The 144,179-nt window shown below is 42.5% G+C and overlaps 1 protein-coding gene across 2 annotated transcripts; it reads left to right on the top strand.

Moving 5' to 3' along the window:
* Nucleotides 1-44,820: 44,820 nt before the first annotated feature.
* Nucleotides 44,821-115,030, top strand: LOC117517286 (serine-rich and transmembrane domain-containing protein 1). Of its 2 annotated transcripts, XM_034178260.1 has the most exons (3): nucleotides 107,761-107,765; nucleotides 110,662-110,667; nucleotides 114,182-115,030. In XM_034178260.1, the coding sequence occupies exon 3, from the start codon at nucleotides 114,198-114,200 to the stop codon at nucleotides 114,537-114,539; it is 342 nt and encodes a 113-aa protein (XP_034034151.1). In that variant the 5' UTR covers nucleotides 107,761-107,765; nucleotides 110,662-110,667; nucleotides 114,182-114,197; the 3' UTR covers nucleotides 114,540-115,030. The 2 variants fall into 2 exon arrangements, with proteins under 2 accessions (XP_034034150.1, XP_034034151.1); XM_034178259.1 differs by lacking the exons at nucleotides 107,761-107,765; nucleotides 110,662-110,667 and adding an exon at nucleotides 44,821-45,017 and having other exon boundaries at nucleotides 114,185-115,030.
* The last annotated feature ends 29,149 nt before the right edge of the window (nucleotides 115,031-144,179 follow it).

Here is a 144,179-nt window from a genome sequence, read left to right as displayed (position 1 = left end):
CTTTTTTTTTGCCTTGGTAAGTATTCAGAGTGAATCAGAGAACAAGACACAAAGGGAAAGAGCAGAGCGAGGCTGAGAAAGTTAAATCAACCTTTTGAAATTCACTGACTGGCTACAATGAAGAAGACATAAACTGACTTGAGTAATCACTCCAAAAATGGCAAACAAATGAGGCAAAAGTGTTCCGTTGTAGCTTTGCTTCTAACCTGCGCACAGCCAGCTTGAACTCAGATGTCTTCTGTTTGCGCATCACAGGACATATGAATTATGAATGCCTGAAAAGTAAGGGGATTTTTTTTTTCTTTTTTTATTTGCAATATACAGCCTTCAAATCTTTTGGTACACTAAATTATTCATGTATTCAGATGAGTCTGACTTTAAGGACATCTCTCCTTTTCTTCTTCTCTTTCCATGAATTTCGATTGTGCTTTTCTGAGGGGAAAGGCCAAAACTGCACAGTTAGTAGTCGAGGTTTGAGTCAGTGATTTTAAAAAAGGTGTCACTCTATTTAAGGCAGAGTTCTTAAACGGATTCCAGAAATGGACAATAGGGTGCAGGTTTTCTTTGCGACCATGCAATAGATAAATTAATGAATCAATCCCCTCCAAATTAACATGATAACGCCAAAACAAACATTTTCTCTCATATGTCCACATTAAAAATGCATAGAACAAAGTGATTAAAGTGTTGGCCACTTTGATCCATGCATGAACTGAAAAAGCAGTTTTTGCTCAAGTAATATCCTGTGAGGGGCAGTGGACAAGTGGTTAGTGCATTTGGTTTCAGTCCGGAAGCTTCCCAGTTGAAGCCCCATCATTATATATGGGGTTCAAACCCCACCCCTGCCCATTTCTCCATGTAATTTGGGGTTGCATTAGGAAGATCGAGTGTAAAACGTGTGCCAAATCAACATGCAGATCCACCTCAGACACCGTTTCTGCAAAGAAATGTACTAAATCACATGGAGTAACCTGTTATTGCTTTATAGTGGTTATGTTCTAAAAATCTAAAAATCCCTCCCCCTTTTGATACACAAAAGCAGCCTGGAAGAGAATTAGTTCCTCCTCTGTTCCATTCTTGGATGAACTGGGTGTTGGATAAGAACATGGAGTCTGGCAACTTTGGGCCCGGTCACATGGCATACGGCGTTAGCTGAATGAAGGAAAAAAGTCCCAAAGTCACAAATCGTCGAGAAAAAGTAGACGAATGAGCTGGCATAAAAGACCCGAGACTAACAAAAGAAAAATGAAGCGAACGGCGACCTTGATGCTACAAAGAAAATCAAAACAAAACATTCATGATGACGTGACTTGACAGCGGGTATCACGTTGAACGGCAGCCTGTGATCATTTCTGCAGCCAACGTGCGCTCTCCACAGCACCTGCAGGTGCGAGAGTTGTCTTAACAGATCTGTCTTCACAAAAACAACATGTGCGCACACGGACGTACCAGTCACAGACAGCACGCGAACGTGCACACAGTCTCTCCAGCCACAGACGGCATGCAAATGTGCGTAAATAGTTAAAGTAGTTGATCAAACATTCTTGCCGCTATCGTTTCTGTATGAAAACACTGCTTTTCGTCCCACACATGGACGGGTCACGTTCAGCTCATCGGATCTTTAATTATTGATCTGTTCAGATATCGTCAATGTTCATGCAAGACATCAGACTTGGGAGGTTGGACAAAGTTGGACGACAGTCAAAGGGAATGCTGATGGTACGGGAACTACGCAAACGATGAGGAACCGTCAAGACAGAAAGCAAAATGGATTATGGATGAACTGAAGTTGTCATCAGGATTCGTTCACATTTTTCAACAGTTTGAAATTCTGACAAAGCGCCAGCTGCAGGAACGAAGCTGGACAATGGTTAAATGATGTCTCAGGAAGTCAACGTAAGTCCACATTTCTTGTTTTATTTTGGCTTCGGTGTCCTTTGTTAGTGTCCTGTGATCGAGGCTTTAGGTGTCTTATTAGCAATTAAAAGATTATTGACCTTGGGCTTTGCAGATTATGCTATGATCTTTGTGGAATCAAAGGGTGCCGTAATTTGGGCCCTTTGAAAAGCTGAGTGATGAATAAGAGAGTCTGAATTGTGATTTTCCTGGAAGAAAACTCAGATCAAGGCTCTCAATTACTTCCTGGATGCAGCCATCAGATGTGTATCTGTATGTGGTGAAAAGACTGAACTTGTTAATAAATTCACTTATCTCGGCAGTAACATTGGGTCATTTGGGTCATCGGCTTAGGAGATCAAGAGATGTCAGGGAAGAACTTACGGACTGATGAGTTCCCTGGAGAGAGATATTTTGCAAAGCCTGTACTTTTTCAGGAAAATAAAAGTCCAGTTTTTTAGGATTCTGATCCTTCCTGTCTTACTGTATAGTTGTGAGACTTGGCCACTAACCAGTGACATAAGGTCTTGAATGGATGACTTTGGTGCCAGGTAACTTTGGAAATTATTTCAGTATCCCTGGAATGACTGTGTGTCAAGTGGTTACATGGGGAGACTCAGATGGGGGTATCACTTGCATTGTGAGGGAACATCAGCTGTGACATTTTGGCAACGTGGGACATTTCTGTCAGCATGGTCAGGTCTGTAGATGCCTCAGTGTTAAGGACCCCAGCAACTGGAAAAGACCAAAGGCAATGGCCACATTTCCCCTGCCTGTCATCGGTAGATGGCTACTTTTAGGAGGTGAGGATGGATTGACTGTCTGACTTGGTGGTTGCCATCCAGGACCCAAGGTGGTTTGGTAGCAAGGTGGATGTGGTGATATGTAGCACCAACACATGTTCCTAGACCTGGCATGATCTGACACAAACAAAAGTAGGAATTCAATGACATAAAACAGCATGTTTCCCACCTGTTTCAAACCAGTCTCACATCCAAGTTGTCATATTTTGACGCAAATGGTTCACTTTGATCAAATGTCAATCTTGTGATGAGTCGGGTACCTCTGTTGCGTCAGTGTGTGACATGCGGGGAAATGCTAACCCCTAACCATAACTAATGGGGATCTCATAACATGATGGAAAGTATCATGATGGAAAGGAGCACTAACTCTCTAACTTTCTCATCATTTGTAGAGTTCTGTTTTTGCATGCTGTCTTTTGCTCCGTTACAGTGTTTTGGATGTGGGCTTACACTCAGGGACAGGGTGAGAAACTTGAATATCTGGCAGGGACTTGGAGTAGCGTCACTGCTTCTTCATCTCAAAAGGAGCCAGCTGTGGTGGTTGGAGCAACTAGTGAAAACTAAACTAAAATGGAACTCAAAAGTGTAACCAAGTGCAAAACAGGGAAACACAACACAACTGAAAAACATGAGGACACAGAGACTCAGACAGGGGACAGATCACAAGGATGATGTTCCAGGATGACAGACAGGGAACAGAGCATGAAGAATACTCCCAAAAGGACACAGACAGAACATAATGACAATCAACACAAGAGCACAGATGGGGGCTAAACCACAACACTTTGCTGTGGTTCTCTGCATTTTTGTCCATGCCTTAAATTAATTTCACCTAATTTCACAAAACATTCTAAAGTGAGCAGAGTTTGCATCACTAATGAAGTTATTTTCATTAAACGTAACCATAAGGTTGGATCTGACCTGAAACAGTATCCAGTCGTGTATGACTGTTTTAAGATCTTTTTAATTAACATTTCTTCGTGGGTGCGCTTCATCTGTGGAGTAGTTCTTCACTCTAATGGCTGTTTATTAACCTACTAATATGTGGACTTACTTTTCTGTGTGTGATGATGTGCATGGACTTGGCAACATCTCCTCCTAAACAGACCAGCACCATCACAAGGGCAGTCTAGGATGGCATGGATTCAAAACACACCGTCTGGGAATGGCATGGAATCGGGTACTACTTCTTTTTGGGATTAGCAACAAAAGCCAGTTGAGACCACGGCTCTTATCTCCATCCTTCAGTCCTTCCTCAGACACACACACACACACACACGTGCACATAGACAATACAAATCACACAAGAATATGACAATACGTTAGCACAGCTGCTATTAGCTGGAAAACACATTTCCAGTTTAGCCTCTTCAGGAAAATATATAATCGTCTGAGTGTACTGGCTGACAGCTTAGAAAAGGTTTTGCAGGATGTGATTAGGAGAGTGGAGGTCAAAGAAAATAATCAGCGGAATAATTAAATGACGCACCATTTTTCTTATCCACTGTCCTCTGTTTCTCAGATTTTCTTCCTTTTTAATTTTTTTTAACACTAGAGAAAGTGCCCATTTTAACAAATTAAATGTGATATTAACAATGTAGTTATGTCAAATGCAACTACGAAATACGGTTGTTTAAATGTGAAAAGCAAACTAACATTGTTTCAGTTTATTGCCAAGTGATTAATGCACTTGGTTTCAGTGCAGAAGGTTCCAGGTTCAAATCCCACCCCTGCCACATTTCTCCATATAATGTGGAGTTGCATCAGGAAGGGCATCCGGCGTAAAACCTGTGCCAATTCAACATGCAGATCCACCTTGGATTTGCTGTGGTGACCCCAAGTGCAAACAAGGGAGCAGCCGAAGGGACTTACTATGTTTCCCATTTAGTCAAGCAGGTCTTATGAGGGCAGTTAACTAGATTAAAGCTACAGTGTAAAGGATGCATTGTTATCTAGTGGTGAGGTTGCAGATTGCATTATGAAAAATTATGATCATGATTTTGTTTCATTTGATGTTTTCGTTTCTTTGGTGACAGAGATTGATTCTTGCTTTATCTTGTGAGAAGCAACATGTATCATCCTCTATTTCATAAAAGTGAGGGTTCTCAAGCATGTCACCCTGGACTACCAATCAGTAAACACTGTAAAGGGGAGCAGCTGCTGATTCATTCATTCATTTTTATTCAATCTTCTGACCATAAAATGTGAAAGGTGGAGTAGGTATGTCCATCTTAGGCGATTACATTATCACAGCTCTGCAACATGTCAGCCTCCATGAGGGGGCCCACTTCCATGTAGATATGAAGGGCTCATTCCAGTCTCGTGAAAAGACATCGATCCATTGTTGCAGGTAATTAGACACTAATGAACAGATTTTTACCTCTGCTAACAAATTTGGCGGATATTATGATTTTTTTTTTTTTTAACAGAGGATTCATATTACAATAGGCAAGATCTGATTCAAATTTTTCAAGGTCATAGGTCAAAGGTCAAAGACAGGAAAACTCTTGGAAAATCCTTATCTTTTAACATTGAATGAATTTCAAAATTCATAAATTTGTTTAAAAAGATCAACTTCTTTCATTTCTGAGAGCTTTATGTAGGATGGTATCCTTTATTGACTGAAAGTTTGATCTCGATCTGATCCAGATCACAGATTTTGTGGCCACTTGTAAGCATGATCCCGTCAGATCGCAGAAGCTAAGCAGTGCGGGACCTGGTTAGTACTTGGATGGGAGACCTCTTTGGAACACCAGTGGCTGTGTGTGTTTCTCCTGGTAAAACTGGAGTTGCGTCAGGAAGGGAATCCAGCATAAAACTTGTTCCAACTACCAGTGTGGTTCTGGCTATATCCGCTGTGGTGACCCCGACCACAAAACTGGAGTAGCCGAATGGACAACAATTGAAAACCCCATTTAATGTATATTTCACATTATATCTTAATCGAACATGCTCCAATCACTCTCATATTTGAAACTGAGGTGCAGACTGGCACTCACTATCACCTGACAAAGTTTGATCTGGATTGTGTATTTTGTGGACATTTGAATTTATTATTGAAAAGCCCATTTAATGTATATTTCCCATTATATGTTAATCAAACATGCCCCAATCACTCTCATATTTGAAAGTGAGGTGCTGACTGGCACTCACTATCGCCTCACAAAGTTTGATCTGGATCTGATCTGGATTGTGGATTTTGTGGACATTTAAATTTAATGAAAAGCCATTTGGTGTTCATTTTGCATTATATCTCAATCAAAGTGCCTCAGTCACAATCATTTTTTGTGTTAGGATTTATCTACACCACCAAAATTGGATGGAGGTTCCAATTTTATGCCTGTTTATCTTACAGTTATCAGTCGGAAACCAAGTGCCAAAAAGCAATGACAAATTGTGCATAGCAGAGATAACCAATGTTCTGTGAAAGTTAACTAAAAAAGAATTCAGAAAAAGAAAAAGTTGAAAAAAAATGGACAACACCACAAAAAAACCTTCAAGATTCAAGTGCATGAACTAAATACATACTCCTGACATTTGATCACATCTTATTTATGCTGTGTTTACACATAGGCAGGACGCGTTACGAATGTCATATTTGCAGCATTCTTGGCACATTTCTGACATTCTTAACGTGACTTAACACATCTGAATAGGTTTCTCAATCTTGTGTGTTGGTGCGTGATATTCGTGGAGCGTGCTTTTGGCTGTCAAAAAAAATCTTCCATGAATGTCACGCACCACCCATTTTTGCCTCATGTCATGGAGGTCGTAGCTGAACATGGTGATCTGTCTTGATTAGTGGTGATCCTTAACTCATTGAGTGCAAGCCATTTTCAAAGTTCAGAACATCCCAGTGCCAGGATTTCTTCAGCATTTGAGTGTTTTTTCAAGACCCATAGAAAATTGAGTTCTATGTCCATGTCAACAACAAACATACCACAAGAAAAGAAAGAGAAGAAAAGAAATTGGCTCGATGACGCATCTTTGGCGCGGGGCATTACTATCGGAAAAGACGCATTTTAGAGTCAATGGCATCGAGTGAGTTAATAGTGTGACAGCGTTCTTCTCTGACGTGCGCACAATTAAACCCTGCTGCACTGCATTCAGTTTCATTGCTGCAGTATGCTGAAGAAGGACAGTGACGCCAAGTCGGCTAAAAGTTTCATTCCAATGCTCATCAGTGTGCTCCTGCAAGTGATCCACCTGCTGCATGTGCCTGATGTTTGGGAAAACGAGCGAGACTAGAGCCGCATGGAGCCACACATCTGGCTCTCAGTCTCCTCCTCCTCTCTGCACCACTCCATTGCACAGAGCCCAACTAAGCATGCAATCACAAAGTTCTTCTGCTGTGGATTAATGTAGATTTTGAGGAGCAAACTGGAGGGATCTGAATTGCTCAGTAGCTGACGGTAGGTTGAATATGGGTGTGTGTGTGTGTGTGTGTGTGTGTGTGTGTGAGTGTGTGTGTGTGGAGACAATTCGCCTCATTCACAATGTGACAGGACGTAACGATGCGCTGTTAGGCGCAATAGTGCGGAACAGCACACAACATTATTCTTGACCATGCATAATGGTCCTGATAATACGCCAGCAACACGTGCCATTAATCGACAGAGGTGAGAGGTACGGGCGATGAAGGCAGAGAAGGCAAGGGATCTGACAAGGTTATCTGTGACCGGAGAGCCATTTTGACTACTCAAAGCAACTGAGGGGCATGGACCTCAAGCTCCTGCGGAAGTGAGTGCTTTGTCGATGGTGAGTGTGATCGGTTACATGCAAAGGCTATGTCAGGGGACTGAGGACTGGTGGTGACACTCACGAAATGTGGGATGAGCCTGAACACGAGCAACCGTCTGCTGAAGGGATGTGACTAAATTCAGAATGAAGGTCTGGTAAGTCGGGATGTGAGATGTTGTGAGGACTGGCTGAGTGACGGGGGTCTTGGTCAAGGGAGGAGGCCGGGGTGTGAGTGTGACTGGGAGGGGTGAACTGCAGGATTGTGAGGAGGTTATGCTCATCGGGAAATAAGGAGGTGAGTCTTGAGGATCAGGAGAGTACAAGAAGCCCATTGGGTTGTAGATATATGGAGGGACGCATTGTTGAATAAATTGGGATCTAATGTGGTATCAGGTTCAGCATGCGTGATGTTTTCAACAGAGTCCAAGACAGAGTTCCGTTCTAAATGATTGGTACAGTCAATGAAATCCAAATATAGGTCCCTGATAAGGTAGGGTTAGGGTTAGGGATAAGGTAATAATTCATGATTTAATGGGGCAAGTCTAACTGAAAAACAGTCTGAATCCAAAAACATGACACTAGGGAGGCAAAAATACGAAAACCAGAGGAGCATAGGGAAAGTCCAGAATTACAAAGAATACTCATGACACGAGGCGTGGTTCAGACCAGAGAAAGGCAAAGACCATCACAAGTACACCATGTAGCGCAATGTCAAGTACTGAACCACCACCAAGCAACTGAACCAGAGTATTTAAATACAGAGACAACTAAATGAGACAGGTGCGTGACAAACAAAAGCAAGAAACAAAAATACAACTGAGAGATTAAGTGGCAAACAAGTGACACAACTAAATGGACAAAACAGTGATCAGAAAGTAACGGACAATTAAAGGTGAGTGGGAAATCAATAATAAACCCCACACCTAACAGTCGTAAGAAAATAACCACACGGAAATAAACTGACACAACGAGGTGCAGCAGAATAAACATGAATGAGAACAACCAAGAAAGCGATAAGAAAGTGATCAAATCTGATTCTAATCCAATTGCATTTTTTCCGCTAATCTGATTGGTTAATCGTGTGAGATTTCAGACCATAAAATATCGCATGGGCGGTGGTAAACTATTAAACCCATTTCACATTTAATGTGTTGCTCCATGCCCTGTCTGTGCGTGCCATTACTCCATGCCCCGACCATGCGCTCTGCTACGCAGTTGTAAATAATGGCACTGTCAGCTGAGAGTGAGAGAAAGTGGAGTAGCGACGACAATGGCAAAATAGGTGAATTTAAGATACCATACAAAGGTTTTGATGTGGATTCTGATACAGAATTACTCAATGCAGCTAACAAGATGGAGAAATCTGTGGGTCCGCTCACAAAATTTCCAGTTTGGCATGAAGACGCTGCTGCTGCGGTAAGCTTTGACGAGCCGACCACACCCTTTCACAACGATTCGCCAACCGAATTACTTACAGAAAATACACCGTGCAAATGTTGGAACTGGATTAGAATGAGAATAACCCACTCATGTCTGATGATTTGCAGACATTAATGCTGGATTTTACGGTCACAAATTGAGCTTTACCGGCGTCCGCAAATCATCAGACACAACAGGGTTATTCCCTAAATGACAACCCATACAAAAATAAGGAAAAATCCAAAACACAGAATTCAAAGAAATAAGTGACAAATGTAAATGATGAATCCAAACCTAAGACACAAAATCAGGAACCGGGTCAGAGAGATGCAATAAACCACATGTACCAGAAACATATACATGACACAGTGGTGGCGGTGGGGGGTAGCAGCACACAGCCACAACCCTGGGCAGAGAAATGGAGATCACATGAGTACACACATGCAGAGAATCAAATGACAGACACACAACAGATCCACACACTGGAGGAGTGAGGCGACAACACAACCACACACACACACAAACACACACACACACTACAGATGCCAGGAAACGCACCTAGCACTACAAGGGCACACCCACATGCATGACCCTGACAGGACACCACATACCCACATGCATGACCATGACAGGACATACACCCACACACACGACACTGACAGGATACACACACCCACACGCATGACCATGACAGGACATACACCCACACACACACACACACACACACACACACCAAAGAACAGAATAAAATTATCATATATTATAAAATTATTCATGGGCTAGCACCTCCATATTTAGCTGGCCTAGTCAAGCCCTACGTACCGGCCTAGGCTCTGTGTTCTCAGAGCAAAAGGCTACTTTGTGTCCCTATTGTGAATAATATGTCTGCGGGCCACAGAGCTTTGTTTTGTGGAATGGTCTCCCTGCGTCAAAAAAAACAGTCAGATTCTGTGGAGACGCATTTATTTTCCCTTTTGTATGGCTAGCATACAGGCAAAGTATGGTACTATGCGTCTTACTTTTTTAAATTCATTTTATTAGTAAATAGAGCGGGTCTCGGCCTGAACTTTGTCTAAAGTCTGGGTCTGTTAGTGAAGTTTAGGGCTATCACCTTAGTATTTCTTCTTATTTCCTGTTGCTTAATGCTGACAAATTATACCTTAAGTGTAGTTTTTTCAACTCAGCTTTTACTTAAAGTACTTTTAAATGACAGCAGTCAACCAAAGTGCTGTACATAATTAAAAAAGCGCACCCCAATTGTAAATAAATACATTAAAAATAACAGCACTGATCTGCTTATCAAATTTAAAATGGCTGTGAAAAATCACCTCAAGGTTTCTCACACAGGAATAAATGTTGGAACCCAGGGGACCCAGGACATCAGCAGAGCAGGCTGTGGAAGTGCTCTCCCCAAACAGGATAACCTCTGTCTAGGATTCATTAAGATTTAATATGTTAGCACTCATCCAAGTTTTGACCTCACTCAAACAATCCAATAATGGCTGCATTGAGTCATTGCCTAACGACCTTAGTGGCAGGTGAATCTGGACATCATCGGCAAAGCAATGGAAAGATATTTGGTATTTTTGAAAGAGGCAACGTGTACAAAATGAAAAGAATTGGACCTAGAATGGAGCCTTGAGGGACTCCACAGGTCAGTGGGGCTGTGTGACAGTCAAAGGATTAATAGTGTGCCAGTGGCACTCGGGGGCAGGTGGTGTATCCGCCGAACAGGGAAGCGTCAAAGTGAACAGGACAGGTAGATGATTGGAAATACACAGAGTTGCACAGATTTCATTCATGGAGAGACAGATAAACCATAAGACAACACAAGATCTAAGATATGCCTCTAAGTTTCTGGCCGAATGATTCTATTTTCTTTTACTCTCTGTCCGTGATGTTGCTGGATTCACGTGCTGGACTGGATGATTTCTGTGGTGGATGCGGGGTGGACTCTGCTGAAGGAAGAGATACAATGAGTGGCTTGATAACCCCGCCTCCCTGCTGACGGTGGACTGGATCCCTGCATGGACTCTCTTCAATTGTGTGTTGTGTTCCGTATTGTAAACTTTTTTTTGGTAGAATGGCCTATGGCCTGGTCACACAACACAAGGCGTTTACTGAGCGAAGGAAAAAATGTCACAAAGCCACAAATCATCGAGAAAAATTGGATGAATGAGCCGGCACTTCTCCTATCACTGAAAAGCCAGCGAGTACAGAGCACATAAAAATGAACAAAACCAAAACTAACAAAAGAAAAGTGAAGCGAACGGCGACCTACTTTTCGTACCACACACGGATGAGTCACCTTCAGCTTGTTGGATCTTTAGATATCCATTCAGATATCATCAATGTTCGTGCAAGACGTCAGACTTTGGGAGGTTTGACAAAGTTGGACGACAATCAAATGGAACGCCAACAGTACTGGAACTATGAAAACAATGAGGAACCGTCAAGACAAAAACCAAAACAGAATACAGATGAATTGAGGTTGTCGCCAGTATTCGTTCACATTTTTCAACAGTTTGAAAATTCTGACGAAGCGCCAACTACAGAAATGAAGCTGAACGACCGTGAAACGATGTCTCTCCAAAGTCAACGTAAGTCCAAATTTCTTGTTTCGTTTTGGCTTCGGTGTCCTTCGTTAGTGCCGTGTGACCGGGGCTCTAAGCAGAGAGTCACCCCTTTGAGTCTGGTCTGCATCTCATTATCAGAGGGAGTTTTTCCTTACCACAGTCACCTGGGTGCTTGCTCTCGGGGTTGGATAGGTTAGACCTTACTTGTGTGAAACGCCTCGAGGCAGCTTTGTTGTGACTGGCGCAATATGAACTAAATAAATAAAAAATAAATTGAAATAGAAAATAAAGACAGATGAAAAACCCCAAAAATAAACTAAAAAACACAGCCAAACGGGCCGATGGGCAGAACCGCCACAGCTTCCATTTCTGCTAAAAAACTCCCTTAAATCCTGCACATTGTAGCTTTAAGTAAATGTAGCATTTCATTGTTTTTAGAGTATGCAGCAACACATCATTGATTTTTTTTTAATTCTGTATTTATTTAATTTTTTCATGGGGTGAGCTATTATAGAGATGATTACAAATGCTTATCTCCACAGGTATTAGGGTCTTTTCTTGTACCCCCGGCCTTGCTTGAAGTGCATATGAATTCTAAGCCGTCTGGATATGGATATGAAAAAGAGTCACTGCATCTCCTCAGTTCTCTTTTTATTCCCCTCTGGCGCCTCGGTCACAGCGGGCAGATGGCAGAAGATGGAAGCATCTGTGGAGGAGAGCCAGAGCAGGATGAGGAGCAGAAGGAGGAGGTACCTTTTCCCCTGCACACAGAAGGTGCCACCTATCACACAATTGACACCCCCATAACCACAAATGGGGTGCTAATAATTGCAAGCACAAAAATAAATGTTACATCAGGAGGATTTGCACCTTATGTGAAGTGTTTTGTTCCAAAACGATCACTCTATCTTTTGAAAAACCGTGTATACTCTCTATTGACATAAATATACTGATGACTATAAAGCAGAGTAATCCTGTTTCATTGCTCACATTATTATTATTATTATTATTTGAGGGTGGAATTAAAAAAGGCTGCAGCATGAATTCAAAATGCATTGATAGTGTTTTACAACAGTGCCACTGTGTAATTTTTGCTAAATAGATCTGTTCACTCTTACAGCACAGATGTATTAGTGGCTATTAACAGACATGCTTTTTATTTAAATGGCAAATCAAAAGCAGTGAAAGAAACAATACATGTTTTATAATAAAAAGAGGTGCTACTCAGGCTGGCGTTTCGCAATCATGTGCCAGTGTGACAGTCGTCTCTAACACAACAGCAGCCGGTTATTATTTCGCCGCTGGATGCCGTCTACTAAGCGTTTTTTCGAGAGCTGAGCAATGTAGCATGAAACACATGAATAATTAGAGGTGTACGCAGAGAGCACATACCTCTATCCACCTGTGTCAGTAATTACCGACTGAGAGCTGTCAGAATTCTGATTTTATCCCCAGCAGGTGTTTTGTGATGTCATAAATGGACTGCAGAAAACACTTTGCATTAAGGCATCATTTTCACCAGGAGCTGCCATGCAAAGTGCTGAACTGCACTCAGACCAAACTGGGGCTCGGTGTCTTCCTTGAAAACATTTTGACATGAGGCATGAGCCAGGAATCAAACGAGACAACATCTGCTTGGTTAATCAAAAATATAACTAAACCAGCATTTAGAACCTGTAATCCACTTACTATTGCTTACATATTATAATTATAATCTATAGTTATTATAATCTCTAATTATAGTCTACTATTGTAATTAGATTTTTGGCATGTCGTGGACGTCTATTTTTAGCTATGTCCTTCAGCATCTTTGGCAGTAAACTGTGTATGCTGGCTTTCATTTTGGGGTAGGGGAAAAGCACTCCAGAAATGATCAGTTTATTTATTTAACACAAATGAAAATGATACATACTTGGAAATGTCAAATAATTAGCAATAAAATGTGAAGATGATTGAAGAAGGGGATTTGCAGTTGCAATGATGGTCTGGAACAACAATAAACAAATATAGAATGCAATGCTAAAGTACCCTCGGCTGTATAAAGCATAAAAATAGGAAGCACAACATATAGTTTCACTTGGCCAACTCGTGCAGTAGTACCAGGGTACTGCCCTGCTGACAACCCAACATAAAATGTGACCTTTTTTGATCCAGAAAAGGAGGCAAGGTCAGCTACCTTCAGTGTCCTGCAAGTTCATTATCCGAGATTACACCCTGTAAATGTAATGCTGCAACAACAACAAGATTGATATAATGAATGCATGAATGCATAAGAAAGAATGTGACTTTTGACCCCTTAAATACAGGTCAAGGTCTAGCCATGTCCCAAGAATGTTTCCCTATGAATTGAAGACCCTGTCAGTAATAGGACTGTACTAAGACCCCCATCGCAACTTGGTACGAATGAGTACGAGCCAAAGTCAAATGTCGAAAAATGTCAAATGTCAGAATGTCAAAAAAAACCAAAACAACAACACAAAACAAGATTATGCCACACTATGGGAGGGAATAAGAACTGCAGGGGGACACCGTTCCGAACACCCAGGCTGCGCCCCCGACCGCTCTGACTGATTCATGCATGTGCCTATGCGCATGAGACTAAGTGCAGAGATAACTGATAACAACCCTGCAAATGGTGAAGTCAAGCACCAAAGCTGGCACAAAATACTGCTTAGACATTAACTCTTTTGAAGAAACTGACTTGCCCACTTTAATTTTCAATAGGCGGCCAGGTAGGGGTCAATTGAATAATTACAGAGGGGTCAAAATTAAAAAATGCTCCAATCTAATTGAAAACTATACTACAATATTTGTCTGATCATAATGATTCCAAAAAGGTATAGTTTGGATGATCTATGACTGAATGTTCAGGAGTTATGGGGTAAAAACAACAAATATGGTGACATAACTCCTGAACATTCAGTCATAGATTGTCCAAACTATACCTTTTTGGAATCGTTATGATCAGACAAATAATGTAGTGTAGTTTTCAATTAGACTGGAGCATTTTTAATTTTGAGCCCTGTGTAACTCTTCAATTAACCCCTACTTGGCTGCCTTTTGAAAATTCAAGTGGCTAGTTGTTTTTTTTTTGTTTTTTTTCAGAAGAATAATATCTAAGGAGTATTTGTGCCGAATTTGATGCTTGTGTCACATTTGCAGGATTTTGCTTTAAATATTCTCTTAGCTGCTGCGCTACTGAACGCAGGACAAATGTGTGTGGAACACGGTAAGAGTACCTGGACAGCTGCCAGATGACAGTAAGAAGAATAAGAATGCACTTAAAAGCTGAACGGTTGTGGTGCAATTGCAGTTTGGCAGAATATAATCCAGCAACATTTGAGGCACACTCGTGGTGCGTTCAGACACACTGGGGATATTTGGCCACTGCTCGACCTGGAAACATGCCAAACATCCCCCAAATGAGATCAGAATGTCATGAATGCCATTTTCACGCTATTAACTTGTTTAGAATTCAGTTAGACTGGGGTCAGACGACACTTCGACTACCGTTCGATAGTGGTTCCACCTTGGGCAGTGAGCTGTGGAACTGTGAGGGTTTAAATAAGAAGCAGACTAGTCAAGGTGATGTGAAGCAGGTGTGTGGAAGTCTCTGGAAGAGAGCGTGACTGGGGAAGACAAAAATTGTGCACAGTGCATGACAGTAAAGAAAAGAAAACAGAGTCGAGTGATGAAAAAGACAAAGACACGTGAGCAGGTGCAAGAGTGGAAGTGGATGAAAACAGAGCAGAACGAGTCACAGTGAGAGACAAAGACACAAGAGCTGGTGCAGGGGGCAATCAAATCAGAACTAACGTGATGAGTCAAAAGTGGAAAATAAGAAAACTAATGATTATAACTGAATTAGAATGGAACTGATATAGAAAAGTGAATACAATAAACTGGCTAAAGAAACTATTCATTTCACAGAGAATATTGCTGAACAGAGAACAAAACTGGTGGCTGCAGAATAATGCAATGAATGACTGATACGCGATAACGATAACAGAAAATAAAACCCAAGACTAACAGAACATAACCCGACACTAAGACACTGAAGATAAATAGTAACAAAAACCTGTGACTAAAGCATAATACAATAAATGTGATAAACAGAACTAAAACTAAAGGACCCAGAGTAAAAGAATACAATAACTGACTACAAAATAGATGATAACCAAAGAATGAACCAGTGATGAAAGTGCAAAACAAAAAAAAAAGCAATAAACAGAACCAAACTGAGATTTACATGAGAAAGTACAAACATATGAAAAGCAAAACCAGAAAATCAGAGGAAATTACGCAACGACTAGGACCTAAACCATGAGCCGGGGTCGAGCATGACATGTGCACATTAACGCCAAGGGCCGTCAAGTGACAAACGCCAACTGCTTGTCGCCTTAGGCTGTTACTTTAACACCCCCTCCCTCCAAGTATGCGGAGGCTGAGCCCAAATGCACAAACACTGATTTACTCATATTTCTCACTTCGTAGCACAACATGAAGCAAAATCTAGACATCGGTCTGGCTGCTGTCTCTGCCAGCATCTCGGAACTGACAAACAGTGTGCATGCGAGTAAAGTTTACTCAGGATGTACAATGGAAAGAAACACAGGAACTGAGGTTGATGTGGTCTTTATTAAGATGTGATGAGCAGCTGAGAGAAAAGTGGGAGGGAGGGCACAGAGAGAAAGAGAGGGAGAGAGATTAGAGTAGAGTGAGCTCTCTTATTTGGGCTCCACCAACAAAAAACAAATCTGTATTATTCATTATCTCTCGGCTCTTTCTCACTGTCTGTCTTCCTTTTTTTCTTTTTCTTTTTTTTTTTGCACGCCTGCGTACCCAAAGAAAACCAACAGAGTCAGACAGAAAAACAGAGAGAGGACAGTCTGACAAGGAAGAGCTGGAGGGCAGTACATCTGGTTTGTTCGGCTCAGACCCCAAACACAGCAGGATGGATTTCTGCACGACTTGAAAGCAAAGGAGGAACGGCTGCCTCTCGCATAAACAGGTCTGTAACTCTCCCGGCTTAACTGCAGGCAGCTCTCTGTCAAATGTGTCAAAGATGGTTTTAAAGATAGAGTCGGAACGATGGCAGGCAATCTACTCTGCTAATATTCTCAGCCTCCTTGTCAGTTCCTGTCAACTTTTATTCACTGCATCACTGCTGATGGTGTGGTGCTCACCGTGCCAACAGTGAACGTGCAGAATCCTGTAATCAGGGTTAATGACAGGAGGCGAGAATCCATCTCTGGGATTGTGCACCGAGGGCTCTGCAGGGAAGGAGGGGATGCAACTGCGTCCTTGTATGGCAGGAACAGGACATAAAGTGTCCTCTGAGGGCAAGGAGAACAGAGCGGGGTTTGTTTGTGCTTTAAAGTGACGCCTGACTCATCCTGTTCATCCCAATAAACAGCTGGCGCACACAAAACTCACATTCACTGGCAACTGCACTTGGAACTATCAGGAGTAATTAACAGATAAGAGAACGAAGTGCAAATATACACTTCGCCACAGGGATGAACTGAAGCATCAGGCACGTGCAGAGACATCAAGGCAAAAGAGCTCATTATCAACACTGACCACTCACCAAAAAAAAATCTCTATTTCTGACTGCCTTTCAACTCCTAATTCCATTCTGTCATATATAATTAGTTTTGCAGTACTTCTCATTTCAGTTGGCTTGCCTCTACTGGTGGTTGGCTCTCACTGCGGTATTGTATCACTTCCTGTTCCGGAGCACAGCGGTGTTTTTCTGTATCTGTTAGCTGTTTAATCTGCGCAGTTAGATTGATCTAGTTATCTAGATTACGATTTTTCCCAGTGTAATCTTTACGTGCCTTAACTAAAGCACTCCTTCTGCTGAATCACCTCTAAATTATTTACACATTATTCACTTTGCGTGTTTTAGGAATCCGCTAGCTTAGCGTAGCTACTAGCTCTTAGCCGATTAGCATGGCGGCTTCTCCTGTCGCTCCCTCCCACACACACACGAGACGCATGCGACGGTATGACGTTGCCATGGTAACAGGAATTTAGCACTGTCCATCATGTGTAAAGCAGAATGCAGCGAAAACGCCCAGTAGAGTTCACAGGATGCTAAATAAAGCTGCCACATCCACAAACTCACCTTAATTAGCATTTATGGCTAACGCTAACAGCAAACAGCAACCTTTAAACTCTGCTCCGACCGGCTGACCTACTGATCACAGACTGTATTAATCCAGTTATCACAAGCTGTGCTTTTGTGGATTTTTTTTTTTTTTTTTAAGACAACAGCGAGCGACCTCTGCCTGTGTTCCACACGGTGAACCAACCAACATCTGAGGATGTACGAAAACGGATCAACTGATCCACAAACGGCTGCTAACGTCCAAGAATCACGTGTCTGTGCGCAGCAACTGAAACCACTGTAGATAGATAGATAGATAGATAGATAGATAGATAGATAGATAGATAGATAGATAGATAGATAGATAGAGACTGTTTGGAGCAGGCAGGTCTCAAAAACGGCGCGACCAAGGTGATTATGCGGGAAACTACCAAGAACCCAGTTACAGTCCGTTTTTGTGACCGGAGAAATTGTGCCACTGCAACATTCATCTGTTTCGTCACCTAGCTGTCACAGGTTCATAGTGGAGTAGATCAAGAAGGATTTTAAGACAAGAAAACAGATCAAATCTTAACTAAGGTCTCCCACGTGACTTCTGGTGGTGGAAAGTTCACTTTTTTTTTTTTAGGACATTCCGTGAGGGGTGCACGAATTTAAAAGTGCTGCGGGGGTCTGGGGGGAGTTATGATTAGGGTGAGCAGAAGAAGGTTAATAATAGTAAGATTTAAAAAAAAAGTCACGAAAATTTGTCTCATTGCGTGACGGGAGCATGAAAAAAAACTCGTGAGACTGGTTTGTCCGCACCACCACACAGCTTTGAATGGTCACTCAAGCCTATAACACCTTCAGACTTGTCATGGTATTTGGTGGCTTCCCTCACAACTGCAGAGTCCTTCTTGTGTTGTCACAGTGTTGATTTTTTTTATTATTATTAACAACAAATGTTATACTTAACTTGTCCAATCATGTATGGTTTGTAAAAATGGAAGGACTTAAAAAAAATGGCTGCTTCCTAAATGGTTCCTGTTATTTTTCTTTAACTTTTTGAATTAAAGTGAAAAGCCTACACTACAACTTCACTCTTTAATGTGAACTCCACTATGATGGAGTGCCCCGGGCAAAATAACCAAACTGTGCCACTGTCCAAATACTTATGAACTTGACCGTACATTGAGCCTTTTGATGTGAAGACGTGATTTGATTTTGGTGAGGATTGGTTAACTTTTAAGATATTAAGGTCAACTTTCCAATCATAATCACATTTGATTTTTGTTATGTTTGGGAATCTCAAATGAGATTTCCTGCTAACCCACTGAAGAAAGGACAAACATCAAACACACATTTTATCAAAATTCTGGGACAGCTGAAACTTGCCGAGTTGATTGTGAAGCAGAGAAGATTACAACTGGAGGACAGACTAGTCCAAAAATAGTCAATAACAATGCATAACAGAATAATAACGTCAAATTTGTTGCTATACTTGTATAACTTTGTTGTACAAGTAAAATGAAAAAGTGTGACGGTAAAAATCAAATACAAAATCTGGTTAATGTACCTGGCTGTTGACCTGCAATGTGTAAATGGTCCACTAGATGGCAGGCTTTACCTTCAATGTCAGTTTCCCATTTGTACTGAATTGCTTGTGCATCACATACACATATTAGGGCATACATGTCAGTCTACGTCTCAACCTTAACAAGATGACAAAAGCATAAGAACTCACAGGTAGGAGTTTCAGTGAAGGTCACTATACGCTGTTACAGGCCTTTTTAATCTCCATCCATCCATCCATCCATCCATTTTCTTCCGCTTTATCCGGAGTCGGGTCGCGGGGGCAGCAGCTCAAGCAAAGCCGCCCAGACCTCCCGATCCACACACACCTCCTCCAGCTCCTCCGGGGGAACCCCAAGGCGTTCCCAAGCCAGCCGAGAGATGTAGTCCCTCCAGCGTGTCCTGGGTCTTCCCTGGGGCCTCCTCCCAGTGGGACGTGCCCGGAACACCTCTCCAGCAAGGCGTCCAGGGGGCATCCGGAAAAGATGCCCGAGCCACCTCAACTGGCTCCTTTTGACGTGGAGGAGCAGCGGCTCGACGCCGAGCTCCTCCCGAGTAACCGAGCTCCTCACCCTATCTCTAAGGGAGCGCCCCACCACCCTGCGGAGGAAACTCATCTCGGCCGCTTGTACTCGCGATCTCGTTCTTTCGGTCATGAGCCAAATCTCATGACCATAGGTGAGGATCGGAACGTAGATCGATCGGTAAATTGAGAGCTTTGCCCCCCTACTCAGCTCTCTTCACCATGACGGTCCGATACAGCGACCGCATCACTGCAGATGCTGCACCGATCCGTCTATCGATCTCACGCTCCATCCGCCCTCACTCGTGAACAAGACCCCGAGATACTTAAACTCCTCCACTTGAGGCAAGGACACTCCACCGACCTGAAGAGGGCAAAGCACCTTTTTCCGGTCGAGAACCATGGCCTTGGATTTGGAGGTGCTGATTTTCATCCCGGACGCTTCACACTCGGCTGCAAACCGCCCCAGAACCTCCATGATCAGTAAAAGATCAAGGACCATGACGTCGCCCCTTATGGCAGAGCCGGGGTCCCACCCTGGAGCCAGGCCTGGGGTTGGGGCTCGCGTGCAAGCGCCTGGTGGTTGGGCCTTAGCCCATGGGGCCCGGCCGGGCTCAGCCCGAAAGAGTGATGTGGGCCCGCCCTCCTGTGGGTTCACCACCTGCAGAGGGGGCCATGGTGGGTGGTGCAGAGAGGATTGGGTGGCGGTCGAGGGCGGGTGGCCCAGCGGCCCGGTCCATGCTCACAGCCCCTGGCTGTTGGGATGCCTTTTTAATCTCATTTTTCATATTCCCACAAACTCTTTTCATATCCAGACTCCTCTGGCATTGAGATGGTGTAAAGCTATGAAAATCTCATCTGATTAAAACCTCATCCACTACATGAAGCTGCAGAGGAAGCTATGCAAACATGGAGAACCCATAAGGTAAGACTGTGGTGCTGCAGTCAGTGCAACTCAAGATTCAAGATTATTTTATTGTCATTCAAAAAACACATGCAGTGCAGAACAAATTATGTTGCATGAGTCTGACATAAAAACAGATCAATAAAAACACCTTCAGCAACCAGAATACTTAAACTAGAGCTGCAGATTGAAAAAATAAAAAGGACATGAAAGACAGGCTTGTGGCATCATATTCAAGAAGACTGTAATTGCTGGGGAAGGTGCATCAACAAAGTGTGTGAATACATAAGTACATGTAATTTCTTTGGTGTTTTGTTTTTGTTTTTAATACATCTGCAAAAATTACAAAAAAATTTTCATGTCATTATGGGGTGTTGTGAGTAGAATTTTTTATGAATTTACTCCATTTTGTAATAAGACTAACAAAAAAATGTGGAAAAGTGAAGCACTGTGAATACTTTCCATACTTTGCACTGTGTATAAAATCTCCCTCTCACCTCCCAGGGGGGGGTGGGATTATGTTTCTCAAACTGGGGTCCTCTTCCAGATGCCTGGGAGTTTGTGGATTCAGCGCAGTATCTTAGCTTTTCCTTGGACTGCACTCTTCTGGACATAGACCTCTGATGTTGTACCTGTAATCTGCTGGACCCATGCTTCCAATTTGGAGGGTTACAGCTCTGAGTGTTCCTATTACCACTGGGACCACTTTGAACTTTACCTTCCACATCTGCTCTACTTGCTCCATCAGCCCTCGGTACGTCTGTATTTTTTCGTGCTCCTTCTTTCTAATGTTACTGTCAGCTGGGATTTCCACATCAATCACAACTGCAGTGTGATGTATGACACATGAGCCTAGACTAAGCGTTAGCTGGGCTCCCTTATCTTCATCCTCACAGGTCTGGAAAGTGCCTGTTTATTCTTATTCTTGCAGTGGGGTTTAAGTAAAGTGATCTAATACACTGTACAGATTTCTCATTAAAGTCAAAATGTTCCATGATTTGGTATGGTGTGTATACAGGCAAGACGTGTTATGAATGTCATATTTGTGTCATTCTTGGCACATTTCTGACATCTTAATGTGACTTAACACATATGAATAGGTTTCTTAATAATGCATGTTGGTGCGTGATATTTGTGATTTTCGTGGAGCATGTTTTTGGCTGTCAAAAAATCTTCCACGAATGTCATGCACCATCCTCATTTCGCCTCATGTCGTGGAGGTCGCAACTGAGTGTGTTCATCCGTCTCGATTAGTGGTGATCCTTAATAGAGTGTGACAGCGTTCTTCTCTGACGTGCGCACAATTAAACCCTGCTGCACTGCATTCAGTTTCATTGCTGCAGTATGCTGAAGAAGGACAGTGACGCCAAGTCGGCTAAAAGTTTTGTTTCAGTGCTCCTCAGCTTGCTCCTGCAGGTGTTCCACCTGCTGCTGCTGTGCCTGTTGTTTGGGAAAACGAGCGAGATGAGAGCCGTGTGAAGCCACACATCTGGCTCACTCAGCCTTCTCCTCCATGGCACAGAGCCCAACTAAGCATACAATTACAAAGTTCTTCTGTTGTGAATTTTGAGGAGCAAACTGGAGCAATCTGAATTGTTCAGCAACTGACGGTTGGATGAATAGAGTGTATGTGTGTGTGTGTGTGTGTGTGTGGGTGTGTGTGTGTGTGTGTGTGGTGTGTGTGTGTGGTGTGGTGTGTGTGTGTGTGTGTGTGTGTGTGTGGAGAGAATTTGCCTCTCACAACGTGACAGAACTTAACGATGCACTGTTACGCGTGATAGCGTGCAACAGCGCGGAACATTATTCTTGACCGTGCGTAATGGTTCCTGATAATTCGCCAGCAACACGTGCCATTAATCGTAAAGCGTGGTAACAGGTTGCAGCAATTCCTGAGGGCACCTGACGCCTCTGCCCCGAATCATCAGATTCGTAATCAGCGACCAGGAATGTATACTTTGTGACGTACCATTGTTATGTGTAAACGCAGCTTAAAGGAAGCTCCAGCCAACTGAGTCAAATCCCGTTTCTGCATCTAGACTGATCAGTGATGCACTAATATTTTTGTGGACAAAGTAAACTACTACATGGAGCGTACGCCTGATGTTGTCCTGTGCTTGCCTGTCTCAGACAAACCATTTGGTATGTCAACAGTATGTTCCACTGTTTTGGCAATAACTGTGGTAAACAGTTTATAAATATTCTGTATTTAGTACTGATATTGGCCTGTATGAGGCACACTCCCCCTTATCCTTGCTCTCTTTCGAGATTATTGATATTACAGCCTTGTGCCATGTTTGGGGCATTTGACCCTCTTTAAGGATGAAATTAAAGCATTTATGAAGCTTTGGCTTTAACTCAGACTTAATGAACGTCATCTCTTTGAATGGTGGCGAGACCTTTACGAGCAGCGGCTGATTAAAGTAGTCTAGTTTGTTAATGGTGGCATCAGCAATATACTACAGAGTAAAATATAGCCTATAATCAATAGGCTTTTTTATAACATCTGAAAGATGTAAGTAATGTCCCACAGCCTTACATGAAATGTTACTAAATGGGATTTCTTTAGGTTCTCACCAATTTGGGAATGATCATTTTAAGGTGGAACGCTAAACTAGAAACATTAAAATACAGATTCTGCTTAGAAGGACAATTGAAAAAACAAATTCTGGATAGAAGTCCTACTTTCATCCCCATTTAACCATAAATTTCCCTTCTTTCAAAATGCAAAAATGACAAATCACAACTGAGAGCACATAATGTATGTGGTTGAATAAATGTCATCCATTGTTTTCTTACAGATAAAATAAGCATGATAAAGATGAGCATTGAGTTTTTTTTAATGATGTTAGATAAAATATTCACAGTCCATCATATCATAGATCACTAATATATCAAACTGCATGTAAATTCTAGTGTTGTATACTATAAATGTAAAATATCTAATCACAATTAAAGATCAGACAGCAGCATACAATCCAGCAACAACAAACAGAGTTGTCAGGGAACAAGAATAGCGCTGCCCATGAAGTCATGCTGCTATCCTGTCAGGCAGAAAAATAAAGCCACCTTTTGCATAATGTGATGTTTCTAAATAGAATTCATCTTAGATGTTAATGGTGTAATCCTGTAGTTTCATCAGCACTGTGACAATATGATGCAATTCAGAGAGTGTGACTATAGGGGAAACAGCAGGACAGCACACGGAGCATCATTAGCAATTTAAATCTGCACAACTAATGACCTTATACACTTCGAAACTAAAGTGAATAACAGCATAACACAAATTAATAACAATAACAAGAGCAATCAGAGATTTCTAATGTCCACCCATTCGGATTCAGATCACCTCCAAAATTCATTGGAGGCTTTCGTGCCCCAGTATCTGTCTGTGGTGAAAATTTGGTGAAAATCTTTGAAGTAGTTTTGATGTAATCCTTCAAAGCTTATATAAAATGAAAGCTTGATCAAGATCACCTCCAAAACTTAGGGCCCCTTCACACATAATACAAATGTGATCGAATTGCACATAAAGCAGGAATCGTATGCAAAATGTGTAAATTCGTAGCTGCCTCCAACGACGCATACACCTGTTGCTACAATTTTGTGCACACCAGCGGCTGAAAGACAGAGTGTGCTGTGTGAGCCCATCGATCCCTCTCGGGGCAGGTGTCGGCCAAATTCCATGTGACACGCATGGACATCTAACACCGCTTATTTGGCACTTAGAAAATGTGTGGCCATTTGTGCTATTAGCATGACAACAGTCAGCAGACGATCACTGTCGAGCTGGATAGGAAATTTGTCGAAGTGCCCCATGACGGTGGACTTGCTGAGTGCACATGGCATGCCAGAGTGTCGGGTCCCTCCACAACACGTCCGCTTGTGTTTCGCGCCCCCCGCCAACGCATGTGTGCGTGTGGTTCGCCCCCCGCAGGCGAGGTATTTCATCTGATCACAGAGAGACATCTCTGGTCCTGGACTTCACAGCTGCAGAACACATCCCATGTTTTGATGGACATGCACACGTGTGCGCTTGCTGTCATCACATGGAAATACATAAAAACATATGTCACTTTTTGCAAAGGGCTGGAGAAATGGACCACCAGTTCATGTGGACACGCAGCAGGTAATATGAATGTCACATCTGTCTGATAGGACACACGTCGGGCCGTGAGGGCTGTGAGTGGCGCGCCGTCAGACAAGCCAACAGTGCGACAAATACACCACTTTCAGTCACGTATCAGCAGAAATATGCCATAACAAATGCCGTTTGGTCGGTTATCACGGCGCTTTTTTGTCTTTTTTTTTAAAGAAATACATTTATCTGCTTGTTGATTTTAGTCATACTCTCCTGTTATAAGACAGTGATTGTAGCGCAGTGGTAGTTTCTGTCTGGTAATCAGTGTACAGGTTCAAATCCCGTGAATGGCAATTATTTTTTATTTTAACCAGGGTCATTTAACCGTGGGGTTCTGTATTGCACCCCCTTTTATGTATTATTTATGTCAACCAAGTGATATTCAGTAATTATAGAGCTGGTTTTTATTTTATTCTCCTATACAGCAGCGGCACGATGTGGTGCACCACCCAGCTGTTCGCACTGTGTTCCTGCTCACACAACACCGTCGCATGCATGATACCATCGCAGTGGGATAGTGCACTCCTGCCTGTCGACTCAATGTTTTCGTGGTTCGCAATGTTTTCTTGGTTCTACAAGAGTCAAGACAGAAGTCAGACCACCAGAGCAAGAATTTTAGCTGAGGAAGCTTCTGCAATTTGAAGCGAAATGTCCTTGCGTCAAGCAATCCAGTCCAGTGGAAGATTCAAGCTTCTCTACTATGGAAACCACCTGGACAACTGAGAGCCTACACAGAAACATCCACTAAGACTCTTCTTAGAGCTGGCCACCAATCTAAAGTGAGCAATAGGGGAGAAGGGCCTTAGTCAGGGAGGTGACCAAGAACCTGCCTTCATTTGTCAGAGCTCCAGCATTCCTCTGTGGAGCGACAGAAGCCACTCCTTACTAAAAGCACATGCAGCCTGCCTGGAGTTTGCCAAAAGGCACCTGAAGGATTCTCAGACCATGAGAAACAAAATTCTCTGGTCTGATGAGACAAAGATTGAACTCTTTGGCGTGAATGCCAGGTGTCATGATTGGAGGAAACCAGGCACCATCCCTACAGTGAAGCATGGTGGTGGCAGCATCGTGCTGTGGGACTGTTTTTCAGCAGCAGGAACTGGGAGACTAGTCAGGACAACTCTGTGAATGTCCTTGAATGGTCCAGGCAGAGCCCAGATTTGAATCCAAGGGAACATCTCTGAAGAGATCTGAAAATGGCTGTACACTGACACTCCCCCATAGCATCATATTCAAGAAGACTTGAGGCTGTAATTTCTGCCAAAGGTAGAATTTGAGTAGAATTTTGTGAGAAAAAAAATAATTTACTCCATTTTAGAATAAGGCTGTAACATAACAAAATGTGGAAAAAAAAAATTAGGCGGTGTGAATACTTTCCAGAAACACTGCAGGTTTGGAAGCATGTATTTGTGCTGCCCGTTGCTGCATCCACCACCCAATGGTACCAGCTTTGATCTTAAACTAGACATTCTGACTCATCACTCTTGAGTGCTGTGTAAGGTCATTGTTAAAATTGTGGGAAGCAAACTCAGAAGAGTCAAAGATTGACAGGAGGCAACTTAAAATCCAGATGCTGTATTAAAAAGATGCCCACACTGAACAAGCGAGTCACCATTGACAACGCTGGGAGCTTGATGTCTCATGCACCGCTGAGACGCCAAGCTCCCCAACTTCTGCAGTATAGCTGCTCTTAAGCCTGTCCTAGGCCCACTCCCAGATGGGTGGGTCCAGCCCTGCTGGGTGGATCAGTGGAGCTATGTGATTGGGTGAAAAGTGTTCCATTTGACATTTATATGCGGTGACTACTCACATTGTTATCTGAAACAGTATGTCTAAAAGTAAAACTGTGTTTTGTCTGTGTAGTGTGGTAAGCAAAGAACAGTATGCATCATGGCCTTCCAGCAGCATGCATCGTGGTCTTCCAGAGAAGATATGAGGTTAGACCAAGAACACAGCCATGAGACATACTGTCGGCGTTCCAGAGGAGATATGAAGTTAGACCAATAACATGACCATGAGACATACTGTCTGCGTTCCAGAGTAGATATGAAGTTAGACCAATAACACGACCATGAGACATACTGTCTGCGTTCCAGAGGAGATATGAAGTTAGACCACTAACACGACCATGAGACATACTGTTGGCATTCCAGAGTAGATATGAAGTTAGACCAATAACACGACCATGAGACATACTGTCGGCGTTCCAGAGGAGATATGAAGTTAGACCAATAACACGACCATGAGACATACTGTTGGCATTCCAGAGTAGATATGAAGTTAGACCAATAACACGACCATGAGACATACTGTCGGCAATCTAGAGGAGATATGAAGTTAGACCAAGAACACAGCCATGAGACACACTGTCGGAGTTCCAGAGGAGATATGAAGTTACCAATAACATGACCATGAGACATACTGCTGGTGTTCCAGAGGAGATATGAAGTTAGTCCAAGAACACGACCATAAGACATACTGCCGGCGTTCCAGAGGAGATATGAAGTTAGACAAAGAACATTACCATGAGACATGCTGCCGGCGTTCCAGAGGAGATATGAAGTTACACCAAGAACATGGTCATGAGACATGCTGTCAGCGTTCCAGAGGAGATATGAAGTTAGACCAAGAACATGGCCATGAGACATACTGCCCAACAGCTGCAACTAGGACATCCACAAAGGTCACAGCATCAACTGCAAGGTGAAGGTCAGTGAACCTTTCCTTCCCAACAAAAACATCCAAGTTCAGACTCCACAACCTTACCCAACACCCAGTAGGTACAATGATCAGAGTCAAAGACTCAGCTTACACTCATCACAGCATTCAGAGTATGTATGTACATACCAGTCTATGTATAGGCCAGTCATGATGTCTATCAACGTGTAGCTCAATTAAATGCTTTGTGTAAATTATGTTATGCTGCCTAGAAACTGTCCAGCAATCTCATAACTCCAGAAGTTCTTCTCAGGCATCTCTCCATCTCAAAAGGAAAGAACTTGCATGAATTTCACTGCTGACATAAGTCATCCCACACATACATCTGCTATCCAAACCCAGAAAGCTTGGATCTTAGTTTTGATCTAGGACACTTGCAGACCCAAAGACTCCAACTCTTCACTCAGCTTCTCATGTGCTGCAATCTAGTCATCTACTGAATCCACAAAGATCATAGCATAGCCTGCAAAGCCAAGGTCAGTCAGCCTTTCCTCACCAATGAAGGCACTTAAACTGTACCAACATCCAGACTGTGTAACCACTGAACAGAGTAGCAGCCAGTACTTCAAACACAATCTATGAATTTAAAACATAAAATAAATTCATAGATCTGCCCCATAGATTTTGTGTTTTCCCATTCCAGACCAAAACAATTTAATCCTTTCATGAATCCTGGTCACAATTATCATTCAGAAAGTGTCTTCTTTTTCCTTCTGTAGTCAATTTACTGCATGTGCTTTGAAGTATATTAATAACGTTTTATTTAATGATCCTCCTTTGTTGTAATAAAAGAACACTTTTCTGCCGAATGTGATTTTAAAATTTCAGTTTGGGTCTGCGCTGTTAAAAACCATTGCTGTAATGAACCAGGGGCATGAAAAGAAAAGAAGCTCAGAGGAGGAGTGTGCACGTCAAGACTGAGAGCTTCTATTGTCTATCTATGTTTTTACAATGACAAGATAATCATGCTTCTTCAAGTGGGACATCCACGTTTGCACAAAATAGTCCCCAAAATGCAGGCGTGTTCCCTTCTCCTGCACGCTGAACACTTACAATCTATACCCAAAGGGCAACTCTTGATAGAAAATCGTAGCACATGGCAATACACGATGATGCAACGAACCTTTGATGAAAGTTTAATCATTTATGGGGTCTGCTGCTTTTTTTTGCCTTGGTAAGTATTCAGAGTGAATCAGAGAACAAGACACAAAGGGAAAGAGCAGAGCGAGGCTGAGAAAGTTAAATCAACCTTTTGAAATTCACTGACTGGCTACAATGAAGAAGACATAAACTGACTTGAGTAATCACTCCAAAAATGGCAAACAAATGAGGCAAAAGTGTTCCGTTGTAGCTTTGCTTCTAACCTGCGCACAGCCAGCTTGAACTCAGATGTCTTCTGTTTGCGCATCACAGGACATATGAATTATGAATGCCTGAAAAGTAAGGGGATTTTTTTTTCTTTTTTTATTTGCAATATACAGCCTTCAAATCTTTTGGTACACTAAATTATTCATGTATTCAGATGAGTCTGACTTTAAGGACATCTCTCCTTTTCTTCTTCTCTTTCCATGAATTTGATTGTGCTTTTCTGAGGGGAAAGGCCAAAACTGCACAGTTAGTAGTCGAGGTTTGAGTCAGTGATTTTAAAAAAGGTGTCACTCTATTTAAGGCAGAGTTCTTAAACGGATTCCAGAAATGGACAATAGGGTGCAGGTTTTCTTTGCGACCATGCAATAGATAAATTAATGAATCAATCCCCTCCAAATTAACATGATAACGCCAAAACAAACATTTTCTCTCATATGTCCACATTAAAAATGCATAGAACAAAGTGATTAAAGTGTTGGCCACTTTGATCCATGCATGAACTGAAAAAGCAGTTTTTGCTCAAGTAATATCCTGTGAGGGGCAGTGGACAAGTGGTTAGTACATTTGGTTTCAGTCCGGAAGCTTCCCAGTTGAAGCCCCATCATTATATATGGGGTTCAAACCCCACCCCTGCCCATTTCTCCATGTAATTTGGGGTTGCATTAGGAAGATCGAGTGTAAAACGTGTGCCAAATCAACATGCAGATCCACCTCAGACACCGTTTCTGCAAAGAAATGTACTAAATCACATGGAGTAACCTGTTATTGCTTTATAGTGGTTATGTTCTAAAAATCTAAAAATCCCTCCCCCTTTTGATACACAAAAGCAGCCTGGAAGAGAATTAGTTCCTCCTCTGTTCCATTCTTGGATGAACTGGGTGTTGGATAAGAACATGGAGTCTGGCAACTTTGGGCCCGGTCACATGGCATACGGCGTTAGCTGAATGAAGGAAAAAAGTCCCAAAGTCACAAATCGTCGAGAAAAAGTAGACGAATGAGCTGGCATAAAAGACCCGAGACTAACAAAAGAAAAATGAAGCGAACGGCGACCTTGATGCTACAAAGAAATCAAAACAAACATTCATGATGACGTGACTTGACAGCGGGTATCACGTTGAACGGCAGCCTGTGATCATTTCTGCAGCCAACGTGCGCTCTCCACAGCACCTGCAGGTGCGAGAGTTGTCTTAACAGATCTGTCTTCACAAAAACAACATGTGCGCACACGGACGTACCAGTCACAGACAGCACGCGAACGTGCACACAGTCTCTCCAGCCACAGACGGCATGCAAATGTGCGTAAATAGTTAAAGTAGTTGATCAAACATTCTTGCCGCTATCGTTTCTGTATGAAAACACTGCTTTTCGTCCCACACATGGACGGGTCACGTTCAGCTCATCGGATCTTTAATTATTGATCTGTTCAGATATCGTCAATGTTCATGCAAGACATCAGACTTGGGAGGTTGGACAAAGTTGGACGACAGTCAAAGGGAATGCTGATGGTACGGGAACTACGCAAACGATGAGGAACCGTCAAGACAGAAAGCAAAATGGATTATGGATGAACTGAAGTTGTCATCAGGATTCGTTCACATTTTTCAACAGTTTGAAAATTCTGACAAAGCGCCAGCTGCAGGAACGAAGCTGGACAATGGTTAAATGATGTCTCAGGAAGTCAACGTAAGTCCACATTTCTTGTTTTATTTTGGCTTCGGTGTCCTTTGTTAGTGTCCTGTGATCGAGGCTTTAGGTGTCTTATTAGCAATTAAAAGGATTATTGACCTTGGGCTTTGCAGATTATGCTATGATCTTTGTGGAATCAAAGGGTTGCCGTAATGTTGGGCCCTTTGAAAAGCTGAGTGATGAATAAGAGAGTCGATGAATTGTGATTTTCCTGGAAGAAACTCAGATCAAGGCTCTCAATTACTTCCTGGATGCAGCCATCAGATGTGTATCTGTATGTGGTGAAAGACTGAACTTGTTAATAAATTCACTTATCTCGGCAGTAACATTGGGTCATTTGGGTCATCGGCTTAGGAGATCAAGAGATGTCAGGGAAGAACTTACGGACTGATGAGTTCCCTGGAGAGAGATATTTTGCAAAGCCTGTACTTTTTCAGGAAAATAAAAGTCCAGTTTTTTAGGATTCTGATCCTTCCTGTCTTACTGTATAGTTGTGAGACTTGGCCACTAACCAGTGACATAAGGTCTTGAATGGATGACTTTGGTGCCAGGTAACTTTGGAAATTATTTCAGTATCCCTGGAATGACTGTGTGTCAAGTGGTTACATGGGGAGACTCAGATGGGGGTATCACTTGCATTGTGAGGGAACATCAGCTGTGACATTTTGGCAACGTGGGACATTTCTGTCAGCATGGTCAGGTCTGTAGATGCCTCAGTGTTAAGGACCCCAGCAACTGAAAAGACCAAAGGCAATGGCCACATTTCCCCTGCCTGTCATCGGTAGATGGCTACTTTTAGGAGGTGAGGATGGATTGACTGTCTGACTTGGTGGTTGCCATCCAGGACCCAAGGTGGTTTGGTAGCAAGGTGGATGTGGTGATATGTAGCACCAAACACATGTTCCTAGACCTGGCATGATCTGACACAACAAAAGTAGGAATTCAATGACATAAAACAGCATGTTTCCCACCTGTTTCAACCAGTCTCACATCCAAGTTGTCATATTTTGACGCAAATGGTTCACTTTGATCAAATGTCAATCTTGTGATGAGTCGGGTACCTCTGTTGCGTCAGTGTGTGACATGCGGGGAAATGCTAACCCCTAACCATACTAATGGGGATCTCATAACATGATGGAAAGTATCATGATGGAAAGGAGCACTAACTCTCTAACTTTCTCATCATTTGTAGAGTTCTGTTTTTGCATGCTGTCTTTTGCTCCGTTACAGTGTTTTGGATTGGGCTTACACTCAGGGACAGGGTGAGAAACTTGAATATCTGGCAGGGACTTGGAGTAGCGTCACTGCTTCTTCATCTCAAAAGGAGCCAGCTGTGGTGGTTGGAGCAACTAGTGAAAACCTAAACTAAAATGGAACTCAAAAGTGTAACCAAGTGCAAAACAGGGAAACACAACACAACGAAAAACATGAGGACACAGAGACTCAGACAGGGGACAGATCACAAGGATGATGTTCCAGGATGACAGACAGGGAACAGAGCATGAAGAATACTCCCAAAAGGACACAGACAGAACATAATGACAATCAACACAAGAGCACAGATGGGGGCTAAACCACAACACTTTGCTGTGGTTCTCTGCATTTTTGTCCATGCCTTAAATTAATTTCACCTAATTTCACAAAACATTCTAAAGTGAGCAGAGTTTGCATCACTAATGAGTTATTTTCATTAAACGTACCATAAGGTTGGATCTGACCTGAAACGTATCCAGTCGTGTATGACTGTTTTAAGATCTTTTTAATTAACATTTCTTCGTGGGTGCGCTCATCTGTGGAGTAGTTCTTCACTCTAATGGCTGTTTATTAACCTACTAATATGTGGACTTACTTTTCTGTGTGTGATGATGTGCATGGACTTGGCAACATCTCCTCCTAAACAGACCAGCACCATCACAAGGGCAGTCTAGGATGGCATGGATTCAAAACACACCGTCTGGGAATGGCATGGAATCGGGTACTACTTCTTTTTGGGATTAGCAACAAAAGCCAGTTGAGACCACGGCTCTTATCTCCATCCTTCAGTCCTTCCTCAGACACACACACACACACACACACGTGCACATAGACAATACAAATCACACAAGAATATGACAATACGTTAGCACAGCTGCTATTAGCTGGAAAACACATTTCCAGTTTAGCCTCTTCAGGAAAATATATAATCGTCTGAGTGTAACTGGCTGACAGCTTTAGAAAAGGTTTTGCAGGATGTGATTAGGAGAGTGGAGGTCAAAGAAAATAATCAGCGGAATAATTAAATGACGCACCATTTTTCTTATCCACTGTCCTCTGTTTCTCAGATTTTCTTCCTTTTTAATTTTTTTTAACACTAGAGAAAGTGCCCATTTTAACAAATTAAATGTGATATTAACAATGTAGTTATGTCAAATGCAACTACGAAATACGGTTGTTTAAATGTGAAAAGCAAACTAACATTGTTTCAGTTTATTGCCAAGTGATTAATGCACTTGGTTTCAGTGCAGAAGGTTCCAGGTTCAAATCCCACCCCTGCCACATTTCTCCATATAATGTGGAGTTGCATCAGGAAGGGCAATCCGGCGTAAAAACCTGTGCCAATTCAACATGCAGATCCACCTTGGATTTGCTGTGGTGACCCCAAGTGCAAACAAGGGAGCAGCCGAAGGACTTACTATGTTTCCCATTTAGTCAAGCAGGTCTTATGAGGGCAGTTAACTAGATTAAAGCTACAGTGTAAAGGATGCATTGTTATCTAGTGGTGAGGTTGCAGATTGCATTATGAAAAATTATGATCATGATTTGTTTCATTTGATGTTTTCGTTCTTTGGTGACAGAGATTGATTCTTGCTTTATCTTGTGAGAAGCAACATGTATCATCCTCTATTTCATAAAAGTGAGGGTTCTCAAGCATGTCACCCTGGACTACCAATCAGTAAACACTGTAAAGGGGAGCAGCTGCTGATTCATTCATTCATTTTTATTCAATCTTCTGACCATAAAATGTGAAAGGTGGAGTAGGTATGTCCATCTTAGGCGATTACATTATCACAGCTCTGCAACATGTCAGCCTCCATGAGGGGGCCCACTTCCATGTAGATATGAAGGGCTCATTCCAGTCTCGTGAAAAGACATCGATCCATTGTTGCAGGTAATTAGACACTAATGAACAGATTTTTACCTCTGCTAACAAAATTTGGCGGATATTATGATTTTTTTTTTTTTTTAACAGAGGATTCATATTACAATAGGCAAGATCTGATTCAAATTTTCAAGGTCATAGGTCAAAGGTCAAAGACAGGAAAACTCTTGGAAAATCCTTATCTTTTAACATTGAATGAATTTTCAAAATTCATAAATTTGTTTAAAAAGATCAAACTTCTTTCATTTCTGAGAGCTTTATGTAGGATGGTATCCTTTATTGACTGAAAGTTTGATCTCGATCTGATCCAGATCACAGATTTTGTGGCCACTTGTAAGCATGATCCCGTCAGATCGCAGAAGCTAAGCAGTGCGGGACCTGGTTAGTACTTGGATGGGAGACCTCTTTGGAACACCAGTGGCTGTGTGTGTTTCTCCTGGTAAAACTGGAGTTGCGTCAGGAAGGGAATCCAGCATAAAACTTGTTCCAACTACCAGTGTGGTTCTGGCTATATCCGCTGTGGTGACCCCGACCACAAAACTGGAGTAGCCGAATGGACAACAATTGAAAACCCCATTTAATGTATATTTCACATTATATCTTAATCGAACATGCTCCAATCACTCTCATATTTGAAACTGAGGTGCAGACTGGCACTCACTATCACCTGACAAAGTTTGATCTGGATTGTGTATTTTGTGGACATTTGAATTTATTATTGAAAAGCCCATTTAATGTATATTTCCCATTATATGTTAATCAAACATGCCCCAATCACTCTCATATTTGAAAGTGAGGTGCTGACTGGCACTCACTATCGCCTCACAAAGTTTGATCTGGATCTGATCTGGATTGTGGATTTTGTGGACATTTAAATTTAATGAAAAGCCCATTTGGTGTTCATTTTGCATTATATCTCAATCAAAAGTGCCTCAGTCACAATCATTTTTGTGTTATGGATTTATCTACACCACCAAAATTGGATGGAGGTTCCAATTTTATGCCTGTTTATCTTACAGTTATCAGTCGGAAACCAAGTGCCAAAAAGCAATGACAAATTGTGCATAGCAGAGATAACCAATGTTCTGTGAAAGTTAACTAAAAAAGAATTCAGAAAAAGAAAAAGTTGAAAAAAAATGGACAACACCACAAAAAACCTTCAAGATTCAAGTGCATGAACTAAATACATACTCCTGACATTTGATCACATCTTATTTATGCTGTGTTTACACATAGGCAGGACGCGTTACGAATGTCATATTTGCAGCATTCTTGGCACATTTCTGACATTCTTAACGTGACTTAACACATCTGAATAGGTTTCTCAATCTTGTGTGTTGGTGCGTGATATTCGTGGAGCGTGCTTTTGGCTGTCAAAAAAAATCTTCCATGAATGTCACGCACCACCCTCATTTTGCCTCATGTCATGGAGGTCGTAGCTGAACATGGTGATCTGTCTTGATTAGTGGTGATCCTTAACTCATTGAGTGCAAGCCATTTTCAAAGTTCAGAACATCCCAGTGCCAGGATTTCTTCAGCATTTGAGTGTTTTTTCAAGACCCATAGAAAATTGAGTTCTATGTCCATGTCAACAACAAACATACCACAAGAAAAGAAAAGAGAAGAAAAGAAATTGGCTCGATGACGCATCTTTGGCGCGGGGCATTACTATCGGAAAAGACGCATTTTAGAGTCAATGGCATCGAGTGAGTTAATAGTGTGACAGCGTTCTTCTCTGACGTGCGCACAATTAAACCCTGCTGCACTGCATTCAGTTTCATTGCTGCAGTATGCTGAAGAAGGACAGTGACGCCAAGTCGGCTAAAAGTTTCATTCCAATGCTCATCAGTGTGCTCCTGCAAGTGATCCACCTGCTGCATGTGCCTGATGTTTGGGAAAACGAGCGAGACTAGAGCCGCATGGAGCCACACATCTGGCTCTCAGTCTCCTCCTCCTCTCTGCACCACTCCATTGCACAGAGCCCAACTAAGCATGCAATCACAAAGTTCTTCTGCTGTGGATTAATGTAGATTTTGAGGAGCAAACTGGAGGGATCTGAATTGCTCAGTAGCTGACGGTAGGTTGAATATGGGTGTGTGTGTGTGTGTGTGTGTGTGTGTGTGTGTGTGTGTGTGTGTGGAGACAATCGCCTCATTCACAATGTGACAGGACGTAACGATGCGCTGTTAGGCGCAATAGTGCGGAACAGCACACAACATTATTCTTGACCATGCATAATGGTCCTGATAATACGCCAGCAACACGTGCCATTAATCGACAGAGGTGAGAGGTACGGGCGATGAAGGCAGAGAAGGCAAGGGATCTGACAAGGTTATCTGTGACCGGAGAGCCATTTTGACTACTCAAAGCAACTGAGGGGCATGGACCTCAAGCTCCTGCGGAAGTGAGTGCTTTGTCGATGGTGAGTGTGATCGGTTACATGCAAAGGCTATGTCAGGGGACTGAGGACTGGTGGTGACACTCACGAAATGTGGGATGAGCCTGAACACGAGCAACCGTCTGCTGAAGGGATGTGACTAAATTCAGAATGAAGGTCTGGTAAGTCGGGATGTGAGATGTTGTGAGGACTGGCTGAGTGACGGGGGTCTTGGTCAAGGGAGGAGGCCGGGGTGTGAGTGTGACTGGGAGGGGTGAACTGCAGGATTGTGAGGAGGTTATGCTCATCGGGAAATAAGGAGGTGAGTCTTGAGGATCAGGAGAGTACAAGAAGCCCATTGGGTTGTAGATATATGGAGGGACGCATTGTTGAATAAATTGGGATCTAATGTGGTATCAGGTTCAGCATGCGTGATGTTTTCAACAGAGTCCAAGACAGAGTTCGTTCTAATGATTGGTACAGTCAATGAAATCCAAATATAGGTCCCTGATAAGGTAGGGTTAGGGTTAGGGATAAGGTAATAATTCATGATTTAATGGGGCAAGTCTAACTGAAAAACAGTCTGAATCCAAAAACATGACACTAGGGAGGCAAAAATACGAAAACCAGAGGAGCATAGGGAAAGTCCAGAATTACAAAGAATACTCATGACACGAGGCGTGGTTCAGACCAGAGAAAGGCAAAGACCATCACAAGTACACCATGTAGCGCAATGTCAAGTACTGAACCACCACCAAGCAACTGAACCAGAGTATTTAAATACAGAGACAACTAAATGAGACAGGTGCGTGACAAACAAAAGCAAGAAACAAAAATACAACTGAGAGATTAAGTGGCAAACAAGTGACACAACTAAATGGACAAAACAGTGATCAGAAAGTAACGGACAATTAAAGGTGAGTGGGAAATCAATAATAAACCCCACACCTAACAGTCGTAAGAAAATAACCACACGGAAATAAACTGACACAACGAGGTGCAGCAGAATAAACATGAATGAGAACAACCAAGAAAGCGATAAGAAAGTGATCAAATCTGATTCTAATCCAATTGCATTTTTTCCGCTAATCTGATTGGTTAATCGTGTGAGATTTCAGACCATAAAATATCGCATGGGCGGTGGTAAACTATTAAACCCATTTCACATTTAATGTGTTGCTCCATGCCCTGTCTGTGCGTGCCATTACTCCATGCCCCGACCATGCGCTCTGCTACGCAGTTGTAAATAATGGCACTGTCAGCTGAGAGTGAGAGAAAGTGGAAGTAGCGACGACAATGGCAAAATAGGTGAATTTAAGATACCATACAAAGGTTTTGATGTGGATTCTGATACAGAATTACTCAATGCAGCTAACAAGATGGAGAAATCTGTGGGTCCGCTCACAAAATTTCCAGTTTGGCATGAAGACGCTGCTGCTGCGGTAAGCTTTGACGAGCCGACCACACCCTTTCACAACGATTCGCCAACCGAATTACTTACAGAAAAATACACCGTGCAAATGTTGGAACTGGATTAGAATGAGAATAACCCACTCATGTCTGATGATTTGCAGACATTAATGCTGGATTTTACGGTCACAAATTGAGCTTTACCGGCGTCCGCAAATCATCAGACACAACAGGGTTATTCCCTAAATGACAACCCATACAAAAATAAGGAAAAATCCAAAACACAGAATTCAAAGAAATAAGTGACAAATGTAAATGATGAATCCAAACCTAAGACACAAAATCAGGAACCGGGTCAGAGAGATGCAATAAACCACATGTACCAGAAACATATACATGACACAGTGGTGGCGGTGGGGGGTAGCAGCACAACAGCCACAACCCTGGGCAGAGAAATGGAGATCACATGAGTACACACATGCAGAGAATCAAATGACAGACACACACACAGATCCACACACTGGAGGAGTGAGGCGACAACACAACCACACACACACAAACACACACACACACACACTACAGATGCCAGGAAACGCACCTAGCACTACAAGGGCACACCCACATGCATGACCCTGACAGGACACACACATACCCACATGCATGACCATGACAGGACATACACCCACACACACGACACTGACAGGATACACACACCCACACGCATGACCATGACAGGACATACACCCACACACACACACGACACACACACACCCACACCAAAGAACAGAATAAAATTATCATATATTATAAAATTATTCATGGGCTAGCACCTCCATATTTAGCTGGCCTAGTCAAGCCCTACGTACCGGCCTAGGCTCTGTGTTCTCAGAGCAAAAGGCTACTTTGTGTCCCTATTGTGAATAATATGTCTGCGGGCCACAGAGCTTTGTTTTGTGGAATGGTCTCCCTGCGTCAAAAAAAAACAGTCAGATTCTGTGGAGACGCATTTATTTTCCCTTTTGTATGGCTAGCATACAGGCAAAGTATGGTACTATGCGTCTTACTTTTTTAAATTCATTTTATTAGTAAATAGAGCGGGTCTCGGCCTGAACTTTGTCTAAAGTCTGGGTCTGTTAGTGAAGTTTAGGGCTATCACCTTAGTATTTCTTCTTATTTCCTGTTGCTTAATGCTGACAAATTATACCTTAAGTGTAGTTTTTTCAACTCAGCTTTTACTTATAAAGTACTTTTAAATGACAGCAGTCAACCAAAGTGCTGTACATAATTAAAAAAGCGCACCCCAATTGTAAATAAATACATTAAAAATAACAGCACTGATCTGCTTATCAAATTTAAAATGGCTGTGAAAAATCACCTCAAGGTTTCTCACACAGGAATAAATGTTGGAACCCAGGGGACCCAGGACATCAGCAGAGCAGGCTGTGGAAGTGCTCTCCCCAAACAGGATAACCTCTGTCTAGGATTCATTAAGATTTAATATGTTAGCACTCATCCAAGTTTTGACCTCACTCAAACAATCCAATAATGGCTGCATTGAGTCATTGCCTAACGACCTTAGTGGCAGGTGAATCTGGACATCATCGGCAAAGCAATGGAAAGATATTTGGTATTTTTGAAAGAGGCAACGTGTACAAAATGAAAAGAATTGGACCTAGAATGGAGCCTTGAGGGACTCCACAGGTCAGTGGGGCTGTGTGACAGTCAAAGGATTAATAGTGTGCCAGTGGCACTCGGGGGCAGGTGGTGTATCCGCCGAACAGGGAAGCGTCAAAGTGAACAGGACAGGTAGATGATTGGAAATACACAGAGTTGCACAGATTTCATTCATGGAGACAGATAAACCATAAGACAACACAAGATCTAAGATATGCCTCTAAGTTTCTGGCCGAATGATTCTATTTTCTTTTTACTCTCTGTCCGTGATGTTGCTGGATTCACGTGCTGGACTGGATGATTTCTGTGGTGGATGCGGGGTGGACTCTGCTGAAGGAAGAGATACAATGAGTGGCTTGATAACCCCGCCTCCCCTGCTGACGGTGGACTGGATCCCTGCATGGACTCTCTTCAATTGTTGTGTTGTGTTCCGTATTGTAAACTTTTTTTTGGTAGAATGGCCTATGGCCTGGTCACACAACACAAGGCGTTTACTGAGCGAAGGAAAAAATGTCACAAAGCCACAAATCATCGAGAAAAATTGGACGAATGAGCCGGCACTTCTCCTATCACTGAAAAGCCAGCGAGTACAGAGCACATAAAAGAATGAAACAAAACCAAAACTAACAAAAGAAAAGTGAAGCGAACGGCGACCTACTTTTCGTACCACACACGGATGAGTCACCTTCAGCTTGTTGGATCTTTAGATATCCATTCAGATATCATCAATGTTCGTGCAAGACGTCAGACTTTGGGAGGTTTGACAAAGTTGGACGACAATCAAATGGAACGCCAACAGTACTGGAACTATGAAAACAATGAGGAACCGTCAAGACAAAAACCAAAACAGAATACAGATGAATTGAGGTTGTCGCCAGTATTCGTTCACATTTTTCAACAGTTTGAAAATTCTGACGAAGCGCCAACTACAGAAATGAAGCTGAACGACCGTGAAACGATGTCTCTCCAAAGTCAACGTAAGTCCAAATTTCTTGTTTCGTTTTGGCTTCGGTGTCCTTCGTTAGTGCCGTGTGACCGGGGCTCTAAGCAGAGAGTCACCCCTTTGAGTCTGGTCTGCATCTCATTATCAGAGGGAGTTTTTCCTTACCACAGTCACCTGGGTGCTTGCTCTCGGGGTTGGATAGGTTAGACCTTACTTGTGTGAAGCGCCTCGAGGCAGCTTTGTTGTGACTGGCGCAATATGAACTAAATAAATAAAAAATAAATTGAAATAGAAAATAAAGACAGATGAAAAACCCCAAAAATAAACTAAAAAACACAGCCAAACGGGCCGATGGGCAGAACCGCCACAGCTTCCATTTCTGCTAAAAAAACTCCCTTAAATCCTGCACATTGTAGCTTTAAGTAAATGTAGCATTTCATTGTTTTTAGAGTATGCAGCAACACATCATTGATTTTTTTTTAAATTCTGTATTTATTTAATTTTTTCATGGGGTGAGCTATTATAGAGATGATTACAAATGCTTATCTCCACAGGTATTAGGGTCTTTTCTTGTACCCCCGGCCTTGCTTGAAGTGCATATGAATTCTAAGCCGTCTGGATATGGATATGAAAAAGAAGTCACTGCATCTCCTCAGTTCTCTTTTTATTCCCCTCTGGCGCCTCGGTCACAGCGGGCAGATGGCAGAAGATGGAAGCATCTGTGGAGGAGGAGCCAGAGCAGGATGAGGAGCAGAAGGAGGAGGTACCTTTTCCCCTGCACACAGAAGGTGCCACCTATCACACAATTGACACCCCCATAACCACAAATGGGGTGCTAATAATTGCAAGCACAAAAATAAATGTTACATCAGGAGGATTTGCACCTTATGTGAAGTGTTTTGTTCCAAAACGATCACTCTATCTTTTGAAAAACCGTGTATACTCTCTATTGACATAAATATTACTGATGACTATAAAGCAGAGTAATCCTGTTTCATTGCTCACATTATTATTATTATTATTATTTGAGGGTGGAATTAAAAAAGGCTGCAGCATGAATTCAAAATGCATTGATAGTGTTTTACAACAGTGCCACTGTGTAATTTTTGCTAAATAGATCTGTTCACTCTTACAGCACAGATGTATTAGTGGCTATTAACAGACATGCTTTTTATTTAAATGGCAAATCAAAAGCAGTGAAAGAAACAATACATGTTTTATAATAAAAAGAGGTGCTACTCAGGCTGGCGTTTCGCAATCATGTGCCAGTGTGACAGCTCGTCTTAACACAACAGCAGCCGGTTATTATTCGCCGCTGGATGCCGTCTACTAAAGCGGTTTTTCGAGAGCTGAGCAATGTAAGCATGACACACATGAATAATTAGAAGGTGTACGCAGAGAGCACATACCTTCTATTCACTGTGTCAGTAATTACCGACCTGAGAGCTGTCAGAATTCTGATTTTATCCCCAGCAGGTGTTTGTGATGTCATAAATGGACTGCAGAAAACACTTTGCATTAAGGCATCATTTTCACCAGGAGCTGCCATGCAAGTGCTGAACTGCACTCAGACCAAACTGGGGCTCGGTGTCTTCCTGAAAACCATTTTGACATGTAGGCATGAGCCAGGAATCAAACCGAGACAACATCTGCTTGGTTAATCAAAAATATAACTAAACCAGCATTTAGAACCTGTAATCCACTTAATATTGCTTACATATTATAATTATAATCTATAGTTATTATAATCTATAATTATAGTCTAATATTGTAATTAGATTTTTGGCATGTCGTGGACGTCCTATTTTTAGCTATGTCCTTCAGCATCTTTGGCAGTAAACTGTGATGCTGGCTTATCATTTTGGGGTAGGGGAAAAGCACTCCAGAAATGCATCCAGTTTATTTATTTAACACAAATTGAAAAATGAATACATACTTGGAAATGTCAAATAATTAGCAATAAAATGTGAAGATGATTGAAGAAGGGGATTGGTCAGTTGCAATGATGGTCCTGGAACAACAATAACAAATATAGAATGCAATGCTAAAGTACCCTCGGCTGTATAAAGCATAAAAATAGGAAGCACAACATATAGTTTCACTTGGCCAACTCGTGCAGTAGTACCAGGGTACTGCCCTGCTGGACAAACCCCAACATAAAATGTGACCTTTTTTGATCCAGAAAGGAGGCCAAGGTCAGCTACCTTCAGTGTCCTGCAAGTTCATTATCCGAGATTACACCCTGTAAATGTAATGCTGCAACAACAAAAAGATTGATATAATGAATGAATGAATGCATAAGAAAGAATGTGACCTTTTGACCCCTTAAAACAGGTCAAGGTTAGCCATGTCCCAAGAATGTTCCCTATGAATTTGAAGACCCTGTCAGTAATAGGACTGTACTAAGACCCCCATCGCAATTGGTACGAATGAGTACGAGCCAAGTCAAATGTCGAAAAAATGTCAAATGTCAGAATGTCAAAAAAACAAAACAAAAACACAAAACAAGATTTATGCCACATCTGGGAGGGAATAAGAACTGCAGGGGACACCGTCCGAACACCCAGGCTGCGCCCCGACCCGCTCTGACTGATTCATGCATGTGCCATGCGCATGAGACTAAGTGCAGCAGATAACTGAAACAACCCTGCAAATGGTGAAGCAAGCACCAAAGCTGGCACAAATACTGCTTAGACATTACTCTTTTGAAGAAACTGACTGCCCACTTTAATTTTCAATAGGCGGCCAGGTAGGGGTCAATTGAATAATTACAGAGGGGTCAAAATTAAAAAATGCTCCAATCTAATTGAAAACTATACTACAATATTTGTCTGATCATAATGATTCCAAAAAGGTATAGTTTGGATGATCTATGACTGAATGTTCAGGAGTTATGGGGTAAAAACAACAAATATGGTGACATAACTCCTGAACATTCAGTCATAGATTGTCCAAACTATACCTTTTTGGAATCGTTATGATCAGACAAATAATGTAGTGTAGTTTTCAATTAGACTGGAGCATTTTTAATTTTGAGCCCTGTGTAACTCTTCAATTAACCCCTACTTGGCTGCCTTTTGAAAATTCAAGTGGCTAGTTGTTTTTTTTTTGTTTTTTTTTCAGAAGAATAATATCTAAGGAGTATTTGTGCCGAATTTGATGCTTGTGTCACATTTGCAGGATTTTGCTTTAAATATTCTCTTAGCTGCTGCGCTACTGAACGCAGGACAAATGTGTGTGGAACACGGTAAGAGTACCTGGACAGCTGCCAGATGACAGTAAGAAGAATAAGAATGCACTTAAAAGCTGAACGGTTGTGGTGCAATTGCAGTTTGGCAGAATATAATCCAGCAACATTTGAGGCACACTCGTGGTGCGTTCAGACACACTGGGGATATTTGGCCACTGCTCGACCTGGAAACATGCCAAACATCCCCCAAATGAGATCAGAATGTCATGAATGCCATTTTCACGCTATTAACTTGTTTAGAATTCAGTTAGACTGGGGTCAGACGACACTTCGACTACCATTCGATAGTGGTTCCACCTTGGGCAGTGAGCTGTGGAACTGTGAGGGTTTAAATAAGAAGCAGACTAGTCAAGGTGATGTGAAGCAGGTGTGTGGAAGTCTCTGGAAGAGAGCGTGACTGGGGAAGACAAAAATTGTGCACAGTGCATGACAGTAAAGAAAAGAAAACAGAGTCGAGTGATGAAAAAGACAAAGACACGTGAGCAGGTGCAAGAGTGGAAGTGGATGAAAACAGAGCAGAACGAGTCACAGTGAGAGACAAAGACACAAGAGCTGGTGCAGGGGGCAATCAAATCAGAACTAACGTGATGAGTCAAAAGTGGAAAATAAGAAAACTAATGATTATAACTGAATTAGAATGGAACTGATATAGAAAAGTGAATACAATAAAACTGGCTAAAGAAACTATTCATTTCACAGAGAATAATTGCTGAACAGAGAACAAAACTGGTGGCTGCAGAATAATGCAATGAATGACTGATACGCGATAAACGATAACAGAAAATAAAACCCAAGACTAACAGAACATAACCCGACACTAAGACACTGAAGATAAATAGTAACAAAAACCTGTGACTAAAGCATAATACAATAAATGTGATAAACAGAACTAAAACTAAAGGACCCAGAGTAAAAGAATACAATAACTGACTACAAAATAGATGATAACCAAAGAATGAACCAGTGATGAAAGTGCAAAACAAAAAAAAAAGAAGCAATAAACAGAACCAAACTGAGATTTACATGAGAAAGTACAAACATATGAAAAGCAAAACCAGAAAATCAGAGGAAATTACGCAACGACTAGGACCTAAACCATGAGCCGGGGTCGAGCATGACATGTGCACATTAACGCCAAGGGCCGTCAAGTGACAAACGCCAACTGCTTGTCGCCTTAGGCTGTTACTTTAACACCCCCTCCCTCCAAGTATGCGGGAGGCTGAGCCCAAATGCACAAACACTGATTTACTCATATTTCTCACTTCGTAGCACAACATGAAGCAAAATCTAGACATCGGTCTGGCTGCTGTCTCTGCCAGCATCTCGGAACTGACAAACAGTGTGCATGCGAGTAAAGTTTACTCAGGATGTACAATGGAAAGAAACACAGGAACTGAGGTTGATGTGGTCTTTATTAAGATGTGATGAGCAGCTGAGAGAAAAGTGGGAGGGAGGGCACAGAGAGAAAGAGAGGGAGAGAGAGGATTAGAGTAGAGTGAGCTCTCTTATTTGGGCTCCACCAACAAAAAACAAATCTGTATTATTCATTATCTCTCGGCTCTTTCTCACTGTCTGTCTTCCTTTTTTTCTTTTTTCTTTTTTTTTTTGCACGCCTGCGTACCCAAAGAAAACCAACAGAGTCAGACAGAAAAACAGAGAGAGGACAGTCTGACAAGGAAGAGCTGGAGGGCAGTACATCTGGTTTGTTCGGCTCAGACCCCAAACACAGCAGGATGGATTTCTGCACGACTTGAAAGCAAAGGAGGAACGGCTGCCTCTCGCATAAACAGGTCTGTAACTCTCCCGGCTTAACTGCAGGCAGCTCTCTGTCAAATGTGTCAAAGATGGTTTTAAAGATAGAGTCGGAACGATGGCAGGCAATCTACTCTGCTAATATTCTCAGCCTCCTTGTCAGTTCCTGTCAACTTTTATTCACTGCATCACTGCTGATGGTGTGGTGCTCACCGTGCCAACAGTGAACGTGCAGAATCCTGTAATCAGGGTTAATGACAGGAGGCGAGAATCCATCTCTGGGATTGTGCACCGAGGGCTCTGCAGGGAAGGAGGGGATGCAACTGCGTCCTTGTATGGCAGGAACAGGACATAAAGTGTCCTCTGAGGGCAAGGAGAACAGAGCGGGGTTTGTTTGTGCTTTAAAGTGACGCCTGACTCATCCTGTTCATCCCAATAAACAGCTGGCGCACACAAAACTCACATTCACTGGCAACTGCACTTGGAACTATCAGGAGTAATTAACAGATAAGAGAACGAAGTGCAAATATACACTTCGCCACAGGGATGAACTGAAGCATCAGGCACGTGCAGAGACATCAAGGCAAAAGAGCTCATTATCAACACTGACCACTCACCAAAAAAAAAATCTCTATTTCTGACTGCCTTTCAACTCCTAATTCCATTCTGTCATATATAATTAGTTTTGCAGTACTTCTCATTTCAGTTGGCTTGCCTCTACTGGTGGTTGGCTCTCACTGCGGTATTGTATCACTTCCTGTTCCGGAGCACAGCGGTGTTTTTCTGTATCTGTTAGCTGTTTAATCTGCGCAGTTAGATTGATCTAGTTATCTAGATTACGATTTGTTTCCCAGTGTAATCTTTACGTGCCTTAACTAAAGCACTCCTTCTGCTGAATCACCTCTAAATTATTTACACATTATTCACTTTGCGTGTTTTTAGGAATCCGCTAGCTTAGCGTAGCTACTAGCTCTTAGCCGATTTAGCATGGCGGCTTCTCCTGTCTCTCCCGCACTTTTCTGCTCTAGGTGTGAAATGTTTAGTTATTCCTCGGCCTCCTTTAGCAGTAACGGTACTTGTAATAAGTGTAGCTTATTCGTAGCTTTGGAGGCCAGGCTGGGCGAATTGGAGACTCGGCTCCGCACCATGGAAAATTCTACAGCTAGCCAGGGCCCTGTAGTCGGTGCGGACCAAGGTAGCTTAGCCGCCGTTAGTTACCCCCTGGCAGATCCCGAGCAGCCGGGAAAGCAGGCTGACTGGGTGACTGTGAGGAGGAAGCGTAGCCCTAAACAGAAGCCCCGTGTACACCGCCAACCCGTTCACATCTCTAACCGTTTTTCCCCACTCGACGACACACCCGCCGAGGATCAAACTCTGGTTATTGGCGACTCTGTTTTGCGAAATGTGAAGTTAGCGACACCAGCAACCATAGTCAATTGTCTTCCGGGGGCCAGAGCAGGCGACATTGAAGGAAATTTGAAACTGCTGGCTAAGGCTAAGCGTAAATTTGGTAAGATTGTAATTCACGTCGGCAGTAATGACACCCGGTTACGCCAATCGGAGGTCACTAAAATTAACATTAAATCGGTGTGTAACTTTGCAAAAACAATGTCGGACTCTGTAGTTTTCTCTGGGCCCCTCCCCAATCAGACCGGGAGTGACATGTTTAGCCGCATGTTCTCCTTGAATTGCTGGCTGTCTGAGTGGTGTCCAAAAATGAGGTGGGCTTCATAGATAATTGGCAAAGCTTCTGGGGAAAACCTGGTCTTGTTAGGAGAGACGGCATCCATCCCACTTTGGATGGAGCAGCTCTCATTTCTAGAAATCTGACAGACATAAAGACATGGATGACCTCTAATTTCCTGCTTTTAAACTCAGATAAAACTGAAGTTATTGTACTTGGCCCCACAAATCTTAGAAACATGGTGTCTAACCAGATCCTTACTCTGGATGGCATTACCCTGACCTCTAGTAATACTGTGAGAAATCTTGGAGTCATTTTTGATCAGGATATGTCATTCAAAGCGCATATTAAACAAATATGTAGGACTGCTTTTTTGCATTTATGCAATATCTCTAAAATCAGAAAGGTCTTGTCTCAGAGTGATGCTGAAAAACTAATTCATGCATTTATTTCCTCTAGGCTGGATTATTGTAATTCATTATTATCAGGTTGTCCTAAAAGTTCCCTAAAAAGCCTTCAGTTAATTCAAATGCTGCAGCTAGAGTACTGACGGGGACTAGAAGGAGAGAGCATATCTCACCCATATTGGCCTCTCTTCATTGGCTTCCTGTTAATTCTAGAATAGAATTTAAAATTCTTCTTCTTACTTATAAGGTTTTGAATAATCAGGTCCCATCTTATCTTAGGGACCTCGTAGTACCATATCACCCCAATAGAGCGCTTCGCTCTCAGACTGCAGGCTTACTTGTAGTTCCTAGGGTTTGTAAGAGTAGAATGGGAGGCAGAGCCTTCAGCTTTCAGGCTCCTCTCCTGTGGAACCAGCTCCCAATTCAGATCAGGGAGACAGACACCCTCTCTACTTTTAAGATTAGGCTTAAAACTTTCCTTTTTGCTAAAGCTTATAGTTAGGGCTGGATCAGGTGACCCTGAACCATCCCTTAGTTATGCTGCGAAAGACGTAGACTGCTGGGGGGTTCCCATGATGCACTGTTTCTTTCTCTTTTTGCTCTGTATGCACCACTCTGCATTTAATCATTAGTGATCGATCTCTGCTCCCCTCCACAGCATGTCTTTTTCCTGGTTCTCTCCCTCAGCCCCAACCAGTCCCAGCAGAAGACTGCCCCTCCCTGAGCCTGGTTCTGCTGGAGGTTTCTTCCTGTTAAAAGGGAGTTTTTCCTTCCCACTGTAGCCAAGTGCTTGCTCACAGGGGGTCGTTTTGACCATTGGGGTTTTTACATAATTATTGTATGGCCTTGCCTTACAATATAAAGCGCCTTGGGGCAACTGTTTGTTGTGATTTGGCGCTATATAAAAAAATTGATTGATTGATTGATTGAGTTGTTGCTTTGGTGTGCTGAATATTTGAGAGAACACGATAAGAGTTGGAGAGTGGAGCTCCATGTCTGGTGGAGCTTCAAGTGCACTCAGGTGCACTATGAGATGGTTCTCATTCAAATATAAAGCCGATGAATAAAAACATTAGATTATCGTGTTTTGGGGAGCTGATTCATATTCGGAGAAAATCATCTGTTTGTCATTGTGGGATCTCTCGCGTCCGTGAATGAAATCTAAAGAAGTGAGTTCATAAAAGCTAGAGGAGAATTGATTAGTATTGTGCAAAAAACATCTCAAAAAACAAAGAGAGCCTCTGAGGCACGTCACTTCTCATTGTCATCATCTTTTCAAACCTGTAAGCAGCTCGCTGGTTATCTGGAGTATCTGGGGCTGATTCAGCCTCAGGTTTTGTCGTGATTCAGAGTACCAAACATCAGCTGTTTGAAATACAGACTCCTTTAAAAATCTGTACAATGAGTCTCTTTGGTATCATAAAGTGCACCTGCATGTTTGTGTCATTGGTTCAGTTTTGCACAAAAAATCCTTCAAACAAACAAACAAACAAAAAATTCGGCCTAAATGCCATGACATTTTGCAACACATGGGATTTGTCCATTATTCATGAAGTCAAATGCTAGTACCAGAAGTAAACAGGTGGCAGATATCTCTGTGAAAGCCTGCATGAGCGTGATGCAAAAACAATGCAGGACAGCTGGGATACTTTATTTTCACCAACAGACAGCTTGACATTTTAATTAAAACTTTAAATCTGTCTATATTTGTCCCTGAATATACAGTGCATCCAGAAAATATTCACCGCGCTTCACTGAGTAAATTCTTTTTTTTTTCCCCTCAAATTTCTACTCATAACACCCCATGATGACAACATGAAAGTTTTTTTTTTTTGTCAATTTTGCAAGTTTATTAAAAATTAAAAACTAAGAAATCACATTTACATAAGTATTCAAAGCCTTCGCTCAATACTTTTTGATGTACCTTTGGCAGCAATTACAACCTCAAGTCTTCTTGAATATGATGCCACAAGCTTGGTGCACCTATTATTGGGCCCATTCCTCTTTGCAGCACCTCTCAAGCTCCATCAGGTTGGATGTTCAGAGATGTTCAATCGGATTCAGGTCTGGGCAGTGACTGGACCACTCAAGAACATTCACAGAGTTGTCTTGAAACCACTCCTTTGAAATCTTGGCTGTGTGCTTAGGGTCATTGTCCTGCTGAAGGATGAACAGTCACCCCAATCTGAGGTCAAGAGCGCTCTGGAGCAGGTTTTTATACAGGATGTCTCTGTACATTGCTGTATTTATCTTTCCCTGGAAGGTTCTTCTCTCTCCATTGAGGAATACTTGAGCTTTGACAGCATGACCATCGGGTTCTTGGTCACCTCCCTGATTAAGGCCCTTCTCCCCTGATCGCTCAGTTTAGACGGGCAGCCAGCTCTAGAAGAGTCCTGGTTGTTCGAAACTTCTTCCATTTATGGATGATGGAGGCCATTGTGCTCATTGGGACTTTCACAGCAGCAGAAATGTTTCTGTACACTTCACCAGATTTGTACTTTGAGACAATCCTGTCTCGGAGGTCTGCAGGCAATTCCTTTGACTCCATGCTTGGTTTGTGCTCTGACATGCACTGTCAACTGTGGGACCTTATGTGTAGACAGGAGTTTGTCTTTCCAAATCATGTCCAATCAACTGAATTTACTCCAGGTGGACTCCAGTTAAGCTGTAGAAACATCTTAAGAATGATCAGTGGAAAGAAGATGCACATGTTCCCTTTGGGTCCTCCAGCTTCCTCCCACCCCCCCAAAGACATGCAGTTTAAGTGAATTGACCAATTCACCTAACCTGCAGGTCATGCACACATACCTGGTTAATTCACCATTGACCAAGTGTGTGGGATTGTGTTTGTCCATCTTTGTGTGGCCATGTGGTGAACTGGCATCCTGTCCAGGGTGTGCCCCACCTCATGCCCTGTGACTGCTAGGCTAAGCTCCAGCACCCCCTTGACTGGAGTAAATGTGTATAAAAAAAATTATGTTTTATTTAAATAATTTTTAAAAAATTACAGTAATGTATGTTTAAAAAAATATAGCGTACAGTCAAAAATACATTAACAAAGAAGAAGTCATTACTATATATGCGTTGAGACTTGTCTGTGTTGGTGCTTATCCCAGATTACATAGCGTGAAGGAGATGAGACTCTACAACTCTTTCTAGATGGGACACCAGTCTGACTCAGGTTACTTTCCCATTCAAGGGTTGTACCCATTTAGAGAGACTTATGGCGTGACGGGGAACTGCACCCCAGTTTACATATTGTTAGCCCAGCTTCTTATCCATTAAGGTCCCTGCTCTACATACAAAGATAAAAAGTGTACAGGTGCATCCCAGTAAGTTGGATAACCATGAAAAAGCTAATTTATTTCTGTAATTCCATTCAAAAAGTGAAACTTATATTGAATAGAATCATATATTTCAAGCATTTATTTCTTTGGCTTGCAGCTAATGAAAACCCAAAATTCACTATGTCAGAAAATTAGAATACTACAAGGTCTGTTAGAAAAGTATCCAACCTTTTTATTTTTTTCAAAACCTGATGGATTTGAATCACGTGTGCTTGAATGAGACAACCTTGAACCTTCATGCGCATGCGTGAATTTTTTCACGCCTGTCGATTGCATCATTTGCTTGTAAGCAGCCTTTGTGTGAGGATGGGTGGAGTCTCTCGTCGGATTTTCTTTGCAAGGAAAATGGTGGAACAACTGGAGCAGCGTGACTGCATCAAATTTTGCCAGAAACTGGGCGAGAGCCAGGTGGAAACCATTCGGATTATTCAGACGGCTTTTGGTGACGATGCTATGAGCATCACACAGATTAAGGAGCGGTACAACCAGTTTAAAGACGGCCGCACAACGGTGGAGAGCGAGCCATGCTCCGGTTGGCCATCAACATGCTGAAATGACCAGATCATTTCCAAAGTGAACACTGTGGTGATGTGGGACCGTCGTGTGACTGTCCAAGAAATTGCGGAAGAGGTGGACATCAGCACTTTTTCGGCACATTCCACTGTGACGGAAGATTTGGCCATGAAAAGAGTTGCACCAAAATTCATGCCGATGGCTTCGGCACGAAGCTGACGGAGCAAAAGCGCCTCCATGTTGAAGTCTCACAGGACATGCTGGGACATGCCCAGCTCTTCCACAATTTCTCAGATAGTCACATGACTGAAAAGCCACCGAAAGCCGCCTGAATCTTCCGAATGGTGGAAGAGGTGGGCATCATTTTTCTGAGTCCAGCATGTCCTGTGAGACTTCAACACGGTGGTGCTTTTGCTGTGCCATCAGCTTCGTGCCAAAGCCATCGGCATGAATTTCACTGCAACTCTTTTCATGGCCAAATCTTCTGTCACAGTGGAATGTGCTGAAAAAGCGCTGATGTCCACCTCTTCTGCAATTTCTCGGATAGTCACACGACAGTCCCACATGCTGGACTCCGAAAAATGATGCCCACCTCTTCCACCATTTGGAAGATTTAGATGGCTTTCAGTGGCTTTTCAGTCGTGTGACTATCCGAGAAATTGTGGAAGAGCTGGGCATGTCACAGTCCTGTGAGACTTCAACAGGGAGGCGCTTTTGCTCCGTCAGCTTCGTGTTGAAGCCATCGGCATGAATTTCGCTGCAACTCTTTTCATGGCCAAATCTTCTGTCACAGTGGAATGTGCTGAAAAAGTGCTGATGTTGTTGTTCTCTTGCTTGCCTCTACTGGTGGTTGGCTCTCACTGCGGTATTGTATCACTTCCTGTTCCGGAGCACAGCGGTGTTTTTCTGTATCTGTTAGCTGTTTAATCTGCGCAGTTAGATTGATCTAGTTATCTAGATTACGATTTGTTTCCCACTGTAATCTTTACGTGCCTTAACTAAAGCACTCCTTCTGCTGAATCACCTCTAAATTATTTACACATTATTCACTTTGCGTGTTTTTAGGAATCCGCTAGCTTAGCGTAGCTACTAGCTCTTAGCCGATTTAGCATGGCGGCTTCTCCTGTCTCTCCCGCACTTTTCTGCTCTGGGTGTGAAATGTTTAGTTATTCCTCGGCCTCCTTTAGCAGTAACGGTACTTGTAATAAGTGTAGCTCATTCGTAGCTTTGGAGGCCAGGCTGGGCGAATTGGAGACTCGGCTCCGCACCGTGGAAAATTCTACAGCTAGCCAGGCCCCTGTAGTCGGTGCGGACCAAGGTAGCTTAGCCGCCGTTAGTTTCCCTCTGGCAGATCCCGAGCAGCCGGGAAAGCAGGCTGACTGGGTGACTGTGAGGAGGAAGCGTAGCCCTAAACAGAAGCCCCGTGTACACCGCCAACCCGTTCACATTTCTAACCGTTTTTCGCCACTCGACGACACACCCGCCGAGGATCAAACTCTGGTTATTGGCGACTCTGTTTTGAGAAATGTGAAGTTAGCGACACCAGCAACCATAGTCAATTGTCTTCCGGGGGCCAGAGCAGGCGACATTGAAGGAAATTTGAAACTGCTGGCTAAGGCTAAGCGTAAATTTGGTAAGATTGTAATTCACGTCGGCAGTAATGACACCCGGTTACGCCAATCGGAGGTCACTAAAATTAACATTAAATCGGTGTGTAACTTTGCAAAAACAATGTCGGACTCTGTAGTTTTCTCTGGGCCCCTCCCCAATCAGACCGGGAGTGACATGTTTAGCCGCATGTTCTCCTTGAATTGCTGGCTGTCTGAGTGGTGTCCAAAAAATGAGGTGGGCTTCATAGATAATTGGCAAAGCTTCTGGGGAAAACCTGGTCTTGTTAGGAGAGACGGCATCCATCCCACTTTGGATGGAGCAGCTCTCATTTCTAGAAATCTGACAGACATAAAGACATGGATGACCTCTAATTTCCTGCTTTTAAACTCAGATAAAACTGAAGTTATTGTACTTGGCCCCACAAATCTTAGAAACATGGTGTCTAACCAGATCCTTACTCTGGATGGCATTACCCTGACCTCTAGTAATACTGTGAGAAATCTTGGAGTCATTTTTGATCAGGATATGTCATTCAAAGCGCATATTAAACAAATATGTAGGACTGCTTTTTTGCATTTACGCAATATCTCTAAAATCAGAAAGGTCTTGTCTCAGAGTGATGCTGAAAAACTAATTCATGCATTTATTTCCTCTAGGCTGGATTATTGTAATTCATTATTATCAGGTTGTCCTAAAAGTTCCCTAAAAAGCCTTCAGTTAATTCAAATGCTGCAGCTAGAGTACTGACGGGGACTAGAAGGAGAGAGCATATCTCACCCATATTGGCCTCTCTTCATTGGCTTCCTGTTAATTCTAGAATAGAATTTAAAATTCTTCTTCTTACTTATAAGGTTTTGAATAATCAGGTCCCATCTTATCTTAGGGACCTCGTAGTACCATATCACCCCAATAGAGCGCTTCGCTCTCAGACTGCAGGCTTACTTGTAGTTCCTAGGGTTTGTAAGAGTAGAATGGGAGGCAGAGCCTTCAGCTTTCAGGCTCCTCTCCTGTGGAACCAGCTCCCAATTCAGATCAGGGAGACAGACACCCTCTCTACTTTTAAGATTAGGCTTAAAACTTTCCTTTTTGCTAAAGCTTATAGTTAGGGCTGGATCAGGTGACCCTGAACCATCCCTTAGTTATGCTGCGAAAGACGTAGACTGCTGGGGGGTTCCCATGATGCACTGTTTCTTTCTCTTTTTGCTCTGTATGCACCACTCTGCATTTAATCATTAGTGATCGATCTCTGCTCCCCTCCACAGCATGTCTTTTTCCTGGTTCTCTCCCTCAGCCCCAACCAGTCCCAGCAGAAGACTGCCCCTCCCTGAGCCTGGTTCTGCTGGAGGTTTCTTCCTGTTAAAAGGGAGTTTTTCCTTCCCACTGTAGCCAAGTGCTTGCTCACAGGGGGTCGTTTTGACCATTGGGGTTTTACATAATTATTGTATGGCCTTGCCTTACAATATAAAGCGCCTTGGGGCAACTGTTTGTTGTGATTTGGCGCTATATAAAAAAATTGATTGATTGATTGATTGAGTTGTTGCTTTGGTGTGCTGAATATTTGAGAGAACACGATAAGAGTTGGAGAGTGGAGCTCCATGTCTGGTGGAGCTTCAAGTGCACTCAGGTGCACTATGAGATGGTTCTCATTCAAATATAAAGCCGATGAATAAAAACATTAGATTATCGTGTTTTGGGGAGCTGATTCATATTCGGAGAAAATCATCTGTTTGTCATTGTGGGATCTCTCGCGTCCGTGAATGAAATCTAAAGAAGTGAGTTCATAAAAGCTAGAGGAGAATTGATTAGTATTGTGCAAAAAACATCTCAAAAAACAAAGAGAGCCTCTGAGGCACGTCACTTCTCATTGTCATCATCTTTTCAAACCTGTAAGCAGCTCGCTGGTTATCTGGAGTATCTGGGGCTGATTCAGCCTCAGGTTTTGTCGTGATTCAGAGTACCAAACATCAGCTGTTTGAAATACAGACTCCTTTAAAAATCTGTACAATGAGTCTCTTTGGTATCATAAAGTGCACCTGCATGTTTGTGTCATTGGTTCAGTTTTGCACAAAAAATCCTTCAAACAAACAAACAAACAAAAAATTCGGCCTAAATGCCATGACATTTTGCAACACATGGGATTTGTCCATTATTCATGAAGTCAAATGCTAGTACCAGAAGTAAACAGGTGGCAGATATCTCTGTGAAAGCCTGCATGAGCGTGATGCAAAAACAATGCAGGACAGCTGGGATACTTTATTTTCACCAACAGACAGCTTGACATTTTAATTAAAACTTTAAATCTGTCTATATTTGTCCCTGAATATACAGTGCATCCAGAAAATATTCACCGCGCTTCACTGAGTAAATTCTTTTTTTTTTCCCCTCAAATTTCTACTCATAACACCCCATGATGACAACATGAAAGTTTTTTTTTTTGTCAATTTTGCAAGTTTATTAAAATTAAAAACTAAGAAATCACATTTACATAAGTATTCAAAGCCTTCGCTCAATACTTTTTGATGTACCTTTGGCAGCAATTACAACCTCAAGTCTTCTTGAATATGATGCCACAAGCTTGGTGCACCTATTATTGGGCCCATTCCTCTTTGCAGCACCTCTCAAGCTCCATCAGGTTGGATGTTCAGAGATGTTCAATCGGATTCAGGTCTGGGCAGTGACTGGACCACTCAAGAACATTCACAGAGTTGTCTTGAAACCACTCCTTTGAAATCTTGGCTGTGTGCTTAGGGTCATTGTCCTGCTGAAGGATGAACAGTCACCCCAATCTGAGGTCAAGAGCGCTCTGGAGCAGGTTTTTATACAGGATGTCTCTGTACATTGCTGTATTTATCTTTCCCTGGAAGGTTCTTCTCTCTCCATTGAGGAATACTTGAGCTTTGACAGCATGACCATCGGGTTCTTGGTCACCTCCCTGATTAAGGCCCTTCTCCCCTGATCGCTCAGTTTAGACGGGCAGCCAGCTCTAGAAGAGTCCTGGTTGTTCGAAACTTCTTCCATTTATGGATGATGGAGGCCATTGTGCTCATTGGGACTTTCACAGCAGCAGAAATGTTTCTGTACACTTCACCAGATTTGTACTTTGAGACAATCCTGTCTCGGAGGTCTGCAGGCAATTCCTTTGACTCCATGCTTGGTTTGTGCTCTGACATGCACTGTCAACTGTGGGACCTTATGTGTAGACAGGAGTTTGTCTTTCCAAATCATGTCCAATCAACTGAATTTACTCCAGGTGGACTCCAGTTAAGCTGTAGAAACATCTTAAGAATGATCAGTGGAAAGAAGATGCACATGTTCCCTTTGGGTCCTCCAGCTTCCTCCCACCCCCCCAAAGACATGCAGTTTAAGTGAATTGACCAATTCACCTAACCTGCAGGTCATGCACACATACCTGGTTAATTCACCATTGACCAAGTGTGTGGGATTGTGTTTGTCCATCTTTGTGTGGCCATGTGGTGAACTGGCATCCTGTCCAGGGTGTGCCCCACCTCATGCCCTGTGACTGCTAGGCTAAGCTCCAGCACCCCCTTGACTGGAGTAAATGTGTATAAAAAAATTATGTTTTATTTAAATAATTTTTAAAAAATTACAGTAATGTATGTTTAAAAAAATATAGCGTACAGTCAAAAATACATTAACAAAGAAGAAGTCATTACTATATATGCGTTGAGACTTGTCTGTGTTGGTGCTTATCCCAGATTACATAGCGTGAAGGAGATGAGACTCTACAACTCTTTCTAGATGGGACACCAGTCTGACTCAGGTTACTTTCCCATTCAAGGGTTGTACCCATTTAGAGAGACTTATGGCGTGACGGGGAACTGCACCCCAGTTTACATATTGTTAGCCCAGCTTCTTATCCATTAAGGTCCCTGCTCTACATACAAAGATAAAAAAGTGTACAGGTGCATCCCAGTAAGTTGGATAACCATGAAAAAGCTAATTTATTTCTGTAATTCCATTCAAAAAGTGAAACTTATATTGAATAGAATCATATATTTCAAGCATTTATTTCTTTGGCTTGCAGCTAATGAAAACCCAAAATTCACTATGTCAGAAAATTAGAATACTACAAGGTCTGTTAGAAAAGTATCCAACCTTTTTATTTTTTTCAAAAACCTGATGGATTTGAATCACGTGTGCTTGAATGAGACAACCTTGAACCTTCATGCGCATGCGTGAATTTTTTCACGCCTGTCGATTGCATCATTTGCTTGTAAGCAGCCTTTGTGTGAGGATGGGTGGAGTCTCTCGTCGGATTTTCTTTGCAAGGAAAATGGTGGAACAACTGGAGCAGCGTGACTGCATCAAATTTTGCCAGAAACTGGGCGAGAGCCAGGTGGAAACCATTCGGATTATTCAGACGGCTTTTGGTGACGATGCTATGAGCATCACACAGATTAAGGAGCGGTACAACCAGTTTAAAGACGGCCGCACAACGGTGGAGAGCGAGCCATGCTCCGGTTGGCCATCAACATGCTGAAATGACCAGATCATTTCCAAAGTGAACACTGTGGTGATGTGGGACCGTCGTGTGACTGTCCAAGAAATTGCGGAAGAGGTGGACATCAGCACTTTTTCGGCACATTCCACTGTGACGGAAGATTTGGCCATGAAAAGAGTTGCACCAAAATTCATGCCGATGGCTTTGGCACGAAGCTGACGGAGCAAAAGCGCCTCCATGTTGAAGTCTCACAGGACATGCTGGGACATGCCCAGCTCTTCCACAATTTCTCAGATAGTCACATGACTGAAAAGCCACCGAAAGCCGCCTGAATCTTCCGAATGGTGGAAGAGGTGGGCATCATTTTTCTGAGTCCAGCATGTCCTGTGAGACTTCAACACGGTGGTGCTTTTGCTGTGCCATCAGCTTCGTGCCAAAGCCATCGGCATGAATTTCACTGCAACTCTTTTCATGGCCAAATCTTCTGTCACAGTGGAATGTGCTGAAAAAGCGCTGATGTCCACCTCTTCTGCAATTTCTCGGATAGTCACACGACAGTCCCACATGCTGGACTCCGAAAAATGATGCCCACCTCTTCCACCATTTGGAAGATTTAGATGGCTTTCAGTGGCTTTTCAGTCGTGTGACTATCCGAGAAATTGTGGAAGAGCTGGGCATGTCACAGTCCTGTGAGACTTCAACAGGGAGGCGCTTTTGCTCCGTCAGCTTCGTGTTGAAGCCATCGGCATGAATTTCGCTGCAACTCTTTTCATGGCCAAATCTTCTGTCACAGTGGAATGTGCTGAAAAAGTGCTGATGTTGTTGTTCTCTTGCTTGCCTCTACTGGTGGTTGGCTCTCACTGCGGTATTGTATCACTTCCTGTTCCGGAGCACAGCGGTGTTTTTCTGTATCTGTTAGCTGTTTAATCTGCGCAGTTAGATTGATCTAGTTATCTAGATTACGATTTGTTTCCCAGTGTAATCTTTACGTGCCTTAACTAAAGCACTCCTTCTGCTGAATCACCTCTAAATTATTTACACATTATTCACTTTGCGTGTTTTTAGGAATCCGCTAGCTTAGCGTAGCTACTAGCTCTTAGCCGATTTAGCATGGCGGCTTCTCCTGTCTCTCCCGCACTTTTCTGCTCTGGGTGTGAAATGTTTAGTTATTCCTCGGCCTCCTTTAGCAGTAACGGTACTTGTAATAAGTGTAGCTCATTCGTAGCTTTGGAGGCCAGGCTGGGCGAATTGGAGACTCGGCTCCGCACCGTGGAAAATTCTACAGCTAGCCAGGCCCCTGTAGTCGGTGCGGACCAAGGTAGCTTAGCCGCCGTTAGTTTCCCTCTGGCAGATCCCGAGCAGCCGGGAAAGCAGGCTGACTGGGTGACTGTGAGGAGGAAGCGTAGCCCTAAACAGAAGCCCCGTGTACACCGCCAACCCGTTCACATTTCTAACCGTTTTTCCCCACTCGACGACACACCCGCCGAGGATCAAACTCTGGTTATTGGCGACTCTGTTTTGAGAAATGTGAAGTTAGCGACACCAGCAACCATAGTCAATTGTCTTCCGGGGGCCAGAGCAGGCGACATTGAAGGAAATTTGAAACTGCTGGCTAAGGCTAAGCGTAAATTTGGTAAGATTGTAATTCACGTCGGCAGTAATGACACCCGGTTACGCCAATCGGAGGTCACTAAAATTAACATTAAATCGGTGTGTAACTTTGCAAAAACAATGTCGGACTCTGTAGTTTTCTCTGGGCGCCTCCCCAATCGGACCGGGAGTGACATGTTTAGCCGCATGTTCTCCTTGAATTGCTGGCTGTCTGAGTGGTGTCCAAAAAATGAGGTGGGCTTCATAGATAATTGGCAAAGCTTCTGGGGAAAACCTGGTCTTGTTAGGAGAGACGGCATCCATCCCACTTTGGATGGAGCAGCTCTCATTTCTAGAAATCTGGCCAATTTTCTTAAATCCTCCAAACCGTGACTATCCAGGGTTGGGACCAGGAAGCAGAGTTGTAGTCTTACACACCTCTCTGCAGCTTCTCTCCCCCTGCCATCCCCTCATTACCCCATCCCCATAGAGACGGTGCCTGCTCCCAGACTACCAATAACCAGCAAAAATCTATTTAAGCATAAAAATTCAAAAAGAAAAAATAATATAGCACCTTCAACTGCACCACAGACTAAAACAGTTAAATGTGGTCTATTAAACATTAGGTCTCTCTCTTCTAAGTCCCTGTTGGTAAATGATATAATAATTGATCAACATATTGATTTATTCTGCCTTACAGAAACCTGGTTACAGCAGGATGAATATGTTAGTTTAAATGAGTCAACACCACCGAGTCACACTAACTGTCAGAATGCTCGTAGCACAGGCCGGGGCGGAGGATTAGCAGCAATCTTCCATTCCAGCTTATTAATTAATCAAAAACCCAGACAGAGCTTTAATTCATTTGAAAGCTTGTCTCTTAGTCTTGTCCATCCAAATTGGAAGTCCCAAAAACCAGTTTTATTTGTTATTATCTATCGTCCACCTGGTCGTTACTGTGAGTTTCTCTGTGAATTTTCAGACCTTTTGTCTGACTTAGTGCTTAGCTCAGATAAGATAATTATAGTGGGCGATTTTAACATCCACACAGATGCTGAGAATGACAGCCTCAACACTGCATTTAATCTATTATTAGACTCTATTGGCTTTGCTCAAAAAGTAAATGAGTCCACCCACCACTTTAATCATATCTTAGATCTTGTTCTGACTTATGGTATGGAAATAGAAGACTTAACAGTATTCGCTGAAAACTCCCTTCTGTCTGATCATTTCTTAATAACATTTACATTTACTCTGATGGACTACCCAGCAGTGGGGAATAAGTTTCATTACACTAGAAGTCTTTCAGAAAGCGCTGTAACTAGGTTTAAGGATATGATTCCTTCTTTATGTTCTCTAATGCCATATACCAACACAGTGCAGAGTAGCTACCTAAACTCTGTAAGTGAGATAGAGTATCTCGTCAATAGTTTTACATCCTCATTATAGACAACTTTGGATGCTGTAGCTCCTCTAAAAAAGAGAGCTTTAAATCAGTAGTGCCTGACTCCGTGGTATAACTCACAAACTCGTAGCTTAAAGCAGATAACCCGTAAGTTGGAGAGGAAATGGCGTTTCACTAATTTAGAAGATCTTCACTTAGCCTGGAAAAAGAGTCTGTTGCTCTATAAAAAAGCCCTCCGTAAAGCTAGGACATCTTTCTACTCATCACTAATTGAAGAAAATAAGAACAACCCCAGGTTTCTTTTCAGCACTGTAGCCAGGCTGACAAAGAGTCAGAGCTCTATTGAGCCGAGTATTCCTTTAACTTTAACTAGTAATGACTTCATGACTTTCTTTGCTAATAAAATTTTAACTATTAGAGAAAAAATTACTCATAACCATCCCAAAGACGTATCGTTATCTTTGGCTGCTTTCAGTGATGCCGGTATTTGGTTAGACTCTTTCTCTCCGATTGTTCTGTCTGAGTTATTTTCATTAGTTACTTCATCCAAACCATCAACATGTTTATTAGACCCCATTCCTACCAGGCTGCTCAAGGAAGCCCTACCATTATTTAATGCTTCGATCTTAAATATGATCAATCTATCTTTGTTAGTTGGCTATGTACCACAGGCTTTTAAGGTGGCAGTAATTAAACCATTTGTTGGGAAAGTGTAGTGACACGGACCCACAACAGGGGGCGCAAATGAACGGTCAATAGATGAGCCAAAAAGTAACAATTTAATGTTGTGAATGTGCACAACAAACATACAGACAATCACAGAATATCATAACAGTCAATACACAGAGGTGACGTGTGGGCAGGCTCGAGGATAGAAGACGTCTGTCCTGAGAAGAGCCAGAACCACACGATTTCCGCCGCCCCAGAACCTGGTGAATACTGGAGCCGCCAAGTCCCGAATTCCCAGGTGATCACCGTCCCCAACTGTTGGATCTGGTACTGCTGGCGAAGAACAAAGACAGTCAAGTGTGGGTATGTGTACACCCAGTAACAACAACGGTGGGAATGCCACCTCCACCTCTCATTCAATATGTTGCAGCGGTCTCAGCTGAAAAGGAGCGCCGTCTTGCACAGCCTCCTCACAAACGACCGGTTCTCCTGCAAATTCTCACAATAACAGAGTTACAAATCTCACAAAAAGGCTGAGAGTATTACCTCCTATGAAGTATGATATCTCGGCAACGAGGTGGAGATGACGTCTGGTCTTTATGGAGTGAGATGATGTTGAGTAGGGCTTCAGGCACGAGAGGGCGCTGCCGCCATGGACACAGCCGGGGGTGACAGCTGTTGCTCATTACCTCTTGACAGCTGTCACCCCCGGCTGTGTCCATGGCGGCAGCGCCCTCTCGTGCCTGACGCCCGCACTTCAGGCAGGGCGCCCTCTGGTGGTGGGCCAGCAGTACCTCCTCTTCTGGCGGCCCACACAACACCATTACTTAAAAAGCCATTACTTGACCCAGCTATCTTAGCTAATTATAGGCCAATCTCCAACCTTCCTTTTCTCTCAAAAATTCTTGAAAGGGTAGTTGTAAAACAGCTAACTGATCATCTGCAGAGGAATGGTCTATTTGAAGAGTTTCAGTCAGGTTTTAGAATTCATCATAGTACAGAAACAGCATTAGTGAAGGTTACAAATGATCTTCTTATGGCCTCGGACAGTGGACTCATCTCTGTGCTTGTTCTGTTAGACCTCAGTGCTGCTTTTGATACTGTTGACCATAAAATTTTATTACAGAGATTAGAGCATGCCATAGGTATTAAAGGCACTGTGCTGCGGTGGTTTGAATCATATTTGTCTAATAGATTACAATTTGTTCATGTAAATGGGGAATCTTCTTCACAGACTAAAGTTAATTATGGAGTTCCACAAGGTTCTGTGCTAGGACCAATTTTATTCACTTTATACATGCTTCCCTTAGGCAGTATTATTAGACGGTATTGCTTAAATTTTCATTGTTACGCAGATGATACTCAGCTTTATCTATCCATGAAGCCAGAGGACACACACCAATTAGCTAAACTGCAGGATTGTCTTACAGACATAAAGACATGGATGACCTCTAATTTCCTGCTTTTAAACTCAGATAAAACTGAAGTTATTGTACTTGGCCCCACAAATCTTAGAAACATGGTGTCTAACCAGATCCTTACTCTAGATGGCATTACCCTGACCTCTAGTAATACTGTGAGAAATCTTGGAGTCATTTTTGATCAGGATATGTCATTCAAAGCGCATATTAAACAAATATCTAGGACTGCTTTTTTGCATTTATGCAATATCTCTAAAATCAGAAAGGTCTTGTCTCAGAGTGATGCTGAAAAACTAATTCATGCATTTATTTCCTCTAGGCTGGACTACTGTAATTCATTATTATCAGGTTGTCCTAAAAGTTCCCTAAAAAGCCTTCAGTTAATTCAAAATGCTGCAGCTAGAGTACTGACGGGGACTAGAAGGAGAGAGCATATCTCACCCATATTGGCCTCTCTTCATTGGCTTCCTGTTAATTCTAGAATAGAATTTAAAATTCTTCTTCTTACTTATAAGGTTTTGAATAATCAGGTCCCATCTTATCTTAGGGACCTCGTAGTACCATATCACCCCAATAGAGCGCTTCGCTCTCAGACTGCAGGCTTACTTGTAGTTCCTAGGGTTTGTAAGAGTAGAATGGGAGGCAGAGCCTTCAGCTTTCAGGCTCCTCTCCTGTGGAACCAGCTCCCAATTCAGATCAGGGAGACAGACACCCTCTCTACTTTTAAGATTAGGCTTAAAACTTTCCTTTTTGCTAAAGCTTATAGTTAGGGCTGGATCAGGTGACCCTGAACCATCCCTTAGTTATGCTGCTATAGACGTAGACTGCTGGGGGGTTCCCATGATGCACTGTTTCTTTCTCTTTTTGCTCTGTATGCACCACTCTGCATTTAATCATTAGTGATCGATCTCTGCTCCCCTCCACAGCATGTCTTTTTCCTGGTTCTCTCCCTCAGCCCCAACCAGTCCCAGCAGAAGACTGCCCCTCCCTGAGCCTGGTTCTGCTGGAGGTTTCTTCCTGTTAAAAGGGAGTTTTTCCTTCCCACTGTAGCCAAGTGCTTGCTCACAGGGGGTCGTTTTGACCGTTGGGGTTTTACATAATTATTGTATGGCCTTGCCTTACAATATAAAGCGCCTTGGGGCAACTGTTTGTTGTGATTTGGCGCTATATAAAAAAATTGATTGATTGATTGATGTCCACCTCTTCCTCAATTTTTCAGATAGTCACACGACAGTCCCGCATCACCACAGTGTTCACTTTGGAAATGATCTGGTCATTTCAGTGTGTTGATGGCCAACCGGAGTGCGGCTCGCTCTCCACCGTTGTGCGGCCATCTTTAAACTGGTTGTACCGCTCCTTAATCTGTGTGTTGCCCATTGGGTCGTCATTGAAAGCCGTCTGAATAATCCGAATGGTTTCCACCTGGCTGTCGCCCAGTTTCTGGAAAAAATTTGATGCAGTCGCGCTGCTCCAGTCATTCCGTCTTTTTCCTTGGAATGAAAAAACGCTGAGCGCACGACACACACCTCACACAAAGGCTGCTTACCAGGAAATGACGCAATCGACAGGCGTGCATGCGCACGAAGGTTCAAGGTTGGCTCATGGAAGCACACGTGATTCAAATCCATCAGGTTTTTGAAAAAAATAAAAAGGTCGGAAACTTTTCTAACAGACCTCGTATATAAGTCCAGTAAAAAAAAAAAAAGATTTTTAATACAGAAATGTCAGCCCCCTGAAAAGTACATCCATGTACTGTACACTATATGCACTTGGTCAGGGCTCCTTTTGTATGAATTACTGCATCAATGTACCGTTGCGTGGAGGCGATCAGCCTGTGGCACTGCTGAGGTGTTATGGATGCCCAGGTTGCTTTGATAGTGGCCCTCAGCTCATCTGCATTGTTGGGTGACCTAACCCCCAAAGATTCTCTGTGGGCTTTAGGTCAGCTGAGTGTGTTGGCCAATCAAGCACAGTGATACCACCAGGTATACCAGGTGTTGGTACTTTTGTCAATGTGGACAGGTGCCAAAATGAAATCAGCAACACACAGTGAACCAACACCAGCAGATGACATGGCTCCGCAAATCATCACTTACCGTGCAAATCTCATATTGGACCTCAAGCAACTTAGATTCTGTGTGTCTCCACTCTTCATCCAGACTCTGGGACCTTAATTTCCAAATGAAATACAAAATTTACTTTCATCTGAAAAGAGGACTTTGGACCACTGAGCAACAGTCCAGTCCTTTTTCTCTTTAGCCCAAGTAAGATGGTTCTGTCCCTGGTTCAGGAGTGGCTTGACACAAGGAATGTGACAGTTGTAGTCCATGTCCTGGATACGTCTGCTTGTGAAGTTTCTTGATTTAGCTTTGTTTTACATTCTTCTCAAAGCTGTGGTCATCCCTGTTGTTTGTCTATGTTTCTCAACTGAACTTCTCCTTTCCAGTCAGGTTTCCATTAATACGCTTTGAATCAGCACTCTGAACAGCGAGCCCATTCAGCAATGATCTTCTGTGACTTTGCATCCATGTGGAAGGTGTCAGTGAGTGGTTCTTGGACAACTGTCAAGTCAGCAGTCGTCCCCATGATTGCGATTGTGTGAACTCAACCAGACTGAAAAATTAATGGCATTCAGACTGCATAAAGAGTTAGTTATTTAAACTGGAAATGAAATATTCTTATATTTTGGGATGCTTTTTTCTGTTGTTTGGAGATGCAGGCCACAATTATCAAAATTACAAAACGAAAAATGCTCGAAACATTTTGTTTGCATGCAGTGATTTGAGACTATATCATATTTTCACTCTGAAATATCTAATCTAGGACTGTGCAGAAGATACTTCAGTCTCTCTCCAAGACAGAGCCACCATCCTCCTGGCCTGCAGGAGGCCAAAGTTGATCAAGATCTTACACTTGGAGTTAGAGTAAAAGTTATTAGGATATATCCCCAAAATACAAAGTTTTGCTGACCATGGAACTTGGACACCTGTGAGTTTACTTAGAGTATGGACAACCATTTTCCAAAAAGCTAACAACTTAGAGCATTCCCATACACAATGAATTAAAGAACCTTTCTCAGTCAGACATTTCGCACATGTATCTGGAATGGCAGGGAACCATTTATTCAGTTTCTCAGGGGTCATGTATGTCCTCATTAGCCACTTGTTAGGCCTGGGGCAGATGTCATCAAGGTTGGATACCACCTGATGACATCTGCCCCAGGCCTAAAGCTACAGCTAGGAAGGCACTAATAAGTGTATTCATTAAGTGGAATGGCAGGGAACCATTTATTCAGTTTCTCAGGGGTCATGTATGTCCTCATTAGCCACTTGTTCTTGCAATAATTTCATTTGGGTGATAATGGTTTGTGATTGAGCTTTTAAACAAGCTGTCGCCCACTCAGCTTCTTCGATATGTTCCTTAATATCTAGACTCCGTGCCCTCCTTTTGTCTTGACTAGACTCCTTGTCATGCGAGAAAAGTGCCGCATACAGTATAGATATTTGCCGTTTCCCATGCATATGTTTTGACACAATATCCTCAAGGAGGGACAGCAGTCGCTCACATGTAACTGGGTAGTGCTTTGTTGAGATGAAGTGCCTCAATTGTAAGTATTTAAAAAGATGTTTTTTAGAAAGTGAATATTTCGAGCAGAGTTCACTAAATGTTAGCAAAGTGCCCTGAATATATATAGCTCTGATTTTTTGCACCCCCCTGTCGGCCCAAATCTGAAAACCACCGTCTGCCCTGCCAGGAGTAAACCGTGCATTACCCAAAACGGGTGAAAATTGGGAGATGGAGGGAGTGTCGCCAATATGTCAGTGAGCTTTGAACCATATATCCATAGAGTTTTAAAAGAAGGGATTTGTTGTTGCTTTTTAAGGTTTTAAAATCTGCTGAATATAAATACAGGTTTAATGACAGCTTAGATATTGATGCCTGTTCAATATGAACCCATGCGGGAGAAGGTTGTGTGACAAAATAGAACATAATGCTACGCAGCTGAGCTGCCAAGTCGTACCACTGTCAACTGGGCATTTGTAATCCGCCCCTATCATATGGCATATACAATAAACTGAGTCTGAGTCTAGATTTTCTGTTGTTCCAAATGAACCTATGAAATAAGCTGTTAACTTCTTTAAAAAAGGATTTTGGCAATGGCACTGGAAGTGATTGAAACAGGTATAGAAATTTGGGCAAGATAGACATCTTGAAAAAGTTGATCCGGCCGATTGTTGATATTGGCATTGTTGTCCAGCTTTCAAGCGAGTCTCATACCTCTCTCATCAATGGGTCATAGTTTGCTTCAATGATTGTGTTAATTTTGGGAGTAATATTAATTCCAAGATAGGTAAAGCCCTCCCGCGCATTAAAGAAAGGTGTACTTATAACTGGATCAATTCTTTCGTCTTTGTTCAAAAAAGTATAGAAGATTTTGTATTATTAATACAGCATCTTGAAAACTGACCAAATTTATTAATTAAACGTAATACTGTATGGATACTGTTTGATAAGTTTGACAAAAAGAGGATAACATCATCTGCATACAATGATATCTTGTGTTCATAGTCTCCGATAGTTATACCTGACAAATTGGCCTCAGTTCTAATAGTCATAGCTAAAGGATCATTGGCCAAAATGAATAATAATGGAGAAAGGGGGCAGCCCTGATGGGTTGACCTCTCCAACATTAACGAGCTTGATAAGTTGTTATTTGTCATTACTCGAGCTATAGGGTTGGTATACAGTAATTCTATCCATTTCAAAAACTTCCCCCAAATCCATATCTTGGTAACAAATTAAACAGATAAGGCCATTCATTTCTGTCGAACAATTGTCTAGCATTGAGCGATAACAACGCTGTATCCCTGGCATTATTTTGGGAGTGAATTATGCTGAGAACCCTTCTAATATTATGAAAGCCATGACGGCCCTGTATGAACCCATTCTGATCACTATGTGCCAAAAAAGGAATGTATGGATCTAGCCTTTTAGAAAGAACTTAACTCAGTATTTTTGTGTCAACTCCCAGGAGACTAATAGGCCTGTATGAGGAGCAGTTAATTGGTATTTTCCCCACTTTTAAGATAAGGATTATAGTTGCAAGTCTTAAGGTTGGTGGTAAGGTATCGTTATTGAATGACTCCTTAAACATATTCAAAAGTGGTGTCAATAACTGTTTCTGGATGGTTTTATAAAACTCTATTGGCAGGCCATCAGGCCTGGGAGCTTTGCCTGAGTTAATACTTTTTAATGACCCGCAATAGCTCTTCCATTGTTATGTCTTCATCCATATCCTCTTTAACCTTCTGTGTGACTGTATTAAATTGAAGATGGTTAAGAAAGGCATCTCTGTAAGTGGAAGTAGGGGAGCATTCTGACCTGTACAAAGATTGTTAAAATTCCTTAAATGCATTATTAATATCTTGAGGGTCGTCCAACATCTCTCCTGATTGCGTAACTATGCCATTAATTGCCCTTTCAGACTGTATTTTTTTTTTATTCTCCAAGCTAACAATTTGCCAGCCTTTTCTCCCTGATTGTAAAAGGCCTGGTTCAACCACAGTAAACTTTTGGCTGCTTTAGCAGATGTTATAGTAGAGAAGCTTGAATCTTCGACTGGACTGCGTTGCTTGACGCGAGGACGTCTCACTTCAAATTGCAGAAGCTTCCTCAGCTAAAATTCTTGCTCTGGTAGTCTGACTTCTGTCTTGACTCTTGTAGAGAAGAAAAGCTGGAGTTTTAAACCTAACCAGACCCCTCCTACCGAGAGGCAGACTGCTATAGGCTAGTGACTAAACAACTGCTCTAATTAGCACCTATTGTGTTCTAGTAACTCCCTCCTAATGACAGGGCAGCTGTCCCTCCTAACGATGGGACTGACGTCTCTCCTGACAGCTCCCCTGATGACTCTCCTGATGCCATGAATGGCTACCATGAACAAAAGACTGAAACTGCTTTGACCTGAGTACCCATTGTAAACAGGGGAGAAAGCGTGTCTCAGACCCCCTCCCCGGTTAAGGCTGGGTTTCAACTGTTTCACATACAATGCCTCCTTCACTCCTCTCTCAAACCATTTCCTTTCTCTGGCTAAGATTTTAACTTCCTTGTCCTCAAATGTGTGGTTAGTGTCTTTAAGGTGGAGATGAACTGCAGACTGAGGTCCACCGGCACCCTCTCTGCAGTCCTGGTGTAGCCTTTTGTGTAATAGCTGCTTAGTCTCACCTATGTAGTGTTCGTTACAGTTTTCCTGACATCTGATGGAATACACTACATTGCTCTGTTTGCAACTAGGGATCCTGTCCTTAGGGTGAACTAATTTCTGTCTCAAGGTGTTAACATGTTTAAAGTAAACTGGGATTTTGTACTGTCTGAAGATCCTCTGTAGTTTTTCCCCTACTCCTGCGAAATAAGGGAGAGACATTCTTCTTCTTCTTCTTCCTGTCTGTCTGGTCTCTTTGTTCTTTGGGACTTCTGCACTTTATCCAGGGACCATCGTGGGTAACCACATACTGTGAGGGCTTTCCGAACATGTTGTTGTTCTTTAGCTCTTCCTTCTGTAGTTGTGGGCACCTGTAGGGCTCTGTGTTGAAGAGTCCTGATCACCCCGAGCTTGTGTTCAAGGGGGTGGTTTGAGCCAAAGAGCAGATATTTGTCAGTGTGAGTGGGTTTTCTGTAAACCCCTGTCTGGAGGTGCCTGAGCTCTCCAATCGTAACATCACAGTCCAAGAAGGCTAAATGGTTGTTTCTGGCATCCTCACCTGTGAACTTGATATTGGAGTCCACCGAGTTGATGTGTTCTGTAAAGGCCTCCACTTCCTGTTGCTTGATTTTAACCCATGTGTCATCGACATATCTGAACCAGTGACTGGGAGAGATGCCCTTGAACGACTCCAAGGCTCTCTTCTCCACTAGCTCCATGTACAGATTGGCTACAATGGGGTATACCGGAGACCCCATCGCACAACCATGGATCTACCTGTAGTAATGCCCCTAAACAGGAAATACATGGTGTTAAGACAGATCTTCAAGAGTTGGCAGATGTGGTCTGGTGTAAGTTTGGTCCTTTCAAGTAGAGCTGCATCCACCAGCATCCTCTGCCTCACAGCTGTGACGGCCTCCGCAGTGGGGATGCAGGTGAACAACGATGACACATCAAATGACACCATAGTTTAATCTGCCTCCAGCTGAAGGTCCTTGAGCTTGTTCACAAAATTTTAGCTGAGGAAGCTTCTGTGATTTGAAGTGAAACGTCCTTGCGTCAAGCAACCCAGTCCAGTCGAAGATTCCAGCTTCTCTACTATGGAAACCACCTGGACAACTGAAAGCATTCACAGAAACATTATCAGATGTTAGTTTATTGTATTCCATTCTAAAAAGTAGTAACTGTTTTTGTTTTTCAGGATTTTCTTTGTTATTTATATCCATTTCCAAATATTCTATTTGTTTCTCTAAATTATTAATTTCTGCTTTTTGTTTCTTGTTTTTAGTACTTGCAAAACGAATCATTTTCCCTCTAATATATGCCTGGAAGGCTTCCCATCTAATGCATGCGTTAGTTTGATTAGTATGTATCTGAAAGTAAATATCAATCTTTTCTTATGTTTAACAAATTCTGGGTTTTGAAGCCATCTCATTTACAGACACCAATAAGGGAGAGATTGTTGAAGCTTCTCCATATGCATGGCCATGGAAATGGGGGAATGGTCACTAATATCTATACAGTCATACCAATAGTTCTGAATTTTAGACACCAATTCATTTGATACTAAAAAATATCAATGCGAGATCTGGACTTCTGTACTCCTGATTAGCATGAGTATTCCAATTTATCTGGGTTAAGTTTTCTCCATATTTCTACCAAGTTTAGGTCTGTGATATATTGTAATTTTTTTTTCCTGGATTGTTTTTATAGGGATCACATTTCATAGAGTGATATAACAACAGGTTTAAAGTGCAGTTAAAATCCCTACTGGTAACATTTAGGCCAGGGGTGGCCAAGTTCGGTCCTCAAGAGCCACATTCCTGATACTGAGCAGGGAGACAACTAAGAGTGTCAGGAATGTGGCTCTCGAGGAACTTGGCCACCCCTGATTTAGGCCATACAGTGAAGACAAAGTCAAGAAGAAATCTTCAAAAAAAATTTTGGATCATCCTCATTAGGACCATACATGCTCAAATTCAATGAGAGAGATAAGATCCGGCCCTGAGCGATAACGAACCTTCCTTGGGGGTCCCGAATAGTATTAATGAGTTGAAAAGGAATTGTTTTGTGGATAAGAATGAATACCCCCCCGAGCATAATTGTTAAATGTAGCATGTATAACTTGACAGGGCCATCTACGTTGTACTTGTTTAATTTCAGTGGCCGTAATATGAATTTCCTGAAGAAAAATTATTTTGGAGTGCAAATTTTTAAGTCTATTCATTACCTGTTTCAATTTAAACTTATTAAGTCCCCTGACATTCCAGTTTGTGAATCTTAAATTAGGCCATTTTGAACTTTTCATGTTACTTTACATATGATATTTGAGACGGATGACCATGTTGAGTGTGACAGAAGATAAACAAATAAAAAGGATGAAAGTAATAGAAAACTAAACCAGACATATAAAAACACTTAACCTTTAAGAACCCGCTTCCCCTCCCTTATTCAAACTAAACATAAGGGAAAATACCAATCCACACACGAGGAGTGGCTTAACTGTAGGCACATCACATAGACAGCACATGTGGGCCCTCCCAACTCTGTGTCCCAACCTGACACTTTAAACACTTAACATCCTAGACTAATGGATATGAAGCATAATATTATTAACGGTTCTTGATAAACCGCCTCAGTAACCTGTATAAAACAAGTCTATAGGCCTATACTAGGTGCACAAAAACTAAAATGTCCACCAAATATGGTAGTAACAGCTCTGCATATAATCAAAATAATTGCATCATAAAAAAGGAGAGAAAAAAAAAACTATGTTAAACTAGTGCACCAATGGTATCGTCCATATTAGTCCTGATATAATTACCTATACTGGCTGTTTAGAGTTTTAGGGGTTTACGAGGAAGTTCTCAGCTTCTTCTGGTGTGGAGAACAAGAGTATTTTCCCATTGTGCAAAGCCCTCATCCTGCACGGGCGCAGGGTAAATCCCCGACAAGATCCAGTTTCAATAAACTTTTTCCTCACTGCATTGAATGGGCCCCATGCCTTCATGATTTCTACTGATAACTCTTGAGCAAAGAAGATCTTGTGACCATCGTGAGTGAGCGAGTGTTGTTTGGATGTATTGAAGACGACCTCGCGGACTTGGAATCGGAGGAAATGGATGATTACATCTCTGCTCTGATCCTGTCTTGGTCTCGCTAAAGCACAGTGTGCTCTTTCCAATGTGAACGATCTATTGGTGTCAAGCCCCGGCCATATCGGCAGCATGCACTGGATGTAGTCAGTCATGGGCTGGTTCTTTTCAGCATTTCAGGGAGCCCTACCAGCCTTAGGTTCTTCCTCCAGGGACGACTTTCCAGGTCTTCCATCTTAGACTCCAAGTACGCAATGCGTTTAGTGGCAGCAGACTGCTCCCTTTTCACACTCTCAGTGCCATCTTCCGCAACTCCTATGCGTCCTTCAGCCTCCGTGAGCTGCCTAGCATTAGCTGTGATATCTTATTGAAGATCGGCAAAACTCTTTTCACAGCATCAACAGAGCTGTTCATCCCGGCTATGCATCTCTCTCATTATCACGTTTTGTCCCAAAGCCATCAAGAGTACTCATCTTGGTGTTAATCGCGGTGATAGTTGTTCAGAGAGACTTCAGCTCAGTTAGCACCATGGCTAAGTCGACCCGCAAGCCGTCCTCATTATTAGCATCGTCTGCTGCCGCTGTTGTCATAGTTGTAATTTTGGGTCCCTGGGAAGCACAAGATCTGGAGCTGCTTTCACAGTCTTTAAGTGTTGTTTGTTTAGACATATTGTAGAACTAATTAGAAGCGTTAATAACTAGGACTTTATAAACTTTTAGCAGAGTTGCGAGCAGCGTCCACTCTAAGCTGCCATCTTGTTCCATGGCTCCACAGCGCCCCAAATATCTGATAAATATTTAACTTTTTCGCGATATTCTAATTTTTGGAGTTGCACCTGCAAAAACACATGAGCGTTAAAGAGAACACAAGATCCCTTTGTTTTTATTTTCCATACTGCCCCAACTTTTTCTGATCTGTGGTTGCACATGTGGATTTGCATCAAGAAGGGCATCTGGAGTGCAGCTTATGCCAAATCATCATGCAGAGCCATACCTGATCCCTTATGAAAACCCCAAGCAAAAACAGGAGAAACCAAAAGAATCACACACTTGATTAATTAAAAACAGTTTATCAGAAGACAAAAATGAAGGTGGATGACAAACAGATTGAAAAAGTGAAACAAAGTAAACATGCCACAACAGCTCTGGAGGAATCTGAACCGCAGCATTTTTCACCCGAACAGAGAAACAGACTGTTTGATCAGTGACTCACGGAGATCAAGTGCCTCATGAATGAGTATGATCAGAAGAAAAAAAAGTGCTCTAGAAATCAAAACCTTCCTGTCAATAAATGCAAACTGCTGCTGGACAAAACATAATGCAGACAGCAAAGAAACTCCATGAAAACGTGGCTCCCAGCAGACTATTTCAGGGAGTGCACAGCAAAGATAGGCAGGCCTGTGCCAAACATATTACAGCTCTTGACACAGCCCAAAGGGCAATATGAAAAACAGCTGAATTAAACAGAAAAGTAGCTGAGATTGAACCAGGAAAGAATTTCAGCAGGACATCACTGACAAGCTGGAGGATGGGAAATTCAAAGTGCAGAAGGAAAACCAAAAAGCAGATTTCCATTTTTTTGTAAAATATTTCAAAAATAAATCCACATGGCCATGAGACTCGAGGGAAGGACTCCTGAGACACAATAATGAATCACCCACTGCGGGGATGTGGAGGTGGATCCGAGTGCTCTCTGAAGATAGGTAGAAGAGTCTTCATCGGGCTGGATGAATATCAGGCACCAACAGCATTCAGGTGAAACATAGGCCAAGAATTTCCCAAAGACCACACTATCTAATACCTCTCAGAGGTATAGCAGAGCAGCCATTTCTTAAACCCTGACCAGCAGTCCATTTCAGGTACAGAGAGGTTCATATCTGTGCAGAGGAAGGTGAAGAAGCAGCTCGGATTATTTTGACTCAAGCTTTTAGCGTGCCTGAGGAACAAGAGTTGCTGAGCCAAACATAGATGTCAGCTCTCAGGTTTCCAAATATGTCACTTGTTTGAGCTTTACGATGTGGGAAGAACAAGCACTACACATACAAATCTGTCTTCCAGAAACACCATTAAAAAAAGATAGTTTGGTCTTTATAGAGCTAAACATACAGTGGGTACTGAACACATCACCATTTGTCTCAGTAAATATATTTCTAAGGTGCTAATGACATGACATTTTCACCAGATGTCAGTAACAACTCAAGTAATCCATAGATGCAAAAAAAAAAAAAAACAAAGCAAATATCTACAGAATTTAAGTAATGTCTAATAATGTGAAATGACACAGGGATAAAGTATTGAACACCTGAAGAAATGGAGGTGCAAAAAGGCATGTAAAGCCAAGACACCAGCTGAAAGCTATCAGTGATTAGACGCAATCCTACCCCTTGTGAGTGCAAATTAATATCAGCTGGTGGCCTACAAAAAGTTGTCTCATTGACAAGGTGCCACACAAGAAATATCTCATGATGGGTAAAAGCAAAGAGCTCTCTCAAGGTCATCGCAACCTTATTGTTGGAAAACATACTTATGGCATCGGTTACAGTAGGATTTGTAAACTTCTGAATTTTCCAGTGAGCACTGTTGGGGCCATAGTCCGGAAGTGTAAAGAACATAATTTTACACATAAACTGGCCACGCCAGGTGCTCCTTGTAAGATTTCTGACAGAGGACTGAAAAGAATTACCAGAAGAGTTGTCGAAGAGCCAAGGACCACTTCAGAAAGATCTGGAATTAGCAATGACAATTGTTTCAAAGAAAACAGTAAGTAATGCACTCAACCACCATGGTCTGTATGCATGCTCACCACGCAAGACTCCACTGATGAAGAAAAAGCATACTGAAGTTTGCTGCACAACATTTAGAGAAGACTGTGGAATACTGGGAGATGAGACCAAAACTGAACTCTTTGGATGCCATAATACACAGCATAAATGGCACTTGCACATCAGCCCAAAAAAATACCACATTAACAGTGACGTTTGGGGGTGGGAACATCATGGTGTGGGGCTGTTTTTCAGCATACAACACTGGCAAATTCATATAATTAAAGAAGGATGAATGGAAATATGTACTGAGACATTCTTGATAAAAATCTACCAGGATGATGAAAATGAAACGAGGGTGGAGATTTCAGCAAGACAGTGATCCCAAACACAGCCAAAAAAACTCCAGAGAATGAAAATAAAGCTGCTAGAATGGCCCAGCCAATCACCTGACTTGAATCTAAGAGAAAAATCTATGGAAAGTTCTAAAGATCAGTGTCTTCAGAAGAGGTTCACAGAACCTTCAAGATTTTAAGACTGTTTATGTGGGGAAAAATGGGCCAAAATCACACCTGAACAATACATGTGACTAGTTTCTCCATACAGGAGGCATCTTGAGGCTGTCATACCAACAAAGTATTAAATACATTTGAGTAAATGTGTTTAATACTTTTTCCCTTGGCATTCCATTGTATTAAACATAACTGATTTTCTGTACTTATTTGTTTTCATTTCTTTACATGTATGGATTACTGGGTTATTACTGCATCTGGTGAAAATTAGAAAAATAGCACCTTTAGAAATATATTTACCAAGAAGAATGGTGATATGTTGAGTACTTATTACTGTATAACTTAAAGATTTAAGAGTCAATGTTCTGTAACTGTGGAATGGGTTATAGAAGGGGGTGATATATTATGTTTCAGTAGGCCACTGAAGTTTTTTTTTACGGGAAGATATATTGTCCAAATGGCCAAAAATTACATTCTTTTATCCAAAGATCCCTTCGGGTGAAAAATTACAGACCTTTTTAGGGTAGGGGTTAGAGGCCAAAACAGTGACATAGTCAAAACGTGGATTTTTGACCTTTGAATATCTTTGTGTGCCCTCAGTAAGCCTCATTGATCTTATGGTATATGAATGTATGGATGGAGTTCTCCCATTTAGCGTTATATTTTTCAAGGATAACTGAGGGCGTCGCCTATAGGTGGCGGTTCAAGTCACAACTTTGGCATTTTGGGCTACATTTGGGACCCTCCCAGGGCCTGCGCCTTGAATAAGCCTTGCTCAATTATGCATATTAGATACACTGGGACAAGTTCTTTCCAAATTTGCATAAATGGCGGGGACTTAGTTAGGGCGCTTTTGCATAGGTGGCGCTCTTTATGTTAAGAACGCGATATTTGGCGATTTTCATTTGGCCATATCTTGGTGCACCCCCTATGGATTTCAGTGAAACTTGTTTTATTATGTTCCTCTGTGTCTCTGCTATTCATGATAAAGATATAAAGATAAGGCGTTTTGCCTCATTAACCCTCCTTGTGCTAAAATGTTCACACCAGATCACACTCCAGTTAATCAAGTAAGACAAAATGTTAGTTCTCCGACACTTCAATAGGCAGCTCAGCTTGCAGGTGGCAGCACTTCAGCAGAGAGGGTGAGGTTTATTATTTTTAAATTATTTCTTATTTTGAATAAGTTGTCTTTGCTCAATGCTCTGGAATGACTAAAGTAATTCTCCCTAATGGTTGGTGGCGGTGACTATAAGAAAATAGGCATCTTTCGTTTGTGGAGCTTGATTGTGATATATGTCGAACTAAGGCAAGTAAAGGGTTAATGAGGCAAAAAGCCTTTCTGATATCTTTATCCTGAATAGCAGAGACATAGAGGAACATAATAAAACAAGTTTCACTGAAATACGCAGTGCATCGAGAAATCCATCTGAGATATGGCCAAATGAAAATCGCCAAACATGGCATTCTTAACATAAAGAGCGCCACCTATGCAAAAGCGCCCTAACTAAGCCACCACCATTTATGCAAATTTGAAAAGAACTTGTCCCAGTGTATACCCAGTATGTTTTCTGTCTATGGTCCATTGCCTGGGCACCATGCTGCCATTGCATTAACCATCACTCTATTCCATGCTTTCGGCGAGCTCACCAGCAGCATCACAGCACGTGTTAGAAGCCTTAAATATCTTAAAATAGGTTTGTTTTTGATGGAAAGCACATCTGGTACACTTCTAACAACCCAATCAGATCATTGGTGGATGGCAAATCACCATCCACCAGTGATGATAATTCAATAAAATATTAAGGATGAATGTATTTTTAACACATTCATTGTGTTAAAAATACCGACCGATTTACTGATCGATCTACGTTCCGATCCTCACCTATGGTCATGAGATTTGGCTCATAACCGAAAGAACGAGATCGCGAGTACAAGCAGCCGAGATGATGTTCCTCCGCAGGGTGGCTGGGCGCTCCCTTAGAGATAGGGTGAGGAGCTCAGTCACTCGGGAGGAGCTCGGAGTCGAGCCGCTGCTCCTCCACGTCGAAAGGAGTCAGTTGAGGTGGCTCGGGCATCTTTTCCGGATGCCCCTGGACGCCTCGCTGGAGAGGTGTTCCGGGCACATCCCACTGGGAGGAGGCCCCGGGGAAGACCCAGGACATGCTGGAGGGACTACATCTCTCGGCTGGCTTGGGAACGCCTTGGGGTTCCCCTGAGGAGCTGGAGGAGGTGTGTGTGGATCGGGAGGTCTGGGCGGCTTTGCTTGAGCTGCTGCCCCCGCGACCCGACTCCGGATAAAGCGGAAGAAAATGGATGGATGGATGGATGTATTTTTAACAATTAAAACCTAGCAGCCAGCCGTGATTCGTGTCATTCAATCATCTGTTCTTGTTTTAAGATTATAATGCTACAATAAGTGAAGTTGATAAAACCCATATAAAAACAAGCTTATTTAGTTATATTGTTAAAAAAAACTTAAGGAGCAGCTTCTTACTGTATCGCAGAGCTGTTTAATTATCAAGCATATACATGTGATTGACTTTAATCTACTTGTAAGTATAATAACTATGAAAATGCAAACACTGGATCAGGACTTGGTGTCAGCAATAAGTATTAAATGATTTGGACTGGGATCGGGCACTAAATGGACACACTGGGTGGTGGTAATTCAGAGTTGTGTAACTCTTTGACAGCAGAGTCTGGCAGGTCACGGAGCTTCAGTAAGTTTAATGTCATACCTGAAGTTCTAACTTCAGTAAATAAAAGGCAGGTTTTGGCTTTTAATAACCGCGTGAAAACAAACAAGCAATTCCTGCAGCCGAAGCTGTCAGCTTCACAGCACACCACGACGAAATCGACGTCAAAGCTCAACAGCTACGTCCACCCTGACACTTGTTACTGCGATTCAAGATCAAATCAAGACTACAGCTCTGCCACAAAAAGAAGACAAAATGCTCCACAAAAACACAACCAAATATTGTCTTATTCTGAGAAGAGAACCGCCTGAGGGTACTGGCTCAGCTAGCCAAAGGGCCGTCTAGCAGGGTTAAACCGCAGTGAGACTGTTATGTGGATGAGAAACTGAAGCAGCATGAGTTTTGACAGAACCATCAGTCTGAATAAAGAGAACCAACCAGCCACTGATGACCAGGATAGAAACAAATGATGAATCAACAAACAAGTCCACATGTCTCCCCCTTCAAACACATTAATGTTGTTATCTTCAGTGGAGGACATAATTGCTCTTGCTACAGCTACTTTCTCAGGGAGCCTTGATCTTGATAACCAAAGAAGAAAACTAGTGGTATTTACAGTATTATGTCTTGTCTATGTGTGTGTGTGTGTGTGATTCCGTTCAGTATAAGCATGATTGTGTGGCTTACACTCTTAAGGTAGATGAGTTTTTAAAAGGCCTGAACATACATGTTGCTTGGATACAAAAAGCATCATTAAGCACAATTATTAGCCACTTCAATTCCCAGTGAGCAAGCATCATGACAGATTTCAGAACACCTCACTATTAACGACGTCAACATACAACACAGGAAAGAGTAGTTGGGAAGGACACTGAAGGATGGAGGAGAAAATAAAGGCGGTCAGAGCAACAACAACAAAAAAATCTATTCGGGAACTTGGTTGAAATGTACGAGTGAGATGTATAGGTTCAGTCAAATACGCAGTGCATCGAGAAAATATCACTGCGTTTCACTTTTTCCACATTTTATTATATTACAGCCTTATTCCAAAATGTGTGAAATTTTATTTCCTCAATATTCTACACACAATACCCCATAATGACAATGTGAAAAAAGCTTTGTTGAGATTTTTTGCAAATTTACAACTAAGAAATCACATGTACATCAGCATTCACAGCCTTTGCAGTGAAGCTCAAATTGAGCTCAGGTGCATCCTGCTTCCACTGACCATCCTTGAGATGTTTCTACAGCTTACTGGAGTCCACCTGGGGTTAAATTCAGTTGATGGGACATTATTTGGGAAAGGCACACACCTGTCTACATAAGGTCCCACAGTGCATGTCAGAGCACAAACCAAGCATGAAGTCAAAGGAATTGTCTGTAGACCTCCGAGACAGGACTGTCTTGAAGCATAAATCTGGGGAAGGGTACAGAAATATTTTCTGCTGCTTTGAAGGTCCCAATGAGCACAGTGGCCTCCATGTGTGTGTGTGGTGTTTGTGGTGTGTGTGTGCGCGCACACTGCGTGTGGGTGGCAGTGGTTGTGGGCGGGAGCAGGAGGAGCATTGCCGCAACCTGCCCTATGGATGGGCCATGTGTGTGAGTAGAGGTGGGATGTGTTTGTGCGTTTTTGCTTTACTGCATACCTACATATCCTGCAAGTGCTAATGTGCACACTGTTAGCACATTAGCTCATTAAAAACATATACGATATGTACAACCCCAATTCCAATGAAGTTGGGGTTGTATGAAATGTAATTAAAAACAGAATACAATGATTTGCAAATCCTCGTCAACCTATATTCAATTGAATACACCACAAAGACAAGATATTTAATGTTCAAACTGATAAACTTTATTGTTTTTGTGCAAACATCTGCTCATTTTAAAATGGATGCCTGCAACACATTTCAAAAAGCTGGGACAGGGGCAACAAAAACTGGGAAGGTTGATGAATGCTCAAAGACACATGTTTGGAACAGGTTAATTGGAAACAGGTGAGTGTCATAAAAGCAGCATCCCAAAAGGTTCAGCTGTTCACAAGCAAAGATGGGGTGAGAAGCACCACTATGGGAACAACTGCGTGAAAAAAAAACAGTCCAAAAGTTTAAGAACAATGTTTCTCAATGTTCAATTGCAAGGAATTTAGGGATTCCATCATCTACAGTCCATAATATAATCAGAAGATTCAGAGAATCTGGAGAACTTTCTACATGTATGCAGCAAGGCCGAAAACCAACATTGAATGCCCGTGACCTTCGATCCCTCAGGCGGCAGTGCATTAAAAACCAACATCATTGTGTAAAGGATCTTACCGCGTGGGCTCAGGAACACTTCAGAAAACCATTGTCAGTTAACACAGTTCGTCACAACATCTACAAGTGCAAGTTAAAACTCTACCATGCAAAGTGAAAGCCATACATCAACAACATCCAGAAATGATGCCGCCTTCTCTGGGCCTGAGCTCATTTGAAATGGACAGACGCAAAGTGGAAAAGTGTGCTGTGGTCTGATGAGTCCACATTTCAAATTGTTTTTGGAAATCATGGATGTCGTGTCCTCCAGACAAAAGAGGAAAAAGACCATCCAGATTGTTCCCAGCGCAAAGTTCAAAAGCTAGCATATGAGATGGTATGGGGGTGTGTTAGTGCCCATGGCATGGACAACTTACACATCTGTGATGGCACCATCAATGCTGAAAGGTACATCCAGGTTTTGGAGCAACACATGCTGCCATCCAAGCAATGTTTTTCAGGGACACCCTCCTTATTTCAGCAAGACAATGCCAAGCCACATTCTGCATGATGGTCCAGTGGTTAAGACATTGGGCTTGAGACCAGAAGATCCTCGGTTCAAATCCCAGCCTGACTAGAAAAATCACTAAGGGCCCTTGGGCAAGGTCTTTAATCCCCTATTGCTCCCGGTGAGTAGTAAGTGCCTTGCATGGCAGCACCCTCACCCACATTATTTGTAAAGCACTTTGAGTGTCTGATGCAGATAGAAAAACGCTATATCAATGCAGTCCATTTACTAGGGATGTGAATCGTACAACAACTCACGATTCAATTCTATTCCGATGGGGTGACGAGTCGATTCAGAATCGATTTTGATTCAAAGAGCTCTGAGAAATAGTTATATTACTTAAAAAATGTTTATGTTTAAGAAATGCAGCTTTACAAGGTTAATCAAGTGATTCTAAATGTAATTTACTTATCTGCTGTGCTCGTTCAGAGTTGGCTGGCAGTTTAGCAAAGCGCTGGTCAGTAGTCGGCAGATACCGCTGCTCCCTCTTTTAGCTCCGGGTGATGACGTAACGGTGGGCTTGCGGATTTGATGTGTTTCCGAAGTACGTGACTTTCATTTTGCAGATTTTGCACACTCCATAAGTCATGTCAAACTCCTTCTTATGCAGCAAATAATAAAATCCAAAATGCGCCCAAACATTTGCCTTCAGCAAAGACGGTGCTGGCTGAATTAGCTCTTCGTCCGCCATGCTAAGCTGCAGCTCACGAATGTTTGAAGCACGCCGGACTCTCCCCTCGCGGGGACGCTGCAGTACGGAAGCCATTGCCTGACAAACAGTACACGTAGCGAGTAACCAAGAAAATGTTTTTAAAAAATGCTTTATAAAAATCGAGTCTTGGACATTTTGGATCGATTCAGAATCGTAATAAAAGAATCGCGATTCTGACGTGAATGTTTTTCCGACACCCCTACCATTTACCATTTGCATGTGTTGCAACAGCGTGGCTTCGTAGTAAAAGAGTGCGGGTACTAGACTGGCCTGCCTGCAGTCCAGACCTGTTGCCCATTGAAAAAGTGTGGCACATTATGAAGCGCAAAATACGACAACAGAGACCCCGGACTGTTTAACAACTGAAGTCATACATTAAGCAAGAATGGGAAAGAATTCCACCTACAAAGCTCAACAATTAGTGTCCTCAGTTCCCAAATGCTTATTGAGTGCTGTTAGAAGGAAAGGTGATGTAACACAGTGGTAACATGTTGCAGTCATCCATTTCAAAATGAGCAAATATTTGCAAAAAAACAATCAAGTTTATCAGTTTGAACATTAAAAATCTTGTCTTTGTGGTGTTCAATTGAATATAGGTTGAAGAGGATTTGCAAATCATTGTATTGTTTGTTGATTGTTATTGGTTGTATGACTGATACAGTGTATCTGGAAAGTATCCACAGTGCTTCACTTTTTCCACATTTTCTTAGGTTACAGCCTTATTGCAAAATGGAGAAATTAATTTTTCCCTTAAAAAAAATTCTACTCACAACACCCCATAATTACAACATGAAAAAAGGTTTTTTGAAAAATTTACAAATTTATTAAAAAAAAAACAACAAAAAAAAACAACTAAGAAATCACATGTGTATTTACACCCTTTATTCACTAGTTGTTACACCATTGGCAATAATTACAGCCTCAAATCTTCTTGAATATAATGCCACAAGCTTGGGTATCAGTGTTTGGGCAGTTTTGTCCATTCCTCTTTCAGCACCTCTCAGCTCATCAGGTTGGATGGGGAGCGTCAGTGCACAGCCATTTTCAGATCTCTCCAGAGATGTTCAATTGGATTCAGGTCTGGGCTCTGGCTGAGCAACTCAAGGACATTCACAGAGTTGTCCTGAAGCTACTCCTTTGATATCTTGGCTGTGTGCTCTGGAGCAGGTTTTCATCCAGGATGTCGCTGTACATTGCTGCATTCATCTTTCCCTCAATCCTGACTAGTCTCCCAGTTCCTGCCGCTGAAAAACATCACAGGATGCTGCTGCCACGACCATGCTTCACTGTAGGAATGGTACCTGGTTTCCTCCAAACATGATGCGGTGTTCACACCAAAAGTTCAATCTTTGTCTCACCAGAACCAGAGAATTTCTCATGGTCTGAGGTCCTTCTGGTGCCTTTTGGCAAACTCCAGGTGCGCTGTCATGTGCCTTTTACTAAGGAGTGGCTTCTGTCTGGCCACTCTACCATGCAGGCCTGATTGGTGGATTGCTGCAGAGATTGCACCATTGTGTTGTTGATACGACAAACTGCTAAAGTTAAAAACAGGCCGCGGATTAATTGCCAAGTTTACAGGGAAAGTCCATAGCTCGAAGAAAATGTATTCCCAACTTCTTCCAATGTAACAAATAAATCTGACAGACTGAAAATAAGGTTAGAGCAAAGTATCGTCTTGTCATTGTACATAGCACTGAACTGAGCAGTGTGCGCGATGCTTGTGCCATCCAAAAGTTGGTATAAAGTCCATAGCTCATGAAAAAGACTTTCCAAGCGTCTGTTCGCAGGTCCACTGACCTGATAGAATGCTGAACTATCACTTTGATATGAAATGGTCAGTAGTTCATGATCTGATGTTGCGACATTCGTTTCACTCTGTCTGTTCGCAGTATGGCCTTGCCTTACAATATAAAGCGCCTTGGGGCAACTGTTTGTTGTGATTGGCGCTATATAAAAAAATTGATTGATTGATTGATGTCCACCTCTTCCTCATTTTTCAGATAGTCACACGACAGTCCGCATCACCACAGGTTCACTTTGGAAATGATCTGGTCATTTCAGTGTGTTGATTGGCCAACCGGAGTGCGGCTCGCTCTCCACCGTTGTGCGGGCCATCTTTAAACTGGTTGTACCCTCCTTAATCTGTGTGTTGCCCATTGGGTCGTCATTGAAAGCGTCTGAATAATCCGAATGGTTCTTCACCTGGCTGTCGCCCAGTTCTGGAAAAAATCTTGATTGCAGTCGCGCTGCTCAGTCATTCCGTTCTTTTTCCTTGGAATGAAAAAACCGCTGAGCGCACGACACACACCACACAAAGGCGGCTACCAGGAAATGACGCAATCGACAGGCGTGATAAAATTCACGCATGAGCACGAAGGTTTCAAGGTGGTCATGGACGCACACGTGATTCAAATCCATCAGGTTTTTGAAAAAAATAAAAGGTCGGAACTTTTCTAACAGACCTCGTATATAAGTCCAGTAAAAAAAAAAAAAGATTTTTAATACAGAAATGTCAGCCCCCTGAAAAGTACATCCATGTACTGTACACTATATGCACTTGGTCAGGGCTCCTTTTGTATGAATTACTGCATCAATGTACCGTTGCGTGGAGGCGATCAGCCTGTGGCACTGCTGAGGTGTTATGGATGCCCAGGTTGCTTTGATAGTGGCCCTCAGCTCATCTGCATTGTTGGGTGACCTAACCCCCAAAGATTCTCTGTGGGCTTTAGGTCAGCTGAGTGTGTGGCCAATCAAGCACAGTGATACCACCAGGTATACCAGGTGTTGGTACTTTTGTCAATGTGGACAGGTGCCAAAATGAAATCAGCAACACACAGTGAACCAACACCAGCAGATGACATGGCTCCGCAAATCATCACTTACCGTGCAAATCTCATATTGGACCTCAAGCAACCTTAGATTCTGTGTGTCTCCACTCTTCATCCAGACTCTGGGACCTTAATTTCCAAATGAAATACAAAATTTACTTTCATCTGAAAAGAGGACTTTGGACCACTGAGCAACAGTCCAGTCCTTTTTCTCTTTAGCCCAAGTAAGATGGTTCTGTCCCTGGTTCAGGAGTGGCTTGACACAAGGAATGTGACAGTTGTAGTCCATGTCCTGGATACGTCTGCTTGTGAAGCTTCTTGATTTAGCTTTGTTTTACATTCTTCTCAAAGCTGTGGTCATCCCTGTTGTTTGTCTATGTTTCTCAACTGAACTTCTCCTTTCCAGTCAGGTTTCCATTAATACGCTTTGAATCAGCACTCTGAACAGCGAGCCCAATTCAGCAATGATCTTCTGTGACTTTGCATCCATGTGGAAGGTGTCAGTGAGTGGTTCTTGGACAACTGTCAAGTCAGCAGTCGTCCCCATGATTGCGATTGTGTGAACTCAACCAGACTGAAAAATTAATGGCATTCAGACTGCATAAAGAGTTAGTTATTTAAACTGGAAATGAAATATTCTTATATTTTGGGATGCTTTTTTCTGTGTTTGGAGATGCAGGCCACAATTATCAAAATTACAAACCGAAAAATGCTCGAAACATTTGTTGCATGCAGTGATTTGAGACTATATCATATTTTCACTCTGAAATATCTAATCTAGGACTGTGCAGAAGATACTTCAGTCTCTCTCCAAGACAGAGCACCATTCCTCTGGCCTGCAGGAGGCCAAGTTGATCAAGATCTTACACTTGGAGTTTAGAGTAAAAGTTATTAGGATATATCCCCCAAATACAAAGTTTTGCTGACCATGGAACTTGGACACCTGTGAGTTTACTTAGAGTATGGACAACCATTTTCCAAAAAGCTAACAACTTAGAGCATTCACATACACAATGAATTAAAGAACCTTTCTCTAGTCAGACATTTCGCACATGTATCTGGAAGGCAGGGAACCATTATTCAGTTTCTCAGGGGTCATGTATGTCCTCATTAGCCACTTGTTAGGCCTGGGGCAGATGTCATCAAGGTTGGATACCACCTGATGACATCTGCCCCAGCCTAAAGCTACAGCTAGGAAGGCACTAATAAGTGTATTCATTAAGTGGAATGGCAGGGAACCATTTATTCAGTTTCTCAGGGGTCATGTATGTCCTCATTAGCCATTGTCTTGCAATAATTTCATTTGGGTGATAATGGTTTGTGATGAGCTTTTAAACAAGCTGTCGCCCACTCAGCTTCTTCGATATGTTCCTTAATATCCTAAGACTCCGTGCCTCCTTTTGTCTTGACTAGACTCCTTGTCATGCGAGAAAAGTGCCGCATACAGTATAGCTATTTGCCGTTTCCCATGCATATGTTTTGACACAATATCCTCAAGGAGGGACAGCAGTCGCTCACATGTAACTGGGTAGTGCTTTGTTGAGATGAAGTGCCTCAATGTAAGTATTTAAAAAGATGTTTTTAGAAAGTGAATATTTCGAGCAGAGTTCACTAAATGTTAGCACAAGTGCCCTGAATATAATAGCTCTGATTTTTGCACCCCCCTGTCGGCCCAAATCTGAAAACCACCGTCTGCCCTGCAGGAGTAAACCGTGCATTACCCCAAAAGGGGTGAAAATGGGAGATGGAGGGAGTGTCGCCAATATGTCAGTGAGCTTTGAACCATATATCCATAGAGTTTTAAAAGAAGGGATTGTTTGTTGCTTTTAAGGTTTTAAAATCTGCTGAATATAAATACAGGTTAATGACAGCTTAGATATTGATGCCTGTTCAATATGAAACCCATGCGGGAGAAGGTTGTGTGACAAAATAGAACATAATGCTACGCAGCTGAGCTGCCAAGTCGTACCACTGTCAACCTGGGCATTTGTAATCCGCCCCTATCATATGGCATATACAATAACTGAGTCTGAGTCTCTAGATTTTCTGTTGTTCCAAATGAACCTATGAAATAAGCTGTTAACTTCTTTAAAAAGGATTTTGGCAATGGCACTGGAAGTGATTGAAACAGGTATAGAAATTTGGGCAAGATAGACATCTTGAAAAAGTTGATCCGGCCGATTGTTGATATTGGCATTGTTGTCCAGCTTTCAAGCGAGTCTCATACCTCTCTCATCAATGGGTCATAGTTTGCTTCAATGATTGTGTAATTTTGGGAGTAATATTAATTCCAAGATAGGTAAGCCCTCCCGCGCATTAAAGAAAGGTTGTACTTATAACGGATCAATTCTTTCGTCTTTGTTCAAAAAAGTATAGAAGATTTTGTATTATTAATACAGCATCTTGAAAACTGACCAAATTTATTAATTAAACGTAATACTGTATGGATACTGTTTGATAAGTTTGACAAAAAGAGGATAACATCATCTGCATACAATGATATCTTGTGTTCATAGTCTCCGATAGTTATACCTGACAAATTGGCCTCAGTTCTAATAGTCATAGCTAAAGGATCATTGGCCAAAATGAATAATAATGGAGAAAGGGGGCAGCCCTGATGGGTTGACCTCTCCAACATTAACGAGCTTGATAAGTTGTTATTTGTCATTACTCGAGCTATAGGGTTGGTATACAGTAATTCTATCCATTTCAAAAACTTCCCCCAAATCCATATCTTGGTAACAAATTAAACAGATAAGGCCATTCATTTCTGTCGAACAATTGTCTAGCATTGAGCGATAACAACGCTGTATCCCTGGCATTATTTTGGGAGTGAATTATGCTGAGAACCCTTCTAATATTATGAAAGCCATGACGGCCCTGTATGAACCCATTCTGATCACTATGTGCCAAAAAAGGAATGTATGGATCTAGCCTTTTAGAAAGAACTTAACTCAGTATTTTTGTGTCAACTCCCAGGAGACTAATAGGCCTGTATGAGGAGCAGTTAATTGGTATTTTCCCCACTTTTAAGATAAGGATTATAGTTGCAAGTCTTAAGGTTGGTGGTAAGGTATCGTTATTGAATGACTCCTTAAACATATTCAAAAGTGGTGTCAATAACTGTTTCTGGATGGTTTTATAAAACTCTATTGGCAGGCCATCAGGCCTGGGAGCTTTGCCTGAGTTAATACTTTTTAATGACCCGCAATAGCTCTTCCATTGTTATGTCTTCATCCATATCCTCTTTAACCTTCTGTGTGACTGTATTAAATTGAAGATGGTTAAGAAAGGCATCTCTGTAAGTGGAAGTAGGGGAGCATTCTGACCTGTACAAAGATTGTTTAAAATTCCTTAAATGCATTATTAATATCTTGAGGGTCGTCCAACATCTCTCCTGATTGCGTAACTATGCCATTAATTGCCCTTTCAGACTGTATTTTTTTTTTATTCTCCAAGCTAACAATTTGCCAGCCTTTTCTCCCTGATTGTAAAAGGCCTGGTTCAACCACAGTAAACTTTTGGCTGCTTTAGCAGATGTTATAGTAGAGAAGCTTGAATCTTCGACTGGACTGCGTTGCTTGACGCGAGGACGTCTCACTTCAAATTGCAGAAGCTTCCTCAGCTAAAATTCTTGCTCTGGTAGTTGACTTCTGTCTTGACTCTTGTAGAGAAGAAAGCTGGAGTTTTAAACCTAACCAGACCCCTCCTACCGAGAGGCAGACTGCTATAGGCTAGTGACTAAAACACTGCTCTAATTAGCACCTATTGTGTTCTAGTAACTCCCTCCTAATGACAGGGCAGCTGTCCCTCCTAACGATGGGACTGACGTCTCTCCTGACAGCTCCCCTGATGACTCTCCTGATGCCATGAATGGCTACCATGAACAAAAGACTGAAACTGCTTTGACCTGAGTACCCATTGTAAACAGGGGAGAAAGCGTGTCTCAGACCCCCTCCCCGGTTAAGGCTGGGTTTCAACTGTTTCACATACAATGCCTCCTTCACTCCTCTCTCAAACCATTTCCTTTCTCTGGCTAAGATTTTAACTTCCTTGTCCTCAAATGTGTGGTTAGTGTCTTTAAGGTGGAGATGAACTGCAGACTGAGGTCCACCGGCACCCTCTCTGCAGTCCTGGTGTAGCCTTTTGTGTAATAGCTGCTTAGTCTCACCTATGTAGTGTTCGTTACAGTTTTCCTGACATCTGATGGAATACACTACATTGCTCTGTTTGCAACTAGGGATCCTGTCCTTAGGGTGAACTAATTTCTGTCTCAAGGTGTTAACATGTTTAAAGTAAACTGGGATTTTGTACTGTCTGAAGATCCTCTGTAGTTTTTCCCCTACTCCTGCGAAATAAGGGAGAGACATTCTTCTTCTTCTTCTTCCTGTCTGTCTGGTCTCTTTGTTCTTTGGACTTCTGCACTTTATCCAGGGACCATCGTGGGTAACACATACTGTGAGGGCTTTCCGAACATGTTGTTGTTCTTTAGCTCTTCCTTCTGTAGTTGTGGGCACCTGTAGGGCTCTGTGTTGAAGAGTCCTGATCACCCCGAGCTTGTGTTCAAGGGGGTGGTTTGAGCCAAAGAGCAGATATTTGTCAGTGTGAGTGGGTTTTCTGTAAACCCCTGTCTGGAGGTGCCTGAGCTCTCCAATCGTAACATCACAGTCCAAGAAGGCTAAATGGTTGTTTCTGGCATCCTCACCTGTGAACTTGATATTGGAGTCCACCGAGTTGATGTGTTCTGTAAAGGCCTCCACTTCCTGTTGCTTGATTTTAACCATGTGTCATCGACATATCTGAACCAGTGACTGGGAGAGATGCCCTTGAACGACTCCAAGGCTCTCTTCTCCACTAGCTCCATGTACAGATTGGCTACAATGGGGTATACCGGAGACCCCATCGCACAACCATGGATCTACCTGTAGTAATGCCCCTAAACAGGAAATACATGGTGTTAAGACAGATCTTCAAGAGTTGGCAGATGTGGTCTGGTGTAAGTTTGGTCCTTTCAAGTAGAGCTGCATCCACCAGCATCCTCTGCCTCACAGCTGTGACGGCCTCCGCAGTGGGATGCAGGTGAACAACGATGACACATCAAATGACACCATAGTTTAATCTGCCTCCAGCTGAAGGTCCTTGAGCTTGTTCACAAAATTTTAGCTGAGGAAGCTTCTGTGATTTGAAGTGAAACGTCCTTGCGTCAAGCAACCCAGTCCAGTCGAAGATTCCAGCTTCTCTACTATGGAAACCACCTGGACAACTGAAAGCATTCACAGAAACATTATCAGATGTTAGTTTATTGTATTCCATTCTAAAAAGTAGTAACTGTTTTTGTTTTTCAGGATTTTCTTTGTTATTTATATCCATTTCCAAATATTCTATTTGTTTCTCTAAATTATTAATTTCTGCTTTTTGTTTCTTGTTTTTAGTACTTGCAAAACGAATCATTTTCCCTCTAATATATGCCTGGAAGGCTTCCCATCTAATGCATGCGTTAGTTTGATTAGTATGTATCTGAAAGTAAATATCAATCTTTCTTATGTTTAACAAATTCTGGGTTTTGAAGCCATCTCATTTACAGACACCAATAAGGGAGAGATTGTTGAAGCTTCTCCATATGCATGGCCATGGAAATGGGGGAATGGTCACTAATATCTATACAGTCATACCAATAGTTCTGAATTTTAGACACCAATTCATTTGATACTAAAAAATATCAATGCGAGATCTGGACTTCTGTACTCCTGATTAGCATGAGTATTCCAATTTATCTGGGTTAAGTTTTCTCCATATTTCTACCAAGTTTAGGTCTGTGATATATTGTAATTTTTTTTTCCTGGATTGTTTTTATAGGGATCACATTTCATAGAGTGATATAACAACAGGTTTAAAGTGCAGTTAAAATCCCTACTGGTAACATTTAGGCCAGGGGTGGCCAAGTTCGGTCCTCAAGAGCCACATTCCTGATACTGAGCAGGGAGACAACTAAGAGTGTCAGGAATGTGGCTCTCGAGGAACTTGGCTACCCCTGATTTAGGCCATACAGTGAAGACAAAGTCAAGAAGAAATCTTCAAAAAAAATTTTGGATCATCCTCATTAGGACCATACATGCTCAAATTCAATGAGAGAGATAAGATCCGGCCCTGAGCGATAACGAACCTTCCTTGGGGGTCCCGAATAGTATTAATGAGTTGAAAGGAATTGTTTTGTGGATAAGAATGAATACCCCCCGAGCATAATTGTTAAATGTAGCATGTATAACTTGACAGGGCCATCTACGTTGTACTTGTTTAATTTCAGTGGCCGTAATATGAATTTCCTGAAGAAAAATTATTTTGGAGTGCAAATTTTTAAGTCTATTCATTACCTGTTTCAATTTAAACTTATTAAGTCCCCTGACATTCCAGTTTGTGAATCTTAAATTAGGCCATTTTGAACTTTTCATGTTACTTTACATATGATATTTGAGACGGATGACCATGTTGAGTGTGACAGAAGATAAACAAATAAAAAGGATGAAAGTAATAGAAAACTAAACCAGACATATAAAAACACTTAACCTTTAAGAACCCGCTTCCCCTCCCTTATTCAAACTAAACATAAGGGAAAATACCAATCCACACACGAGGAGTGGCTTAACTGTAGGCACATCACATAGACAGCACATGTGGGCCCTCCCAACTCTGTGTCCCAACCTGACACTTTAAACACTTAACATCCTAGACTAATGGATATGAAGCATAATATTATTAACGGTTCTTGATAAACCGCCTCAGTAACCTGTATAAAACAAGTCTATAGGCCTATACTAGGTGCACAAAAACTAAAATGTCCACCAAATATGGTAGTAACAGCTCTGCATATAATCAAAATAATTGCATCATAAAAAAGGAGAGAAAAAAAAAACTATGTTAAACTAGTGCACCAATGGTATCGTCCATATCAGTCCTGATATAATTACCTATACTGGCTGTTTAGAGTTTTAGGGGTTTACGAGGAAGTTCTCAGCTTCTTCTGGTGTGGAGAACAAGAGTATTTTCCCATTGTGCAAAGCCCTCATCCTGCACGGGCGCAGGGTAAATCCCCGACAAGATCCAGTTTCAATAACTTTTTCCTCACTGCATTGAATGGGCCCCATGCCTTCATGATTTCTACTGATAACTCTTGAGCAAAGAAGATCTTGTGACCATCGTGAGTGAGCGAGTGTTGTTTGGATGTATTGAAGACGACCTCGCGGACTTGGAATCGGAGGAAATGGATGATTACATCTCTGCTCTGATCCTGTCTTGGTCTCGCTAAAGCACAGTGTGCTCTTTCCAATGTGAACGATCTATTGGTGTCAAGCCCCGGCCATATCGGCAGCATGCACTGGATGTAGTCAGTCATGGGCTGGTTCTTTTCAGCATTTTCAGGGAGCCCTACCAGCCTTAGGTTCTTCCTCCAGGGACGACTTTCCAGGTCTTCCATCTTAGACTCCAAGTACGCAATGCGTTTAGTGGCAGCAGACTGCTCCCTTTTCACACTCTCAGTGCCATCTTCCGCAACTCCTATGCGTCCTTCAGCCTCCGTGAGCTGCCTAGCATTAGCTGTGATATCTTATTGAAGATCGGCAAAACTCTTTTTCACAGCATCAACAGAGCTGTTCATCCCGGCTATGCATCTCTCTCATTATCACGTTTTGTCCCAAAGCCATCAAGAGTACTCATCTTGGTGTTAATCGCGGTGATAGTTGTTCAGAGAGACTTCAGCTCAGTTAGCACCATGGCTAAGTCGACCCGCAAGCCGTCCTCATTATTAGCATCGTCTGCTGCCGCTGTTGTCATAGTTGTAATTTTGGGTCCCTGGGAAGCACAAGATCTGGAGCTGCTTTCACAGTCTTTAAGTGTTGTTTGTTTAGACATATTGTAGAACTAATTAGAAGCGTTAATAACTAGGACTTTATAAACTTTTAGCAGAGTTGCGAGCAGCGTCCACTCTAAGCTGCCATCTTGTTCCATGGCTCCACAGCGCCCCAAATATCTGATAAATATTTAACTTTTCGCGATATTCTAATTTTTGGAGTTGCACCTGCAAAAACACATGAGCGTTAAAGAGAACACAAGATCCCTTTGTTTTATTTTCCATACTGCCCCAACTTTTTCTGATCTGTGGTTGCACATGTGGATTTGCATCAAGAAGGGCATCTGGAGTGCAGCTTATGCCAAATCATCATGCAGAGCCATACCTGATCCCTTATGAAAACCCCAAGCAAAAACAGGAGAAACCAAAAGAATCACACACTTGATTAATTAAAAACAGTTTATCAGAAGACAAAAATGAAGGTGGATGACAAACAGATTGAAAAAGTGAAACAAAGTAAACATGCCACAACAGCTCTGGAGGAATCTGAACCGCAGCATTTTTCACCCGAACAGAGAAACAGACTGTTTGATCAGTGACTCACGGAGATCAAGTGCCTCATGAATGAGTATGATCAGAAGAAAAAAAAGTGCTCTAGAAATCAAAACCTTCCTGTCAATAAATGCAACTGCTGCTGGACAAAACATAATGCAGACAGCAAAGAAACTCCATGAAAACGTGGCTCCCAGCAGACTATTTCAGGGAGTGCACAGCAAAGATAGGCAGGCCTGTGCCAAACATATTACAGCTCTTGACACAGCCCAAAGGGCAATATGAAAAACAGCTGAATTAAACAGAAAAGTAGCTGAGATTGAACCAGGAAAGAATTTCAGCAGGACATCACTGACAAGCTGGAGGATGGGAAATTCAAAGTGCAGAAGGAAAACCAAAAAGCAGATTTCCATTTTTTTGTAAAATATTTCAAAAATAAATCCACATGGCCATGAGACTCGAGGGAAGGACTCCTGAGACACAATAATGAATCACCCACTGCGGGGATGTGGAGGTGGATCCGAGTGCTCTCTGAAGATAGGTAGAAGAGTCTTCATCGGGCTGGATGAATATCAGGCACCAATAGCATTCAGGTGAAACATAGGCCAAGAATTTCCCAAAGACCACACTATCTAATACCTCTCAGAGGTATAGCAGAGCAGCCATTTCTTAAACCCTGACCAGCAGTCCATTTCAGGTACAGAGAGGTTCATATCTGTGCAGAGGAAGGTGAAGAAGCAGCTCGGATTATTTTGACTCAAGCTTTTAGCGTGCCTGAGGAACAAGAGTTGCTGAGCCAAACATAGATGTCAGCTCTCAGGTTTCCAAATATGTCACTTGTTTGAGCTTTACGATGTGGGAAGAACAAGCACTACACATACAAATCTGTCTTCCAGAAACACCATTAAAAAAAGATAGTTTGGTCTTTATAGAGCTAAACATACAGTGGGTACTGAACACATCACCATTTGTCTCAGTAAATATATTTCTAAAGGTGCTAATGACATGACATTTTCACCAGATGTCAGTAACAACTCAAGTAATCCATAGATGCAAAAAAAAAAAAAAACAAAGCAAATATCTACAGAATTTAAGTAATGTCTAATAATGTGAAATGACACAGGGATAAAGTATTGAACACCTGAAGAAATGGAGGTGCAAAAAGGCATGTAAAGCCAAGACACCAGCTGAAAGCTATCAGTGATTAGACGCAATCCTACCCCTTGTGAGTGCAAATTAATATCAGCTGGTGGCCTACAAAAAGTTGTCTCATTGACAAGGTGCCACACAAGAAATATCTCATGATGGGTAAAAGCAAAGAGCTCTCTCAAGGTCATCGCAACCTTATTGTTGGAAAACATACTTATGGCATCGGTTACAGTAGGATTTGTAAACTTCTGAATTTTCCAGTGAGCACTGTTGGGGCCATAGTCCGGAAGTGTAAAGAACATAATTTTACACATAAACTGGCCACGCCAGGTGCTCCTTGTAAGATTTCTGACAGAGGACTGAAAAGAATTACCAGAAGAGTTGTCGAAGAGCCAAGGACCACTTCAGAAAGATCTGGAATTAGCAATGACAATTGTTTCAAAGAAAACAGTAAGTAATGCACTCAACCACCATGGTCTGTATGCATGCTCACCACGCAAGACTCCACTGATGAAGAAAAAGCATACTGAAGTTTGCTGCACAACATTTAGAGAAGACTGTGGAATACTGGGAGATGAGACCAAAACTGAACTCTTTGGATGCCATAATACACAGCATAAATGGCACTTGCACATCAGCCCAAAAAAATACCACATTAACAGTGACGTTTGGGGGTGGGAACATCATGGTGTGGGGCTGTTTTTCAGCATACAACACTGGCAAATTTCATATAATTAAAAGAAGGATGAATGGAAATATGTACTGAGACATTCTTGATAAAAATCTACCAGGATGATGAAAATGAAACGAGGGTGGAGATTTCAGCAAGACAGTGATCCCAAACACAGCCAAAAAAACTCCAGAGAATGAAAATAAAGCTGCTAGAATGGCCCAGCCAATCACCTGACTTGAATCTAAGAGAAAAATCTATGGAAAGTTCTAAAGATCAGTGTCTTCAGAAGAGGTTCACAGAACCTTCAAGATTTTAAGACTGTTTATGTGGGGAAAAATGGGCCAAAATCACACCTGAACAATACATGTGACTAGTTTCTCCATACAGGAGGCATCTTGAGGCTGTCATACCAACAAAGTATTAAATACATTTGAGTAAATGTGTTTAATACTTTTTCCCTTGGCATTCCATTGTATTAAACATAACTGATTTTCTGTACTTATTTGTTTTCATTTCTTTACATGTATGGATTACTTGGGTTATTACTGCATCTGGTGAAAATTAGAAAAATAGCACCTTTAGAAATATATTTACCAAGAAGAATGGTGATATGTTGAGTACTTATTACTGTATAACTTAAAGATTTAAGAGTCAATGTTCTGTAACTGTGGAATGGGTTATAGAAGGGGGTGATATATTATGTTTCAGTAGGCCACTGAAGTTTTTTTTACGGGAAGATATATTGTCCAAATGGCCAAAAATTACATTCTTTTATCCAAAGATCCCTTCGGGTGAAAAATTACAGACCTTTTTAGGGTAGGGGTTAGAGGCCAAAACAGTGACATAGTCAAAACGTGGATTTTTGACCTTTGAATATCTTTGTGTGCCCTCAGTAAGCCTCATTGATCTTATGGTATATGAATGTATGGATGGAGTTCTCCCATTTAGCGTTATATTTTTCAAGGATAACTGAGGGCGTCGCCTATAGGTGGCGGTTCAAGTCACAACTTTTGGCATTTTGGGCTACATTTGGGACCCTCCCAGGGCCTGCGCCTTGAATAAGCCTTGCTCAATTATGCATATTTAGATACACTGGGACAAGTTCTTTCCAAATTTGCATAAATGGCGGTGACTTAGTTAGGGCGCTTTTGCATAGGTGGCGCTCTTTATGTTAAGAACGCGATATTTGGCGATTTTCATTTGGCCATATCTTGGTGCACCCCCTATGGATTTCAGTGAAACTTGTTTTATTATGTTCCTCTGTGTCTCTGCTATTCATGATAAAGATATAAAGATAAGGCGTTTTGCCTCATTAACCCTCCTTGTGCTAAAATGTTCACACCAGATCACACTCCAGTTAATCAAGTAAGACAAAATGTTAGTTCTCCGACACTTCAATAGGCAGCTCAGCTTGCAGGTGGCAGCACTTCAGCAGAGAGGGTGAGGTTTATTATTTTTAAATTATTTCTTATTTTGAATAAGTTGTCTTTGCTCAATGCTCTGGAATGACTAAAGTAATTCTCCCTAATGGTTGGTGGCGGTGACTATAAGAAAATAGGCATCTTTCGTTTGTGGAGCTTGATTGTGATATATGTCGAACTAAGGCAAGTAAAGGGTTAATGAGGCAAAAAGCCTTTCTGATATCTTTATCCTGAATAGCAGAGACATAGAGGAACATAATAAAACAAGTTTCACTGAAATACGCAGTGCATCGAGAAATCCATCTGAGATATGGCCAAATGAAAATCGCCAAACATGGCATTCTTAACATAAAGAGCGCCACCTATGCAAAAGCGCCCTAACTAAGCCACCACCATTTATGCAAATTTGAAAAGAACTTGTCCCAGTGTATACCCAGTATGTTTTCTGTCTATGGTCCATTGCCTGGGCACCATGCTGCCATTGCATTAACCATCACTCTATTCCATGCTTTCGGCGAGCTCACCAGCAGCATCACAGCACGTGTTAGAAGCCTTAAATATCTTAAAATAGGTTTGTTTTTGATGGAAAGCACATCTGGTACACTTCTAACAACCCAATCAGATCATTGGTGGATGGCAATCACCATCCACCAGTGATGATAATTCCAATAAAATATTAAGGATGAATGTATTTTTAACACATTCATTGTGTTAAAAATACCGACCGATTTACTGATCGATCTACGTTCCGATCCTCACCTATGGTCATGAGATTTGGCTCATAACCGAAAGAACGAGATCGCGAGTACAAGCAGCCGAGATGAGTTTCCTCCGCAGGGTGGCTGGGCGCTCCCTTAGAGATAGGGTGAGGAGCTCAGTCACTCGGGAGGAGCTCGGAGTCGAGCCGCTGCTCCTCCACGTCGAAAGGAGTCAGTTGAGGTGGCTCGGGCATCTTTTCCGGATGCCCCTGGACGCCTCGCTGGAGAGGTGTTCCGGGCACATCCCACTGGGAGGAGGCCCCGGGGAAGACCCAGGACATGCTGGAGGGACTACATCTCTCGGCTGGCTTGGGAACGCCTTGGGGTTCCCCCGGAGGAGCTGGAGGAGGTGTGTGTGGATCGGGAGGTCTGGGCGGCTTTGCTTGAGCTGCTGCCCCCGCGACCCGACTCCGGATAAAGCGGAAGAAAATGGATGGATGGATGGATGTATTTTTAACAATTAAAACCTAGCAGCCAGCCGTGATTCGTGTCATTCAATCATCTGTTCTTGTTTTAAGATTATAATGCTACAATAAGTGAAGTTGATAAAACCCATATAAAAACAAGCTTATTTAGTTATATTGTTAAAAAAAACTTAAGGAGCAGCTTCTTACTGTATCGCAGAGCTGTTTAATTATCAAGCATATACATGTGATTGACTTTAATCTACTTGTAAGTATAATAACTATGAAAATGCAAACACTGGATCAGGACTTGGTGTCAGCAATAAGTATTAAATGATTTGGACTGGGATCGGGCACTAAATGGACACACTGGGTGGTGGTAATTCAGAGTTGTGTAACTCTTTGACAGCAGAGTCTGGCAGGTCACGGAGCTTCAGTAAGTTTAATGTCATACCTGAAGTTCTAACTTCAGTAAATAAAAGGCAGGTTTTGGCTTTTAATAACCGCGTGAAAACAAACAAGCAATTCCTGCAGCAGAAGCTGTCAGCTTCACAGCACACCACGACGAAATCGACGTCAAAGCTCAACAGCTCACGTCCACCCTGACACTTGTTACTGCGATTCAAGATCAAATCAAGACTACAGCTCTGCCACAAAAAGAAGACAAAATGCTCCACAAAAACACAACCAAATATTGTCTTATTCTGAGAAGAGAACCGCCTGAGGGTACTGGCTCAGCTAGCCAAAGGGCCGTCTAGCAGGGTTAAACCGCAGTGAGACTGTTATGTGGATGAGAAACTGAAGCAGCATGAGTTTTGACAGAACCATCAGTCTGAATAAAGAGAACCAACCAGCCACTGATGACCAGGATAGAAACAAATGATTAATCAACAAACAAGTCCAACATGTCTCACCCCTTCAAACACATTAATGTTGTTATCTTCAGTGAGGACATAATTTCTCTTGCTACAGCTACTTTCTCAGGGAGCCTTGATCTTGATAACCAAAGAAGAAAACTAGTGGTATTTACAGTATTATGTCTTGTCTATGTGTGTGTGTGTGTGTGATTCCTTCAGTATAAGCATGATTGTGTGGCTTACACTCTTAAGGTAGATGAGTTTTTAAAAGGCCTGAACATACCATGTTGCTTGGATACAAAAAGCATCATTAAGCACAATTATTAGCCACTTCAATTCCCAGTGAGCAAGCATCATGACAGATTTCAGAACACCTCACTATTAACGACGTCAACATACAAAACAGGAAAGAGTAGGTGGGAAGGACACTGAAGGATGGAGGAGAAAATAAAGGCGTCAGAGCAACAACAACAAAAAAATCTATTCGGGAACTTGGTGAAATGTACGAGTGAGATGTATAGGTTCAGTCAAATACGCAGTGCATCGAGAAAATATTCACTGCGTTTCACTTTTTCCACATTTTATTATATTACAGCCTTATTCCAAAATGTGTGAAATTTTATTTCCTCAATATTCTACACACAATACCCCATAATGACAATGTGAAAAAAGCTTTGTTGAGATTTTTGCAAATTTACAACTAAGAAATCACATGTACATCAGCATTCACAGCCTTTGCAGTGAAGCTCAAAATTGAGCTCAGGTGCATCCTGCTTCCACTGACCATCCTTGAGATGTTTCTACAGCTTACCTGGAGTCCACCTGGGGTAAATTCAGTTGATGGGACATTATTTGGGAAAGGCACACACCTGTCTACATAAGGTCCCACAGTGCATGTCAGAGCACAAACCAAGCATGAAGTCAAAGGAATTGTCTGTAGACCTCCGAGACAGGACTGTCTTGAAGCATAAATCTGGGGAAGGGTACAGAAATATTTTCTGCTGCTTTGAAGGTCCCAATGAGCACAGTGGCCTCCATGTGTGTGTGTGTGTTTGTGTGTGTGTGTGTGCGCGCACACATGCGTGTGTGGTGGCAGTGGTTGTGGGCGGGAGCAGGAGGAGCATTGCCGCAACCTGCCCTATGGATGGGCCATGTGTGTGAGTAGAGGTGGGATGTGTTTGTGCGTTTTTGCTTTACTGCATACCTACATATCCTGCACAATGTGCTAATGTGCACACTGTTAGCACATTAGCTCATTAAAAACATATACGATATGTACAACCCCAATTCCAATGAAGTTGGGATGTTGTATGAAATGTAATTAAAAACAGAATACAATGATTTGCAAATCCTCGTCAACCTATATTCAATTGAATACACCACAAAGACAAGATATTTAATGTTCAAACTGATAAACTTTATTGTTTTTGTGCAAACATCTGCTCATTTTAAAATGGATGCCTGCAACACATTTCAAAAAAGCTGGGACAGGGGCAACAAAAGACTGGGAAGGTTGATGAATGCTCAAAGAACACATGTTTGGAACAGGTTAATTGGAAACAGGTGAGTGTCATAAAAGCAGCATCCCCAAAAGGTTCAGCTGTTCACAAGCAAAGATGGGGTGAGAAGCACCACTATGGGAACAACTGCGTGAAAAAAAAAACAGTCCAAAAGTTTAAGAACAATGTTTCTCAATGTTCAATTGCAAGGAATTTAGGGATTCCATCATCTACAGTCCATAATATAATCAGAAGATTCAGAGAATCTGGAGAACTTTCTACATGTATGCAGCAAGGCCGAAAACCAACATTGAATGCCCGTGACCTTCGATCCCTCAGGCGGCAGTGCATTAAAAACCAACATCATTGTGTAAAGGATCTTACCGCGTGGGCTCAGGAACACTTCAGAAAACCATTGTCAGTTAACACAGTTCGTCACAACATCTACAAGTGCAAGTTAAAACTCTACCATGCAAAGTGAAAGCCATACATCAACAACATCCAGAAATGATGCCGCCTTCTCTGGGCCTGAGCTCATTTGAAATGGACAGACGCAAAGTGGAAAAGTGTGCTGTGGTCTGATGAGTCCACATTTCAAATTGTTTTTGGAAATCATGGATGTCGTGTCCTCCAGACAAAAGAGGAAAAAGACCATCCAGATTGTTCCCAGCGCAAAGTTCAAAAGCTAGCATATGAGATGGTATGGGGGTGTGTTAGTGCCCATGGCATGGACAACTTACACATCTGTGATGGCACCATCAATGCTGAAAGGTACATCCAGGTTTTGGAGCAACACATGCTGCCATCCAAGCAATGTCTTTTTCAGGGACACCCTCCTTATTTCAGCAAGACAATGCCAAGCCACATTCTGCATGATGGTCCAGTGGTTAAGACATTGGGCTTGAGACCAGAAGATCCTCGGTTCAAATCCCAGCCTGACTAGAAAAATCACTAAGGGCCCTTGGGCAAGGTCTTTAATCCCCTATTGCTCCCGGTGAGTAGTAAGTGCCTTGCATGGCAGCACCCTCACCCACATTATTTGTAAAGCACTTTGAGTGTCTGATGCAGATAGAAAAACGCTATATCAATGCAGTCCATTTACTAGGGATGTGAATCGTACAACAACTCACGATTCAATTCTATTCCGATTCTTGGGGTGACGAGTCGATTCAGAATCGATTTTTGATTCAAAGAGCTCTGAGAAATAGTTATATTACTTAAAAAATGTTTATGTTTAAGAAAATGCAGCTTTACAAGGTTAATCAAGTGATTCTAAATGTAAATTTACTTATCTGCTGTGCTCGTTCAGAGTTGGCTGGCAGTTTAGCAAAGCGCTGGTCAGTAGTCGGCAGATACCGCTGCTCCCCTCTTTTAGCTCCGGGTGATGACGTAACGTGTGGGCTTGCGGATTTGATGTGTTTCCGAAGTACGTGACTTTCATTTTGCAGATTTTGCACACTCCATAAGTCATGTCAAACTCCTTCTTATGCAGCAAATAATAAAATCCAAAATGCGCCCAAACATTTGCCTTCAGCAAAGACGGTGCTGGCTGAATTAGCTCTTCGTCCGCCATGCTAAGCTGCAGCTCACGAATGTTTGAAGCACGCCGGACTCTCCCCTCGCGGGGACGCTGCAGTACGGAAGCCATTGCCTGACAAACAGTACACGTAGCGAGTAACCAAGAAAATGTTTTTAAAAAATGCTTTATAAAAATCGAGTCTTGGACATTTTGGATCGATTCAGAATCGTAATAAATAAGAATCGCGATTCTGACGTGAATTGATTTTTTCCGACACCCCTACCATTTACCATTTGCATGTGTTGCAACAGCGTGGCTTCGTAGTAAAAGAGTGCGGGTACTAGAATGGCCTGCCTGCAGTCCAGACCTGTTGCCCATTGAAAAAGTGTGGCACATTATGAAGCGCAAAATACGACAACAGAGACCCCGGACTGTTTAACAACTGAAGTCATACATTAAGCAAGAATGGGAAAGAATTCCACCTACAAAGCTTCAACAATTAGTGTCCTCAGTTCCCAAATGCTTATTGAGTGCTGTTAGAAGGAAAGGTGATGTAACACAGTGGTAACATGTTGCAGTCATCCATTTCAAAATGAGCAAATATTTGCAAAAAAACAATCAAGTTTATCAGTTTGAACATTAAAAATCTTGTCTTTGTGGTGTTCAATTGAATATAGGTTGAAGAGGATTTGCAAATCATTGTATTGTTTGTTGATTGTTATTGGTTGTATGACTGATACAGTGTATCTGGAAAGTATCCACAGTGCTTCACTTTTTCCACATTTTCTTAGGTTACAGCCTTATTGCAAAATGGAGAAAATTAATTTTTCCCTTAAAAAAAATTCTACTCACAACACCCCATAATTACAACATGAAAAAAGGTTTTTTGAAAAATTTACAAATTTATTAAAAAAAAAACAACAAAAAAAAAACAACTAAGAAATCACATGTGTAGTATTTACACCCTTTATTCACTACGTTGTTGTTACACCATTGGCAATAATTACAGCCTCAAATCTTCTTGAATATAATGCCACAAGCTTGGTGTATCAGTGTTTGGGCAGTTTTGTCCATTCCTCTTTTCAGCACCTCTCAAGCTCCATCAGGTTGGATGGGGAGCGTCAGTGCACAGCCATTTTCAGATCTCTCCAGAGATGTTCAATTGGATTCAGGTCTGGGCTCTGGCTGAGCAACTCAAGGACATTCACAGAGTTGTCCTGAAGCTACTCCTTTGATATCTTGGCTGTGTGCTCTGGAGCAGGTTTTCATCCAGGATGTCGCTGTACATTGCTGCATTCATCTTTCCCTCAATCCTGACTAGTCTCCCAGTTCCTGCCGCTGAAAAACATCACAGGATGCTGCTGCCACGACCATGCTTCACTGTAGGAATGGTACCTGGTTTCCTCCAAACATGATGCCTGGTGTTCACACCAAAAAGTTCAATCTTTGTCTCACCAGACCAGAGAATTTTGTTTCTCATGGTCTGAGAGTCCTTCTGGTGCCTTTTGGCAAACTCCAGGTGCGCTGTCATGTGCCTTTTACTAAGGAGTGGCTTCTGTCTGGCCACTCTACCATGCAGGCCTGATTGGTGGATTGCTGCAGAGATTGCACCCATTGTGTTGTTGAATGACAGACAAACTGCTGCTAAAGTTAAAAACACGGCCGCGGATTAATTGCCAAGTTTACATGGAAAGTCCATAGCATCTGAAGAAAATGTATTCCCAACTTCTTCCAATGTAACAAATAAATCTGACAGACTGAAAAATTAAGAGTTGAGAGCAAAGTATCTGTCTTGTCATTGTACAGAGCACTGAACTGAGCAGTGTGCGCGATGCTTGTGCACATCCAAAAGTTGGTATAAAGTCCATAGCTCATGAAAAAGACTTTCCAAGCGTCTGTTCGCAGGTCCACTGACCTGAATGAATGCTGAACTATCACTTTGATATGAATGGTCAGTAGTTTCATGATCTGATGTTGCGACATTCGTTTCACTCTGTCTGTTCGCAGTTGTGCTGTTTCTGCATTTGCTTGGATTGACATCACCCGCCAAGACATGCTGATTAAAACGTTTTCTGGAAATGCACCTGCTGACTGACCGAACAAGAGGTTTAATAAGCAATAAAGTATGTCAGAGACTGCTAATTGTGACGACGTGTGCTGATAGACTTACAATCAAGAATACTTTAATGATGCATTATAATGTGTGACATGTCCTTTAACGTAATTATAGTGTGCCATGTGCCAATGTATCAAGGAAAATATCAAAAAATATTAAAAGTATCGGATTGGGAGTGTGTGAACAGAATTTTTTGTTTTAGGTTATTGTTTCTTTTTTGGAAGGGGGGGGGGGGGGTTAACTAGTCTGGGTAGGCCCTGCTCTGGTATGACTTATATACAAAAAAAAAAAAAAAAAAAAAAAAATCACACATTTAATAGCAGGATTAATAAAAAAAAAAAAAAAAAAAATCAGATTTCTGATGTCCACCAATGGTTGACAAGGACTTAACACAATACATACTGATGCAATGCATAATTCATAATAATTGCATACGGATCCAGAATGGTCCAACTGATCAAGATGTTGCAATCTGATATTTAATTCACAGAATCACAACAGCTTCAGCTCTGCCACCTCCAGCTCTGTCTCCTGCATTTTTGTTAGCACCACCGTCTCTAAGCCGTACAACAAAGCTGGTCTCACTACTGTCTTGTAGACTTTCTCTTTCACTCTTACAGCTATACTTTGGTCACAAATCACTCCTGCCACCTTTCTCCACCCACTTCACCCTGCCTGCACTCTCTTCTTCACCTCTCTACCATAATCTCTATTACTTTGGACAGTTGACCCCAAGTATTTAAACTCATCTGCTTTCACCACCTCTATTCCTTGTAACTGTACTATTCCACTGGGCTCCCTCTCATTCACATAAATGTACTCAGTCTACTGACTTTCATTCCCCTGCTCTCCAGAGCACACCTCCACCTTTCCAGGCTAGACTCAACCTGCTCTCTCCTCTCACTACAGATCACAATGTCATCTGCAAACACTATAGTCCATGGAGAAACCTGTTTGATCTCATCTGTCAACCTGTCCATCACCATTGCAAACAACAAAGGACTTAGAGCTGATCCTTGGTGTAATCCCCCTTCCACCTTGAATGAGTCTATCATTGCTATTGTACATCTCACTGCTGTCACACAATCCTTGTACATGTCCTGCACTACCCTCACATACTTTGCTGCCTCTCCAGACTTCCTCATACAATACCAAAACTCTTTTCTTGGCACCCTGTCATAAGCTTTCTTTAAATCCACAAACACAATGTAACTCCTTCTGATATTCTCTATACTTCTCCATCACTCTCAGAACAAACATTGCATTTGTAGCGCTCTTTCTTAACATGAAACCATATTGCTGCTCACAGATCTTCACCTGTTCTGTAAGCCTAGCTTCTACGACTCTTTCCTATAACCTCATGCTCTGGCTGATTAGCTTAATGTCTCTGTATGTACTGCAGCTTTGCACATAAGCCTTGTTCTTATAAATAGGTAACAGTACATTTCATCTCCACTCCTCAGGCATCCTCTCACTTTCCAAGATTTTATTAAACAATCTGGTTGGAAACTCCACTGCCAGACATTTCCATGTCTCCACTGGAAAGTCATCTGGACCAACTGTTTTACCACTCTTCATAGCCGCCCTCACTTTGTTGTTATTATTTAATTATTGTTTCTCTTCCACTTCCTGATTTACTCTCTCCATATCATCCAGCCTTTTCTCTCTCATTTTCATCTCAAAATATTCCCTCCACCTTCTCAACACACTCGTCTCACTTGTCAGCACATTACCATCTGTATCTTTTACCACTCTAACCCGCTGCACATCCTTTCCAGCTCTGTCCCTTTGTCTGGCCAATAGATACAAGTCCTTTTCTCTTTCCTTCCTGTTCAACTTCTTGTACAGCTCGCAATATGCCTATTTCTTAGCTTTTGCCACTTCTCTTTTCGCCTTAGTCTGCATCTCCTTGTACTCCTGTCTACCTTCATCTCTGTGACTATCCAAATTAGTTTTTACCAACCTCTTTCTCTTATACTTTCCTGGACATCTTGGTTCCACCACCAAGTCTCCTTGACTTCTTTCCACTGTCCAGATGTCACACCTAGTACCTTCATAGCTGTCTCCCTCACCACATCTGCAGTACTTTTCCAGTTGTCCAAAAATGCTTCCAATTTTTAAACCATAGCATCTGAAAATTTGAGGTCACCTACTGTGGTGACCTCAAGGGAAGTTTAAAATCTGCAAATATGGAGTTCAGTATTATATGTCACAGAAATCTATGACGAGATGCGGTGGGTTTACAGCAAAAAAGGAGCTACATGCTGTCACATAACTCAAACAATTAACTCTAAAACATTTATTTAAAATTATCATCAATAATATCTTGTTAAAAATGCTTCAAAAGGGTGCGTGACCACGCATGAACACAATTAATAAATAGTGGGAGGTGTTATGATGAGGTGAAGATAATAGAGTTGCTACAGAAAGATAAACAGTGGGGAGGCAAGTTGCAGCAGAAGGAGGAATGTCCGTGCACTGAATATCAATACTTCAGCTCTGAACTCAGACTGCGTATGAGCGAGCAAGCGAGACAAACTCACCACAAGCAGCGAGACAGTTTTTCACTGGGCTGTGAGGACAGCTGAGACTGCTTGATAAAGAAAACAGGGTTGGGACAAGAGAGCATGCAATCACATGGGGATGACAGAAGGAAAGAGAGTTAAACTCGTTCTGTCTCATTACGCTGTCCCTGAAGGTACAATGGGCTGCAAATTAAAGGGAACAAGGTTCTTGTCAATAAGGGGGAGACAAACCGGGAAAGGGAAGGAAAAAGGAGAAAGTGGAGAAGAAACGGGTTTCGGGACAGAGGGCTTTTTTTAAACTTCAAAAGCTGCATTTATTTAATAGAAGATTAAGAAAATACTTGAAGCAACACAGTGCGGTTTAGTTGGAAGAGTAAATCCAGCTTTCATACTATAGAGAGTTCATATCATCTCAAATGGAGAGCAGCTTGTTTGGAGACTGCACTTGACTTAGCAGCAACAAAACAGTATTTAATCTTGACCTTGAGAATACACACACACATAGGCACAAACTACACATGTATTACTGTGCAGCTAAATGAAAAACTCAAATTTCCCATCTAATTTGTTTATTTTCATTCATTAGAGTAAATATGACAAATAAGCAATTTAAAATTAAAAAGTAAACACTTCTGACATTTCAAAAATATTGAATGACAAGTGTAGTCACCCTTCTTTTCAGTAACTTCCATGAGCCTTCAATTCATGGATCAGTTTCTTGACCTGAAAACTATTAACCATTCTTGCAGCAGCAATCACAGCCTCCTGATTATTTTTTATTCAGTCCCAACTAAGGTCCAGAAACAGACTATTTCTCAGGTTAAATTTATTGAAAGTTATAGTGAGATTACAGGCCTGGAAGCTCGTGGACTTTGCTCACAGAGGAGCTCCACCCAATCAGAACCCCAAACAAAGAAGCTAAATACTTTTTATAAAACGCAATGTAGGCGTGACAAATGGTGGACTCCATTCTTGATCTCCTAACCCATAGGCTTCCCGTAGGCAGATGGCAGCGTACATCCCCCCCCAAAGCCCTTGGTGTGCTTACAAGTATAACCAGGTAAACCAGGTTCACATGTACTTTTAAACAGATGTTTAAAAATAGAATAAACTATCTTCATTTCAGTAAAACAGTTACTTAATACCAAAACAAACTAGCAAGAATTGTTGTGTGTTGGGGGGTGTGGCTGGAGGTTTTGGTGTTTTCTTTTCTTTGCTCCTCAGGTGGCATGGAAGCTGATTTGTCTGTGGAAAAAAGGTGCTGGCTGAAGAATCCTCACCCTCGTCAATATCATGTGAGGCACCTGGGACTGGTGCTCACGTGCAGCCCTAAAGACTTTCAGCTGTAGCGGATAATTGGATGGCGTTCTGCTCTTAAGGCATGTGTGAATCAAGCAGAACTGCCGGGAACTCGACCTTGTGATGTTCGTTTGTGAGACGCTGAGGACCGCACCTGGGTTTGACACATTAAGCCTGTGAAGCAGGGAAGGGTGAGGACACATGCTGTCAGCACACAGTAAAGGTAATTAACTGTTGGACTAATTGTAGATAGTAACTTGATGTTTTGCTACATAGTATACATGAAATTGTGATGAGAATGGTGTGGCTTGCTTCTCACTGCTGTGGCGTGCAGGATAAGTGATCCTCCACTTATTGTGAGAAGCTGCTCATGTGCATAAAGATAAAAAGTACAGACCTTGATGTGTTGCTGATAGCATGTGTTTTGTGAAAGAAATTGCTATAACTGCTAACGTACCTCACATCTTCTGTGCTCCAACAGAGAGTCAGTTTGTCGTGTCCACCTGGGGGGTGTCTGTTTGATGGTAGTGAGTCCAGGAGCACCGGACTGCTCTCCCCATGAACACTGGAGAGCGTGCCAGCAGTCACTCCTCTTGAAGGACATTGGGTTGGGGGTTTTTTTTTTGTATAATTTATTTAGGCACAGGTGAAAAATAAATTGTTTTTTTTTGTTGATGGAACCGCTTTCTGGTTATTTTTAGTGCTGGGTCCTGTCTGACGCAGGTTCGCTCCTCAATCTGCGTCAACACATAACAAGAATAGAAAGTAAACCCACAGACATATCTAACATTAGGAAAGACGTCATGTCAATATTCTGTCATCTTTGAGGCCTTTGCTGGTTAGCCAAGCGGTGGAGTACTTGGATACATGAGATGGAGTATTGTACTACATAAAAATCATGGTCTTCTTTAAAGATGCAGTTTTTTTCCTGTACCACTTTGAAAAAAAAAAAAAAATCTTCTAAAAACTGACAGTAAGTTTGTGAGTTGATTTTAAGTCCATCGTCAACCCAGAAACATCCAACTGGCTTATCCATAATAACAACAGCCCATACAGGATCCTCCGTATTGCTTGCGTCCAACTTGAGATGTTGCTGCGTGTCCTTTAGTGATCCCAATTTGCCTGAGGTAAAGAAGCTGGCTAATAATGATGCAAACCTTGATATAAGGTGTTAATCACTTTAGGCCACATAAATACATACCACCTGAGAATGCTTAAATCTAATTAACATTCATGTTTTCTAGTTTGGAGCTGGGAAATATTCATGGAAAGGTAAGAACGCTCACTTGCCTAATAGTTGTGCAGGCAGTAATATATGTCAAGACCTACTCCTGTTGCTTCCCTCTGAAGTATGTTTGTTTGAATGGATGAAGATTTACATTCCCTTTCAGGTGCTTCAAATCAGTGGCAGTGACTGATCAGGTAATGAGCAGCTGGTTCGCTGCTGCACGCTGAGAAGTGTATTAGTATTTACTTATTTATTTATTGAGCAGAGTAGTATTAAATATATGGAAAAGCCCTATTCCTGAGATTCAGCTCAACAATATATTTGACAATAAGTATGTAATTTTGCAAGTATAAGTATGTAATAAGTAGGAATTTTGACACTGATTTGCAGACCATCCTTTGCTGTTGAGTTTGGATTGAAATGTGTGGAGGCATGTAATGGCAAAATTTAGAACACTAATCTGGTGTAATTACTGACATATAGTTCGTGGTATGTAGTTTTATTTATTTATTTTTTAGATATTCACAAGGTGTTTGGTATATTTTATTGATATCTGTTTTTATTTTTAATGGATCTATGATTAGGTGAGTTGCTTGGACATAGAATCATTAAATGGTACGAAGATGAGTTTGCCAGTGTTTGTGCAGCTTTGATTGAGTCCCTGAGTGCTCCTTTCTTTTGGAAATGTACTTGCACGTACAGTACATAAGATCTTGGTGAGTGTTTCTCAAACTTTTTCAGACCAAGCACCATTTAACCAATAAAAAATAAATCTCATGGACCACAAAACTCCCCAAATATCCAAAAACAATCAAAATTTACAAATAAGTTGAGTTCAAAATAAAAATAATACACATATGCTACTATCAGTTAGAATTTTGAGCTATTTTTAAAACGTTTGAGAAACACCAGATAGAAAATGATATTAAAAGTGTAGGGGCAGTGAGCTTTTTAAGATTTAAGGCATAAAAAGATTTTTCCCTAACACCACTATAATTTTATTTATTAGCATTTAAGTAGGGGATTGACAATATGGCATTACCAATACGATTTAATATTTTTGAAGGTCCCAATGAGCACAGTGGCCACCATCATCCATAAATGGAAGTAGGTCGGATCCACCAGGACTCTTCCTAGAGTTGGCCGCCGGTCTAAACTGAGGGAATGGGGGAGAAGGGCTTTAATCACACAGGTGACCAAGAACGGTGTCAGCACTCCAGATAGGTGCAACAAGCTTGTAGCATCATATTCAAGAAGACTTGAGGCTGTGATTGCCGCCAAAGGTGCATCAACTAGGTATTGAGCAAAGACTGTAAATTCGTATATACATGTGACCATGAAAACAACTTTTTTCATGGTGTCATTATGGGGTGTTGTGATTAGAATTTTGTGGGGAAAAAATTAATTTACTCTAATTTGGAATAACGCTGCAACATAAAATATGGGAAAAGTGAAGAGCTGTGAATATTTTCCAGATACACTATATGTCCTAATTAAAATGAACTGCAATTTTGAATGTTTCAAAAATAAACCAAAATAAAATGCTTGAATTTTTAGGAGAAACAAAATTTTGTCAGTTTACTGAAATTTACGTGACACTCTAGCTTTAATTTAAAAAGATTTGGTGCAATTATGAATACAGTGAATCAAGTGCATTGGGTTGTGTGGTTTATGGAGCAGATTTACAAGTATGAAAAAAAAATTATTTCAGGGCAGAGTCAACCTGTGATGAATTGTCCACCTACTTGTGACCGGATGATTTATTTTTGTGGCAGGGATGGCGGTGGGATTCGAACACCAGTGTAACAGTAACCCCCCCCCCCCCCCAGGATATCTCCCCCTCACCCTGGGAATCTCCCCCCTATCCCCACCCCTGACAGGCAACATTTCTACAGGGCAGCACTGATTAACCCAAAACTTGATAAGGCCTGATCAGGATAGAGCAACCTGTGAACTCTATATTTCATGGATGTTTTATGGTCCCAGATGAAGCAGTTTGATTGATGGTGAATGGTATTGGTATTCTTTCTGTATGTATCTATAGCCATCTACAATAGTAATATTTCCTGTTTTGAAGTATCTTTAAACCCCCCTTCCATATATACTCTATAAATATATGGACCTGATTGACAACCTGAAATATGTGATGTGATGGAAAGTACTCCAATTTAGTTTTGCATAAAATATCCACAGTATATGTAAAGAACACACAGTACTATACCATCTTTATTTATAAGGCTGACCCAGTGTGTTGTACACTAAAACATACAGTTAAAACATTAAGACATATATTTAAACAAGTAAATAAATAAATATAGTGCACACATACAAACACATACACACACACAATAGCATGCAAAGAAACATAATGAAAATGAGGGCCCGATAATGTCTGCTACCTTTCTTAAATGTCTTTTGTACAAACCAGGTCATAAATATAAAGAGTGACAGATAGAAATCAACAGAATAATATAAATGTTGCATGAAATTGACAAATATGATTATTTGAAATAGGGTGATTCTCACTCTACAAGGAGCTCAGCAGGGGAAAGAATTAATAAAGATGTGTTCAGCAGGGGAGTGTCAGACTTTGGGTTCTGTTTGCTGTTTTCCTGGTTTTGGTTTGATTATTTTGTTTTGTTTTTTTTGTCTCTTGCTGGGGTTTTTCCTGCTTGGGTCTGTCTGTCGCTTTCTCTATTGTCTGTCTCTGTCTCCTGTTGGTGGGCATTTCCTTCTCCCTGGCTACACCCTCTTTCTGGGGCGTTCCACACACACCTGCTCTCAATCTGCACCTCATCACCTGAGTGTATATAAGATCTTCAGTTTGCCTAATTTCTTCGCCAGATTGATGCGCCTAGTGCCTTCTCTCCAGCTCTGTTGTGTATTCTCGACCTGCTAGCCTCAAATGTGTTATGACTACCTGCCTGTATCCTAGACCACGCCTTCTGCCTGATGATTCTGATTGTGTTACTCTTGTTGGACTGCTTTACTGTGTACCAGACCCTGTTTACTATTCTAGTAAACTGCTTTTACCTACAGAGCCAGTTGTTCGAGTCCTGCATTTGCGTCCAGCCGAATCTGTCGTCCAGACCTGACAGGGAAAGAATTAACAAAGATACCATAAAGATATCAATAAATCATTTTTATCCACTAGGGCTATAATCTGAAGTTTAACTGAATTTAGGTGACATTTGACCCCAAGTGAAACACTGAAGGTCAAGGTCAATCACTTATTCCAGGTAATGGCTTATAAGCAAGGCCTATCACTATGTGCATGCCAAATCTGGAGGCAAAATTACACTCAACAAAAATATAAACGCAACACTTTTGGTTTTGCTCCCATTTTGTATGAGATGAACTCAAAGATCTAAAACTTTTTCCACATACACAATATCACCATGTCCCTCAGATACTGTTCACAAACCAGTCTAAATATGTGATAGTGAGCACTTCTCCTTTGCTGAGATAATCCATCCCACCTCACAGGTGTGCCATATCAAGATGCTGATTAGACACCATGATTAGTGCACAGGTGTGCCTTAGACTGCCCACAATAATTTGTTGAGTATACAAAAACTGCAACCAGAAAAGTTGTTTAGTTGAATTTAGTATTTGACCTTCCTGTGACCTTGACCTTGATTCTTTTGTGTACTGAAAGGTACCTTACTGGGACTGCTACATGTGACCAGGAAAGCTGTTTAGTTGAATTTAGTGTTTGACCTTCCTGTGACCTTGACCTTTGACCTTGAGCTTGATCATTTTGTGTACTGAAAGGTAGCTTGCTAGGGCTGCTTTCTGTGAAGTTGCAAGAGTCTGTCATGTAAACTGTGTGCTGCACAGTGAGTTAAAGGTGAAAAATGCAATAACAACAGACAAACCACACACAAAAAAACAAAACAAAAAAAAATCATAAATACTGACAAACATATCTTGCAAAACTTCATTTTGGCAAGATATTGGGGGGGGGCGGGGGGGGGGTGCGGGATATCCAGGGTGGGGTAAGATATCCTAGGACACACTGTCTGTGCTTCAGTGACTGTTTGCAAATATTTCAGGATCTGTGTGGTCTTAATTTTTGGTGCCATTATTTGCAAGAAACAACAGTCAATAGGTAGAAAAGTATTACTATGGCAACAGACCTAATAGTCAAAACCAAGAAAATTAATCTACGACTCAGATCTTGGCAACACAGATTTTGAATTACTCAAATTGGCCCAAATTTGATTTAACCTTTTTTCTGAAAATGACTGGAAGCATCCGTTTTGAACATGATCCCAGTTTAAATCACCTACAGCTGTATTTCAGTAACAGGTCACTAGCGTTTGTTTTACTGATGAGATAAACTTAACAGAGGTCCATGGAGCTGTAAATGGGTGTTGCCGTTGGCTGGGGAAGTAACCTGCATCAGATCGGGGAACTGTAGATTCTCATCTGCTTGATGCTACGGAATAAGCACCAAAACCAACGGGCCCCAGGGGCCTATTTTGAACTTACTTCTTCTTGTACTATGACTTCTATAGATGATTTTCAGAGTAATCTCAGGTATGAAACACCTGCTCCTTTGGACATTACCAACTCCCATGCAATTTCTGGAAACAGTTAGGGTTTGGCCATGGAAGAACTCTCACATTCCATTGAGGTCACCAGTTGTGTCCGTGGCTGCAAATCCTCCAGCCAGATTTTACCCCAAGTCCTGTGAAACAGTCTGATCTTGAAGTCTAGCCAGATTTAATCTTGGGACACAGATTGCGAGACTTCAACTAAATCCTTAGGGAAGCCACAACAAATCTGTCATCAGAGTTCACAAAATGCACACTTGTATACACCCTGCAGTTCTGCAGAGGTCTCTAACATTTCAACATCTCATACATATTTCAATTTAATTCTACAATATTCACGAACTCATTTCTCATTACAGTAGTGTTTTTTTGGCCATTTATTTGATGTGTGTGGGTAAAAGGGTATATTTAACATCTTGTGTTTATGCTTGAGACCTTCCAGTGGTGGAGTTTTTAATTGAAATAATGGGGCAGAGGCATCTCATTAAATTTGGACCTTTGTGTAATTATAGTGTGCGTAAAAATCCATAATCAGGGACAGGAGGAGAGGAGGCTGTGTGAAATTAGAACATCACAGTGTGCGGAGTCACGTCGACACTGAGCTCTTGTTTTCTTTCTGGTAAATTATTATTTTCTTTGAAGTGTTATAGAGCACGACAAAAAGGCTAATCTAAATTCAAAACTTGAATGTCTTAATTAAATTGGATTTGGTGCTGGTTGGTGTCTACTTCTATGAAAAAGCATGAAGTTAAAGTGTAGCTCAGTCACTTCATTTTTCACGCAGTGGAAGAAGACTGAGTCTTTGTGAAAGCTGATTATGAAGGTTTTAATTCCATCAGATAAGCATTCCTTCATTTATGAAAACACACACACACCAGGTCTGATAGGCTTTTAATGAGCCAAGTGCGCCCCCTGCTGTTACTTTTGATAGTGTGATCATTCATTCATTCATTCATCTTCTACCGCTTAGTCCAATTAATTCATGCAATTTAAAAAGCTCCCTGACTTACTCATTTATTTTTACTTCATGGCAGTAATCAAAGTCATACACCTGCTGGTCAGACTTCGGAAGAGTTTAGTTTGTCCAGATCCTCTCATTGGTGATTTTTGGAGTTATTTATACTTCACCTGAATCAACTGTTTTAAGTGTTTCTTGGCTTTTTGAAACTGACTGAAATATTGAAAAATGCCTCATTGCATTCCTGGATTCTGTTATCCAGATCAAGTTCTAAAATTAACCAGTTCTATCTTGGCCCATGCTTCACCTCTCCACAAAGTTTGAGGACAGTTGTGTCTGTAGCTTGTGATCAATCTTGAAATGGGGCTGAAAGTCCTCCTTAAAACAAGTGTTTTGGGAGGAGGAGGAGTAACAGGAAGACAGAGGATGGGAAGGAGAGGAACAGTAGTAGCCAGCAGAAATCAGTATTTCTGGTATTCATATTTGTGTATTTATATTTATGTTTGCAAATTGTTTTTTACTTTCACGTTTGATACTCTGTGTGCTTCTTGCCCTGTGTGCTGCTATACAATGGTGCTGGAACCTCAATTTCCTTGAGGGAGTTTTCTCAAGGGATTAATGAAGTTCTATCTAATGTAATCTGTTTTTGGCAGATATAATGGCAGATGTACACAGTTCAGGGATGACGCTGCACAGTAATGTAACCCCCTTTAATTTCTCTAAGCATGCAAAATTCAAAAATAGTTGAGTTGAAATAAAATCATACATGATTTTATATTGGATGTTACACATTTCACATCAATTTCATGCAAACTGTCAAAAACCTAATGCTTATTTGATAGTTTTTTTATTGCATCTTAAGCGGCTGAGGTAGTATCTAAGACTTGTTCCAAAGTCAAAGCAGATTTGCAAAAGTGTTCCCCGTCTCCCACTTATTCTCAGATTGTTTGGAGATTATTTAAGGATGTCAGTGTCAGCAAACATCTGCCTGGCTGAAATACACCAGAAGGAGATAATAACTGTGTAGCAGCTGCAGCACACAGAAAGAGATTTCTCCTTTCACAAAGCATGTTGTTTTAATGATAAATCTCAATAAATCTCCTTCTGCCCTCTTAATCTGTGCAGAACATCAACCGAGATGTCAGGAATGGACGTCCCTCTGGTGGACCACAACAACACTGGAATCTCTGCAGCAGACAACGGGACCTTCCTTCGTTTCTCTCTGACCTCTTCATCCACCTCCGCTGCCGCCTCATCACCAGGACGCCCGGGCAATGTCTACGTGTACGTTTGGCTTTTCCTGGGCCTGCTGCTGTTCCTGCTGACACTGCTCATCATCTCCCTCCACAGGTTGAAAAACATCATCTCCTCCTCCTCCTCTGTGCCTGACTGCAGCAGTGAGGGAGGGAGCTCCTTCACCAACATGGAGATCTGTAGCATCTCCTCTCAGAAGTCCACCATCTCCTCATTGTCCACCTGAAGGAGGTGTGAGTGTGGACGGACATCAGTGTGCATTATGCAAACACAGGCTGGAACAATATACTCCACAAAAAATAGAAATGTAAACACTTATATTTTCAGTCCCATTTTTCATCAGTTGAAATAAAAGATTTAAGACTTCTTCTCTGTGCACAAAAGGTTTAATTTCTTTGAATTCTGTTCACAAATTTGTTAAAATACATGTTAGTGAGCATTTCATATTTGCAAAGATAATCGGTGTATCTATAAACCTTTTGTGGCCATAGAAGAAATTTTAGATCTTTTCTAAAATGCATCAAAAATGGGAACAAAACCCAAAGTGCTGCATTTGAATTTTTGTTGTGAAGACGTTTCATGGAGTGAGAATCCGTGAACTTTTCTGAGGTTTATTTTTTAGTGGGTTACATGCTCCTAAGCAGCTGCCTTCCTCTGTGGAACACTGTTTCCAATTAATAGCTCAAAATTTCCACATTTATCCACACTGAATACAGGGGGAAAAAAATAATATCAGCCACACATTTTCACTTATTTTTCTTAACATTTAGGTTTGCAAACTGAACTTTTGTATGCAATTTTAACGTGATAAAAGTTAACATTTATGTCTTAAGAAAACTGATGTAAATCTATTTTGTTCATTTTCTTTAGTCAGTTATCTAAATGTTTAATTAAATAATTTGTTAAATATTTAACAAAATAATTAAGATGAAGTACTGAAAAAAATTGTTAAATATTTACTAAATGTTTATCTGTTGAGGTAAATATTTGCCATTTGCAGAAATATGAAATTATTAAATGGGTGATTCTTAGACTACGGGCACTTATGTCCCTTGATCATATTGTATGAAAAACAGAAAAAAGGGGAAATTTCACACTTTTATAGTTATCTTTACAATGAAAGTGTGTTAAGAAATTTGTTCTAGTAGTCTATGATGACTTTTTCACCTTTTTTCAGCATCATTATATGCAAATATTGCCGTTTTGTGCTTGTTCCACACCCAGACTTTTGATCTTCAATGATAAAAATGAATGGTAACGAAACGTTTTTTCTAATGTTTTAAAATATCTCTGAATAAAATATCAGTAAAATAATCAAAACATAATTGGGGTATTCAATGTCATACAACTGTTGTGATTTTTTTAAACAAAATGTAGTTGTCAGTTAATGAAAGTATGTTAATGTCAGTATGAAAGATTGTTTGGGTAGTTTCTATGGAGATAAACAGTGACATCAGAGCACATGTATATAGCACCAAATCACAACAAACAGTTGCCCCAAGGCGCTTTATATTGTAAGGCAATGGTGTGGTGGAAATTACATTTACAAGTCCAATAGTGCCCGTAGTTAGAGAATCACCCAAATATTTAATATGACTTGTATTAAATATTTATTTATATAAACCCAAATCTTTAGCTAAAACCTTCGACAAGTGACTGTTTAGCTACATATTTGATTAAATATTTAGACAACTGAGCAATTAAATATGAAGTTAAACATTTACATAATGAAAGAGATGTTTACTGAGCATATTTCGTCCGAGCTGCAAGATGGATTATATCGGTTGGGACAGACAGCCATGTCCACAACCACGGTCTAAAAACCATCGGCATTAATGAGAACTCAGCCCAAGCCCTGGCGTCTCTCATGGCCTCGCGCCCTGGTGCACCATACTCATAAACCTGTCTCCTGGCCTTGGAAAAGTACTAGGCAAAGTGGCAGATTAGAGACCAATGATCCCACTAAGCCACTGCCCACTCACTGGCACAACCTGGTCAAGCTGTGATTGGAAATGTCACCAGGGAGGTGTCCATTGGGTACAAACTAGGCTCAAGCCTGAAGGTCATCACACACAGCGACAAAAAGGACTTATACGTCGCTGCACCACCGCCGTATGTAGGACAAACAGGGTTCACTCTGACCTACAGGAGAATGCGCTACTCCACCACGTGGAGGCTGAAGCATTCAGCGCTGCACAAGTTTCCTGCTGACAAGATTCAGTCAGTCAGCAGCTGGAGCTGCCCAACTAATGTTTCCTGGAGACTTCAGATCAAATGGGTCAAATGTGAGTGGTAGTTGAGCTTGTGGGCCTGCACAATAGGAGAGGACTCCACACCAGGTTGTTTTTGGCAGGGCCCAGCTTTGATTGTACTGTGATGGTTATTGCACAACTGGAGAAACCTGAACAGAAAACAGCAATGATGGGAAGTTCAAGCAGTCTTTACTGCAGCTAAGTATTGTGTTTGCAGAAGTTAAAGGTTAGCTCTTGTGGTCCGTACTTAATGGTGTCCAACAGTGGCGGATGCTGGTCTTTCAAGGAGGGGAAGCTCAATTTTGGCCTACATCATAAAATGTGTTGGTTTATTTATACGTAAATTGTACCCTCCGTTCCTTTTCAAGAAAATGATCTGTGACCCTGTCGTACCAACAAGGCGTCTTTTCCAGGGACTTGACTAGTGTCCTCTCAATGGCCAGCAGAGCTAGGCTGCTTAAACGGCCTTGGCCCATGGTGTTGCGGGTGTAAGACTTGAGCCGCTTTAAACAGGAGAAGCTCCTCTCTACACCTGCAGATGTAGCTCCAATCATTGCCACTAATGACAATAGTTTGTACATCTGAGGCATTGCACTGTCCAACTCCATGTCTTTCAGAAACAGCAAGAAATCACAGCTTTCCCCTGTTGCCCTGCAAGTCCTGGTTTGAATATAGGACTTGAAGTTCAGACCTCATTCTCCCTGAATCAAAGAACTGGCCAAAACCTTTCAGTACACTCTGAAGTGCCTCCTCTGGAAACACTTGTCTCATCTCATCAAATTTCCCTGGATTGACCAATTCCAAGAAGCGCAGACTTTCCAAATTTGCAAAACACCGAGGTAGCTGCTATGTGAGATTGTCTAGGATGGCCATGTACAGATTTCTGTAGCGCTCCTTGGGATCCTGTAGTTGTGACAGACGGCGTTTTCTCATGGGCTCAGTTTGTAGGTCTGATGTGAGATCTGCTGCTTTGGCATAAACAGCTTGGAAAGCCCCCTCTGACCTCCTTGACAAAAGCAAGAAGAGACTCAATTCTTTTATTGCAGTACAGAACATCCATAGCTCTCTGCTGGACAATATCAAACACCACATCAGTCTCAGAGAATATTTGTTCATATGTGTACAACATGAACACAAACTCAAAATCCTCCAGTTTCATCAGAAGGCCTTTGGCACAGTCTAATGTGTCATCATCCATGGACTTAATCTGCAATGATCATCTGAAAGGTTTGCAGGAGGGCATCATAATTGTTTGCCACAGTGCTCACTATCCGTGATGTGAAATTCCATCGAGTAGGAGACTGCTAAAAAAGATAGCTAACTTTAGAAACCACTTAAGATTTAACCTGAGATGCAAACAAAACAATGTTATTCCCAAATGCATGAAGCAAAAAGCACTAGAAGCAGGTCACACAGCAGAAAAGATCCAGCACAGTTACCTTAGGAGGATTTTGGGTCTTAGAATTAGAAGGCTTCATTTTAAAATATTAGACCTCCAAAATAATCTTGATAGTCTGCACAAAATGTTAGAAACTTTAGTGGGGGAAGAGGCCCTTAATAAGATCACAAAGTTCATAGTTAAAATTCAAATGGCTGAGCATTTAAAACGTAAGGAGCGGCAAATCAGGAAGTTTCACAACCTTTTAGTGCAGAAAAGGCGTACTTTCAGTGGCAGTATTTTTAAAGATACACCCAGACAAATTAGTGACAACAGGGAAAATTGGGTAAAGAATCTCTCCAACAGGGTTCTTACACAGACAGAAAAGGATGTGCTCGCTAAAGGACTAAATTTCTCAGTGACCCCTAAACATATACCGACAGTAGATTACATCACTGCAGTAGAGTCAGCCATTAAACACAACAGTTTGTCAGAGTCAGAAGCTGGGGACCTCCAACTAAGAGTCACAGCAGTGCTGAACAGTGCTAAACCTCCTCCGTCCAACATCACAGGAGAAGAACGGAAAGCTTTGTCAGCACTGCAAAGGGACCAAAGCATCCTTATCCTGCCAGCAGATAAAGGCAGATGCACGGTGGTCCTGAATACATCGGACTACGAGGCCAAGATCAACAACTTGCTCAGTGACTCCAATACATACGAACGTCTGAAGAGAGACCCCACGAGCGGCTATAAGAAGAAAATCATTAGCTACCTCCAAAACCTGGAGAAAGACGGACTCATCGACAGGCAGACATACTACAGACTGTACCCTGGGGACGCCACTCCGTGCATCTATGGACTGCCCAAAATCCACAAACAGGACGTGCCACTCAGGCCTATTGTATGTAGCACAGATTCCATCACGTACAATTTGGCCAAGCACCTCAAGTGGATTTTGGCTCCTCTAGTGGGTAACTCAGACCACCATGTGGAGAACACACAAGATTTTGTGAACAAGATCAAGGACCTGCAGCTGGAGGCAGATGAAACAATCGTGTCATTTGATATGACTTCGTTGTTCACCTGCATCCCCACCGCTGAGGCCATCTCAGTGGTGAGGCAGAGACTGCTGGAGGATGTGTCTCTACTTGAAAGGACCAAACTCACACCAGACCACATCTGCCAACTCTTGGAGATCTGTCTCAACACCACGTATTTCCTGTTTAGGGGGAATTACGACAGGCAGATTCATGGTTGTGCGATGGGGTCTCAGGTATCCCCCATTGTGACCAATCTGTACATGGAGTGAGAGGAGAAGACAGCCTTGACGTCTTTCACGGGCATCTCTCCCAGTCACTGGTTCAGATATGTTGATGACACATGGGTTAAAATCAAGCAACAGGAGGTTGAGGACTTTACAGAGCACATAAACTCCGGCCAAGCAAGGAAGTCACATCAATAAAGCGGTTTAGGAAAGCTCTGTTTTGCTTAACTGCTTCATTATGTTTTGCCACTTGAATGCGAGTGCCTTCATTGATTGCATGCTCAACCCTGACTCTGCCCAGGCAACTTAACCTTGCACATGCACTCACATGTTCATTGCTTTTTTCATGCCTTTTGTATGCCCTGTCAAAGTTGGACAGATCCCCAAAACCCACTTTTGACCAGACAACACATCCCTGAGATGGTTTCATCAAGAGGCATGGCCAACAGTACATTTTATTTGTTACAGCACTTCCAGTCAGCCAGCTCACTTTGTCATACCAGGACAGCTGAAAAGACCTGTTACTTTTCCCTACCTTTTGCACCAAATTAATCTGAGGAGTTGATCTGCCCTGCTGTTTAACTCTAAGTTTTTCTTCATAAGGAAGACTATCAAATGGCTTTGCCAAAAAAAAAAAAAACCCACCAGAAATAGAAGCTCGATTTGTCGCTAGTCGTTTTTAACAAAGAAAATGCCGCTAAGAGGATTAGAAAAGTCTCCAGTTCAACTCAGAACAGAATGAAAATTTAAAAATGCTCCCACGGATGTTTACACCAAAAGATCGCTGATTCGCTCATTTCGCTGTCAATCAAAAAGGGATTCAGCCTCAGACAGATCATCCAATCATCATGCAGAAGCTGAGCGTCCGGGCCAGCCAAGGCCAGCCCACTTCCCCATAGACCCCCAGAGATGCTGAGCCTCCGATGGGCGGGACAAAACCCAGCATTTATCCAATGACTCGTCTCGTTTCGCAGCATTCTTTGCTTCGCTACTGAAGTCTGTTACACTGTTTAAAGCACTGTGAAGCTGCGGGTTTGAGTGAGAGGAAAGCCGCGTCGTTACCAGTGATAAGAAGCTGATTCTGAACAAAAGTGGAGCGCGTTGTAGCGCATATTTAGTTAATGACATGTACACACAACAGTACATATTTGATCACTTATTTTTTGACATTTTAGGGGAAGCTGAGCTTCCCTTGCAGTCTTAGAGCAATCGCCTCTGGTGTCCAAGTAGGAATAGCCAACATTGTAGGGAAACACAGGTGGTAGCAAAGGGAGATTACTCAAGTGAGTAATCAGGAATCAAACATTCCACACAGGAAGTCCAGGCAACAGTAGGCAACGGATGTCTCTGCAACTGAAAATCAAAATGTGAGAAAGTAGAATTTGAGAAAGCTGGTTACACAAATGTGGCAATCTGGCAATGACTTAAAGGACTTGTGACAAGGACAGTCCACGGGGGGCATTCTGCTACCCATAATCCAAAAACATGCAAAAATGGGATGAAATAGCTTAATAACTCCTGGGGGAGTTATGGTTAGGGAGAGGGTAAGTAATAATAAAATAAAAAGGCCGCATCATGAAAATGTGACTCATTATGTAATGGGAAAGCGGCAAAAAAACTGTGAGAGAAGTTACAATAATGCTTCAAAACGCACCACTGTGCTCTGTGCAATAGTCCCATGACAGTTCAGTAATGTATAATTAAATATATTGTGAAGCCGGAAACCCGACTGCCCAGAAAGTAAAGCCAACAACATACACGAGGAGCAGGACCATCAAAATAAAAGCACAAGGAGAACAATAATGCAGAGGAGATATTAGTAGAAGACACAAACCACAGGATAAACTTTTTTTTTTAATACTATACAGTAAGGAAAATAAGTATTTGAACACCATGCGATTTCGCAAGTTCTCCCACTTAGAAATCATGGAGGGGTCTGAAAGTTTCATCTTAGGTGCATGTCCACTGCGGAAATCACAATGTATGATTTTTTAATAATTTATGTGTATGTCAATGCTGAAAATAAGTATTTCAACACCTGTGAAAATCAATGTTAATATTTAGTACAGTAGCCTTTGTTTGCAGTTACAGAGGTCAAACGTTTCCTGTAGTTTTTCACCAGGTTTGGACACACTGCAGCAGGGATTTTGGTCCACTCCTCCATACAGATCTTCTCCAAATCTTTCAGGTTTGGAGTTTCAGCTCCCTCCAAAGATTTTCTATTTCAGTTCAGGTCTGGAGACTGGCCAGGCCACTCCAGGACCTTGAAATGCTTCTTACGGAGCCCCTCCTTAGTTGCCCTGGCTGTGTGTTTGGGGTCATTGTCATGTTGGAAGACCCAGCCACGACCCATCTTCAATGCTCTTACTGAGGGAAGGAGGTTGTTTGCCAAAATCTCGCAATACATGACCCCATCCATCCTCTCTTCAATACAGTGCCGTCATCTTGTCCCCTTTGCAGAAGAGCACCCCCAGAGTATGATGTTTCCACCCCCATGCTTCACGGTTGGGATGGTTTTCTTGGGGTTGTTCTCATCCTCTAAACATGGTAAGTGGAGTTGATTCCAAAAAGCTCTATTCTGGTCTCATCTAATCACATGACCTTCTCCCATGCCTCCTCTGGATCATCCAGATGGTCACTAGTGAACTTCAAACAGGCCTGGACATGTGCTGGCTTGAGCAGGGGGACCTTGCTGCCCTGCAGGATTTTAAACCATGACAGCATCATGTGTTACTAATGTAATCTTTGTGACTGTGATCGCAGCTCTCTTCAGGTCATTGACCAGGTCCTCCTGTGTAGTTCTGAGCTTTCTCAGAATCATCCTTACCCCACAAAGTGAGATCTTGCATGGAATCCTAGACTGAGGGAGATTGACAGTCATCTTGTGTTTCTTCCACTTTCTAATAAATAATCATAACAGTTGTTGTCTTCTACCAAGCTGCTTGCCTGTTGTCCTGTAGTCCATCCCAGCCTTGTGCAGGTCTACAGTTTTGTCCTTGGTGTCCTTGCTATGGTGGACAGGTTGGAGTGTGATTGAGTGTGTGAACAGGTGTCTTTCATACAGGTAATAAGTTCAAACAGGTGCAATTAATACAGGTAAAGAGTGCAGAATAAGAGGGCTTCTTAAAGAAAAATTAACAGGTCTGTGTGAGCCAGAATTCTTGCTGGTTGGTAGGTGTTCAAATACTTATTTCCAGCAGTAACATACAAATAAATTTAAAAAAAATCGTACATTGTGATTTCCGGATTTTTTTTTAGATTATGTCTCTCACAGTGGACATGCACCTAAGATGAAAATTTCAGACCCCTCCATGATTTCTAAGTGGGAGAACATGCAAAATCGCAGGGTGTTCAAATACTTATTTTCCTCTCTGTAAACCAGTCTGCCCCCTTATGGACATGTCTGGGCTTGTTGCAGGGAATAATGTTATCATTACATGCATGATGGAAATTAGTAGCAGATGTGAAGTTAAAAGAATTCCACCACTGCTTGTTTTCATATTAGGGAGGGGTGTTATTTCAGAAATTTTGGAAATCTATAAATGTTTGCATGGAATATGGAAATATACATGGAATAAACCATAACAGGATAATTTTTGGGTCATTTGGTTCCAAAAACCCACATGGATGGAGGCAATGAAAGTATCAGGTTCCACAATCTTGAGAACCGCTGCACCTAGAGACTTGAAATTTGGCTCAAAATGTTCCTTGACCCCAAGTTTATATTCAACTTCTGTAGTAACAATAAGCCTATCTGGTGTTTTTTAAGAGTAATTGACAAAAAACTAATTTCATTACATATGTTATGATCAATTGCAACAAACAAAATCTATGTAGTTTTTATGTAAAGAATGACATGGCCACAATGAACTAATTATAAGCAACAGAGTGGTTTTCTATGTCAACAGCACATGTACGACACGTGTGTTACTTTAAACTTTCAAACGCTCCATCCATATGGGTTTTTCGCAGCTCTAAACAAACCAATGGTGACTCATTGCCTAAATATGTATAGCTATCATAATACTGTGCACAAAAATGCACTTTAGAATTATCACCCCCCCCCCACGCCCCCCCATTCATATTCATACAACATTTCTTTTTAATCCCAAGTACTAAACAATTACATGCTCTATTAATGTTCTTAGCATGAAATATTAGTTTTCAAGCTAAATGTTGGGCAAATTTGAACTTGTTTTGCTGTCACTGTGGCTAAATGTGGAAAAACAGAATGGTTCATTTGACAATGTATTACTTACACACAGCACCCCATGCTTACACTGGATGATTAATCCTAAAGAGGAATCATTATCATGTGCTTGTTATATTTTGAAAAATAATATTGTTTAAGTGATGTTTTGCACAGCATGTCTCAGTAGAATAGACTATAATTATCATGAATAATATTAAACATCCATTTGTACAGAAATGCAAACCTCTGCTTCATTTGTGCTATAATTACATCCATCAAGGAGTCAGTTGATTCATACTGATTTTCCTGGGCAGGGGCGTAGCACCAAATTCTGGACCCTAGGTACTAGCCATATTGAAGACCCCCCCCAATGTTATTTTTTATTAACGCAAACACCAAATTTCTAATGTGTAGTCAAACCAGGTCTAAATCATGTATACCTTAGATCACACCTGGGAGTCAGAACCCTTTTTAAAGTTGGGGGACCAATATGGAGTTGGGGGGTCTGGGGGTCTCAGAACCTCCATGAACAGTGAAAGATCAAGGACCGAGACGTCGCCCGGTATGGCGGAGCCGGGTCCCACGCTGGAGCCAGGCCTGGGGTTGGGGCTCACGCGCGAGCGCCTGGTGGTCAGGCCTTAGCCCATGGGGCCGGGCCGGGCTCAGCCTGAAGGAGCAACGTGGGCCCACCCTCCTGTGGGTTCACCACCTGCAGAGGGGGCCATGGGGGTCGGGTGCAGAGAGGATTGGGTGACGGTCGAGGGCGGGTGGCCCGGCGGCCCTGTCCATGCTCACAGCCCCTGGCTGTTGGGACGTGGAATGTCACCTCGCTGGGAGGCAAGGAGCCTGAGCTTGTGCGGGAGGTTGAGAGATACCGACTGGAGATAGTCGGGCGCACCTCCACGCACAGCATGGGCTCTGGTACCCAACTCCTGGAGAGGGGCTGGACGCTTCATTTTTCTGGCGTTGCCCACGGGGAGAGGTGGAGAGCTGGGGTTGCATTGCTTATTGCTCCCCAGCTCAGTCGCCATATGTTGGAGTTCACTCTGGTGAACGAGAGGGTCGCGTCCCTACGCCTTCGGGTCGGGGACAGGTCTCTCACCGTTGTCTCGGCCTACGGGCCGAGCAGCAGTGCAGAGTACCCGACCTTCCTGGAGTCCCTGGGAGGGGTACTAGATAGCGCTCCGACTGGGGACTCCATTGTTCTCCTGGGGGATTTCAATGCCCACGTGGGCGGCGACAGTGAGACCTGGAGGGTGGTGATCGGGAAGCACGGCCTCCCCGATCTGAACCCGAGTGGTGTTCAGTTGTTGGACTTCTGTGCTAGTCACAGTTTGTCCATCACGAACACCATGTTCGAGCACAAGGGTGTCCACAAGTGCACGTGGCGCCAGGACACCCTGAGCCGGAGGTCGATGATCAACTTTGTAGTCATATCATCTGACCTTCGGCCACGTGTCTCGGACACTCGAGTAAAGAGAGGGGCAGAGCTGTCAACCGATCACCACCTGGTGGTGAGGTGGATCCGCTGGGAGGGGAGGAAGCCGGTCAAACCTGGCAGGCCCAAACGTATCGTGAGGGTCTGCTGGGAACGACTGGCGGAACCCTCTGTCAGGGAGGTCTTAAACTCCCACCTCCGGGAGAGCATCTCCCAGATCCCGGGGGAGGTTGGAAACATGGAGTACGAGTGGACCATGTTCTCCACCTCCATTGTTGATGCGGCCGCTCGTAGCTGTGGTCGCAAGGTCTCTGGTGCCTGTCGCGGCGGCAATCCCTGAACACCGGAAGTAAGGGATGCCGTCAAGCTGAAGAAGGAGTCCTACTTACCTTTGTTGGTAGGTGGGACCGCAGAGGCAGCTGAAAGGTACCGGCAGGCCAAGCATGCCGCAGCCCGTGCGGTCGCAGAGGCAAAAACTCAGGTCTGGGAGGAGTTCGGGGACGCTATGGAGGAGGACTATCGGTCGGCCTCGAAGAGATTCTGGCAAACCGTCCGACGCCTCAGGAGGCGGAGGCAGCTCTCCACCGGGACTGTTTACGGTGCGGGTGGGGAGCTGTTGACCCTGACTGGGGATGTTGTTGGGCGGTGGAAGGAGTACTTCGAGGATCTCCTCAATCCCATCGTCACATCTTCCGAAGAGGAGGCAGAGACTGGGGACCCAGAGGCGGACTCATCCATTACCCAGGCAGAAGTCACTGAGGTGGTTAGAAAGCTCCTCGGTGGCAAGGCTCCTGGGGTGGATGAAGTCAGTCCTGAGTACCTTAAGTCTCTGGATGTTGTGGGACTGTCTTGGCTGACACGCCTCTGCAACATCGCATGGCGATCGGGGACAGTGCCTCTGGACTGGCAGACCGGGGTGGTGGTCCCTCTGTTTAAGAAGGGGGACCGGAAGGTTTGTTCCAACTATAGGGGGATCACATTCCTCAGCCTCCCCGGTAAGGTCTATTCCAGAGTACTGGAGAGGAGAATTCGACCGATGGTCGAACCTCGGATTCAGGAGGAGCAGTGTGGTTTTCGTCCTGGTCGCAACACACTGGACCAGCTCTACACGCTCGATCGGGTGCTCGAGGGTTCATGGGAGTTCGCCCAACCAGTCCACATGTGTTTTGTGGATCTGGAGAAGGCGTTCCACCGTGTCCCTCGGGGCACCCTGCGGGGAGTGCTCCGGGAGTACGGGGTCCGGGGTCCTTTGCTAAGGGCTATCTTGTCCCTGTACGACTGCAGCAGGAGCGTGGTTCGCATTGCCGGTAGTAAGTCAAACCTGTTTCCAGTGCACGTTGGCCTCCGCCAGGGCTGCCCTTTGTCACCGGCTCTGTTCATTATTTTTATGGACAGAATTTCTAGGCGCAGCCAGGGTGTAGAGGGGGTCTGGTTTGGGAACCACAGAATCTCATCTCTGCTGTTTGCGGATGATGTGGTTCTGTTGGCTTTGTCAAATCAGGACCTTCAGTGTGCACTGGGGTGGTTTGTAGCCAAGTGTGAGGCGTCTGGGATGAAAATCAGCACCTCCAAATCTGAGGCCATGGTTCTCGACCGGAAAAAGGTGCTTTGCCCTCTTCAGGTCGGTGGAGTGTCCTTGCCTCAAGTGGACGAGTTTAAGTATCTCGGGGTCTTGTTCATGAGTGAGGGACGGATGGAGCATGAGATCGACAGATGGATCGGTGCAGCATCTGCAGTGATGCGGTCGCTGTATCGGACCGTCGTGGTGAAGAGAGAGCTGAGTAGGGGGGCAAAGCTCTCGATTTACCGATCAATCTACGTTCCGATCCTCACCTATGATCATGAGATTCGGCTCATGACCGAAAGAACGAGATCGCGGGTACAAGCGGCTGAGATGAGTTTCCTCCGCAGGGTGGCTGGGTGCTCCCTTAGAGATAGGGTGAGGAGCTCAGTCACTCGGGAGGAGCTCAGAGTCGAGCCGCTGCTCCTCCACGTCGAAAGGAGTCAGTTGAGGTGGCTCGGGCATCTTTTCCGGATGCCCCCTGGACGCCTCGCTAGAGAGGTGTTCCGGGCACGTCCCATTGGGAGGAGGCCCCGGGGAAGACCCAGGACATGCTGGAAGGATTACATCTCTTGGCTGGCTTGGGAATGCCTTGGGGTTGCCCCGGAGTTGCTGGGGGAGGTGTGTGTGGATCGGGAGGTCTGGGTGGCTTTGTTTGAGCTGCTGCCCCCGTGACCCGACTCCCGATAAAGCGGAAGAAAATGGATGGATGGATGGATGGGTCTGGGGGACCAAACTGCACCATTTTATAGAAAAATGGTGCAATTTGGTGCATTCCCGTCTGTTAAAATGCACAGAAATGCACCAAATTGCACCATTTTTCTAGGAAATGGTGCAATTTGGTCCCTCAGACCCCCCAACTCAATATAGCTAGCTTTCAAGCTCACCTCTCTTTTCAAATAATTTGGTTAGCAGCTGCTTTCCATCATTTAGTTTTCTTCCCTGTCCCTTTTTTCTCTTCTTTTTTGAAATCCGGACTTTGATTTTTTAGTAGAGACATTTTATTTCAGCCTAAACACTAGGGCTGCAACTAACGATTATTTTACTAATCAGTTCATCGGTCGATTATTTTTTCGATTAATCGTTTTTTTTTTGTTGTTGTTTGTTTTTTACTTATGTGAGTTTTGCCATTATTTCTTTAAGTGAGTTATTAAAAGGCCTTTGTCACACAACATCAACGTTTGACCTTGTAACAAAGTTATGTTATATTGTCGTCAAAAACATACCTGGAGTAGTGTTTTGTTTTATTTTTCACATACATACATCACCGACACACCACAGAGATTTCTATCAGGTTTCACCCGATTATGAGCATTTTTAGATGCCTACAGCAACTATCTCAACCACTGACAACATATTACAGCAAGAGTCCACAAAAGTATTTTAAAGGTCTGACGAAAGTGTAGTATGTTATATTTAATAAGATATGTTCATGAAAAAAGACACAAATGTGCAGTTTACTGCATTTAATTTTTTTCTTGTGTAAAAGCACAGCTTAGATGTGGTTTGACCAAAACAAATTGTCATTAAACTTAAATAAAACAAGGATGAAGTGGAGGTTTAAGAGTCACTAGGTGTTCACAGGAAACAGTTATTTCTATATTTATTTATGTTCATTGTTAGTTAGTTAGTTTAATCTTTTCTGTTTTGTTTCACCAGATTCTTTTTGTCCGTTTCTCTAAAACTTTAGTGGTATTATTAGTTATTATTAGTATTATTGTTGTTGTTTCTATTAGTATTATTATTGATATATAAATAAAAATAAATGAATAAAATATTACAATTTGTAATGCATTTGACTCTTTTACGACAACAAACGCTGAGCCATGAATTATTATACAGAAAACAAATGTGCTGACAGCTGCAACAGCTTAATGCTAACATCAACATTGAAAACACCATAGACATGCTAACATGTTAGCATCGGTCCCATTTTTAAGTTATAAAATACATCTATCAACTGTTTCATAAGACCATAACAGGTCAGATTAACATAAAAAAGGTAAATGTTACTCACAGACATATGCTTTTTGGGGTTTTAGTGGGGAAAAATTAAGATTAAGCGAAATAAAACAAAGCACTGCTTCCATCTGCGAATCCCTGCTTCGATTGGTTCAAGGTTCAAAGCAAAGCCGCGCTGCAGAAACGGTTGATTTATATGGAAGAAATGAAACATTTGCAGTAAAACAAGAGTTATGAATGTAACTACAGTTCTATGAGTTCCGGATGACCGGCAGAGGGCAGTGCTTTAGCACCTACACTACCTACAACTACATGTGCGCAGCACAGAGGTCGAGAATATATACCAACAAAGTCACGCCATTGAATGTGACCTGGGTGACGTCACTGGTTGTCTTTATATACCAGATGCACCCAGCGCTCGCTTCTTTTCGGAAAGAACTCGCAAGACTGTGTGACAAGCAACTCTGGCGGTCATCCAGAATTCATAGAACCATAGTTACATTCGTAACTCTTGTTCTATTTCAATCCTCCTGACCGCCAGAGGGCGGTGCTTTAGCACCTGGATGACTTAATACCAACAAGGTCGGTGCTTTAGCACCTGGATGACTTAATACCAACAAGGTCACGAAGAGTCACACTCACCTCGCATCAGCAGTGGGGAGTGGAGGCAGACAACACCGCCGAAGTCACCACAGGAGGAGCAGCCACATTCAGTCTGTAATAGCGGGCGAAGGTACAGGACGAAGCCCACGTAGCAGCAGCACAAATATCACTCAAAGGGACACCTCTCAGTGCAGCCCAGGAGGTGGACACCTCTCTGGTGGAATGGCACGTAACCTTAGGAGGCTGAAGACCTCTGGACCTGTATACTGGTAAAATGGCATCGACGACCCAATGCGAGAGTTGCTGCTTTGAGACAGCACAGCCTCTTTTGTGATCACCGTAACACACAAACAGGGCATCCGTTTTCCGGATCCCGGCAGTCGCACTAATGTACTGCTTCAACATTTGGACAGGACACAGGGAACCTGAAACAGATAATCCTGGATCAGAATGCGGGACATACACAGCCAAGGAAACTGGCTGGTTAACATGAAAAGTTGAAATTCTCTTGGGTAAAAAGGACGGATTAGGCCACAGCGTAACCCCAGATCCATCAGAATTCCATCGCAAACAGTCCTCAGCAATTGATAGGGCATGGAGCTCTCCCACGCGCTTAACCAAAGACAGTGTAAGTAGAAAGGCAGTCTTCACTGACACCCATTTAAGATCAGCACTTTCAACTGGTTCGAAAGGGGATAAGCTTAAACCCTCCAGGACTAGTGGAAGGTCCCATGAAGGTACGCGTGCAAGCCTTGGAGGCCGCAAATGTAGAGCACCTTTCAAAAAAACAACACACTAAGAGGTGTGAACCCACTGACCGGCCATCAACGTAGACGTGCCAGGCAGAGATTGCAGCAACATAAACCTTCAAGGTAGCGACAGAAAGTCCTTTCTCCAGCAGTTCTTGTAAATATTTGAGGAGAATAGGCACAGGGCAATGCTCCGGGTCTAACTTTTGTTTCTCACACCACCGCGCAAACAGCTTCCATCTGTTGTCATACAGAGCCCTGGTAGAAGCAGCACGTGAATTAAGGATAGTCTGAACAACAGCCTGGTCACAAGAACTTAACAAGGAGACTGGCCCCTCAACGGCCACACATACAGTTGAAGGCGTTATGGGTGAGGGTGCCAAATCCTCCCCTGTAGCTGTGACAACAAATCCTTCCTCTCCGGGAGAGCCCAAGGTTCCCCCTCGAGGAGTTTGTAAATCATGGGAAACCAAATCCTCCCAGGGCAGAATGGAGCAACCAGCAGCACCCTGTGGCTGCTCTGATCTATCCTGTGCAGTGTCAACATCAGCAGCGGGAGAGGAGGGAAGGCATAAAGGAGGCAATCCGGCCACGGGTGAGCCAATGCATCCTGCCCCAGCGGGCTGTCTGGTTCCAAGAGGGAGTACCACCGTGGGCAATGTGTCGAGGTGCTTGAAGCAAAAAGGTCCACTTCCGCTGCAACATATTTCTGCCAGATCATTTGGACCACAATCGGGTTTAGTCTCCACTCTCCCGGTGGTGGTTTCTATCTGGAGAGTAAATTCGCTGCACTGTTCTGTACACTGGGCAGATGAACTGCTCTGACACTTCGAAAGTGAGGCAACGCCCATAAGAGAAGCTTCCGAGTTTCTGTCAATGAGTGATTGGACCTGGTGCCCCCTGATGGTTTATGTGATAGACTGTTGACGTGTTGAACGACCGGACAAGAACACATCTTCCTCTCAGGGCCAGGAGGAAATGCTTCAGAGCCAGTCGCACAGTGCGAAGCTCCAGCACGTTTATGTGTTGGAGTCTCTCCTGAGGACTCCAGACACCCCTCACCATCCTGTGATTCCACACGGCCCCCCCAACCTTTGAGTGATGAATCTGTAACAACCACCTCTCAGTGAGAAGGAACGGAGCCTAGAGGGACACCCTTGCAGATGAAGTCCACGTTCCCCCAGGGTTTGAGGTGCAGAAGGCACTGGTTGGAGAGTCGTACAAGCCTGTGCTGATGCAACTTTGAGTTGAGGCCTAGGTTGTTGGTCCAAATCTGTAGGGGACGTAAGAACAGAAGTCCCAAAGGTACCACTAGAGACAATGCAGTCAATTTGCCCATCCACCGGAGCAGCAAACCAAAAGTCAGCGTCACAGCCCGATGAATGTGTGAGACGAGACGAATTACATTGTCCACTCTCTGCGGGGATGGCGATGCAGTCATAGTCAGGGAGTTGATGGCAATGCCGATGAAGGTCGTTTGTTGACTGGGAACAAGAGAACTCTTTGCAAAGTTCACTGTGAGTCCTAAATGAGAGACATGGTTCAGTAGAAGAGCTGTGTCGTTGTGCGCCTGCTCCTGAGTCGGAGCGCAGACAAGCCAATCGTCTAAGTAGGGTAGGATTCTTAATCCAAGAGCTTGCAGTGGGGCTAGTGCTGCAGCCATACATCTGGTAAATGTACGAGGGGCGAGAGAGAAGCCGAAAGGAAGCACCCTGAACTGGTATGCCTGACCTTCGAAAGCAAAGCGGAGAAACTGCCTGTGATGAGGCACCACTGGCACATGGAAATAGGCGTCTTTTAAGTCAACACTTGTGAACCAGTCTCCTGGTGTGATAGTTTGAAGGACGTCTACTGTGCGGAGCATGTGAAACTGCAGCACTTTGATATAACGATTCAGACGTCGGAGATCGAGGATAGGACGAAAGCCGCCATCCTTCTTTGGAACAAGGAAGTAAATTGAATAGAACCCCCTGAGCTGGTCTGAACTGTGAACTGGCTCTATGGCCCCCTTCTCCAGGAGTTCCAAAATCTCCCGTTGTAGGGCGGCAGACTGCAGTCGGAAACAACAGTCATCCTCACCCCATTGAACTTTGGAGGACGACATCTGAACTGAATTCTGTAACCCTCGAACAAGGTTGAAATGACCCATGGGTCTTGAACTTGAGCCTCCCAGTGGCTGAGTTGATTTCGTGAAAAATGGCTGGGGGCCAAACATTGGCAGTCAGACCTGACCACCTCTGCCTCGCATCCCTGAGGACCTCTGGGCGCGATTACTGGAAGCTCTGTGAAACCGTTCAGTTCTCGGGGGTCTGCCTGTAGGCTCCCGAAAGGCAGGCTGCTGGGAGAGCTGGCCCTCAACTGCAAAAGCATGTGCAGCTCTGGGAGTCGGCGGAAGCCTGGATGTAGAGTGAAAAGCTGTAGCACGTCTGATTGGCTGAGGTCTGGAAGACCGGTGTAGGTCAACAAACTGTTGCCGAGATTTACTAGCCTCAACAGCACGCTCCAAAGTTTGTTGGGCCGCAGGTCCAAGTACTTGGCCTGGAAGAACCAGCAGCAAACGGAGTGTGCCTCTGCAGGATTCGGACAGGGGGGACTGCGCAAGCCACACCTGACGTCTAGTGATGGTAAGGGTTGACATCAGTCTGCCAAGCTCTCTGGACATATAAGCAAAGGTTTGGAGTGAGGCATCACTAAGACTTTGCGTAGCATCATCAACCTCTGCCTTCCTCAAAGACTTTGAGAGGGCAAGGGCTAAATGGGACAGTGAGTTGCCTAGGCGACTGATGTGAGCAGCTATGTCATAGCTTTTGGTGAGGAGGTCATCAGTGACCCTACACTGAGGACGTGGGCAGCGGGCATCTGGCTGAGCAGCATCAGCTGGAGCCACAACCAGGTTCATAATAATGCTGTCAACGGCAGGCATACGGTTCAGACCATACTGCGCCGAATCACACATAGAGCTAAGGGCTCTGCAGTCCTGTGACAGATGGGTCAATGATTTGGCGTCCGCCCAACATCGGTGGAGCTCCTCGATATATGGTTGTGAAACTGGAACGTTGAACTCAGGCTTCTGAGTGACTTTGAAAAAGGCACTTGAAGCGGTGGTTTCCGTAGGGGGATTGTCGACCCCAAGCCTGGATAAAGCCAACTGAACAGCTTGCTTGACAAAGGATAGTCCAGGTCCGGTTTGCGGCAGGGACTCTGCCTCAGAGGTGTGAGAGCCCACTAATGAATGGCTTGGAGAAAGACCCCTCTCATCCTCATCCTCCACACAGTTTATATCACTTGTCATGTACAAGGAATCAGTCGCAGCAATAGACACGATATCTTCCTCCTGCTGAGTAACTACATTGGTCTGATCAGCCTCATTAGAGACAACAGGAACTGTCACTGCATCCCTAGGCTGTAGATTCAGAAGCAAGGACTTAATCTCAGCAAACTCAGAAGTCAACGTTTCAACCTTTTCAGCCAAATCATGGTCATGAGTAACCTTCTTAGCAGAAGGGGTTCCTGCATGTGGGCGTTTATGGTGCTTTGGTTCCTTCCTGGGGCTGGAGGCCAATGTCGCACTAGATATTCCACTTTCCAATGCCGCAAGTCTAGCAGATCTCTCTGCCAGTGGCATGCTGGCACAATTAAGGCAGGCATCGCCAGTCAGGGCTTCCCTCAGGTGTCCGATCCCAAGACATGAGGGGCAAAACATATGTCCATCATCTGGGCTCAAGGGAGCCAAACAGGTACTACAGCCATGCAACAAAGGCCCTGTCAACATTGTGGACTCCGTGCAGATGGCTAATGCAAGCCCTGATGGTTACAAATGGAAAGACAAAGCGTGAATCACATGCAGTGTAAACAGTAACACGAGGCACGGAGCGTGAAGCACTCACAGCCGCAGTCTCGATACGAGGCACGGAGCGTGAAGCACTCACAGCCGCAGACTCGACACGAGGCACGGAGCGTGAAGCACTCACAGCCGCAGACTCGACACGAGGCACGGAGCGTGAAGCACTCACAGCCGCAGACTCGACACGAGGCACGGAGCGTGAAACACTCACAGTGTAAAAGCTAATACAAGGCCCGGAACATGAAACACTCTCAGCCACAGTAATAACATGATGCACACAGCCGAAAAACTCACAGCCCAAGTGCTAAGTCACTTAGAGCAATGACGACAACACTAGCTGCTAGCAGAGCTGTTAAACTTAGCAAATGGCGGCAGTGCAGACGAAGTACTTCAAGGAGTGGAAAACACTCACGGCAAGCCCAACACAGTACACTATACTGGTTCTGATACACACACTACCACGTAGTTAACGGGGTTAGTGACACAACTAAACAAACAGCCAGCTTTCATCGAAACAACACAGCTAATGTGCACAGAGGAAAATACCCAGTAGGGCAGCGGCAAAGGCGTGCACCCGGCGTTTAGGAAGGTGTACTCACGACAGGCGTCAGTCAAAGAATACAAAAAACGGTGAAGCCGTGTCTCGCAGCCTCTGGAGGACGTGTGCAGTGCACGTAGCTCCAACCGAAGGTGGGTTGCGAGGCTACAAGCGAGAGCGGCAATCGCAGCTAAATGCGTTCTCAACCTCTAAGAATGCGAGAATGTAGAAAAGAAGCGAGCGCTGGGTGCGTCTGATATATAAAGACAACCAGTGACGTCACCCAGGTCACATTCAATGGCGTGACATTGTTGGTATATATTCTTGACCTCTGTGCTGTGCACATGTAGTTATCCAGGTGCTAAAGCACCGCCCTCTGGCGGTCAGGAGGAATGAAATAGAACAAAGTTATTTAACAACTAATTGATGACTAAATTAGTTGACAACTATTTTAATAATCAATTAAATCGATTCGTTGTTTCAGCACTACTAAACACCTCCTCCTTCTGTGAGATCCCGTTTGGGATGTGTGTGTGTGGGGGGGGGGCTGAGTGTCGCCTGTGCGCCTGGACTAAACCATTGTACAACTGTGCAGGGGTGGAAGGGCCCTCAGAGATCTTTCAATATTGTTGTTAGAGCAGAATTATGTTTTGCAACATTTATACATTCATCCTAATTTTATTCTTTTACAACATATATTGTATGGACATTAATAACATGCAACACAAAAATGTATTTAATGCCAGTTTTTTGTGGGGCCCCCCCCATGCTCTGGGCCCTGGGTACATAGTACCTTTTACCCCCCCAGTCCGACGCCCCTGTTCCTGGGGGGGGGGAGCGGATCCAGGATTTATTTTTCTACACTTTTCATGGACAACACATTATCAGGATTTCATCCACATTTTCATAATTTCCGCTCACACAAGTAAAGCATTTCTGATACAACCCAAATTCCAATGAAGTTGGGACGTTGTGTGAAATGTAAATAAAAACAGAATACAATGATTTGAAAATCCTCTTCAACCTATATTCAATTGAATACACCAGAAAGACAAGATATTTAATGTTCAAACTGAAACTTTATTGTTTTTGTGGAAATATTTGCTAATTTTGAAATAAGTGCGTGCAACACGTAACAAAAAAGCTGGGACAGTGGCAACAAAAGACTGGAAAAGTTGATCAATGCTCAAAGAACACCTAATTGGAAACAGGTGAGAAACAGGGGGTGTGTTAGTGCCCATGGCATGGGCAATTTACACATCTGTGATGGCACCATCAATGCTGAAAGGTACTTCCAGGTTTTGGAGCAACACATGCTGCCATCCAAGCAACGTCTTTTTCAGGGACGTCCCTGCTCATTTCAACAAGACAATGCCAAGCCCCATTCTGCACGTGTTACAGCAGCGTGGCTTCGTAGTAAAACAGTCCGGGTAATAGACTGGCCTGCCTGCAGTCCAGACCTGTTGCCCATTGAAAAAGTGTGGTGCATTATGAAGTGCAAAATATGACAACTGAGACCCCGGACTGTTGAAAAACTGAAGTCATACATCGAGCAATTCCACCTACAAAGCTTCAACAATTAGTGTCCTCAGTTCCCAAACGCTTATTGAGTGTTGTTAGAAGGAAAGGTGATGTCACACAGTGGTAAACCACTGTCCCAGTTTTTTTGAAACGTGTTGCAGGCATCCATTTCAAAATTAGCAAATATTTGCACAAAAACAATAAAGTTTATCAGTTTGAACATTAAATATCTTGACTTTGTGGTGTATTCAGTTGAATATAGGTTGAAGAGGATTTTCAAATCATTGTATTCTGTTTTTATTTACATTTTACACAATGTCCCATCTTCAGTGGAATTAGGGTTGTACAATCAGAGTCTTTTGTCCTTGAACTACACAAATAGGTCCAGTATTGTTCAGCCTTGACAGCACTATCCACTTTTAAGTACCATTCCAGTTGTCTGTTTTATTCCTTTTAAAATAAGTCAGGTTTTGTTATTTAATATTACATAAATATAGGATTCAAAATCTTATATTAACATGTTCAAACTTCTCTTTCTCTGGAAAAATTTGGAATTATGACCCACATGGGTTCAAAATACAACACACACTTTCACAGACTACATGTGAGGGGGAGCTTTTCCAACTCTCAAACTGGAGACTTGGTGGGTGTTGGCATCATGGAGCCATGGAAATTTATCGTATAACAGCATGAACGTCCACAAATCATCAGACACAATGGGGTTATTCCCATTCTAATCCAATTCCATCGTTTGCACGGTTTATTTTTCTGTAGGTAATTCAGTCGGAGAGGCTTACCATGAGGCAGCGTCACTCCAACAGCAGTCAGGGCGCTGAGTAATCCATCAAATGTGAAACGGTAATTCTGTATCAGAATCCACATCAATACTTTCATATGGTAGCTTAAATTCACCCATTTCGGCAGCGGCGGTGGTACACGACTTTTTCTCACGCTCAGCTAATATAGCGCTGACAGCTAGCAGCGTGCGCAGCCAGTGTTCTGTCGAATTGTGCATCTCGTCGCATAAATCTACAATTCCGCATCCCGACAATATTGCGCATGCGCAGTTGCACGGAGGACAGGAAGGATATTCAACAGGAATGACATCTCATCAGAATACCAGTCAGGGCGCGGAGTAATACATCCAAATGTGAAACAGTCGAATATTTTGCCACCCTTACCCCGATATTATACGGTTTGAAATCTCACATGATTAACCAATCAGATTTGTGGAAAAAATGTAATTGGATTAGAATTACTAATATAAAGTCACATATCATGTTTCTATTGGGAATATGACCTTTGGCCTCGGGTGATCTTGTCGGGTCAAACTTGAGGTTATAACTGTTTAACTCAGTTTGCAGACAATTTAGAACAAAGTTGGTTGAAGAGTTGTGTGTTCGTCACAGATAAAAAGGTTGAGTTTTCGAGAAAATGATCAAATGTCAAGGCCACACAGAGACATATTATTTTATCACTGAATCCCAAATAATTCATTACGATGAATCAGTGTCAAACATGTGCGGCCGGAGTGTTGCGCTCTCCGAGTGCTGCTTCTTGCTGCTGAGCCGAGCCGTAAAGCTGAGGCCGAAGCTGACACAAACTACGAGAATCTCAATGGCAGGTGACCCAGCGTGACCTCTCCTGCCTGTCAGCCCGTGTGACGTCAGATTGCTGTTTCCACGGTGACTGATGTACCAGAGCTCCGTCACCTTCTGTTGTAATCGAGGCTTAAACTGCTGACATGCTGCTGCTGGCTTAACAACGCATAATACAATATCTTAGACATGGCAACAAGAATACATCGTATACACAAACAATTGTTGTGAAAGAGCGTTCTTTATCTCTGCCACAAAATCAAGGAACATTCCTGAAGCTGTGAAGGCTCGGTGATGACAGCTCCGTGTAATTAGACGAGTCAGACGTTACATTTTACGGGTCTGAAATATCCACATTGTTCTCACAGTAATCAGTGCGCACTGTCAGCCAAACTCTTTGTTTCCCGCGCACGTCTGCCAGAAAGCTTTCATCTTTAAATGACTACAACTTTCACAAAAATGGAGCAACATATCCACAAAAAGAGAAAACCGTCAAGCCTTTCTCATTTTAGTCATATTTAATGTAAGAGGAACGCTGTGATCATCTGCTTTCTAGTTTCAGCGACGTTTCAAAAATGACACCAGCTTTTGTTTAAGTGGTTACTGCTAACATGTATTTGCCATTCCTCCAGTTAGTCAGCAGGCAAAATAGGGTATTTGTGCATAAAGTTTCTTTTATGTCCCTCTGAAGATGGACAAGGGCGCAAGTGAGGTAAGCTGCCAAGACAACCATGACCGCTCAGAAGGAATTACAAGCTTCAGTCGCTGTCACTGGGGAGGTTGTGCAAAAACCTTTTTATGTGTTACTTCACCAGTCACAGCTTCATGGCAGAATGGAGCTACTTTTCCAGAAGGCATATGGAAAATTTGGGATTTCACATTTTCTTTTGTGAACTAAGTCTTCCTCTGTTCCACTCCAGAATGAAGTGGTGATTCATAAAGAAACGGACAATAATTATACTATGCTGTGGCAGACATTCAACAAGACATGATTCAGCATACAGAGCGTGTTCCCTGTTTGGGATCATGTGGTAACATGCCCAGATGCACAAAGCGCATACCAAAGTGGTGCCACTTGTGGTTAGTGTGTCCCCTGTTCTGCGTGTGTTAACACATGAGGTGTGCATATTGATATTTCCTGTCTCGGCCCCTGTGTGGGTCCTGTCAGGACTCCTGTGAGGTTAATGGGCGGGGCCCAGTCGTTATAAAAGTCTGTGTATTGTGTGAAAAGCAGGACATGAAGTGACATGTTGTTGAATTGTTGAAATGGGAAATTGTTGCTCCTTTTTTCATCTCTCACAATTTCCACAAGGGATGTCTTGGTGGCTTCCGTCACTTGTCTCCTTCTTGATCAGTCATCTTACTTTTCCATCTATATCGGTATGAATAAAATTTTGAACTTTAACACAGCAGTCAACATCCTTTCTGGATGCACTGCGTGTGTGTGTATAATATAATAAGTGCTACAGGACTTGCCCGAGGATAAGAAAGTGTGGGATGAGCTGCTTGCTCTGCTGCCGCCGTGACTCAGACTCAGATAAGGGGCTGAAAATGAACGAATGAACATAGTGTTCTTTGTAGGGTAACTTCTGTCAATAGCTTTTGCTTTACAAAACACAAACAAATTACAATACATTGTAATATCAGATTGCATTCTCAAGTTTTGCAGTGTCTTCTATCAGATATCATATGTACCTTAAAACTTGCGCCAAATCCCACTATGGATCTGTGCTGAATCCACTGTGGCAAACCCACTCAAACAGGAGCACCTGAAAGGCAAACAACAGCAACAACAACCGCTGTCATGGAGGGGTAAACGAGCGATACAGACTAACATGGTTTTTGTTAATCCCTCTCATATAGAGTGTTTTCACCAATGTCAAAATTATGGGCCTGACCAGACATTTTTGCAGTATCGGTGAGTAAAGAGTAGATAGCAGAAGTGTACGTCCTACTCTCTCCGATGGCTAAAGGTCACAAAAGTTCATGAGATAGCTGTGAGATATAAAGATGGACTCAATAGTGAAGCAGGAGATGAAGATCCATATGAAATGCCATCATCTGTGTGGTTGGAGAGTGAGAGTTCACTGCCTGGTGTTACAATCATGGACTTTGTAAATTATTATTTTCACCTAGGAGCATCAGAGGACTTGGAAAAACTACAAAAGCTTGGATGTCTGTAACCAGTTTGTTTGTGGCTGGGTCCAAGAAAAAACAATCGTGCATGACAAATGGAAAAGTAACTATTGGCACATCCGCAGCGCACAAAATGTTTGTTGTTCTCCCACTTGTTTCCTGCTGCTCTGCAACACATGTAGTTCAGATACTTGTTAAATACTTTTCATAACAAAGGTAACTTGCTTTAATAATCATCATTGTTAAATGTGGGACTTTGTGGTTTTACCGATGTAACACCGATGTTCGGCTTAAACAATTGTTAATTAACAGCCTCAGCACTCCGACAGGTTTAAAATAGTTAAAAAATGTTTGATTCATGATGTTTTTCATCCTGATTTTATTGTTCAGTAGACAGATTTAAATATAACGCATACCCTTGGCCATACGAGCATGTAATCAATGAAATGTGTAGAAATGAAACAGTCTTAGATTTGATAATTATTAAAGATGTCATATTGTGCAAAATGATGTTTTACATTCTCGCACAGTTTTTTTTTCACAAGCTTTGCCCTGATTCCTTAGTGAATGGCCAGCAAAGCCTCAGCACCTGACCTCCACTGGTACTCTGTGATGAGCTCTGCGTATTTAGCCCTCGTTTGCTCGTTGGTGTCATCGATTTGATCCTTCCAAGAGACACATCAGTTCCAGAAGAACAACTTGCTTAGTGGATGCCAATGATAGCACCGTATCTGGGTGGAGAGAAGTGGTTGTGATGTTGACTGGGAGCTTGAGCTGTTTCCTGAGGTCAACTTGGAGCTGCCAATCGCAAGTGTTAGTGAGGAGCCCCTCTGAAGAGCTAGGATGATGTCGATGGGCCTTCAGTTCTGGTCTAGACTGTTTGGGGGCAGCCTGGGTCTTGCTGTGCTGGATTGTTGTGCAGATGGAGTCCACCGAAGATCGGTATTGCCCCTCAGCTACTGCTTTCAGTCAGCAGCTCCAGATATGCTCCAAAGTGCCCCTCCTCTGCACTCGGGAGTGTCAACTTGGCCCCAAGTATGCAGACTGGTCGGGCTCGGGAGGACGTCATAGACTGATTGGACAAGAAACTTGATGCGTGATGGCTCCACTGTCCAAAGCTCTGCCCAGGTGATCTTCCGGGATTCCACGCCCCTTGTTCGAACAAGCCAACCATCTTGCTACATTGCTCTTCCTCAACCTCTGCTCGAATCTCATCCTGAACCAACTGATGCGTCTCCTTTCCACGGGCCAGGACGTACTCCGGCTGTGGGAAGCAACCAAGACCTCTTCACCCCATTGTAATGGAGCCCACCAGCCTTTTGTGCCTTAGTCGAGCTTCAGCTCTGGTGATGGCCTCCTGTGCCTGACATTTTCTTCGGTCTTCACAAGAATTCCTGTTGATGCGCCTTTGACGTCTGCAGAGCCTCTGTACATCATCACCTCTGACTTTGAACTCCTCTGTTAGTCCACTGAAAGGGAGCTGCAGTTTGGTGGAATGGCCATACAGGGCAATGCTGCTCAAGGACCGAGGAAGCCCCAACCATCTCCTGAGAAACTGGCTGATGGACTTCTCCAGTACCTATACCGTAGTTATTGGTACCGTGTGGACCAAAAGGGGCCAGAGTATTCTTAGCAGGACTCCATTCTGGTATATCCAGGCTTTAAATTTCCCTGGAAGACCAGACTTGGTCTTAAGAATGAATATGAATATGTTAGTTTAAATGAGTCAACACCCCCGAGTCACACTAACTGTCAGAATGCTCGTAGCACGGGCCGGGGCGGTGGATTAGCAGCAATCTTCCATTCCAGCTTATTAATTAATCAAAAACCCAGACAGAGCTTTAATTCATTTGAAAGCTTGTCTCTTGGTCTTGTCCATCCAAATTGGAAGTCCCAAAAACCAGTTTTATTTGTTATTATCTATCTTCCACCTGGTCGTTACTGTGAGTTTCTCTGTGAATTTTCAGACCTTTTGTCTGACTTAGTGCTTAGCTCAGATAAGATAATTATAGTGGGCGATTTTAACATCCACACAGATGCTGAGAATGACAGCCTCAACACTGCATTTAATCTATTATTAGACTCTATTGGCTTTGCTCAAAAAGTAAATGAGTCCACCCACCACTTTAATCATATCTTAGATCTTGTTCTGACTTATGGTATGGAAATAGAAGACTTAACAGTATTCCCTGAAAACTCCCTTCTGTCTGATCATTTTTAATAACATTTACATTTACTCTGATGGACTACCCAGCAGTAGGGAATAAGTTTCATTACACTAGAAGTCTTTCAGAAAGCGCTGTAACTAGGTTTAAGGATATGATTCCTTCTTTATGTTCTCTAATGCCATATAACAACACAGTGCAGAGTAGCTACCTAAACTCTGTAAGGGAGATAGAGTATCTCGTCAATAGTTTTACATCCTCATTGAAGACAACTTTGGATGCTGTAGCTCCTCTGAAAAAGAGAGCTTTAAATCAGAAGTGTCTGACTCCATGGTATAACTCTCAAACTCGTAGCTTAAAGCAGATAACCCGTAAGTTGGAGAGGAAATGGCGTCTCACTAATTTAGAAGATCTTCACTTAGCCTGGAAAAAGAGTCTGTTGCTCTATAAAAAAGCCCTCCGTAAAGCTAGGACATCTTTCTACTCATCACTAATTGAAGAAAATAAGAACAACCCCAGGTTTCTTTTCAGCACTGTAGCCAGGCTGACAAAGAGTCAGAGCTCTATTGAGCTGAGTATTCCATTATCTTTAACTAGTAATGAGTTCATGACTTTCTTTGCTAACAAAATTTTAACTATTAGAGAAAAATTACTCATAACCATCCCAAAGACGTATCGTTATCTTTGGCTGCTTTCAGTGATGCCGGTATTTGGTTAGACTCTTTCTCTCCGATTGTTCTGTCTGAGTTATTTTCATTAGTTACTTCATCCAAACCATCAACATGTTTATTAGACCCCATTCCTACCAGGCTGCTCAAGGAAGCCCTACCATTATTTAATGCTTCGATCTTAAATATGATCAATCTATCTTTGTTAGTTGGCTATGTACCACAGGCTTTTAAGGTGGCAGTAATTAAACCATTACTTAAAAAGCCATCACTTGACCCAGCTATCTTAGCTAATTATAGGCCAATCTCCAACCTTCCTTTTCTCTCAAAAATTCTTGAAAGGGTAGTTGTAAAACAGCTAACTGATCATCTGCAGAGGAATGGTCTATTTGAAGAGTTTCAGTCAGGTTTTAGAATTCATCATAGTACAGAAACAGCATTAGTGAAGGTTACAAATGATCTTCTTATGGCCTCGGACAGTGGACTCATCTCTGTGCTTGTTCTGTTAGACCTCAGTGCTGCTTTTGATACTGTTGACCATAAAATTTTATTACAGAGATTAGAGCATGCCATAGGTATTAAAGGCACTGCGCTGCGGTGGTTTGAATCATATTTGTCTAATAGATTACAATTTGTTCATGTAAATGGGGAATCTTCTTCACAGACTAAAGTTAATTATGGAGTTCCACAAGGTTCTGTGCTAGGACCAATTTTATTCACTTTATATATGCTTCCCTTAGGCAGTATTATTAGACGGTATTGCTTAAATTTTCATTGTTACGCAGATGATACCCAGCTTTATCTATCCATGAAGCCAGAGGACACACACCAATTAGCTAAACTGCAGGATTGTCTTACAGACATAAAGACATGGATGACCTCTAATTTCCTGCTTTTAAACTCAGATAAAACTGAAGTTATTGTTCTTGGCCCCACAAATCTTAGAAACATGGTGTCTAACCAGATCCTTACTCTGGATGGCATTACCCTGACCTCTAGTAATACTGTGAGAAATCTTGGAGTCATTTTTGATCAGGATATGTCATTCAAAGCGCATATTAAACAAATATGTAGGACTGCTTTTTTGCATTTACGCAATATCTCTAAAATCAGAAAGGTCTTGTCTCAGAGTGATGCTGAAAAACTAATTCATGCATTTATTTCCTCTAGGCTGGACTATTGTAATTCATTATTATCAGGTTGTCCTAAAAGTTCCCTAAAAAGCCTTCAGTTAATTAAAAATGCTGCAGCTAGAGTGCTGACGGGGACTAGAAGGAGAGAGCATATCTCACCCATATTGGCCTCTCTTCATTGGCTTCCTGTTAATTCTAGAATAGAATTTAAAATTCTTCTTCTTACTTATAAGGTTTTGAATAATCAGGTCCCATCTTATCTTAGGGACCTCGTAGTACCATATCACCCCAATAGAGCGCTTCGCTCTCAGACTGCAGGCTTACTTGTAGTTCCTAGGGTTTGTAAGAGTAGAATGGGAGGCAGAGCCTTCAGCTTTCAGGCTCCTCTCCTGTGGAACCAGCTCCCAATTCAGATCAGGGAGACAGACACCCTCTCTACTTTTAAGATTAGGCTTAAAACTTTCCTTTTTGCTAAAGCTTATAGTTAGGGCTGGATCAGGTGACCCTGAACCATCCCTTAGTTATGCTGCTATAGACGTAGACTGCTGGGGGGTTCCCATGATGCACTGTTTCTTTCTCTTTTTGCTCAGTATGCACCACTCTGCATTTAATCATTAGTGATCGATCTCTGCTCCCCTCCACAGCATGTCTTTTTCCTGGTTCTCTCCCTCAGCCCCAACCAGTCCCAGCAGAAGACTGCCCCTCCCTGAGCCTGGTTCTGCTGGAGGTTTCTTCCTGTTAAAAGGGAGTTTTTCCTTCCCACTGTAGCCAAGTGCTTGCTCACAGGGGGTCGTTTTGACCGTTGGGGTTTTACATCATTATTGTATGGCCTTGCCTTACAATATAAAGCGCCTTGGGGCAACT

This window comes from Thalassophryne amazonica, chromosome 9 (genome assembly GCF_902500255.1).
Source record: "Thalassophryne amazonica chromosome 9, fThaAma1.1, whole genome shotgun sequence".
In the NCBI taxonomy this organism is placed as follows: domain Eukaryota; kingdom Metazoa; phylum Chordata; class Actinopteri; order Batrachoidiformes; family Batrachoididae; genus Thalassophryne; species Thalassophryne amazonica.
Note: the sequence above shows the minus strand (reverse complement) of the source record. Positions and strands in the feature narration are given on the sequence as shown.

What these genes read in the sequence shown, in the direction of transcription:
- LOC117517286 (XM_034178259.1), top strand. Translation starts at nt 114,198, where the DNA reads ATGTCAGGAATGGACGTCCCTCTGGTGGACCACAACAACACTGGAATC.